This window comes from Mus musculus, chromosome 3 (genome assembly GCF_000001635.26).
Source record: "Mus musculus strain C57BL/6J chromosome 3, GRCm38.p6 C57BL/6J".
In the NCBI taxonomy this organism is placed as follows: Eukaryota; Metazoa; Chordata; class Mammalia; order Rodentia; family Muridae; genus Mus; species Mus musculus.
In genome coordinates this window covers 90,281,265-90,384,937 of record NC_000069.6, presented here as the reverse complement: position 1 = coordinate 90,384,937, position 103,673 = coordinate 90,281,265, and the positions used below count along the sequence as shown (strand labels likewise).

Genomic DNA, 103,673 nt, shown 5'->3' with positions numbered 1-103,673 from the left:
CTCAGCCTTGTAAAACAAACTCAGGGAAGGGTGAAGAAGGAAATTCAGTGATCTACGAAAGGCAGTCAGAGGGGGAAGGGAGCCCTCAGCCTTAAGACTCCTGAGCAACCATAGACGTCAAGAGGTGGAGAAGTGGACTTCCACAGTCCCTTAGGGTAGGGCCGTGAGACCATGCAGGGGTGCAGTAATGGGGGTGGGGTGGAGAGAGAGAGAGAGAGAGAGACCTCTCTTTACCTCCTGAGAGAAGAATCTAGAAAGTTCACCATCTGGAAAGGTCAAGTGATGAGCTCCTGTTTTTCAGGAGACAAAGTGCCTCTGGTCTGAGCCACAGTCAAGTACAATGTTCTGCTCCACTTTTTGCTTTCTTTTCTTTTTCTTTTTCTTTTCTTTTTTTTTTTGTTTTTTTGTTTTTTTGTTTTATTTTTGTTTTTGTTTTTCGAGACAGGGTTTCTCTGTGTATCCCTGGATGTCCTGGAACTCACTCAGTAGACCAGGCTGGCCTCGAACTCAGAAATCCGCCTGCCTCTGCCTCTGTCTCCCGAGTGCTGGGATTAAAGGCATGAGCTACCACTGCCTGGCTCCTTTTGCTTTCTTTCTCCCTTGTACAACCCTCCCCAACATGAGTGCCTAACCCGTCGGGCAGGAGAGGACTCAGTGGCTAAGAGCACTTGCTGCGCTTGTTGAATGGAGTTAGTTCTCAGCACCTTCAGCAGGCCTCAGGCCACGTACAACTGCCTTTAACTCCAGTTCCAGGAGAGCAGCACCCGCTGCTGGCCTTCTTTCTGTCCATGTTGGCACATACACATAAACCTTTAAAATAAATAGGCAGGGCTATATAATTATTTTTGTAAAGGAAAGAAGTGTGCCTCACCTCTAAAGCTTGGACCCCTACTGCCAGCCCTCCTGATCCAAGGCCTGCATCCCACCCCCTGTGTACCAGCAGGCTTCGTTCAGTCTCAGTGAACGGAGAGCCCGTGCTAACTGAGACAAAGGCAGTCTGCACACAGACTGATTCATTAGTAATTTGGCTCAGTGCTCACTTCTCCAATCTGCCCCAGGAAGAGTACTATGGTGAGGTAAGCCTGGGTGGGGTGGGTAGGCAGATGTGCCAGATGGCTAACAGCAGTTCCTCTTTAACAGCTCTTCCAGACCCAAGCTAAGTGGGTGCCTCCTGCCTTGTGACCCAAACTTGCACTGTCTGCTAGGATAGCTGCTAACCACACAAGAGAGAGATCGAAGTATGGTTAGTCAAAAGCGAATCTATAGCCAGCTGGTGGTGGCACACTTTTTTTTTTTAAAGATTTATTTATTTATTATATGTAAGTACACTGTAGCTGTCCTCAGACACACCAGAAGAGGGCATCAGATCTCATTAAGGGTGGTTGTTGGGATTTGAACTTCGGACCTTCGGAAGAGCAGTCGGGTGCTCTTACCCACTGAGCCATCTCACCAGCCCCCAGGTGGCACACACTTTTAATTCCAGGCAGAAGCAGGCAGATCTCCATGAGTTCAAGGCCAGCCTGGTCTACAGAGTGAGTTCCGGGACAGCCAGGACTACACAAAGAAACTTTGTTTTGAAAAAATAAAATAATAAATAATTTTTTATATTATTTATTAACATGGCTTACTAAAACATTGCTACTTTAGTTATGTGGGTCACCAGAACATTCAGAATTACATGGCTCACGTGTGCTCTTCCCCACGCCTTAAACACACATACTCTCTCTGCCAAATCACTACTCCTGTTCTTCTCATTGTGGCGCACACATTTCTACTGAACAGCGCTGGCCTAAATGCTGACCCCACACTTCACTCGAGTAGAACATTAGCTGTGAAACCCAGGATGCCTGCACTTAACCATAGACCGGGAGAGAGGGACTCTAGTAGAGAAGGTGACCCTGGGGTGGACTCTGTCCCTCTGTCCCCAGTCTTGGGACCAGCTCTTGCTCAGGGCTATCTGAGAGGCTGCAGCTAGTGATAAAAGTCGAAAGCTTGCAGGCAGCCTTCTTATTTTCAGTGGGAGAGGCTTTCCCTGGAAAGAGAGGCTTTCTCTGTAGCTCAGTTGACCTTAAACATATTATGTAGTCCAGGCTGCCCTTGAATCTTCCTGCCTCAGGCCACCTTAATTCAAAATAATTAAGTTCTCTATTTACCACAATTGAAACTAAAAATAAAATGTGAAAGAATTAGGTTTTCATACAAAAACAATGAAACAAAATTAAGTAGGATTATGACATAGTTGCAAAGTTTGCTGGCTGGTGTCCTTTCTTCAGATGATGGTCCACCACCCTGAGAAGCCACAGCAGAAAAACAGAATCACAATGTTTCATATGCCATCCTTTTTTTTTTTTTTTAAATTATTTACTGAGGAAGGGGCAAAGCCACACTGTGGATGTAGAGGTCAAAGGACAACTTGTTGGGGTCCATTTCTTCCCCTAACATATAGGTCGCCATAAAGGTCTTGGAGGTCGAATTAGGGTGATTCATGGAGGCAACAGACATCTCTGTCACCCGAGCCATCTCTCCAGCCTCCCAGCACTGTGAAGTCCTTGGTGGGGGACTTAAGGTCATGTGTCCTTGATACACGGAACAGCCAGAGGGGCACCACATCTCAAGACAGAAATCTGAAAACTATGTGTTCTATTTTTGTTTTTTTTTTTGTTTTGTTTTGTACAGAATGCCGGGATAGGGTGGGGTCGGTGTTATATTTTTAGATGATTGAGAAAAATGAAAAAAAAAAAGTATAAAATTCTAGGAATTCAGTTTTCAATGTCTTCAAGCAAAGACACAGCCACCATCATCTGTGTAAGTTTGTCTGCGAATGCTTGTATGATACATGGGACTAAGACTTCAGGGCCTGCAGAGCTTCACTGTTTAGAAGTAGCCTTGACATTTTCCTAGCTCCGGTGCCTCATCCCTCCCGACCTCCTCCGACTGGAAGATTTCAGTCACCCTGGAGTGACTGCCAGGAGCCTCCTCCTAGTCTGACCTGCCCGCTCAAGGCCAGGATCACTGCGCAAGCGCGGGCAGCAGGCACCGCAAGAATGGCTGGTCTTGGAGTCCTTTTGCCCACATTTGATAAATGATAAGACAGGGTACTCTCCTGACTGTGCAGCCTCCCCTACCTCAGCTGGCCCTAAAACTGAAAGATGAATGGATGGCGGGACCCATGAGCCTGGCTTCTCGTCCAGGGGTCTTTAGGGGCTAAAGATGCAGATGCAGCATTTCTTTGTGGGAGTGAGCTGGGACCTCAGGCCTCAGGAATGTACACAGGTGTTCACTGAGCACTGTCCCCAGATCCATGGATGCCTTATGTTGCTACAACAGTTTACCCTCTGAGCTGAGTGCTGTGGCACATCTGTCCTAAGCCACTCCAGATGCTGTGGTTGGAAGGTCCAGGACACAGCCCCACCCCATCTCAAAACGAAACAAAGAAATTGAACTCTTTAGAATGTTTTCATTATCCCAGAGAGAACAACAGTCATTACCTATCTTCCTTCATGCTGCACTGAAAGTCACACATCTACTGTCTATCTGTAGATTCCTGTATTCTAGATACTTGTGTTTGTTTTAATTAGTTAGTTGCTGACAGGAAAATCTCACTTGGGAAGTGACTCTGTAGCCCAAGCTGGCATCACTTAGAACACCCAGCTTAGACATTTGATATGAGAGCACATGGTGTGTGGTCTTTTATATGGCTTTTTTCACTTAGCATATTTTAGATTGGTGCTTCCATGTTTCATTCCACTTTATAGCTGAATATGTGTGTGTGTGTGTGTGTGTATGTGTATGTGTGTGTGTTTGTGTGTGTGTGTATGTATGTGTGTATGAGTGTGTGTATGTGTGTGTATATGTGTGTATGTGTGTGTATATGTGTGTATGTGTGTGTTTGTGTGTGTGTATGTATTTGTGTGTGTGAATATGTATGTATGTGTGTGTATGTATGTATGTGTGTGTATGTGTGTGTATGTATGTGTGTGTGTATGTGTGTGTGTATGTGTGTGTATGTGTGTGTGTATATGTGTGTATGTGTGTGTTTGTGTGTGTATGTATGTATGTGTGTGTGTATGTGTGTATATGTATATGTGTGTGTGTTTATTTATTTAGGAGACAGGGTTTCTCTAACACTCTTGAAACTCTCTCTGTAAGCCAGGCTGGCCTGGAATTCAGAGATCTTCCTGCCTCTGCCTCCTGAGTGCTGAGATTAAAGATGTGAGCCACCATGCCTAGCTTCTGGAAATGCCCATCCCCTCCCCCCTTTAACCATAAATATCTAGTGTTTATTATTTTATTTATCTTCTTATGTGTTTTGCCTACATGTATGTTTGTGCACCATATACATACCTGGTGCCTGTGGCGTCATCAGATCACCTGTAACTGGAATTATAGACAGTTGTAAGCCATGTGGATGGTGAGAATTGAACCTGGATCCTCTGGAAGAGCAATCACTGCTCTTAACCACTGACCCATCATCTCTCCAGTCTGGGAAATACTCTTTGAAGCACAAGTTTTTCAAATTTCAATTGAGGCCCAGCGGTGGTGGCACACAGCACTTGGGAGGCAAAGGCAGGCAGATCTGTTGAGTTTGAGGCCAGCCTTGTTTACATAATAAGTTCTAGGTTAGTCAAGACTACACAGAGACACACTGTCTCGAAAAACCAATTAAAAAAAATGTGTGATTAAAAAAAAATGTGTTATCGGGCGTGGTGGTGCACACCTTTAATCCCAGCACTTGGGAGGCAGAGGCAGGCAGATTTCTGAGTTCAAGGCCAGCCTGGTCTACAAAGTGAGTTCCAGGACAGTCAGAGCTATACAGAGAAACCCTGTCTCGAAAAACCAAAACAAACAAAAAAACATTTATTGGCTGGAGAAATGGCTCAGCTTTAAGAGTACCAGCTGCTTTTCTAGAGTTCCTGAGTTCAAATCCTAGCAACCACATGGTGGCTCACAACCATCTGTAATGGGGTCTGATGCCCTCTTCTGGCGGGTCTGAAGGGAGCAACAATGTGCTCATGTACATAATAAAATTAAAAATTAAAAAAAAAAAATGTGTTTAGCCGGGCAGTCGTGGCGCATGCCTTTAATCCCAGCACTCAGGAGGCAGAGGCAGGCAGATTTCTGAGTTCGAGGCCAGCCTGGTCTACAGAGTGAGTTCCAGGACAGCCAGGGCTACACAGTGAAACCCTGTCTCAAATAAATAAATAAATAAATAAATAAATAAATAAATAAATAAATAATTATGCAAATGCTTTCGCTCCACCCCCTACCCCCAGTAAAACCTTTGCTTACACAAAGGCCCACTGCTGTGTTCCAGGAATTTGATGGCCTGGAGCTGTGACCCCTTTCCCCTTCCTCCTCCATTTCCTGTGTGCCAATTCTTTTCAGACTTGCCAACTGAATTAAGATTGTACAGTCAGATCCCAGCCAAGAGGGAAAGGACACAGCCATCACCTAAGTAAACGTACTTTCTGTCTACATGTGTTCACTCTTCCCAGTGCATCCACTTGACCAAGAGTAATGTTAGTCTTGTCCAGACAATTCAATTGAAATGGTGGTCTCTTCCTCTGCAACCTCAAACTTATTTCTAGCATTAGGAGCTTAAAGTAGCTACTTATATCCCATCCATAGTCAAAAGCAGAGAGAGAAAGAATGCATGCATGCTTAACACTCTCTTCACTCTTAGACAAGCCAGGACCTCAGCATAGGGAATGGTGCTGCCCACAGTGGGCTATCCTCCCACATCAATGAACATAATCAAGACAATCTCACAGATATGCCATAGGCCAACCTAATCTAACCAATCCCTCACTGAGACTTATCCCAAGTAATTCTAGATTGTGTCTCTAGTTGAAATGAAAATGAACCCATCACAGGGCCTTAGGTTGGCTACCCTGACTGTGCTGACTTGGCGGGCTCTCTGGGAAGGGATGGAAGCACTCATGAGAAGCTCAGGATACTGAAGTTCAAAACTAAGGTTGGAAGGCAGGTTAGGGAGGCTGTGAGGTCATGGCATCCTTTTTCTGCACTGACTCTGAGGTTGGCCCATGAGGTGGCCCAGGAGGCAGTGAAGCTGAACAAGGCTGTGATCTGTGAGACATGAGAGGTGGAATGGAAACAAACTTCTGAGCAGGGTAAAGAGGTAATTGGAGCCAAACAGAGCAAAGCAGGACCACACTGGGCCAAAAAAGACAATGGGACACAGAGGGGGAACTGGCTTCAGGAAGAATGAGTCTGAGGCATACTGGCCACAGCTGGTCAAAGCCAGTTCTGTACATGCAGACCCACCTCTCCAGACACCTCTCTTACATCCACGAGTGGCTCTTACCCGATGGAAGGTCTGTGGTTTTGGAGAAGGTTGGAGTTCAGGAGATAGAGATCCCGTACAAACAGCAACTTCCAAAGTCAGGTCCCTTCGAGTACGAGGCTCATTTGGTGGCAGGCAGGTCAACATTTTGCTTAGTCTAGGTGACCAGACTGGAAATGAGGGCCTTGGCTTCCTCTCCAAGTGGAGGTCCCCAACATTCGGTGGCTGGCAGCCTCCTGACCCCAGTGACTCCAATCCATTGTCCCAGTAAAAACAGAAGAGCTTTTGGAAGTGAGACTGTGAGTGGGTGAGGGGCTGCTGGGTCTGTGGCTGAGCTAATGGGATAATGTGATCACCTCCCCCACACCCAGGCCCTAGCTCAGAACCTGGGGCATCAGCTCTTCTCAGAGATTTGGGGCTTGAACTTTTACTTGAGACCCCTAATTTAGAACCTAAGCCACCCCCATCTAGGCTTTGGGTAGTCAGAGATGTACTTGATGGAGCAGGTACCCCAGTTCTACCTAGAACTTCACTCTCATCGGGTTGTCTGAAAGGGAGCGGGAGGGGGTTGATGCTCTGAAGAGGACCCTCAATTCCGAGAAGGGGGCAGGTCTGACCACTGCAACATTTCCCTGCCCTCATTGATGACTCCCTCAGCATCCTTCCATCCTTCCTACCCCAACTGTTTCTATGTGAAAGGACAGATCAGCGAAGGGAAGGGATGTGGAGATAATGAGCACTAAAAGCAGAAAGAGACACAGCCTCCAGAGGGCACAGGACAGAGGCAGAACAGCATTCCTAGCTCTGACCCTAGGACCTGACTCTCCCCAAATTCTGGGCTTCCGGGAGCAAGGCCAGAGGCAGTGCACTGCGCACCCGAGTGTTGGTGGGGATGACGGCAGCCCAGGGAACCGAGGCCGAGGACAGAAACCCAGAGCTGCTTGAGAAGAAGCAGGTGATTGAGAGGACAGGGCCTGGAAGCCATAGGGCTGTCCTTGCTGCTATCTGGGGTTGGGGGAGGCATTAGGGGTTCCGGCCAACTGGATCTAGCAGAATCTGAGGGAAGGTTGAGGGTAGGTGGTGGGCACATAGTGAGGAGGGACACACAGGGGTGGAGCATTTGGACCAATGATGGGAGGAAGGAGTGGAGGACAGAGGTGGCACGAACTGGAAGCCCTGAATAACAGCTGTAGAAAGGAGGCTGAGGAAGAAGCCAGTCTGGAGTCTTCTGGAAGCACAAAGTCACAGAGACATTCTTTGGTCCCAGAAGACTGGACAGTAGACTAAAGGATCATATGGCCAGCCTGCGTGACCTAAGCTGGAGAAGAACATCCCTGGGAGAGCTGTAAGCATATAAGCCCTCAAAGGTCGCTGTTGTCACATGTCTGTCCCATCCCAAGTGCATACTGGGTAATGGTTTGTGATGCTTATGGTATGGCTGTCTCTTGTGAGACTATGCTGGGGCCTGGCAAGCACAGAAGTGGATACTCACAGTCAGCTATTGGATGGATCACAGGGCCCCCAATGGAGGAGCTAGAGAAAGTACCCAAGGAGCTGAAGGGGTCTGCAATCCTATAGGTGGAACAACAATATGAACTAACCAGTACCCCGGAGCTCTTGACTCTAGCTGCATATGTATCAGAAGATGGCCTAGTCAGCCATCAGTGGAAAGAGAGGCCCCTTGGTCTTGCAAACTTTATATGCTCAGTACAGGGGAATGCCAGGACCAAGAAGTGGGAGTGGGTGGGGAAGCATGTGGGGGACTTTTGGGATAGCATCGGAAATATAAATGAAATAAATACCCAATTAAAAAAAAAGGGAAAAAAAAAGAGTAGCTGTGCATGTGGCTTCCCAGCTTTGCTATGGATGTCCCTGGGCTTCTGACACCGGTGACTGTGGTCCTCTGTGTGTCTGTGCATAACTATGTGTCTGTAGAGGCATCTCCCAGTGACCTGTGTTTGTGGCTCCTGTGACCATGTATGTTGTCCCGGTGTCCAGTGGGCTATAAGGGTGTAATTTCCAGTCTAGGGGTGTGCCTTTGTGAGCCTGAGTGTGTTCCTTCTCTGTGCAGAGGCATCAGCTTCAGTCTAATGTTGGGAGGGCGGGGCTTCAGGGAGGGCCAGGAGTCCTGGGAAGCTGACCTCATGGGTAGATAGGCAGATAGGCCCACAGGGAAAGGAGGAGGTGACTCTATCTCCCAGGGAACACAATGCCCATGTCTCAGCCCTAACCTCTCTATTGTGTCTGCCCTGACCCCTGTCCTGTTGCCAGGGCTTAGCTGCATGAGGCCATCCATCAGGCCTGTCAGACATCAGCTGTGGTGATCTTCCCATAGGACAGCAGCCAGCTCTGATAAACCAGGCCTGCTCTCCATCCCAGCTCCTCCCTTCATACCTAGATCTCTTAAAGTCAAGTTATGTCTCTTTGGCCCCGCCTCAGGCACAGAATAAAGCAAAGGGGAGGGAGATTGAGGGTAGAGGAGGCCCTAGGTCCCAGTAGTATTGAGCGTCCCTTCAGGGTGTATTGCACGGTCTGAACTGGCCTTTGTGTGGGAGCCAAGCTACCCAGAGGCCATGTGGGAACATCCACTGCTGCTGCCCTCCCTGCCAGGTGGAAGGGAGCTGTCTGCAGCCATCTCCTGGCAGTAGAAGGGGCTGGCCTTGGCTAACAGCAGCAGTACTACCTGATGTCATATGATTGCCTGTGCCTGGATACCTTGCTCTCCCATGAATACCCACTGTATTAACACAGAACCACCCCTGGTGGCTGAGCCAGCAGGGCTGTGTACATCCTGAAAGTGTTATGACAGAGGATTAGAAGACATGACAGTGCCCAAGATGGCACCTGCAGGGCACAGAGGTGTCCACAGTAGACCTGGACAGGAACATCTCAGTCACTAGATTTGTATACACAGTGCCTTGGGCCTGTACATTTAGGGGCCCATAAATTTTTTCTTTTGGCACTAGAAAGATGGCTCAGCAGTTAAGAGTAATTGCTGGGGGCTGGAGAGATGGCTTATCAGTTAAGAGCATTGGCTGCTCTTCCAAAGGTCAATTCCCAGCAACCACATGGTGGCTCACAGCCATCTGCAGTAGGATCCAATGCCCTCTTCAGTCATGCAGGCATACAAGCAAATAGAGTACAAATATACATAAGTAAATAAATACTTTAAAAAACAAAGAGTATTTACTGTTCATACCAAGAACCAGAGTTGGAAGCTCACACGTAGTCCCTGGCCTCACAATCGCTGTATGGCTGAGAATGATCTTCAATGTGTAGCCCTGGCTGTCCTGGAACTCACTCTGTAGACCAGGCTGGCCTCGAACTTGCAGACATCCACCTGCCTCTGCCTCCCCAGTGCTGGGACTGAGGTGCATGGCACCACTGCCTGGCTTCTTCCTTCCTTCCTTCCTTCCTTCCTTCCTTCCTTCCTTCCTTCCTTCCTTCCTTCCTTCCTCTCTCTCTCTCTCTGTCTCTCTCTCTCTCTCTTTCTTTTTTTGTTTTTAAAGCTTTATTTATTATTATACATAAGGACACTGTAGCTGCCTTCAGACACACCAAAAGAGAGCATCAGATCTCATTAAGGATGGTTGTGAACCACCATGTGGTTGCTGGGATTTGAACTCAGAACCTTTGGAAGAGCAGCTGAGCCATCTCTCCAGCCCTCCATACTTTTATTTAAACAAAAATTGGAAAAAAATATATTTGACTTTATACTGACACTATTATGTGTAATTTTTTTTTTGAGACAGGGTTTCCCTGTGTAGCCCTGGCTGTCCTGGAACTCACTCTGTAGACCAGGCTGGCCTTGAACTCAGAGATTCACCTGCTTCTGCCTACCAAGCACTGGGATTAAAGGTGTACACCACTACTGCCCAGCTGTAATTTTTTTTTAAATCAAGGATCAAGTATGGCTATAACTCCAGCATTGCAGGGTTGAGGGAGGGCTTCAAGTCCAGTTGTCTTGGCTACAAATCAAGGAATTTTAATGAAGGAAAGCAGTGTTTAGAGTTCACTAAAGTCACAGACATGTGACTACATGATCGGGTAATGAGATCACCAGGAAGTAGCAGCTGTGGGCAGATCCCAGGGCTACTGTGTAGGTGCTCACGAGTCACCTCACGCCTAGGTCTATCCCTCTTCCACCAATGTTCAGAGTTGCCCAAGGTGGAGCAGAGCGGTGCAGGCTGCTTCCAATGCCTGCCTCACTGGGTGCCTAAATGATCCATTTTCTGCAGCATATTGTTGTGTTGTCCTGGAAATCAAGGCCAAGGTTGAGCAGTAGCCAGGAGTGTGCTGCTTGGGAAGGTGGGAGCAGAGTACCAACTGGATTCGTGACTTCTGCACCCTCTGCGTCATGTGCATCCTCCACATCACCAGTGTGAGCCAGGCTGATGTGGTCACCTACCACTGTAGGTCATAAAATGTGGCCAGTACCTGTCACAGCCAAGGTGTCCAGTTGCCCCTGATTAAGGACCAGGGAAAATGTGTCTATCTGGTTGTCCATGATAGGCCTGACTTTTTACACAGGTCAGAGTGAGCCTGCTTCTTCATGGGGCTTCCTAGAGCTCGGCACCTGCTGGAAGTGCAGTGGGAAGCAGCCCTGGGCTTAGGCGAAGGATGGACAGGGCCTGGACAGGCTGGATCAAGCTGTCAAAAAGTGGTAGGTGGAGGTCAGATGCATCAGGCAACAGAATGGATGCTTTAAAAAATGAAGAAGAAAAAAAAAAAAAAAAAAAAAAGGTAAGGCCCAGAATGGGGCTCAGGCTTGATCCAGAGGCAGTAGGAGCTCTTGGTTGGGTAGAGAGAAGGCTTAATCAACCTGTAAGAGTTCTTGCATTAACACATATGTGTGCATTAGTGAGGGCCTCCTGAGGGTCAGGATGAAAGCTCTGTAAGTGAGGGAAACATCTAGGGTGGTAAGGTAGGTGGGACAGTTTTGTTCCCAAAGTGAGGACCATGACAGAGCTTGAGAGGACACAGCTGAAGGCAGGACACCTTTGGTGTTAGTGAGAGCAGTAATGCCTTAATCAGCCACTAGGGGGCTCCTACGTACAAATAAGCAGGCCCCGGCAAGAAATCATGGGCTTCAGGGGACAGCTCCGGAATGCTCTGAAAGACTCACCAAAGAATATATATTTTTTTAAAAAAAAATTAAAAAGAAGCAAAAATGGGAAAAATAAATCCTGACCCTTGAGATAGTGGCAAGGAAGAAGGGTTTTACAGCGTAACAGATCTCTCTGCCTAGATGGATTTTTTTTATAAGTGGACTAATCGTGCCCCATTCCCTTCAACACTCTGAGCGTCCTTTATGTCCTACAGTACGTTCTACTCTGTTCTACTTGAGACCCTGTCTCAAAACAAACAAGCACAAAAGAAACAGGGAAGAGAAAGGAAAGAAGGAAGGAAGGGAGGGAGGGAGGGAGGTGCTGAGTTCAATTCCCAACAACCACATGGTAGACCATCTATCTATACTAGGATCTAATGCCCTCTTCTGGCACATAGATGGAACATTCATATACATAAAATGCGTAAATAAATCTTAAAAAATAGAAAGAGAGGCGGGGAGAGGGGCCAACCTGGTTCTCTTGAGTCTTGCCATGAAATCTGCCTGCAGTACTAGAGCCTGAACCCTCCTTGGAGCCCCGCCCCCCACCATGCTGGGCGGTGTGTGTGTGTGTGTGTGTGTGTGTGTGTGTGTGTGTGCTGTGGTGATTGATCTCTGAGTGAGCCGTTGCCCACACAGACTCTTAGGCTTGAATACTTGGTCTCCAGTTGGTGGAACCCTTAGAGAAGGGTTAGAAGGTATGGCCTTGTTGGCAGAAGTGTGTCACTGGGCATAGTCTTTGAGGTTTCAAAAGCCCATGCCAAGCCCAGTGGCTCTCTGCCTGCTGCCTGTGAGTGACCAGTGTAAAGTTCTCAGGTGCTGCTCCTGCACCCGGCCTGTCTGCCTGCAGCCACGCTCCCCACCATGATAATGGTCATGGAGTCTAACAGCAAATAGAAAAGAAAGTAAGGCACTGCCTCTGACGATGTGCATGGCATTAATAACTCTTCTAATAAACTTATTCTCCCAGGGATCAGGGGTAGGAAAGGCAAACGAGAGGGCTAAGCAGGGAAAGACCTTTGTTGCCACATCCAAGCCCCTGAGTTCAATCCAGAGGAGTAACTTGGTGGGAGAGAACGGACTCCTACAAGCTCTCTCCATCCCCCCAAGTAAATGTAATTCAGACAAATAAACAACTGGAGAGGAGGGAATTAGCACAAATTAGCCTCAATCTTGCTACTTCAGTCGCCTGGGTGCTGCCACCAAAGATGTGAACCTCCACCCCTAGGGTTAATAGTGTTTAAATTACAGTAGAAAAGGGGAGGAAGCCATCGTGGGAACTTTGGTCTGGAAGTGACTTAGGCACTCAAAGCAAGGGGAGTATGGGCTCCTCTGAGACAGTTGGAGGAGTCCAGTGGGAATCCCTGGCCGTTATTCCATTCCAGTCTACCATCCCACCTTCCCTCGTGGGACCACAGGACCCGCAGAGCAGGCTACCAGGCTTCCAGGTTGTTAAATGCTCATGGCCCAGTTCCAGGCAATGGGGGGCCAGCAAGAGACCCTCCTACCTGCGATTCCAGGGACATGAGTGCCAGCATCAAGGAGGTCAGAAGGAGAAGGTGGCTATTTAGGGGCAGAAGGCCGGTCAGTAGCCAGCATTTAGGGCTGCTTAAAGGTTACGGAAGAAGCTGGATATGAACCAACTCTCCTAACCAGGAGTCTGGAGAGGATCAAGGTCTGAGCTCAGGCTCCTCGCTGGTAACATGTTCATCTGGTGGGGACCCTGGGGCAGGTCCTTTTCCTGGTATTCCCAGGGTGTGACAGGTTTTCCCAGAGCCATTGGAAAGTTCACATTGCCAGATAGCCAAGTCTATGAAGATCAATCAGGTTGGAGTCCAGGCTCTGTTGTTTCATCTGTGGGAGAACAAGGTTGACTGCAAGGAAGAATCAAGTGAGGTGATGTATGCGGGCTCACCGCAAGCTGAGCAGAATATGGGCACACTAACTATAGACCAGACACATGAGGCCGGCACCATGAAGAGCTTGCCTAGGTGGAATTTTCTAGCAACCAGCAGAGCAGCGGCAGTTTCTGGCCAGAGGCAGGCTCTAAGCAGATGGCCACTGCTTTGGGAGCTGGGCAGAGCCCTCTTCTGTAGCCTGAGGAAATTTAAAGATTTAAGACTTTATACCAACCCTTGAAAAACTTTCATTTTAATTAAGTAATTATTAATTGCACTGAGGATTTAGCCTAGAGCAGCGATTCTCAACCTTCCTAATGCTGAGACCCTTTAATACAGTTCCTCACATGGTGACCCCAAACCATAAAATTATTGTGTTGCTACTTCATAACTGTAATGTTGCTACTGTTGTGAAGCATCAGTAAGTATCTGATATGTATCCCCCCAGGAGTCATGAGCCCCAGATTGAGAGCCACTGCCTAAGCCTGTTATATACAAGCAGATACTCAGCTACAACCCCAGCCTTTTTAGAGATTTTTTTGTTTTGTTTTGTTTTTTTTTGTTTTGTTTTGTTTTTCGTTTTTTGAGACAGGGTTTCTCTGTGTAGTCTTGGCTGTCCTGGAACTCACTCTGTAGACCAGGCTGGCCTCGAACTCAGAAACCTGCCTGTCTCTGCCTCCCAAGTGCTGGGATTAAAGGCGTGCGCCACCACGCCCGGATCAATTCCAGCCTTTTAAAAAACTTTTTACTGGGCTGGTGAGATGGCTCAGTGGCTAAGAACACTGACTGCTCTTCCAAAAGTCCTGAGTTCAAATCCCAGCAACCACATGGTGGCTCACAACCACCCATAATGAGATCTGGCGCCCTCTTCTGGTGTCTGAAGACAGCTACAGTGTACTTATGTATAACAGTAAATAAACATCTAAAAAAAAAACCTGTTTATTGAGACAGAGTCTCAGTCAAGTTGATCCCCTTTTTATTTTGTTTTGTTTTTTAGATTTATTTTACGGTTGAAGAGATGGTTTTCCATTCTTACACAATGGTTCACAGCCATCTACAACTCCAGTTTCAGGGCATCTGATATCTTCTTCTGACCTGTGGGCACTAGGCATGTACATGGTCTACAAACATACATGCAGGCAAACAAATGAATAAATCTAAAATACCTTTTAAAAGAAAAAAATTAAAAATTATTTTCTTTTTAGCCATGTGTGTGTGCATGTGTGGGTGCCATGTGTGGGTGGGTGCTCATGGAAACCAGGGTCTCTGGAGCTGCAGTTACAGGTGGCTGTGGGCCTGCTTGACATGAGGGTTGAGAACAAAGCCTGGGTCTACTGGAAGAGCAGCCCAGGCTAGCCTCAAACTCTTGATCTTCCTTGCATTCATCTCTCAAGTATGGAGACTTCAGGAGTGTATGACCTGCTCATTAGTCCTGTTCTTTCTTACGGTGCTGGGAGTTTAGTCTAGTGTCTCATGCACGCTGGGCAGGTGCTCTACCACTCTGAGTTATGCTAACAGCCCCTGGACAGGCTTATGCGTGGCATCCTCCTGCTTTAGCCTCCCAAGTAGCTTGAGTTTACAGGCCTGCACCACAAGGCCCTGCAAAAATTTCATTCTAGAGACTCATGGTCTCATTTGAGTAGTTCTAAGTGAAGGACACTTATGAAAGGTTAAATTTATGTTAAGGAGGATGCGAAAGGGCTGGAGAGATGGCTCAGAGGTTAAGAGCACTGACTGCTCTTCCAGAGGCCCTGAGTTCAATTCCCAGCAACCGCATGGTGGCTCACAACCATCTGTAATGAGATTTAGTGCCCTCTTCTGGCATACAGGCAGAATACTGTATACAGAATAAATAAATAAGTAAATCTTAATAATAATAAAAAAGATCAGAAAGTACAGGGTTTAAAAAGATGAGTAAGGACGACAGCAAAAACAAACAAAGACAAAAACAGACACAGGAAAACAGAAGCCAAGGCTGGTTTTCACCCCATGCTGAGGCGACAGCGAGCAGCAGCGTCAATGACGGTTTTTGTTTTCCACAATAAATGGGAAGGGGGAGGGATGTTTCACATAATGAACATGGAATTTAGGCACAAAATGGTAGTGGTAGTGTTTTGGAAAAATGTTTATTTCTCTCCTAAACATTCTCTGACACTTGTTGGGAGGAAGAGTCTCTAATCCTTTGAGTGTCCAGGGGAGCCACCTAGGGAAGGTGAGATGGCTAAGGTTTGATACACAGGATACATGCTCACTCTCTACTTGTTCTTTCTCCCCCTCACAATATAGCCCCAGATAGCTTTAAACTTGGCCTGTGGCCCAGATTAGCCTCGGACTCAAGAATATCCTCTTCCAGCCTATATACAGCCATGAATCACCATAGCCAGTTTGGGCAGGTCATTTTACTTGTAAATTAGGGATGAAACTGCAGCACTATGGCAGCTCTAAAACCTGGTCACAGATGTCTGCTAGAAGGACGCCTTGGAGCAGAAACCATGTGGGAGGTAGCAAGGGTTCTCCCCTTCTATGTATTAGCCCAGCTCACAGTAGGCTTCTGCCTGGCCTTAGAACCTAACTCCCACAGTGCACCAGACCCAGGTGTGAGAATCTGTCACAGTTCCCTCTTCCCAGTACAGCCACTTGATTCTTGAGCCTCCTGGGTACGGAGCTCCTTTTTCCCACCCTACCCAGGCCATTGCCCTTACCCCGACACTTCCCACAGACGGCTGCTCCCTCAAGTGCAGGGGCATCCAAATTCTGGGTCCTGGAACCCTGGCGATCTCTGCTGTATCAGCACTTAGGGGTCTATGTCTGTGCCCCTAGTCAGTCACGCACCTGCGTCCAGCACAGGGGTACACAGTACTCTCCCTGTGCAGTGTGATCTCTGCTGTATCTGTTCGGCACTTAGGGGTCTATGTCTGTGCCCCTAGTCAGTCACGCACCTGCGTCCAGCACAGGGGTACACAGTACTCTCCCTGTGCAGTGTGATCTCTGCTGTATCTGTTCGGCACTTAGGGGTCTATGTCTGTGCCCCTAGTCAGTCACGCACCTGCGTCCAGCACAGGGGTACACAGTACTCTCCCTGTGCAGTGTGATCTCTGCTGTATCTGTTCGGCACTTAGGGGTCTATGTCTGTGCCCCTAGTCAGTCACGCACCTGCGTCCAGCACAGGGGTACACAGTACTCTCCCTGTGCAGTGTGATCTCTGCTGTATCAGCACTTAGGGGTCTATGTCTGTGCCCCTAGTCAGTCACGCACCTGCGTCCAGCACAGGGGTACACAGTACTCTCCCTGTGCAGTGTGATCTCTGCTGTATCTGTTCGGCACTTAGGGGTCTATGTCTGTGCCCCTAGTCAGTCACGCACCTGCGTCCAGCACAGGGGTACACAGTACTCTCCCTGTGCAGTGTGATCTCTGCTGTATCTGTTCGGCACTTAGGGGTCTATGTCTGTGCCCCTAGTCAGTCACGCACCTGCGTCCAGCACAGGGGTACACAGTACTCTCCCTGTGCAGTGTGATCTCTGCTGTATCTGTTCGGCACTTAGGGGTCTATGTCTGTGCCCCTAGTCAGTCACGCACCTGCGTCCAGCACAGGGGTACACAGTACTCTCCCTGTGCAGTGTGAGTCTCCAGGTCCTGGCAGGAAGGGACTGGGAATACTCTTGCTCCCTAGGTCAGGAGAGGGTCTAGAAGGCAGGGGCAGGGAGGCTGGGTCTCAGGATGCCTTCCTGGCTTCTTTGACTGCCTAGTTCCCCTAGCTTGTCTAGTGGCCACAGTCAGTCCTTGAGTAAGATCCCTGTGGGGCTCAAGGGCTCACTGACTCTAGACTGGTTTAGTTGAAGAATGGAAAGGCGCTGTTCTGAAAATAAGATGAAGCTAACTCAGCCGGGCGTGGTGGCGCACGCCTTTAATCCCAGCACTCGGGAGGCAGAGGCAGGCGGATTTCTGAGTTTGAGGCCAGCCTGGTGTACAAAGTGAGTTCCAGGACAGCCAGGGCTATACAGAGAAACCCTGTCTCGAAAAATAAAACAAACAAACAAACAAAAAAGATGACGTTAACTCACAACAGGTACTCAAGGCCTTACCTACCTCTCCCCATCTCCCTAGATATGAACCCTACCATCATAAAACACTACCCACACACACACACACACACACACACACACACACACCCTTCTCTTTCCAGCAAGTATCTCCGCCCACCTATGGCTCCAGATTGACTGCTGCTGTACTAGTTACTGCTACATACTTTGATGAGTCCTTTCTCTGAGCAGGTCTTGGCTTCCTTTAGCCCATGTGTTTTGGTTGTCTGCTTTTCTTCGGTACACTAAGAGTAGCTTTGTTGAAGATGAGACTATTTACCAATGATGCATGGCAGAAGAAAGCATAGGCTCTTATCAGGGCAGGGACCACATGGCCTACGATAGGGAACCCAGAGCCAGGGCCAGCTCCTGAGAGTTTACAAGGTGTGGCTCTGTTCATCTCTGAAAGTAACCAGGAAGACACATTTGTTTCACCTTTGGCCAGCCCAAGGTGGGTGTGGACATGTGAGTGAGGCCTTCAGTCACAGACTGGATGCAAGGCCAAGAGTGAGTTGTTGGCTCTAACCTACTTCTGTCCAAATGGTGTGTTCTGGAAAAGTCATTCTTTGGACCCTACCCATCTCAGTGATCACCAAAAGACTCTAGATAGGACAGGATCTAAGAGATTGCTTCTGAGTATCTCCTAGGCTTCCTCACTGCCTTTCAGTCTGACAGAGCAGTTGGAGTCTCTTCCTTAGCCCAGCTGCAGCTCCTGTAGCCTCCTTCTCTGCTTTCCCTTGGAAACCTGGAAGGACCGGTCAGGCATCAGGAATAGTACAAGTTCCCTTGGGGGTGGGGGGATTGGGGCATGTGGCTGGTGAGAGGACACTGAGATGTCAAGTTAGTTTCCAAGAGGCTGTGAGGAAAGGCACACTGGAGATTGTATTTAGCCCAGAGGCTGCCACAGCCTATATCCCACTGATGGGCTCATTCAGCAGAGGTGCCAGATAGGGCTCTTCCCTATGATACCTCCATTACTGGTAGCAGTGTGATAGCTTCTTCAGGGCTGTAGAGTCCCTAACTCCAGGTGAGCTGGGGCTACCATCTATTTTGGTTTTCTCTGCTACCTTGCTATCCTGAGCTTTTCAACCAACGTTGTGTAGAGCCACCTACGTGCAGGCTTTCTGAGAACTGTCACCCTGGTGGTCACTGTCCTGCACTTTCTCCACTGTTTGTCCATATGACCTTGCCCCAGGTATTTCAATATTTTAGGGAGCTGGCTCCTTTCAACTCCTATGCTCCCTGCCCAGCCAGAGGCCCTCTAGAAGACTAAGCCCCAGGCTTTCAACCATAGGAGCAGGAAGAGCAGTGCTTGTTGTTTCTGTGTGTGCCCCACCTCTGGTGAGTTGGGCCAGTAAGAGGGTCAAAACAGGCTTCATCAAGAGGATCCAGGGTTTAAAATAAATATTAAATAACCCTAAAAGCACAAAAAAGAAAAAAAAAAGAAAAAAAAAAGGATCCAGGGCTACCATGTACATGGACCTGAAAGAGGGCTCTGACTCCAACCTTGGTCTTCTCACAGACTGCCCCTAGAATCCAAGGCTGGATGCTCTTGCTGTTAGGATGAGAGCAGCTCATGGTTTGTGGTGGATGGCCTGCCCTCACCACTTCCCCCCTCTTCCTTGGGCTAATGTGAAAGTTGCTAGGGACACAGTCTGTTATCATAAGCTCAAATGGCAGAGTGAATTCTTTCCCATTACTAGTTACAAATTATACTAGGAGAAACTGAGGCAGAGGAGCCAGTTGTCTTTGAGTCTTAAACTTGCACAAGACCTGCTGGGCTACAAGAGCAAGAGGAGATGATTATAAGCTCTTAGGGCATAGGATGAGGTAGATGTGAGCCTGAGCCAATCCAGCATGGAGAAACGGGTGGACTGTCTTCTCCACACCCAGAGAGGGGTAGGAACTGAGGCTAAGGCAGGGTGCAGCAATACTCCAAACTAGGTGCCACAGAAGACAGGCTCAGAGCAGAAGGAAGCCAATGAAGAAAACTGAACTCATCACTCGAGTGAGCAACTCACGATGGAGAGCTGGTGAGTGTGCTTAAGGCCTGGCCAGGGAGGCCTGAACCTCAGAGGGGAGGAAGACAGAAATGGAGACTGCAAGGGCTGTCACCACTCGTCTCACCATCACAATGTCAAGTGGGCACGGCTCAGCTAGAGCTCAAGTTTTTTTTTTTAAATACTTATTTATTATTATACATAAGTACACTGTAGCTGTCTTCAGACACACTACAAGAGGGTGTCAGGTCTCATTATGGATGGTTGTGAGCCACCATGTGGTTGCTGGGAATTGAACTCAGGACCTTCAGAAGAGCAGTCAGTACTCTTACTGCTGAGCCACCTCTCCAGCCAACCCTGAGCTCATTTTTTGCTCCTCTCCCCCAACACCAAACATTGAGCTTCAAGATAGAAGATTCTCAAGCACTGGTTCTTTTTCAGAGAACATCACCCCAACACCATCTGATCTCTAGATCTTGTTTTAAGCATTTATGCATACAGGTGTTTGGCCAGTGGTGGCGCATGCCTATAATCCCAGCACTAGGGAGGTAGAGGCAGGCAGATCTCTGAATTCAAGGTTGGCTTTGTCTACAGAGTTAGTTCCAGAACAGCCAGGGCCACAAGGAACATTGTCTCAAAAAACAAAAACAAAAACATTTTATTTAAATGTTTTATTTGCATGTACATACATGTGCTATGTATGGTGCTCTTGGAAGTCCACAGGGATGCTGGGAATTGAACCCAAGTCCTCTATAAGAGCAAGCAATGTTAACTCATGAGCCATTTCTACAATCCTTTGTTCTAAAGGGATCCGTTTGATTGATAGTTTCAGTCCTAGGTCCCTTGATAGAATAAAGACGCTATAGCACCTAGCATTCCTACTCTTCTCTTTTCCAGCCTCCTGTACCCAGCAGCAAACAGTCACATGCCATGGAGCACTGTCTTGCTCTGTAAAAACAAAACCCAGACAGCTACCTCAGCTAACCTTTCCCTGCCCCACAGTGACATCAGAAGGCAGGTTTTTGTGGGAAGGAAAGTCCATGGCCCAGGGAACCACACATATTGTCTCTCCTGTGCTCACACAAAAATAACACTAGGATCAGTAACAAGATTCCAGCAAGGCTGGGCTCTGCCTTTCTCCATCAGCTCTTCTGATGGTATAAAATATGGCAGAAGATTGGGAGTTGGACAGAGTCCTGACTTTTTTTCTCGAGACAGGGTTTCTCTGTGTAGCCCTGGCTGTCCTGGAACTCACTCTGTAGACCAGGCTGTTCTCAGAAACCCGCCTGCCTCTGCCTCCTGAGTGCTGGAATTAAAGGCTTGCGCCACTACGCCCGGCCAGTCCTGACTTTTAAGTATTCCAGAAAACCAAACAAGATACCATCTTGTTTGGGAGTCACCTAAAAGTTTTGTTAGAAATAAAACATAAAACGTGGGAGCCAAAATGACTGATGCTTTATGTTCAAAGGCAAATTTGAGTGAAAGGTATAAGAATGTTGACACAGCAATTCTAGGCCTTTCTGGGAATTCCAAATGTTAAAGTTTGGTATGTGTGATGGTTTGTATATCCTTGGACCAGGGAGTGGCACCATCTGAAGGTGTGGCCTTGTTGGAATGGGTGTGTCACTGTGGGTGTGGGTATAAGATCCTCACCCTCACTGCCTGGAAGTCAGTCTACCACTAGCAGTCTTTGGATGAAGACATAGAACTCTCAGCTCCTCCTGCACCATGCCTGCCTGGATGCTGCCATGCTCCCTCCTTGATGATTATGGACTGAACCTCTGAACCTGTAAGCCAGCCCCAATTAAATGTTCTTTTATTAAGACTTGCCTTGGTCATGAAGTCTGTTCACAGCAGTAAAACCCTAACTAAGACAGTATGTGTGAATCTCTAATGCTATGAGATCCCTAGCCAGAGAAAGCAGCTACCAACAATTACACTACTAACAGTGCAGATGTGAGGGGGCGCTGGGAAAGGTCAGTCAGGGCACGTATACCAAGTGACTACGGGGTCACTAGAGGTGGAGAGGAGCAACAGCAGAGGCAGGCAAGGAGCTTGAGCCAGAGCTTACCCAACACTCAGACTCTCCCACCAAACCATTCCCATCCCACCTTGGCCACAACTAAAACACAAGTCACAGGAAAGCTTAGAAACCATTCCTTTCTTTATTAAACATAGCTTGCAAGTGATAAATATTACAAAGTTTTTTCTTTTAATCCTTTCTCCAAAAATTAGCTTATTATTTGAATCTTCACTGCTGAAATGCTCAGCAGCCTCTGAAACAGATGGGAGTGTATTTACCTTTTGAAAACCAGTTCCTATTGGTCTTAGTTTGTTTTTTTTTTTCATTTTATTTCCCAAACACAATGCAGAAAATTAGAATGAGTTAAAAAAAGAAAAAAAAAAAAAGAAAAGAAAAAAAGGAAACTTAAAAGAGAGTTGTGCAAAAGGGTCTTGTTCCCTCCCACCCACCCTATTCAGGGAAGGCCATTGCCACCCCACCTCCCTGCTCCCCACCACCCACCCCAATCTATCCTCCACCTTCACCAAGGCCTCACCCATCAACCTATGTTTTTTCCAGGCTTTAATGGCAATAACTAGAGAATAGAAATACTCAGCTCAGGAAATTGGGGGTGGGGTGGGGTGGGGGGCTGGGGGGAGGGATAAACTGGGCCTTTGAAGGAGACAGACTGTGGAACAGTTGCCTTTGGGGGTTCAGATGAGATCTGAGGGAAGGAAAGATATGGGCTACATCTGAGCCCTACTTGTTACCAAGATGAGGGAAATTTCCACATCCTATAGCTCACAACTAGATTACCAACCTGGGGGGTGTTTGCTGGTTAACCACCCTTAAGGATTGTGATTGTGAGGTGAGGCTTGGAGGCTGGTCACAACATGGCTAGAAACACAAGGGCCAAGATGCCATCAGCCCAGCACCCTGTATCACTACTTCTCCCATACCAATCCTGAACCAAGGGACTGGCAACTTTCCAAACTTTACAGTCACACAAGTAACACTAGCACGCCACTTTTGTTTCCTCCCTGGTCTCTCAGCCCAGCACTTCCCTCATCTCAAGGTGCTTTTTGCTTTTTGGCAGATGGGGGAAGAATTGTGGAATTTAGAGCATGGAGGTCAGTGGTTTTCTCCCTCGATTCACTGGTTGAAGATACCAGTTTCACCAAAGCTCACCCAGCAAGTCAGTAGGCCCCAGGTATCCACACTGTGCCTCCTTGTGTCCTGGATTCTTTGTACTGTCCTGGACCTGGAGCCCTATAATTTACAGGAGACAGCCTCAACTCAATCACATATCCTTAAATGGTTCGGACAGAACTTCCTTAGGACAATTAAAATTCTTTCTTTCTACTATTCTACTATCTCCTGACAACCTACCCTTTTAGAAGTCCATGAGGTTCTTTTTCTGAAGGGTTGGGAAAATCCCTTGCATAAGAAAGCTTTGACACTGGGTTTTGTTATATAGGTATATTGTATATATGCTGATGCAATCAGAGGGGGAAAACAGTGCAAATACAATTACAATTCATAATAATACTTGGTTTCAATGCCCCCAGGAACTGCCCCATTCCTCGGCTACCTCCCAACCTCCAGCACTTTCCCACATTATCAACCTAATGCTGGGGTAGGAAGAGTGGGCAGGCTGGGGTAGGGAGTGGGCTCTGCCAAGGCAGTGCTGGTGACCTGGAGAGATTACTCCAGGGTGGGGAGGGCAAGGCACAAAATAGGGGTGGGTGGTGGGGGAGGTGGCATCTTTAAGGGAGGGATGGGGTTGGAGCAGCTGCCAGTCTCAGTGTGCTGGGCCCGGCCCACTCCTCTCCCCACCCTCCACAGTCCTGCCTCCCTCCACCCTCCCCTTCCCCAGAAACCCTTTTGCACGGATCATACACAAACGGGCACATTACAAAATGACATAACACAGTTTCACAATATCCATGGCTAGGGCTTTTTTTTTTTTTCTCTTTTTCATGTTTTTTTTTTTTCTACACAATGTACAATTCCTTTTAAATGGATCAAGAAATAGCTTATATACATGAATGAGTCCTTGTTATAACATCTCGGCAGCAAATATCATAAGCTAATGAAGATCTTGATGGAAAGGAAGGGAGCCTAGGATGAGTGGGATCGGGGCTGTGGAGAGAAGGGGAAGTGGGAATGGTTGGGGAAAGGAACAAAAGTAAAATATCAAGAAGCATCTTTACAAAGCGGTTCTATAGCTAATTCCTCTTAAAGGGGAAAGGAAAGGTAACCAAGGCAGGAAAACATTTATCTCGGGGTCTTTAAAAAGAAATGTCTACCATACATATATCTCATAATGCAGGAAAAATACTTATTCAGCAATGGAGGGAGTTCAGATGTTGTGGTCTACTGACAAAATAAAACCGACAAATAAGGACTTCTGTCTCCTAATTTTACCCCAGCCTTGCCACTAATCCACCCGTTTCAGGTTGCTGTGGAATAAGACACCATCCATGAATGACTGCTTGTAGTGCCTCAAGGTCTAGAGGAAGCTAGATTGTACTGGTTTGATCCCCACTCTACTGATAGCTGAGAGTTTGAGTCCAGTGGTAAAGAACACTGAACTCAGGGTCTTTCCTCCTATCCTTAGGGCGTGAGGGCTAGTGTCTACAAGGGCCCACAGCTGGAGGATGGGAGTTAATTAAAACAAAAAACAAAAACAAAAAAAAGTCTTGGAAGGACACAAGGCAATCAGTGATGTAAAATGTAGAGGCTTTAAGAAAGGGGGACAGGGCAGAACCTAAGGGAGGAGATGGAAGGCTAATACTTTACCATGATTAAGAAAGATTTCACCCCTCTTGCTAATTCCTGGGAAGAGTATGATGATAGGGAAAGAGGATGAGAAATCAAACCTCAGTGACTGAGCAAAGGGCCACAGAGCTATACTAGTATTATAAGCAGCTTCTATGTAATTGACCCTGAAGGGATAAAAACAGGGAAGACCCTACCCTCTTCCCTATGGCCTCAGCACCTAAACAGGCACTGAACTATAGGCTCTCCTTGCCACCACTCCCCATTTCCATACATCTTACCTCCAAACCCTAGTCAAAGTGGCCTGGCTCCCAGGGAGAGGACCTAGCTCAGGGCAAGGACAGGCCCCAGCTGGACGGTATTGCACATTCTCTGTTCCTTTTAATCTCAACTGACAAACTTGGGCACCTTGTACCTCTGAGCACCTCTGAGTTGGGGGTCAGGGAGACTTAACAGAAATGGCACTTCATCACGGGGTAGGGAGAGGTTAGACAGACATGCCACGAGGCAAGATGACTGGTAAGAACATTTAAAAAATGGAAGAAAAAAAAATCTTCCAATTTTGTGGAAGAGAAAAACAGATCAATTTATTCAGTGCTTTCAAAGCACAGAGGGCAAGGAAAAGATGTAAGAATATATCTTTTTATATATATATATAATTTTAAAATAATCCCAACCCCAGCTCCATTAGCCCCCCTCCCCCACCACTTACAGTCAGGGGCACCACATTCCCCAGAAAAATACTTGAAATGACCTGCTCAAACTACTTGTTACTAGCATCTAGCTTCCAGGTCATTTCACCACTTGGAGAGCCCAGACACAGTTGTATCTCTGCTCCTTTATTAAGTGCTCAATACATTTGAGGGAAAGGGAAGAAAGAAAAAACCCAGGAAGACCCGTAGGGCCAGTATAATCACCCACAGTGGCACTGGGGTATTGGGAAAGAAGAGACCAGAGTGGGGGGATTGAGCTTGATTTAGCTTCTTTTCCCACCCTACCCCCAAATTTTATGGGAAAGGTGTATAGTTTGTGTATTTGTGTGTGTGTGTGTGTGTGTGTGTGTGTGTGTAATTTTAAAAGTGCCTTCTTACTTTAAAAAAATTTAGTTTTTAAAAATAAAAATGAGGGAATTTCCCCAGGTGGTTATCAAGGGCAAAATATTATAAAACTCCTCATACATCTTTGTTCAAAGTGTCCCTAGTACACTCTGACAGCTTCTAGGGCTGTAGAGGCAGGTTTTACTACATGTACAATCTGAGGAAAGCAAAGACCCTTCATTTTCAGGTTTCCCTTACCTCAAAAACAGCTTGGTCCCCTCCCTTCCTCCTTGCCACAGTGTGGGCAAACAGGATGTTAATAACCTCCCTAACCTCAGAACAGCGACATTGCACAATTCAATTTATTCTCTACATTAATAGTGCCAAAAAAAAAAAAAAAAAGGCAAGAAAAAAAAAAGGCAAAATGAACAAAATTTTGGGAGAGGACAATACTTGTATAACTAAGGTCCAAAACTGGTTTGACAAACTGCTTGGCTCTAAGGAGTTGGATCTACAGCCAGCATAGCAGAGTCAGAGTGGAATACCAACCTGATTGGGGGGGTCTACACCCGTTATCTCTCAGCACTCAGAGGGTACAGGTATAGAAACATGCTAGAATCTCAACTTCGGGGAGAAACCTCTTCCTCCTCCTCTATGTTTAGTTTCCCTTTCTGTCACATGATCCACATATACCGATTCCAACTTCTAGGATACCCAGCCACCTGCAGCCTGGAAACACCCATTCCTCTGGGACTATGGTTAGAAGGAAGATGAACACTTGTTAAAGGGTATGAAGGTGTGATGAGAGACAATTTTACAAAGAAAATAAGATAAACAATCTCAAGATGGTTGGCCTGGAACAGACTTCTGTGTCCTCACTGGGGTCAGGACGTGGCTGCAGCCCTCTTTGGGACACTAGTGAGCTTATGTAACCCCTCTTCCCCTTAGCCCATGGTTAAACAACAGGTAGTTTTTGTTTTTAAGCTTTTCCCTCTAGGCTCTTTTACTCATTGTCACAGAGCTCAACTTCATTACTATAACACTGCCTCCTAAACTCTCCAGATCCTAACCAACCATAGGTGGGATGTTATTCCTCTTTGTCTGATGATACCCACTCCACAACTCAGGTTAAGTGCACTCAACATCTCTGTCCCTAACATTCTCAGTTATTTCCTATTGGCAGCTGAGGATCCACTGCAATCTGCATGTGATCATTGAATTGTATATCATTTATATATATATATATATATATATACTTTTTTTCAATAAGGAGGAGGGTTAGCAGAGGGTGGTAGGGAAGTAAAGAAAACAGAAGATTGGGGTTAACCGTCTACAGAACAAAGGGAAAACACACAATATAATTAAAAATGATAATAATTATAGCATAAAACATACTTTAGAAACACACATCAAAGGACTTGAATTCTCCCAGGACCTCATTCTGACCTCTATCAGAGGCAAAGATCCAGCTCACTGTTAAAGGAAATCGAAGAGAGAAGACAGAGCAGCAGGAGAGCAGATCGCAGCAGTGTGAATAAAGGGGAGGTGGCAGGGCAGGGCAGGGCATGTGTTTTCTTGTTGATGTCTATTTTTGTCTTCTGTTTTTTTTCGGTTTTGCTTTCCATGTATGGTAGGCACCAGTACAGGCACTGCATGCGACGGAAGTTGGGGGCAATGGGAGAAATGGGTAAAGGATTCAAGGATGGGCAGTACAAGTGGAACAGGCGTTATTTCTGCCCACTGATGGACTGCGATATAGACCTGGGAGGGATCATGTCTAAAAGGTATTCACGCTGCCGGTCTGCCAAACTTGGGGCTTTATGTCCTCCGATGCCAGTGTTCAAGTATGCAATGTTGACACCTAGATTCATGAGACAAAAGGAGGGGACAGGTATTAAGAGAAGAAGTGACACCCCTTTTGGCCTATCCCAGATTGCAGTTAGAAATGGGGAGGACATATCTGCAATGGCCTGTACTTCTCTAGCCTCAGCTTTGTTTCAGCAGCAACTCTACCCTTACTCCTGAGCTTCAGGGAAAGAGTCCTCCAGAAACGTCAGTCCTATCAGGAGTAATGAATGGTCTTTATAGCACAATATAGGAGAAAGAGGTTAAACCTTGGTGACAGAAAAATTATTAAAATGTAGAAAGAATCAATGATCTGCTCTGATTTTGGAACCAATGAAGCATGGAGAAGAATCCTAGATCATTCATGCTGGACAGTTGACCCTGCTGCTATAGAACTCACATGCTCAATGAAAGCACAACAGAATTAAACTTATTTTGTTTGTTTGTTTATTTTTGAGACAGGGTTTCTCTGTGTAGCCCTGGCTGTCCTGGAACTCACTCTGTAGACCATGGCCTCGAACTCAGAGATTCATCTGCCTCTGGGATTAAAGGTGTATGCCACCATGCCCAGCTCAGAATTAAATGTATAATAGCAGAGACAATTTTACCAAAGTCTTAGTGCTTAGTCTTTTACTTAGACTTAGTAAAAATTCATTTGCTGAATAACAAAAGAATAGTTATGGCCTAAGAAAACAGAAAGCAAAGGAAAAATGGGGTCTAAAGGGACTGCTAAAGATTTGTGCATTTGTGCTACAGATGGGTCAGTAGTTGGTAGTGATGCTTTTAATCCCAGCACTGAGGCAAAGACAGGAGGATCTCTGAGTTTGAGGTCAGCCTGGTCTATAGATGAGTTCCAGGATAACCGTGAGTACACAGAGAAACCCTGTCCCTGCCCTACAACCCCCCGCAAATCCCCCCCAAACAAAAACAAACAAACAAACAAACAAACAAACAAAGGAGCACTGGCTGTTCTTCCAGAGGATTGAGGCTTAATTCCTAGCACACACATTACGGCTCACAACTATAAGTAACTCCAGTTCCAGGGGATCAGACATCAGACACCCTATTCTGGCCTCTGTGGGCACCAGGCATGCAAGTGGTATACAGCGTACATGTAGGTGGAACACTCATACTTTAAAAAAAAAAAAAAAGGCCTGTATACTATGGCCAGAGAGAGAGCTCAGTCAGTAAAATGCCTGCCACGCAAACGGGACCTGAGCTTGAGCCTTAGCACCCACATAAAAAAGCCAGGTTTGGTAGTCCATGCTTGTAATCTTAACAATGGGATGCAGATCTCTGGAAGTTGTTGGCTAGTGAGCCTACCTATTTTATAAGCTAAAGGAAACTAGGAGACCCTATCTCAAAAAGCAGGTGGACAGTGCCCGAGGAATGACAGTCAAGATTGACTTCTAGCCTCTCCATACATGTACCCATCCACACATGCACCCTGTGCACTAAAGCTAGGTGGTACATGCCTGCAATTCCAGTTCACGGGGCTAGGGAATAGCAGAAGTAGAACAGCCTTGGTTACACAGCAAGCCCAGAGCCAGCCTGAGCTATACAAGATCATCAAAGAAAAGACGATCTACTAACTAGTCATCCCAGTGAGGTAAGTTCTGAAACCAACCCCTCTTACCTGGCATACCAAGGAGGCCACCTGGCACAGACAATTGGGGTGCCTGTGCAAAGTTTGAAAGCATGGATCGGGCAGATGTGGGTATACCACGCTGGAGGCTGCTCTGGGGCTGTGGAGCCTGCAACAAGGCAACATGACAGTTGATGAAATCTTGCCATTATAGAAGTTCAAAAGAGGGCTGGAGAGATGGCTCAGCGGTTAAGAGGACTGACTGCTCTTCCAGAGGTCCTGAGTTCAAATCCCAGCAACCACATGGTGGCTTACAACCATCCATAATAAGATCTGATGCCCTTTTCTGGGATGTCTGAAGACAGCTACAGTGTACTCACATATAATAAATAAATCTTTTAAAAAAAAGAAGAAATTCAAAAGACCCAAAGGAGTAAAAAAAAAAAAGAACAGAATCATTTCCTGAAGAAGCATAGCCCCTAAGAGAAAGGAGGGTTATGGAAAAATTCCTCACCTGCCGCAGTGTATGATGTCTCATGATGGTCTCCTGTTTACTGACACTGGATACAGCTGGAGCTGTCGTTGGGGAGAGTGCTGCCTGCTGCTGTAATCGCTGTTCAATTTCCTGTTGGGAGTTATTAGGTGAGATTGAACAAGACAGCACCCTATTTTCTAAACCAAGGGCCTTATTTCTGTAATGATGCCAGCTAGTTAGAACAATGCAGAAAAGGTGAAAAGTTTGGTGGGACAATGCCGAGATCTCCAGGTACAAGCAGCCAACATGTCTTATAGATTAAAAGCATTCCCTTCTCTCTAGAAAGCTGGCTCTCATGAGGACAACTGGAGGACAATGGACAGTAATGTAATTAAAACTAACGAATCTTTGAGGTACTATCTATTTCTTTAATTTTTTAAAGAGATTCATTTATGTATTCATGTTTGCATGTTACTACCATACAGTGCTGGATATTGAACCCAGAGCTCGGATCTGGGAAGCAAGTGCTCTACCATTAAACTAGCATCTTATCTTTGGTCTCTACTTACCTATTTTCCACAAGGCTCATGCTACCTACTTAAAGGACTCTGATGGTTAGTAGAGTGTGAAATGGAAGAGAAAAGGACCTGAGCGTCTTAACGCATCTTTCCCTTTGAATAGACTATTAGGAACTGCTCACACACCTCTATTATCACTGGGCTACTTTATCATCTATTGTTTTGTTTGCTATTTAACTACAGATTGTGTAATTGAAAGTATGCAGCAAATTCCTTTCAGAAAAATCCATTTGTCTAACCAAAAGTGGAGAATAGAGGACCACAATGTTGTGGCGCACTCCAGTAATACCAGCTCTCAAGAGGCAAAGAAGGGAGAATCATTTAGAGCTAATAGTGAGAATTTTTTCAGAGTTATGGAAAACAATAATGTTCCAAGTCTTGTTTCTGTCCTTTAATTACAGTCATTCATACATGGTAATACATTATCAGCCAATCAAAAACAACCAAATGATATAAACAGGACAGAGTAACAAAAAGGATTATACTGTTTTGTTTTTTGAGACTGGGTGTCATTACCTAGTTTAGGCTGGCCTGGAACTCTGTAAACCAGGCTGGCTTCCAACTCAAAGAGATCAGCTTGCCTCTGCCTCCAGAGTGTTGGGATTGAAGGCATATGCTACCATACCCTGCTTTTTTTTCTTTTTTTTTAAAAGGAAACTAGGTTTCCAGGCCTAAAACCCTTTGTGAAAACCAAGCTTGTTCAGATGACTGTGCAGGTAGGAGTCAGAGTTCTCACCTGTTCCTGCTGTAGGGCTTTAACGAAAGCGTTTTTCAGCCGGTTAGTGTGTTCAGCTTTTAGAGCCTTTTTCTGGTTGGAAGTCATACACTGCTCACAGAGGATCTTACCATTCTTTTCTTGCTTCCAGTGAGGGGTGAAATCTGTGCGGCACTGGGCACATACAAAGGGTTCGACCCTCAGAAGTGAGGCACAGTTTTTGCCTAGACACCAATAAAAAGAACAGTTAGTGGTTTCCCACCTCCAACCTCTTCTGTTAGTTTTCATTAAATGTCTTTCTCATAAGTTAATTCTGTTAAGCTTTTTGGCTATGTGTGCCCAGCCCATACACAACCCACCATAACGGCAGTTCAGAGACTGTGATGCACTCTCCCAAAAGATTATCTGAGGGCACCAGGAAAATGTGGTAGATATACATGTATGGAGGCACAAACACTCATACAAATTAAACAAGTGAATCTAAAATTTATATATGTATTATCTTGTTTTGAGATTCAGTCTCACTATGTAGACTAGGCTGTCCTAGAACTCAGTACATAGAACAGGCTGGCCTCGAACTCAATTTTTTTCCCTGCCTTTGCCTCCCTAGTGCTAGGATTAAAGGTATGCCCAACCTCAAATGGCCTTCAAAACTTTTTTTCAAATACAATTTAATAAATACTTTGGCTTGATAATCAGAGTAGTTGGGAGGCTAGGGAAGGAGGCCCCAAAAAGAACTTAAGGTAAGGCTGAGCCCTACCTGGTTACATAGTCTTACAAAAATCTCATAATAATAAAATTAGAATCAAAGGGATCCACTTAAAGCAATGCTTTGTTTATATTCTCTTGTTTTGTTTTATTTATTTATGTTTGTTTGTTTGTTTTTAGACAGGGTTTCTCTGTGTATTCCTGGTTGTTCTGGAACTCACTTTGTATAGCAGGCTTCAGAGATCCACCTGCTTCTGCCTCCCAAGTGCCGGGCATGCACCACCACACCTGTCGTCGTCTTTCATTTTAATTTCACGTGCATTGGTATTTTGCCTGCAAGTATCTTTGTGTGAGGGTGTCAGAACCTCTGGAACTGGTGTTACAGACAGCTATGGGCTGGCACGTGGGTCCTTTGGAAGATCAGCTAGGGCTCTGAGCCATCTCTCCAACCACTCCCTCCTTCTGTTTCTTAACATTACTTTATATTAGACTTCCCCTTTACACACACATTTACAATACTTTGTTATCAGAGTCTGAATAGTTATTTTGTAAAGATTTTTCTGAGACAAGATTTTACATTGTAGCTCAGGCTAGCTTAGAACTCACTATATAGCTCAGGCTAGCCTTTGAATCACAACACTTTTGCCTCAGTATTCCAAGTGCTGAAATTATAGGCATAAGCTACCTTACCTGGCTGAAATTACGGCACCCTATGATCCATTTACAGCTAGTCAGTCCTCTAGGGACATTCCAATACTGTCTGGAAATTTAAGCTTAATAACTGCATGGTGTCAGGTTCAGTACTAGGTTACAACGTTCATAAACCAGAAATTCTATTTATCTAAAGTACAGGCAGTATTCGCTATTCATAGCAGCACTTTGTGGAGGCCAAGCATGACAGATCCCTTGCGGGTTCAAGGCCAGCTTAGTCTATACATAGTTGAGTTCTAGACTAGCCAGAATTATATGGTGAGACCCTGTCTCAACAAAACAAAAAACAAAAAAAGGAGCTAAATAAGATATATTCATCATTCTGTTTCCAGTATGTGGATGTGATCTGACCAGTTGCTTCAGGCTCCTCATGCCTCTGACTCTCTGCTAAGGTGGATTACACCCCCAACATGTGAGCCAAAACAAACTCTCTCTCTCTCTCTCTAAAAAAAAACCAAAAACCAAAAAACAAAACAAAACCAAAAAACCAAAACAATGTATTGAAAAAACAAAACAAAACATATATTTTTCTTCCATCTCTTCACTTTTTTTTTCTTTTTGGAAAGGCTGTGGATAGGATGTTATATATTCCAGAGTGATCTAGAAATTGATTGATTATAGATCTTATCTGAGGGTACCCTTGAACTTGTAATCTTCTAACCTTTATATTCTAGATAAATAAGCAAGTCTACCAAATGAACTACATCTCTAGACTCTACTCTTTCTAAGATTTTTCTTATTTTTGTGTATATGGCTGGCTTTGACATTTTCAAGACAGGGGCTCAGTCTGTACTCTAAGTTGGCCTTGAACTTGGAGCAATCCTCCTGCCTATGCCTACAAAGTGGTGGGCTTATAAACAATGAGCTATCAGGCCTGCATTAAGAGCAGCTATTTAATACTATACAGTTCCCTGTAATACTTGTTCTCTGCCAAGAGGCTTGGCAAACCTGTGCTTAGAGACTTAACTAGAAGAAAGTATTACCTTGGCTGTCAATGACACTCTGTACAACTTCTTCCAAGCCTACCATGTAGATAAACTCGCTATTGGCTGCACTAGGCAGGAAGTGAAGCAAGGGAGCAGGAGGCTTTGGAGGTGGTATCTCCAGGAGCGTCTTTTCCAGCTGTTTTCGAAGGGCCAACTTGGCTGCAGCCTGTGAGTTGGCAGCGTCACTCATGGCACTGGGGCTAGGAAGTGGTGAGGACACTCTGTTCACAGTCCCTGGTTGGATATGGGAGGCAAGGTTCATATAGATGGCAGAAGACGTTGTGCGCTGACAAGGAACAGACGAACTTGACTGCTGAAAGGGAATAGGGGACAGGTGGCTGATAAGTAGTAGACCATCTTAATTTCTAAGAGAGGTTGCTACTTGATTCTAGTCTGGACTTTTATATAATTCTTTAAAGCATCCATTATAGGGAATGCTCTCTATTCCCATCATTCTTGTCCTCTATATACAAAAACTTAAAACCTGTAGCTCTTTCTGTAAGAAAAGCAAATAAAGGACTTTTCTGTTTCTACCCCAGTGCTTGCTCTTACTGGTTGGTAGCTGATGGCAGGATTCATGTTAGGTGTTGTGGTGCGTACAATGCCAGGCTTCGGTGGACCCCGCTGGCCCTGAAGTTGGGCTGGATTTGGTGCAATAACACGTTGAGACATCAACATGTGTGGAAGGGTGGTGTTGGTTGCTGAACGGATGACACTGTGACCCTAAAGGGGAAGAACAGGAAAAGAACTCACAAATGGCATAATCCCCCATAAAGTGCAAAGTGAAAACACTGCTTATAATGGTCCCAGCTAGAACCATGGGGACACACACTTGATAATTTCATTTAACAACTCGGGAGAAATCTACCATCACTCTAGTCAAAAACATTTTTTAAATGAACTTATTTTCATTTCGCGTGGATGGTGTTTTATCTGCATGTATGTGTGTGCCCTTGAACGTTACTCTAAATGCTGATTAGTGGCTACAAAGTTTAAAAAAAAAATGTTTATTTTATTTTTTTAAATGTGTATTGGTGTTTTGCCTACATGTATGATCTATGCATTATATTCATACCTGGTGCCTTCAGAGGCCAAAAGGGCATTAGATCTCTTGAGATAGGAGTTACATAAAAAAAGTGAGGCTCTTGTGGGTGCTAGTAATTAAATCCAGGTCTAATGGAAGAGCATCAGACCCCAACACAGATGGTTGTGAGCCACCGTAATTGAACTCAGGACCTCTGGAAGAGCAGTTGGTACTCTTTAACCACTGAGCCAGCTCTCCAGCCCCAGCTCTGACTTTTTTAAAAAAGAGATTTATTTTATTGTTTGTGAACATAAATGCATGTGAATGCCATGCCTAGAGAGGCCAGAAGAGTGTTGGATTAATTGACTGACTGACTGATTTCTTTCGTTTTTCTTTTTTTCTTTTCTTTTCTTTCTTTTTTGAGACAGGATCTCTTTTATATAGCCCTGGCTGTCCTGGAACTCATTATGTAGATCAGGCTTCTGGCTTCATAGAGATTCTTCTACAATCTTTACAAAAATCCCCAAATAAAGACAAGAGTGACAGACTTCTCCAACAGTAAGGTCTCACTATGGGTCACATACCTGTAATGTTCTCATATTTTGAGGTTCAATTCCTTGAGCCCCGGGTCGGGAGGGAAGCTTAGATAAGCCTTGTTGTCCCACATGTGCAGGAGATGGCTGAACAATAGATGCTGCATTCTGTACAACTGGAGTCTGGAAAAGGAAATAGAAAATGAGACTGTGAGCTCGACTGTGGTGGTGCACGCCTTTAACCCCAGCATTAGGAAGGCAGAGGCAGCAGGATCTCTGTCTCAAAAAAACGAAACAAAAAAAATCTCAAAACCTAAGCCAAAAACCCTAGAGGTCAAATTCAGTTAAGTTCTAAGCTTTTAAAATTCCCTGTGAGTGTAAACAATAAATGAACCTCAATTCCTGACAAGGAAAAAATAAAATTAAGCCTTTTTGGATTTTTTTCTTTTTTGTTTTGTTTCTTGTTATGTATAGCCTGGGCTGACCTGTAGACTCGGCTAGCCTCAGATATCCATCAGCTCTGTCTTCCAAGTATTAGGATTAAAGGTACGTGTTACTATGCCAGGTCTTGTCTGTCTGTCTGTCTTTTCAGACATGGCCAGTTTCACTCCTTTATAAAAAAGCAGCATTTTTTGTATTTGATTGTTTTGCCTTCATTTATGTCTGTGTACCATGTATGTGACTGGTGGTTGCAAAGGACCAGAAGAAGGCATCAAATTCCTTGGAATTGTACTAACAGCTGATTGTGAGCTGCCATGTGGGTGCTGGGAATCAAAGGCAGCCTCTATACAAGAGCAGCAAGAGGGCTCAACTGCTGAGCTGTCTCTCCAGGCCCCCGAACTTAAAACTTTTGATTCTAAATCTACCTAGCATCACAGATACATACCACTATGCCAAATAAGGCTTTTCTTGACTAATGCTGAAGGATAAAACAAAACAGAACTACTATCTTTTAATCTCCATACTTGTAGAGATTTTAAACCAACAAACACACACTAACCCAGAGACCAGTCTACAAAGCTGACTAACTCTACCTGGGGTAGTGCTATCTCAGACTCGACTTTCTCTCCTTTGTACAAATACCTTTTGGACCACATTCTCTTTCTGTAGCTGACTCTGTCTCAGTTTCTTTAGCAGCACCAGGCGAGCTTCTTCCAATCGTAGCTCGTCCCTCAGTTGCTTGATAAGCTGCTGCCGCTCCTCCATGCCTTTCCCCTACAGAAACATGGAGGTTGTAGGTCAGCAACAGCAGCAAGGTAACCAGACTCCCTTCCTGCAAGAGATGATCTATGTTTCTCTTCTGAAACCTGCTTCTATAAGAAGCAGATGTGAAGATATAACTATATCTTTATAACCCATGCAGAGCAGCATTCAGGAGGCAGGTACTCAAAAAGTACTTGTATATAAAAGCCAATCAGTGTATTCCTAGTAAAAACATATGACTGACAAAAAAGGAAACAATATTTTCTTTTACAATAAATAGCCTCTAAATCTTTAAAGTCATGTTTGATGTAGATATATTAAAAACAAGTAAGAACTCTTCTATATTCTGGACAATGTAAAGGGAGTCATCACACCTAAGGATTGACTTTATGTGACTTAAATTACAATTTGGTTTAACGGCTACCTTTCAAAGGGCACACTGTAAAGAATCAGCATGAAGAATTTATCAAATAGGTAACATTTACATCCAAAAATCAAATCAAAACAAAAACATAAAACCAAACCAGGAAATTAAGAAATGGAAGGAACATTAAATAAAAAAAAAAAAAAAAAAAAAAAGAAAGAAAAAAGAAAAAAAGAAAGAGAAGAGAAGAGAAGAGAAGAGAAGAGAAGAGAAGAGAAAAGAAAGGAACTTCTTTTCCTTTTTTACCTTAAACATCTCTAGGTTGGCTGCTTTGAGTCTCTCTTCCATCCGGGAGCTGGATCGGGGACTGGAGGCCTCATTATCAGACAAAACAATTATGTCTGGGGAAGGAGTTAGCCTTCCTCGGTCTGGCTCACTGGGCAAGAAAAGGAGAAATTACAGTATTTCCAACAGTGACAGTTCCTTAAAAGGTTAAGAAAATATCTTCACTACAATGAGCCAATAAAATCCAAGGGAACATAAGTCTGTCCTGACTCAGCAAGACAAAGATAAAAACAAGTCCTAGAATAAAGATAGATATCAAGATGTGAATAATGGAAAAACCTTAGCAAAATACTTTTTTTTTTTTTTTTTGGTTTTTCTAGACAGGGTTTCTCTGTATAGCCCTGGCTGTCCTGGAACTCACTTTGTAGACCAGGCTGGCCTCGAACTCAGAAATCCACCTGCCTCTGCCTCCCAAGTGCTGGGATTAAAGGCATGCGCCACCATGCCCGGCTAGCAAAATACTTTAAAAAATATTTATTTATTTATGCATACAACATTACTTATTTATTTATTTATTTATTTATTATGTACACAGCGTTATTTATTTATTTACTTACTTACTATGTGCGCAGCATTCTGCCTGCATGTACTCCTGCATGACAGAAGAGGGCACCAGATTTCACTATAGATTTATGAGCCATCATGTGGTTGCTGGGAACTGAACTCAAGACCAGAGCAGAGAATGCTCCCAACTTCTGAGTCATCTCTCCCACCCAGCAAAATATTTTTCTCATCTAAAATCTGTCAGGATATGCAGGGACAAAGTACAAAGTGATGAAAAGCTTTAAGAATTGGGGGGGGGGGTGCAGCTAGAGAGTAGGATTAAAACTTAATAGTTGGCTCTTCCACAAGACTCAGGTTTAGTTCTCAGGACTTATGACTGCTCACAATTGTCTGTAGCTCCAGTTCCATGAGACCTGATGTCTTCTTTTAGCCTTCATGGGAAGCAGGCATGCACATCACCACATGACATACATATAGGCAAAATATTCATAAAATAGTAATTTTTTAAAATTGGGGGTGGGGGGAAGAATTAGGTGGGGCTAAAAAGATGGCTGAATAAGAGCACTGGCTACCCTTCCAGAGGACTCAGGTTCAATCCTAGCACCAACATGTTGGCTCACAAGAGTCTGTAATTCCAGTCCCAGAGGATCTGACATTTCCTCTGGCCACCACTGCATGCACATGATATACAGATATCCATGCAAATGAAACACTCATACACATAAAAAGAAGAAAAAAGGGGGGGGGGAGGGAGAGAAGAGGAGGGAGAGAGAGAGAAAGGGAGAGGGGCACCGGGAGAGGGAGGGAGAAAGGGAGGGAGAGAGAGAGAGAGAAAGGGGTGGGGGGTGGAGAGAATTTGGTGTGTTGGCTCACACCTTTAATCCCAGCACTTAATGTCAGTCTAGTCTACATATGAAGTTCCAGGGCAGCCTTAAAAATTAAAAATTGAGGTAAGTGCTCTAATACCACATTTTAATTTACAACTGTTTCACCTAATCACAACATTCAGCTGTCATTAATTATCTTATTAGTTAGTTTAAGGCTTCATGAAAGGGCAAAGCCAGTAGAATGTAGTAATCTACTTGAGTACTACTGATGGACAAAAAAAGGAAGCAGATTGCTTTAACACTAATAACATGGTTCCAGTTAAGTGACACTGTATCCTGTCAAGAGTGAATCACAGAGAGGCAAAAGATGGAGTGGACAATGGCTTGAGGAAATGGACAGTACCAATTATAAAGTATATAGCCTCGTGGAAAGGATTAAACCAAAGACACACTATCAAAGTATCTAGTACCTTTGCTGAAGAGAAACTATCCAGGAACTACTTAAAAAAAAATTTTTTTTAAATTTATTTTATGTATCTGAGTATACTGTCACTCTCTTCAGACACACCAGAAGTCATTACAGATGGTTGTGAGTCACCATGTGGTTGCTGGGAATTTTGCTCAGGACCTCTGGAAGAGCAGTCAGTGCTCTTAACCACTGAGCCATCTCTCCAGCCCCACCAGAAACTATTTCAGATATCTAAAATCCTTCACATGGACTTTTCTTTTTTTCCTCACATTGACTTTTCTTCCAAATCTATTCATTTGGTAACTCTTGTTTTTATATTTCTGCAGCCCAAATATAAAGAATCCTGAAAAATAGAATTTCTTAGATTCCCAAAACAACAAATGTATCTCCCACTTCTCCTGATTCTTAAATGTTTCTGAAACAGCCAGGTGTGGTGGCGCACACATTTAGTCCCTGCACTTGGGAGGCAGAGGCAGGCGGATTTCTGAGTTCCAGGCCAGCCTGGTCTACAGAGTGAGTTCCAGGACAGCCAGGGCTATACAGAGAAACCCTGTCTCAAAAAACAAACAAACAAAAACTGTTTCTGAGACAGGGTCTCATGCAATTGGTTAACCTTGAAATCCCAATCTCTCTGCCTCTATTTCCAAAGCACCATGATCTCAAGAATGCAGCACCATGCCTGGCTAAATTTATTTTCCCTATTCTTTTGTGGTATTGGGGATAGAACTCAAGGCTTCACAGATACCTAAGCATGCCTTCTATTACTGAACTTCAGCTATAGCTTTTTGAGATAGAATAGCTGGGAGTATATAAGTCTCGGTTAGATTGGTGAGCTTGTATGTCTTAAAGATGGGACCTAAAACCCAAAAGCTCATAGGTCATTACTTCTACAACATATCTATCCACTATTTTCTCACGGTTTTGTGTCTCAGGTCCTTTTGGGACACAAAAGTATTTGTACAAGTTTGTGTTATTGGGAATCAACCTAGGATTCCATGCATGCTAGGTAAGTAGTCTACCATTGAGCAAAATCTCTAGCCCCAAGCAGCTTTTTTTATGCTTTTAATTTTAATTAATTTAGTGTCTGACATGCAGGTACTTATGTGCCAGGGTAGAGTTGTGGTAGTCAAAGGACAACTTTATGGAGTCAGTTTTCTTCTTCTGACATGTGAGTTCCAGGAGTTAAACTTACATTTATGAGCTTTAGAGGCAAATTACTTTACTCACTGGGTCATCTTGCTGGTCCCTGTGGCCCAGGCTAACCTTGAACTCACAGCAAACACCATCACCATTCTTAGTTTCACCTTAGTGAAACTAAGTGTTTGCTTCTTTTAAACAAGGTAGCCCTCGGTGAGATAAGCCTTTACCTTCTCAACAGGGTAAATCTGAGTTACTAATATGTTTAGCTGAGAAAACAGAAAAAGAAGAGAGGGAGTAAGGAAAATGACTGCTTTGTGGACTTGTAAATGTGTCTGGACTGCACTGTAGCCACAAGTCAGCCAGCAAGCTGAGAATATATAGTTACAGGGAAAAAATGGCAATAGACAGCGGCTTTATGAAATTCTGGTCCTGATTAGGTAAGCATATTCTGTAAAAAGCTTGTTTCTAAGGTAAAAAAACATCCTTCCCCTGCACCTTTATTGCTGAGACTGCTTACCAAGATGGGCAAAGAGATTTTTTTTTTTTTTAAATTTCTTATTAGGTATTTTCCTCATTTACATTTCCAATGCTACCCCAAAAGTACCCCATATCCACCCCCCCCCCACTCCCCTACCCACCCACTCCCCCTTTTTGGCCCTGGCATTCCCCTGTACTGGGGCATATAAAGTTTGCATGTCCAATGGGCCTCTCTTTCCAGTGATGGCCGACTAGGCCATCTTTTGATACATATGCAGCTAGAGACAAGAGCTCCGGGGTACTGGTTAGTTCATAATGTTGTTGCACCTACAGGGTTGCAGATCTCTTTAGCTCCTTGGATACTTTCTCTAGCTCCTCCATTGGGAGCCCTGTGATCCATCCAATAGCTGACTCTGAGCATCCACTTCTGTGTTTGCTAGGCCCCGGCATAGTCTCACAAGACTTTTTCCTTTTTGTAGCCCTGGCTGGCCTTATGTATGCATATATAACCACGGCCTGGGTTAAAGATCCTAATTTATTTCAGAGATTTAAAATTTTGCCCCAATTAGTGGTATTGAAGGAACAAAGATAGAAGATCTCATGTTACAAACTTAACCTTCCATATTTCCTTCTTATTCCTTTAAAATTTTATTTTATTTTGTGTGCACAAGTGTTGCCTACATACATATATGTTTACCACATACATGCCTGGTACCCTGGGAGGAGGTTGAGAAGGCGGAGTTGAACTACTGAACCTGGAAGTGCATTACACATGGTATATGTGCTAGGAACTTAACCCAGGTCCTCTACAAGGGCAACAAGAACTCTTAGCCAATAAGACACCTTTCCGCTGCCTTGTTTTTAATTCATATCAAGGAGATCATGCCTCTCTTTAGTTTATTCTTACAGAACACCTTGTGGGAAAAGAGATGCTATTAAACTCAATGCCCACAAAGTGTAATGTATTTTATTTTGTAAGTTCATTATCCACAAATAAAATGGTTGGGTTTGAGTGCTGTAAGACCTTTTTGGGGGGGCAGTATTTGGAACTGATTCTAGCACCTTACACAGGTTAAGCAGACACTGGATTTTGACCTAGATGATCAATCCCATATTCTGACTTTTGAATAAATAGAATTAAACAGCATTGCCAGTTTGTCAAAGTGGTGTACAATGTGTCCATGAAAGATGTGCTTAAAGAGCTTAGTTTGGAACATGAAAAATCTATCTAGTATTTCATTCACATGTTCCCATTCATCCATACCATCCCTCCTGAAGAATGTAAGGTTGATCCACTTATATAACATTTCTCCAAATCTACATGTAGCTTCCAAAAGAAATCTCTTTCGGGTCACACGGCTCCCAATGGAGGAGCTAGAGAAAGTACCCAAGGAGCTAAAGGGAACTGCAACCCTATATGTGGAACAACAATATGAACTAACCAGTACCCCGGAGCTCTTGACTCTAGCTACATATGTATCAAAAGATGGCCTAGTCAGCCATCACTGGAAAGAGAGGCCCATTGGACATGCAAACTTTATATGCCCCAGTACAGGGGAACGCCAGGGGCAAAAAATGGGAATGGGTGGGTAGGGGATTGGGGGGGTGGGTATGGGGGACTTTTGGGATAGCATTGGAAATGTAAACGAGGAAAATACCTAATTTAAAAAAAAAAAAAAAGAAATCTCTTTCAGGATCACTAAGGAATTTGTTTGAAGTTTTTAAATACTAATACCAACAGTAATTACTTCAGGTTTTTTTTTTTTTTTGGTTTGGTGGGATTTTGTTGTTTTTAAGAAGAGTTCTAGGACAAGACTATCAAAAGAAAGAAAGAAACACATGTAAGGCATTAACTATTCCTTCCTTCTCTCTAGTCTAGTTTGTTAAAGATCCTACTTTGATACTAATCCAGGATAAAAACCAGGAAGGTCAAATAAAATGAATAACGAGTAATTCTTACTTTTATCAAGTATTTCTAAACTACTGATAAACAGTCTCCTTAAAACTAGGGGTATCTATATTCTGATTCAACTACCAGGTTGATTTAAGCCTCAGTTAGTTCTAGGTTCCTTTCTTTTAAAAAAAAAAAATTTTTTTTTTAGTCTTTTTTTTCTTAAAATTTTTTTAAAAGATTTATTTATTTATTTATTTATTTATTATATGTAAGTACACTGTAGCTGTCTTCAGACCCGCCAGAAGAGGGCATCAGATCTCATTATGGGTGGTTGTGAGCCACCATGTGGTTGCTGGGATTTAAACTCAGACCTTCAGAAGAGCAGTCAGTGCTCTTAACCGCTGAGCCATCTCTCCAGCCCCTCTAGAAAGTGGTACAGATAGAGCAAGAATTGAAGAATTGCAGGGACCATTATGTGCATAATGTTCCTTTTGACAAAAGAAAAGCCAAGTTCATGAAACAGAATCCAAATAGATCCTAAATCCCTTTTGTTTTGTTTTGTTTCTCTGTGTAGGCCTGGTTGTCCTGAAACTTGCTCTGTACACCAGGCTAGCCTTAAACTCAGAGATACACTTGCCCTTGCCTCCAGAGTGCTGGGATCAAAGGCATGCGCTGCCACTACCTGGATGATACCAATTTGTTTGATTTAATCCTAAAGCCATCTTAGGAGGAGGGAACAAAACAAAGAAATACTAATTGGGTTAGAATCTAATGTCACCTTATTCCAGAAATGACCTTTTTTTTTTTTTAAAGAAGAAAGAAGTCTGCACAGGTGCCCATACAGGATAGGAAAGGGTGCTGGACCACTTAAGAGTTGGAATTACAGGCGGTTGAGAACCATTTGATGTGGGAACTAGGATTTGAAGTCCAGTCCTCAAGACTGGGCAGCAAACACTATGAGTTATTTTGTCACCTCTCTGGTCCCTAGAAATAAATATTTTATCTTAGGTAAGAATAATGACTTTCATTATGAGCTACTAGCTTCATCTGGAAAAAAGAGAAACTCTTGCTCAGTTCAAGCCAGAGGACACAGATCTTTCTAGAAGCTTTAGGATGCCATGATGTGGTAGCTAATATATGTAATCCCAGCACTGATATGCTGAGACAAGAGGACTGCTATAAGTTCAAGACCAGCATGACTACAATAGAATGAGACCCTGTTGCAAAACAGCAAAATACAAAAAGGGCAGTTTTAGGATAAAAAGCACCATCCTCTCACTGAGATTCATCCCATTTTTACAAGCTTATTTTAAGACGACCCAATCCCTAAAGGCAGCTAAACTGTTCCATACCTCCGTCTAGCACTCATATCCACAGGCTCATCATTGATGTTTTCTTTGCCGGGCCTTCCAGCAGTCCTGTTGTTGTCTCCATGAGGCCTGAGATTTCCATTAAGTTTCTCTTCATAACCCTTGACACCACTGCCATCTTGCTTAGTAGGTAACTCATGCGGCACCTCAAGATTTGCCAAATCTTTCCTTTTGAGCAGTGCTAACATTTTCAGCCGTTCCATGGCCTCATGCCCCTCCATTTTCAGTCGTTTTGCCAGAACATCATCTCGCTCATCTGCTGGGTCCAAACTCCTCTTCAAAAGATTCAGGCGCAGAGCATCTTCTGTCATTCTATCCATCCTATGGAATGAAATATCAGAATAAAGTTCCTCATGTAGGAATGTGAAGTGAAAGAAATGCTGAGGTAAAGAAAAAATAATTTATGTAACATACATTTAAACTTACAGATAACAGAGCTAACTCCCAATGCTATTACTGTCCAACGACATCTATATTAAGTATTTCTCCAGTCAACTTCAGCAATAAAAACAAACTTCAAATATGCCATAGTCTCCAAAGGCCTTTAATTATAAAAAGTGCCCAAAATCAAACACTAAACTCTTGTGAATGGTTCTCTAAAAACAATCAACAACAACAAAAACATTCACGATAGAGATAATAGAGCTTGCCTAAAATTCCAGAACTTTGGTGTCTGAGTCAGGAAGATCTAGAATTTAATGATAGCCTGAGCTATAATGCCAGATCCCGTATATAATTAAACAAACTGGACTGGAGAAGTGATTCAAAGTACTTGCTACTCTTGTAGAAGACTGAGGTTCAACTCCTAGAACCCACATGGCAGCTTACAAACATCCATAAAACTCCAGTTTCAGGGAATCCAGAGCTCTCTTGGGTCTCTGTAGGCATCAGGCACACACTCAGTATTTATATTCAGTGTGTGTGTGTGTGCGTACATATATGTATAGATACACATATATAAATATTTGCTGTATATATATATACACACACACACACACACACACACACACACACACACACACATATACACACACACATACTGAATGTGTGCCTGATGCCTACACATACACAAAAATTTAAAAGATAAACTAAAATGACAACAAATAGAACCATTAAAAAATAAACTAAAATAACAACAAACTGTGCCAGCAAGATGGCTCAGAAGGAAAAGGTGCTTGCTGCCAAGTTTGATGACCTAAGTTCAATCCTAGAGCTCCATGGTAGAAGGAAAGAATCAATTCCTAAAAGTTGGTCCTCTGACCTCCAAATGAATATTATGGTATATGCAACTTCTCACAACAAATAATAAATATAACATTTTATTTTATTTTTTGAGACAACCTCTTTACATAGTCCTGGAACTCAATATGTAGACCAGGAGGGCCTTGAACTCAGAGGTCTGCCTGCTTCTGTCTTCCCCAGTGCTGGGATTAAATCACTTTATTAAACCAGTATAATCACAACTACATTTTAAATATTGTGCCTTCTACTCACAGGTAAGTGTGGTCCTCATCTGGGCATTGAGGAAACTTATCTTTGCAACAGACAACAACCATTTCAAAAAACCACAACTTATCAAAATGCAGAGTTGTAGAGCCTATCTACAATATCTACAACTCCCATACCCAAGGCTCAGGGATTGGGGCAGAAAAAAAAAGAGCCAGAAGAACAAGGAGTTTTGCTATGAGATTGTGTCTCCTAAAACTAAAAGAAGCTACACCCAAAAAGTCTCATCAACATGACTGTCTTAAACAAGAATTGAACAAGGAAAACAATAGATATGCTAACATGGACAGGGAAAGCCCAGGAGGCTTCAAACCTATACAATCAACTATAGGCTACTAAGGACTGCTAAGAGCTGGATTAATAATAGTCTTTCCCAGGGAAGAGCATTTGGTTATCCAATTCCAAATGGTTAGTCTTGAAAATATACATACAAGTAACACTAAACAGATGAGACTTGTTATCTACTCTAAAATCTATACAAATCTAGATTTAAAAAAAAAAAAAGGAAGACACTGCCTTTTCCAGTATGTCCCCTATTGTATCACCAAACCTCCTTATAGTTGTTTCCTCCAAGGAAAGCTTATTATTAATAATAATAAGCAGCCATCTTTTGACCAAGAGGGAAAGCAGCCTACTAGTGATAAAGCCAACACTGTGTACTAGAAAACATAGTGACTGGAGCTAATTACATAGCCATGTCAACATGTCAAAGTACCCTGAAGCTAATCTATGTATTCTTATTACAGTGGCCAATAACTTTTTTTTAATATTTAAGCTACTGTTAGCTGGGTTTTCTGTACCTAAACAAGGCACATTCTAATAGAGAGGTTTGTTAAAACTGGCACCATGAAATCAAGGTGAGGATATTAAAAAACAGCTGCATATGTGGCACATAAGCAAAGACTCACAGCTTAGGCTAACACTAGGTGCTTATTTGAACAGGCATAGAAAGCAATTGAAGTAATATGTAAGGATGAATCAAAGTAATGAAAAAGAACATATAGTTAGAAAGAAAGGGACCAGACTAGAACCTCAAATTAAGGGCTAAATTATAGGAAACGAATCAGAAAGCAAGAGAGAAAGCTTGCCATGTTAACAAGTTAAAGTGACAAAGGAAAATAATGGTGTCAAACAAATGCAACAAAAGGACTAGAGAAGCCAGCGCAGCCAGTTTAAGAAAAATGCTTGTTAGTTAAACCTAACATCCCGAGTTTGTCCCCTGGAATCCATGTAAAAATGTCAGATATAGGGGTATACATCTGTAATCTCGAAACTCCTAAGGAGAGTGATGGGAGGAGGGGACAGGTGAATTGTCTAGAAGCCCACAGGCCAGCTATCCTGCAGCAGACTGTAAAAAACAGGAGACCCTGCCTGAAACAAGGTCCCCCATGGTGACAACTGACTCCTGAAAGTTAACTTCTGATCTCCTCAAACACCACTCACACAAATCATATACACACTACACAAGCATAGATACTCTAAATATAATTTTTAGAAGTTTAAGACAAATGCAGCTGCATAATAGATTCAAGGCCAACCTGAGATACACGAGACCCTATCAGAAAACAAAAACAAGTTAAATAAGATGGCATACACCTTTAATTCTAACACTAGCACTAAGAAAAGGAGCAGCAGCAGCAGCAGGGAAACTTGGTAGTAAGGCCAATTTAATCTACATACCAAATTCCAACTTAGAGCAGCATAGTGAGGATCCTGTCTCAAAAACAAAACACTAGCCGGGCACTGGTGGCCATTTATCAAGTTCAAATTATAAAGTATTCTCTCTAACAGAGTCTCACTGTGTATATCTGGCTGAACTGTAACTGATGGATACCATCATAATCAGAGATTTGCTTGTCTTTGCCTCCCTGGTGCTGAGACTAAAGTGTGCATACCACACGAGACCCCAAGTTACATGTTTTTCTAAAAAGTGTTAACATTCTTCCTTAATACTGACTGCCACTGTGGTGGTTTGATAGGAATGGCCCCCATGGACTCATGTGTTTAAATGCTTGGCCCATAGGGAGTGGCTTGATTGGAGCAGATGTGGCCTTGTTGGAGGAAATGTGTCACTGTGGTAGCAGGCTTTGAGGTCTCATTCAAGCTAAACCCAGTGTGGCACACAGTCTCCTTTGCTACTTAATGGTCAAGATGTAGAACTCTCAGCTCCTCCAGCACCACGTCTGCCTATGTGCCTCCTTGTCCCACCATGGCGATAATAGACTAAACCTCTGAAAGTGAGCCAGCTCCAATTAAATGTTTTCCTTTATAATAGTTGCCAAGGTCATGGTGTCTCTTCACAGCAATAAAACCCTAGCTAAGACAACCAGTACAGCACAGTGTACATGTTCAAGTGACTTAATAATGGCTGTGAAGCAAAGGAATAGTAATGCACATAAGTCATCAGAGCACAAAATACAGGCCAGTGATTTTGGCACTGTGTCCTGCAGGACATAGAGGAAACTATAGACTACATAGGAGTCAGGACTATCTTCTGGAGGCTTTGGAACATATCTTTTGGGTGTTTACTACATGTGAAAAGTATGAGGACCTAATTTTGAATTTCCAGCACTCTTGTATAAAAAGCTGAGTGCAGCAACATAGTTATAATCTCAGTGCAGGGGAGGCAGAAACAGATCATCTCAAAGATAAGGTGGATGAAGACAAGGACCTCTGACACACGCGCGCACACATGCACGCGCGCGCGCACACACACATACAGGAACGTGTACACATACAAAATAGGCTTTAAAAAAGCACATTTTTAAACAAAGATCAGTAGCTGCCTAAGGCAGAACTACTGCTAATGAGTAGTGGGTTTCTGTTCAGTTTGAGGATATATTCTGAATCTGTAATAAAGGATGTACAAACTCTGACTACACTAAATTAGATGAACTATAAACTTCAGTTTTTATTTGCTTATTTTAAACACTGTACTTATTTATTTTATGTATATGAGTGCTCTATCAGCATGTACACATACATGCCAGAAGAGGGTATCAGATCATATTATAGATGGTTATGAGCCATCATATGGTTGCTGGGAACTAAGCTTTGGAAGAGCATGTAGTACTCTCTTAACAGCTGAGCCATCTCTCCAGCCCTCTCAGATTTTAATTAGAAGTTCTGCAGCTTCAGAGATGGCACAGCAGTTAAGAGTACTTATTGCTCTTCCAGAGGATCTAGGTTCAATTCCCAGCAACCACATGGCAGCTTACAGCTGTCTATTAACTCCAGTTATATGGGAGTTACATATGTATTTGGTGGTAAACACACATACATGCAGGCAAAACATGCACACACAATAAAAGTTTTTAAAAATAATAGTATAAAATCTTATTACTCTTTGATTACATGTGTGGGATATGTGGATGTGGCTGCATGGGTTTAAGGAAGCAAAAGGCATCTTATCCCTCTAGAACTGGAGTTACAGGTATTTGTGAGGCAACCATGTAGATGATGGGAATCAAATAGATGTATTTGCAAGAAACAGGGGTGGGAGTATCTTACCCTATGAGCCACTGCCTCTCTAGCTCTAGCACCATAAATTATTCACATATTCTGTTGGCATGTGAACTCCAACAAAAGTGGATTTTAAAAATGTTTATAAAGGGGCTCGGATGATGGTTTGGCAGTTATGGTACTTAACTGCTCTTCCATGCTAGCCTGTAACAGCTTGTAACTCTGGTTCTAGAAAATGCCCTTTTCTGCCCCCCTCTAACACTAAAGATGGACATATATAATGAAGGCACACATACATAAATCTTTTTTAATAAAGGAAAAAACTATGTTAGTAGCAGGAATGATGGAAAGTATTAGCATGGCAGAGTAGGTGTGGTGGTGTAAACTACAATTCCAGCATTCAAGAAGCTGAGGTGGGAGGATAAAGAGTTCAAGGCCAATTTGGGCTTATGGAGTGAAGACCTAAAGAACTAACTCAAAAAAAACAAAACAAAACCAAAAAACAAACAAACAAAAAAACCCCCAAAATCAAAGAGCAACTTTTTTTTTTGGTTTTCCGAGACAGGGTTTCTCTGTATAGCCCTGGATGTCCTGGAACTCAGAAATCTGCCTGCCTCTGTCTCCTGAGTGCTGGGATTAAAGGCATGCACCCATCAAGCCCGGCTCAAAGAGCAACTTTAAAGCAGTTCAATATATAAACGAACCCACAGATCTAAGAATTTCAACAACCTTAAACACAAGGAAAGACAAGGAAAAGTGCTTGGTTTACATGTATGCACCGACTCACCTAATTCAATAAATAAATATTGAATGATTAATCTTGGAAAATCTTGACTCTGTGGGTAAAGTACTTGCTGTGCAACATGAAGACCTAAGCTGGGATTCCTCTTACTTATATTAAAAAGACAGGTATGACAACAAACATCTATAAACTCATGTGAATGGGAGGCAGATCCTGGGGACTTGCTGGCCAGCTACTCAGTATGAACTGGTAAGCTCCAGATTTAGCCAGACAACCTTATCTTAAAAATAAAGTAGAAGGCTGGCAATAGGACTCAGCTGTGAAAGCCTAACCTGAACTCAAATCTCTGGAACCCATGTAAAAGGAAAAGGAGAAAACCAAATACTGAAAGTTTTGCATTCCCATTTATATTCCCACCATGGCAGGAGTACCCACATTCACATATCATGTCTACCCATGACTACTAAAAAGGGGTGGGAAGGGTAAAGAGGAAGCTCAGCAGTTAACACTCTTCCAGAGGACCATGGAGATCACATCTATCTCTAACTCCAGTCCCAAGGTATCCAATGCCATCTTCTGGCCTCCTCAAGCACTGCATATACATGGTAGACATCCATGCAGACACTAACACACACAGAGAGAAAATTTAAATAACAATAATAAGGCAGAGAACTATAAAAGAAGACATCTACATCAACTTCTGAACTCCATATACCCAGCATGTGTACTCTTAACCACTGAGGTTTAGTAGCCCCTGTGTGTAATCTCAAACTCTTAGAGGTAAAGGTAAGAGGATAAGGAACTCAATACCAGCTCTGATTACAAAGTTCAAAACCAGCATTACCTAAAGAAGCCCATGACTCAAATCAATCAATAAAAATAAAAAATGCTAACATAGAGATATACCAGCTTGAAGATACAGGTGGATCTCTCTGAATTTGAGGCCAGTCTGAATTCCAGGACAGCTAGAGCTAGTCTAATATAGTGAGACCCTGTCTCAGAAAAAAGGAAAAGGAAAGGAAAAGAAAAATATATAATAAAAAAAGTGAAGATACTTTAACTTAAAGCTTGTATAATAATGATGATAATATCAAAAGTAATATTTGTAAATAGGGCAAAAAACTGTATGTACAGTAAAAAACACTGCAGTTCAAACCCACAACGGCCATTGGCCACTGGTACTCCTTGGCACGACAACCAAGCAGTTTCATGAGCACATGTTGCTCAGAACTAAGGCTGCAGTGAAGGTGCAGAGTGCATCACAGAAATACTGCCAAAAACACCGCAAGATTATTGAGTTTAACTTTTGATGTTCACATGTTCAGAACCTTTACTGTTGTCAAATTCATTCATTCATTCATTCATTCACTCACTCAGCAGCACTCACATTTGTTACCACAGCTTAAGAAGCTTAGGTAGAGTAAGATGGTTCGATGGTAAGGCACTTGCCTTTCAAGTGTGAGGAGCTGAGTTCAAAACCCCAGAGCCCTGTAAAAGTACAACAGCATGCACCTTTAATACCAGCACTCCTACAGTGAGATAGGTGGAGACAAGAGAGTCCTTGGAAGCTTGTGGTTCCACAGTAGTTAAGAAAAAGAAATCGCCTAAAACAAAGAAGGTGGGGATTCTACATGTGTGACATATCCCTGACCCTATACTTGTAAATGTACACACACATCCTAGGTGAAGAGGACCCTTCATGATCTAGTCCCAATCTACGTTTTTAACCACACTACTCTTATTCCTATATGTATTTTATAACAGAGCTAGCTGTGTGATACATGGCAGTAATGCCAGCGCTGTTCAAGGATAGGCTCACAACCAAAAATATAAGATAAATAATAATTTTGGCTGTAATCTGCCTGTTAACTCTCTAATACTAAAAAAAAAATAACTAGGCTTGGGCCTTATGCATCTGTTTTGCTTCCATAATAATCCATCCAAACCTAATAACAGCATTAATGTTTAAAAACAAACAAACAAACACTGGTCTTTTCACAATAGTGAGCAATGTTGGCCTGGCTGGGTGGAACATACCTGTAATCCCACATATTTGGGAGGCTGAAGGGTTTCAAGTTCAAAGCTAGGCCTGGACACTTGAAGCAAAATTGTTTACAAATTTGTGTGTGCATATGCAATGGGAACTCAAGCTTACATTGGACCCAAGGGTATCAGTGGGCTTCTTGCTTGCTAGGCAAGCACTCTATCATTTGAGCTACAGCCCCAGCTTCATTTCCTTTTACTTTTTAATTTAATAGTTGTGTACATTGTGCCTATGCGACTATGCAAATGTCATGGTGTGTATGTGGACATCAGAGGAAAACCTGAGGAAGTTCTTTCCTTCCACTATGTGATTTGGAATATTAAATTTATGCAGTCAGGCTTGGTAGCAAGGCTATTTAGTCACTGAGCCTACTTTAAACCAATGTTTCTTTAAATGTCACTTCAGATTACCTACATCCAAAATACACAGTAAAAACATAGTTTCTTGGGCTTATTTCATAGCAGCAAAATTTATCCTGGGGGAGGGAGGGATTCCAGCAGTCACCTGAATTTTACCAGGTTCTCCTGCTCAATTTTTTCAGTGCTTATAAAATATTTATTTTATTTTGCCTACATGCATATCTGTGCACCATATGTGTGTGTGGTGCTCCTGGAGGTCGGAAGTTACCAGGTTCCCTGGAAGTGGAGTTATCGACAGTTGTGAGTTGTCATGAATGCTGGGATTCAAACCCACATCCTATGAGAAGAGCAGCAAATGCTCTTAACTGCTAAGCCATTTCTCCAGCCTCCAGTTGATTTGGGCATGGGAGGGTGGCTAAGGCATCTCTCTGCATTGACCTAGAACTTCCTATATAATCCAAATTAGCTTTGAGTTCTCCATTCTTCCGCTTCAACCTCCTATGTGCTAGGGTTACGGGGGATACATTACAATGTCCAGTTCTCCAAATAATTATTAGTTTAATTATTAAGCTTTCACAAAAGAAACAGACAAGTAGCTGTATTATATAAAAATGTCTCCCTCAGGATAGCTTGGAAATTATGATTCTCATGCCTCCTAAGTAATATCACATTCAGCTAAATATTATTTTTAAATAAAAGGAAAACAAATTCATGTTTCATACCACAGCAGTAATAAGAATGAGCAGTAGAAGAGAAAAAGCATAGAAGAATCTTTCAAACTGTTCCTAGAAATCACTCTTTCCTAAGTACATATCCAAGAAAGACTTCTCAGATAAAGCACATGTGACATGCTCACCACAGTCTGAGAACAGATGGAACGAAGTACACTCTAGCAGAAAGAAAAGTAACAGGTATGTAACTGAGGACAACAGGGACAAGGAAGACAGATCCCTGAGGAGGGATCAATACTTGAGCAAATGCTAGAATGGACTAATAAGTGTAGCACACAGAAACACACACACGTCACTACATCATTTTCTTCTGTTTTCCTATGGCGTTTGGATTATTCTCATTATGTGAAAACTGTGACTATAAAAAACAAACTTCCCTAAGACCTCACAACAGAACAGAGTGATGATCAAAGTCTATCTGCAGACTATGTACTTCTAACTCCCACTGCCATTCCTCTCCCACACCAAGGCCGTGAAGTGGACTTCAACTCTTAGCCAAGAGACACTCATGCTAAAGAAGGTGTTCGTCTACACATTCTGCTTTGTCAGTGAAAACTTAAGTCCTACTTGCTACAGACAAAATACATGAAGACAGCAGTGTACATATAGACCGTACAGTCCCCAAATTTACTCTCATCATCATACTAATAATACCAGGGACTTGAAAACTACAGTCTTTGGGAAAACACTTTTTAAGAAGTGTTTGTGACAGGAAAAAGTAATCACTAAAACCTTAGAAAAGTCTCATACACAAAAAAACCTTCACTCTCAGTGGTTCTCTCTCATTCATTCCTTCTTTCTGTCTTCCTCCCACCGACCCCATCTATGTCAAGCCTTTAACTCAAAATTGCAACCAAGAGGTAGCCAAGAGGCCTGAGTGCTGGCATTAAAGTGTGTACCAGCATGCCTGGCTAGATATACACATAATTAAAAATGAAAATAAAATAAATGTTTAAAAAAATGTATTAGCTTAGAGTGGTGGCACACGTTTGATTCCAGCACTTCAAAAGCCCAGGCAAGGGGCTGGTGAGATGGCTCAGTGGGTAAGAGCACCTGACTGCTCTTCCAAAGGACCGAAGTTCAAATCCCAGCAACCACATGGTGGCTCACAACCACCCGTAATGAGATCTGATGCCCTCTTCTGGTGCATCTGAAGACAGCTACAGTGTACTTACATATAATAAATAAATAAATAAATAAATAAATAAGGAAAAAAGAATAAAATAATAACTGTTAACAAACAAACAACAACAACAACAAAAAAGGCCCAGGCAAGTGGATCTTTGTAAGTTTTAAGCCACCATGGTCTATATGGAGAGTGTGTTTCAGGCTAGCTCTGGCTATATAGTAAAACCCAATCTCAAAAACAACAAACAATCCTCCATGCCAGTCCCTCAGGACTCACAGGCCAGCACAATGGCTCACAATAAAAATACTTGCTACATAAGTGCCTGACAACCTGAGTTCAAGCCCAGGAGCCCACTTAAAGTAGAAGGAACTTATTCCTGAAAGTTATCCTTGAACACAAACAGGCACACTTGTACAGGAACATATATACACACAAGTAATATATAAATAAAATTTTTAATTAATTATGGTTCTAATAATAAGGAAAGGAAAATAAGCATGAAGATGTATACTATACACAATGGCCCTAGGACTTCTCTTAATGATAGCTGATATGTTTATAAATGTGTGTGTGCAGGTATGTGAGCATGTACAAAAGTCAACTCTCTCTATCATGTGGATCTCAAGAATCAAACTCAGGCTTGGTGGCCGATGCCTTTAACTTCTAAGCCACCTGGCCAGCCTTATTTTTACTTTTAGGAGATGACATCTTAAGTAGCCCAGGCTGTCTAGGAACTTACTTTGTAGACCATACTGGGCTCAAACTCAAGAGATCTGACTGCCTCTGCCTCCTGAATGTTGGCATTAAAGGAATGTGCCACCATGCTCAGCCTGTATGAAACTCATTCTGTGTAGCCAAACTGGTGTAGAAACTCTAGAAGCTTCTGTTTTAAAAAGGTTAAAGTTTGAAGCCTATATATTCATACATAGCTAATTTACATATTTTAAAAGGATAAATGTAATTACCCAAATAACATGTCTCAATTGTTCTTCAGATATTAGTAAATCTGTGGCCCATACTTCTAAGCTCAGGTGGCTCAGGTGTAGAGCATTTATGAGTATGTGCAAGCTCCTCTATAGTTGATTCCTAGCAATACACCCAAATATACATACATTCTCATACACACACACACACACGCGCACACATATATATATATATATAGAGAAGCACACACAAAACAAAAAAAACCTTCAATTAAATGAAAGACAATGTTTTCTACCAAGCCAGAAACAAAATGTATTTTTCATGTACTGACAAAGACCACAGAACAATGGATTCCCATCCTGAACAAGTCCCACTATCCTAATGCAAACCAGATAGCTGAGCTCCTTCCTTCCAAGCTCACTAATGCTCCATATTGCCAGCCATTCCCAGCAATTAACTATGTGCTTCCCAGGAATATAACCTCTTTATTTCTTTTCCCTAAAGGAACTTAAACACATACAAATAAAACTGCAGCAGAACAAATTCTTCAAATGGGGCTATAAAAGCCCCAAACAGAAAGCAAACTGGAGACAGAACAAGTTTCATTTCAAAGCCTACAAGGAATGAAATTATCTCTAAATGTACTGCTTTAATGAGATGACTTTAGAGGTTGCTTCTACACCATCCTAGAAGTAGTAATCTCTGGAACTTAGCAATTGTCAGACTGAAATACTGACAATCCCCTGAGAAAAGCATGGTTCCAAAAGTGGGTCTATGAGTGCTACTATTTCTCATTAGGAAGAGATTTACTCAATAAGGAAACAGAAGAAACTTCCCTGGTCATTGTACAAGACAGTAATACAAAGGACAGAAGCCCAAATAAATTATAAAATAATTATAATTGACAAGGAGCTGAGCATGGTGGCTCATGCCTGTGAACTTAGCACTGGGGAAGCTAAGGCAGGATTGTCCTGAGTTCTTGGCCTGCCTAGACTACATAAGTGTGCTCCAGAATAAGGCCCATCTCAAAAACCCACAAAACACCATTACTTGGCAACAATACTGTGGTCGTCTGAATTAAGAATGGCCCCACACAGGCCCATAGAATTGTCACCAGGTAGTGAGATTATTTGAAAGGATTAGGAGATGTGGCCTTGTTAAAGGAAGGGTGTCAATGGAGGTGTGCTCTGAGGTTTCAGAAGTCCAAACTAGGCCCAGTGGATCTTTCTTCCTGCTGCCTTCAGATCTGGATGTAGAACTGTAAAGCTATTTCAAGAGCACCATGTCTACCTGTGTGCTTCCATGGTCCCCACCACAATGACAATGGACCAACCCTCTGAAACTGTAAGCAAGCCCCAATTAAATGCTTTCCTTTGTAAAGAGTTGCAGTGGTCATGGTGTCTCTTCACACAGCAATAGAACACTATCTAAGACATATATTAACTAAGAAAATTAGAAATAAATTTGGGAGACTGAGACTGTAGTTCAGTGATGGTGTACATACACATCTGGTGCCTTGGTTTTGGTCCTGGCTCAATAAAAGGGAGAAAAGAAATGAGGAAGGGAGGAAAAGAGATTTGACAAATCTAAAAAAAATAACCTGGCATAAGTAGGGAAGATACTGGTAGATTGCTACAAACATCAAAGTTGCTATTAAAGTATCAAGCCTAAGTACTAGTTCTAAAGAGATATACAATTTATCAATTCTCTTCTGAGACATATGGTACTTCTCTAAAATTAAGTGGACATGTAAGAAGCTGTCTTAGGTTCTTCTTACACTTGAACTGAGTATGGATCAGGCACTCATATTTGGGAAACGAACACCAAGGCATTAGGTGCCCCCAAAAGATTTTATTTTTAACTACATGTATATGTCTGTAACTATATGGGGTATGTGCACATGGATGCAGGTGCTCATGGAAGCCAAAAGAGGTCATGGGGTATCAATGAGTTGGAGCTACAGGTTGCAGGCAGTAAGGCATTGTGTGGGTGCTGGGAACTGACTCAAGGTCTCTGGAAGAGCAGTACATGCTTTGAAGTGCTAAGCTATCTCTCCAGCCCCCTAAGTAGCTTTTGTGACCATAACTTAAGTGATTAAATAATTATGCAGAGTATTACCAGAAAGAACCTCAAGAATAGCTTCTCAGTGGCTTTCCTTGCTGTTTCAATTTAATAAAACTAAGACTTCTCTTAAGGTTGTTTGTTTTAAATTTTTTCTCCTACCCCTCCCCAAACTCTCTTTCAAGGTTTTATAATAGCTTCATTACTACTTATTGCCTAGCATCCATTTTACTCCCCTAACCAAATCTGTCCGTCCCCATCTTAATACGGGAGTTTCATTCCCATATTTACATACTACCACCCTTGACCTCCCCTTACCATGTATCTACATAAGGATCATTTAATAAAATCTTAGCAAAATATCTATCTATCTATCTATCTATCTATCTATCTATCTATCTATCTATCTATCTGGCTTTTCGAGACGGGGTTTCTCTGTGTAGCCCTGGCTGTCCTCAAACTCAGAAATCCACCTGCCTCTGCCTCCCAAGTGCTGGGATTAAAGGCATGTGCCACCACTGCCCAGCATATTCCCCAATTCTTAATAATACTGCTGCTCATTGCCTTTATCATAAGTAACTTCCTGAACCAACAAGATGGCTCAGCAGGTAAAAGGTACTACTCAGAACCAGCTTGGTGATTTCCAGGACCCACATGGTAGGAGAGAATTTAGCATGCTGTCCTCTGACCTCCACATATACCACACCTTTCCTCCAATAAATGTTTAAAGAAAAACAAAACAAAACCTAAACTCCCTACTAAAACTCCATAAGCCAGGTGTGGTGGCACATGCCTTTAATCCCAGCACTTGGGAGGCAGAGGCAGGCGGATTTCTGAGTTCGAGGCCAGCCTGGTCTACAAAGTGAGTTCCAGGACAGCCAGGGCTACACAGAGAAACCCTGTCTCAAAAAAACCAAAACAAACAAACAAACTCCATAAAACAGTATATTTCCTGTATGAATACACTTCGGAAAAATTCTCCCAGTTCTCCAATTCCACTGAGGTCACTGCCTCAAATGCCTTCTCTGCAGAACAACTGTTATCGCTTCTGGAGACGGACACACACACACACATCCTTCCCTACCTACCCTAAATAAATGTTTTTAAAAATTAACTTCTTGCCGGGCGTGGTGGTGCACGCCTTTAATCCCAGCACTCGGGAGGCAGGGGCTGGCGGATTTCTAAGTTCGAGGCCAGCCTGGTCTACAGAGTGAGTTCCAGGACAGCCAGGGATACACAGAGAAACCCTGTCTCGAAAAACCAAAAAAAAAAAAAAAAAAAATCTTTCTTTCATAGTAATGGAAGTTGTCCACATGGCTTTTGTTGTTGTTGTTGTTGCATTACATTCCCTAGGCTAAAGCTAAACTCTTAACAAAGGAAGAAAGAAATGGTATGTACCACTTCCTGGATGGCTCAACAAATAGGAACACTTATTACTCTCCCAGAGGGTCAGAGTTCAATTTCCAGACCTACTTCAGATGGTCACAACCAGTTCCAGGGCATCTGACACCCTCTCTTCTGGACTCCTTAGAGATCAGAATATACATAAAAGGGATGGGAGTGGGAGACAGGAGGGGAGGAAAGTCCTGGGATGTGAACTCCTCCTTCTGGTAGTAAGACCATCTGTTCCTCCCCACTCTCTAAAACTTGTTGGATATTCAAAAATTTCTTTCTTTTTTGAGACAGGGTTTTCCCTGTGTAGCCCTGACTATCCTGGAACTCAACCTGTAGACTAGGCTGGCTTTGTACAGAGATCTGTCTGCCTCTGCCTCCCCAGTACTAGGATTAAAGAGATATGTGCCACCAAGGCCCTGCTCTTAAGCCTCACTCCAGACAGTGAGACTGATATTTTGGGGATGACAAATAATGGTGTTCTTAAAAGGCATCCAGGTAACTCTGATAAGCTCTAATGCTAACAAATGGTTCTCAGGATTCTTAGAAAATTCAATGCAAAGTTAGGGCAATTATGGATACTGTATGGGACAACAAAGTAACAGGATGACACACCCTGGGCAATTACAAATACTTATTTGTTTGAGCCACTGCATTTTTGGATCTTTGGTGTCAAGGTCTCCTTTAAAGGATACTCAAAGATCAAGGAAAAGCAGTCATAGCATTCAACAGTACCTGAGAGGTAGAGGCAAGTAGATCAGGAGTTCAAAGTCATTACTAACTACATAGTAAGTTCAAGGCCAGCCAGGGCTACACGAGACCCTCTCTCCTGTCATTCCTATACTCAATTTAGAAGCTAGAGCTACAGTTTGGCGTTAAGAGTACATGCATGAAAGAAGTGCTCAGTTCCATTCAACATCTCCACCACACACACCAAATCAGAAAACTTGACCCAAAAATTACTTATACCATGAACCCTGGTTTCTGTCCCCTTAACATGGTTCACAGTAATAGTAGTACAGCCACACACCACACTTCTGTTAAAGGATATACAGCATATAACCATTATACAAGATTATAAAAGATCTGCCAGGCATGGTGGCAAACACCTGTAGTACCAACTCCTTAGGAGGTGAAGGCACAAGGATCATCTGGGCCCAGGAGTTCAAGGCCAACCTGGGCAGTTTTTAAAAATCACAGTGCTGGCCACTGAGATGATAGACTCTTACCAGGCAAGCCTGATGATGACCTATGTTCTAACCCCAGAATTCATCTAAAAAGGTGGAAAGAAAGAACTGAATCCACAAAGTTGTCCTCTGACCTCCATATACATGCAATGGCACACACGTGCACGCACACACGCACACACACACACACACACACACACACACACACACCATATACAAACATACAAAAGCAATAATAATGAAGGGGCTGGAGAGATAGTTCAGTGGTCAGGAGCACTTGCTTTCCCAGTTCAGTTCTCAGCACCCATATGGTAGTTATTATTATTATACTATCCATTAAGTTCGAGGTCAGCCTGGTCTACAGAGTGAGTTCCAGGACAGCCAGGTAGCTTATACTGAGAAACCCTGTCTCAAAAACCAAAAAAAAACCAAAAAAACAAAAAACACACAAACAAACAAAAAACAAACAAAAAAAAGTAAAGCATCAAGGAACAACCCCACCCCTCCAGCTAGAGACACGGCTTTGTACTTGTGTGTCCATCATACACAAGGCTCTAGATTCAATTCCCAGCACCAGAGGCCCACAAATACGATTCTGTTTGTAGATTATAGCTAAAGTAGCCATCAAGTTGGAATAAGAATCAAACAGAAATTTTAAAGCAGCAATTTGCTTTAAAATACTCCATATTAGCCTAAATATCTTATTGAAAATAACACTTCTAAAAGCAGAAAACAATTTAGAAAGAACAGTGGCATTATTTCACATTTCACAATGTCTATATTCTCAGCAACTTCTATATTCCCTCTACTGAAGAGACAGATCTGTCTGCCTCTGTCTCTCGCCTAAGTGCTGGGATTAAAAGCTTGCTCCACCACAGCTCAGCTGAACTCATTTTTGAAAAGCACTGTTTAGGGATTTGGGTGGGAGAACTGGTTGTTTTATAGTTTTATTTATTTATTTATTTACATACTAACTGAGACAAAGTCTCAATATGCTGTTCCTTGGCTGGCTTGTTTTGTTGACTTCTTGTCCACCTCTGTCTCTAGAATTCTAGAATCACAGCCATATGGCATCATATTCAATCAACATTTAAAAACATTTTAAGCTTTATTATTATTTATCATTGTGTGTGTATGTGTGTCTGTTGTGATATGTACACAAATGCCAGTGAAACCCAAAAGCCCTGGATCTCTTTATTCTAGTTTGTTTTGATAAAACACTAACCAAAAGCAACTCTGGGGTGAGTCAATGACAGGTTCTAGTCCATCCTCTAAGGAAATCTGGACAGGAACTCAAGGCAGAAACTAAAGCAAAATAGAGAGAGGGGCCTACAAAGTGAGTTTCAGGACATTCAGAACCATACAGCAAACCCTGTCTCAAAAAGAAAGAGGGAAGGAGGAGGCAATTAAAAAAAAAAAAAAAAAAAAGAATACTAGCTGGGCATGGTAGCAAATGCCTGTAATTTCAGCACTCAGGAGGCACAGGCAGAAGGATCTCAGATGGATTTAAGGCCAGCCTGATTTACAGAATGAGTTCCAGGATAGCTGGGGCTACACAGAGAAACGGTGTCTCAAAAAAAAAAGTACTTTGAAAATCTATATTGCAAAAAATAGAAAAATCTACATGAAATAGACATATTTCTAGACATGTGAACTCTAAAACTGAATCAAAGGTATATAACTTAAGCCAATGTATAACAAAATGAGACTGAAGCATTAAAAATAAATAGACTTCCAACAAAATAAACCCCAGGACCAGATGGATTCAATATTCAATCTATCAGATACTTAAAGAAAGGTTAACACTAGTAATTCTCACCTTGTTCCATAAAATAGAAAACAAATAAACTCATTCTTTAAAACCAGTCTTATCCTGATACCAAACCCAGAAGACTTAACCAAGAAGGGAAAAAGGGAGGGAGGGAAGAATAGAGTGAGGGATGGAGGGAACCTTTCTACAGGGCTACATAGATGGCTCAGTGGATAAAGGTGCTTGCTGACTGCCCTACCTGATGACCTGAGTTTGATTCCAGGACCCAAGAAGAAAACCAAATCCTGTGAGTTGTCCTCTGTCATGTCCACACACATGCAGTGGAACTTGGAAGACTGAGGTCTAGCAACTTGAGGTGGGAGAATAACTAACTGGATAGCCTCGGGATTGAACAGGCTTAGTCAGTCCTGTGTCAAAATCTAAATAAAAACAAAAAAGGCTAGGTGCTTAAAAGTACAACTTCACATTACCCTCCTAACAAAAGAAAAAAGGTTTATCAAAACTCAAGAGCAAAATAGATATTTAAATGTGTGACAAGAGCAGAGATTTAAAAACCATTCTCAGTGGTCCATACCTGTAATCCCAATACCTGGAAGACAGAAGCAGGAGTACAAGTTCAAGTCCAGCCTGGGAAACAAAGAGTTTGAAGCTTAGGACAATTTCAAATTTATCCTTCCTTCCATACACTGTTATTTCTTGTGTATAACCCCACAGCAGACAGCAGAAACACAATGTTATATACAAGACAAAATAAAGAAAAAGAATTTTTAAAAAGTAGCTTATAAACACTAATGGCTTTATCATCTGGCTTTTTTACTTCTTGGTAAGTGCAATCGCTCTCACGCACCCATCCAGGAACCTATGAGAATTCTGAATTAGAAACAGTACCAATTCCAAAAGTATCTTAACAAATTACATCCATTCAACTTCTAATGCAAATTTCTCTTCTAGTTATGCCCTTCCCAAGTAAAAACACCTCTGAATGAGAGCAGAAAGAAATCCAAAACAAACTCCCTCACCCTTCTTAAAAGTTACTACTACCCCTATGAATATGGCCACTACTATTTGTAAACCAGCACTCATTCTCTCATAATTGCTGAAATGCAAGTATCTATTTTAAGAAAGCAAATAAAACGTGTATGTGTGCATGTGTGTCAAAAAGATCTTATGATTTAAGCCTTCCCCCTTCTCCTTGCCCACAGCCAAGCAAGCAGAGATGACGTAGACTTCCTTATATAAGTGGCTGTGATTTCTTAGACTGCAGGCTTTTCCCTTTGTGTTCTGTATATGCTTACACACACGAGAGCGCGCACTCTCATTTCTTCTCACAACCCCCTGGCATGATGCCAGCACTCAGTCAGCTGGCTCATTCCATTCACAGAGAACAGTATTACAGCTAACATGGAAGAGGGGTAACAGGGTAAAATGGAGCTAGAACCATCCTGCTGTAGACAAAAGACATTTTTTTTTAACATGAAGGGGGGAGGGAGGAGGAAAGGGAAAGAGGGAAGAAGGGCGGGAGGGGACTCAAGAGAAAATGAACCTTAACAACACCCTGCCTATAGCATCATCGTAAATTCTGGAGTAAAAGCCCAAATCATTATAGCAAATGGATGAAGCAGAGGGAAAGAGGGTAAAAAAAAAAAGAAAGAATATTATATGAGAAAAAATTGTTCCATATTAGATTTTAAAAAGCAACAGTGTTTTATGACTTCAATTCCACCAGAAACCAGAGTCAGGAAACTGTTGTGAAGAACTGAAGACAATTCAGTTTCTACTTTTAAATAAAGAAAAAAGGTGTGGTGGGGAGAGAAAGATAGTTAAGGTGCTTAGATAATTTCTGCACTCTCTCCCCAGTTGCCAAGAAATTTGGAGACAAAGAAAAAGGGATATATAGACATAAAAGGAAGAAAAGGAGAAATTGATTTAGACTGCTCGTTTCTTCCCCCTTTTCCCCCCCAGCCTTGTGGGGGTCCCTCATTCTCCTTCGTATTGTGTCTTTCCTATAGTAAGAGGGGCTCTCAGAGATGGCCCCATGCAAAGCAGCCCCTATGAGAGACCTGCACAAACCTGGTCTCCAAGTGGATACACTGCTCTGCCAATCACGTGTTACTGTTATATTAAACAAAAGAAATAGGGGAATGCTTACTTTTACCCATGATGCCTAGCGGGGGGGGGGGGACGACGACACACCAGCTGTAGCCGGTTTATAACCTCAGGACATGAAATTATCTCTTAATTTTAAATAGTCATTTGTGGTACAAAAGTCAGTTATTTTTCCCATCCTAACTAACCCCCCCTCACCCCACCCCACTATTCTGGCCTACTGCCAGAATTTGCCTTCATTCATGAGAGCTAGTTTCCTTTCAAATCATGATGCTTTAACTGTTTAGTTTCCAAGGCTCTAAAAAACACAAAACCAATACAAAGTGTGCTCAATACTATAAAACAAAGACACAGTATCAACCTCCTTATTTGGTACACACACACACACACACACACACACACTACATACCCTCAAACTCAAGATCTTCCTGATAGCCTTTGTGAGTGCTAGGATTACTGGGACTTTAAGTCAGAGTCAAGCTACTTTTCTTCATCCTTACTTGAAGTACTATAGGACAGGTATTGATAAACCAGCAGAAATATTTGTCAAACTTTGTTTGAGACATGGGGTTCACTATGTAGCTCTGGCTGTCCTAGAACTCACTATATAGACCAGGCTAGCCTCAAATTCAAGAAGATTCACATGCCTCTGCCTCCCAATGCTGGATTAAATCCATGTGCCACCACATTCAGACCAAATCTTTTCTTAAAAAAAAAAAAAAAAAAAAAAAAAGACAAGTCTCACACTATAGTCTGAGCTGGCAACAATCTTCAATCCAGTGTTAGCATCCTGAGTGCTAGGATTACAGGTGTCATCTAACACACCCAGCTTCAGGTTTTTTTTTTTCTCTGAAACTATTTACAGGTCTGATGTAGCTCTATCAACTGACATTTAGGACAGTTGAAGCCAGAACTAACACAATCACAAGGAAGTTTTACATCCGAGTAGTATAATGGCATCTGCATACTCACACTTAAAGAGTTTTACTTTTAGCAGAGCTAGTAATGTGACATGTCATAAATACTAGACAAGAAGTACCCTGCCAATGAGCTATAGCTTCATCCTACTTCTGTTTTTCTTTCCTGTGTGTGTACCCAAAGCTTTATTTATATATGTTAAATGAACCCTTAGTTCCAAGAACACTTTTTAGAAAAAGCTTATTTTTATGTATAAGTATGTGTGTGAGCTTGCATGAATTTGTGTTTCCTACATGTGTGCATGTGCCCAAAGAGCCCAGAAGACATCAATTCCCCTGGAGCTGGAGCCGGAGCCATTGTGAGCTGCCTGATGTGAGTGCTGGGAATCAAAACTTGGTTCCTTTGCAGAACAGTAAGAGCTCTTAACCACTGAGTCATCTCTCCAGCCCCAGTGAGTACTTTTCAACTAATACATACCACCAATACACCACCTCAAGTGCCTGCTTCATTTGATCCTGTGAAAAATCAAAATATAGTCACACAACCTATGAGAATGTCCCTTAAAGCCCTTATTTCTCTCCAATAGCAAAGTTCCTAAAGTAGTGAATAAACAAAATTATACTCAATTTTAAGATGTTTTCCAAAGCAATGCATTAAATTTATTTTTTCAGAAAACTGGGAATTGGTATATAGCTCATTGATACTGTTTACCTAGCATGTAAGAAGACCTAAGACTTGAGTCAGGAGGGTAGAAAAGAGGGAACCAGGAAGAGAGCTTGATTGGAGACAGGGTCTCACTATTGTTAGCTTTGAAATCTACATAGACTAAGCTGGCTTTTGACTCACAGAGATCTGCCTGCCTGCCTTTGCCTCCTGAGTGCTGGGATTTAAAGACAAGCACCACTAATTATGTGTATCTGTATGTAGATTTGTGCACATGTACAGCACCCAGAAAGCTATATGAGAGTGTCAGATCCCTGAAGCTGGAGTATATGAACCACCCAATGTAGATATTAGGCACCCAAATAAAGTCCTCTGCAAAAGTTTTATAACATTCTTAACCACTGAGCTATCTCTTCAGCCCCTGAATAAATAAGTAAATGAAATAAAATACACACACACACAAAATCGCATCTATACCAAAGCTATACATACTGTAATTCTCAGACAGGACAAGCTGCATTTAATAGGTCCCTATCACAGTTCTCCAGGGGGCAGAGACAGACAGATCTCTATGGGTCAAGGCCAGTCTGGTCTACATAGCAAGTTCTAAGCCATCCAGGGCTACAAGAAACCCTGTCTCAAAGAACACTTACAAATGGATTTAAAAAAACAAAAACAAAACCACACACACACACACACACACACACACACACACACACAAAACTTCCAATACAAAAAAAGGTTATTTGGGGAAGAACTGAAAGATATGGCTTTGTGACAGAGCCACTTACAACATGCTCTGGCCTCAACCCCAGCATTCTGTACTTAACATAAACTAAATACAGAGTAGCACTTTTTTGAAAATAAGTTCCCTTAATGTGTTCATTCAATAAGACTTAATATGTGCCGGGCGGTGGTGCACGCCTTTAATCCCAGCACTTGGGAGGCAGAGGCAGGGGGATTTCTGAGTTTGAGGCCAGCCTGGTCTGCAGAGTGAATTCCAGGACAGCCAGGGCTACACAGAGAAACCCTGTCCAAAAAAAAAAAAGAAAGAGAAAAAAAGAAAAAAGAAAGACAAAATGTAGCTGAGAATATAGATCAGTTAGCAGAATACATGCCTAGCACACTGGAAGTTCTGGTTCAATCCCTAGCACTATGTAAAACTATGTAAAACTGAGCGCATCTTAGAAGTAGGGGGTCATACTTCTGTATCAGTGAGCCTGGAAACAACCTGAGCTACATGGAACTCTGATTGGAAACAGCAGCAAAAGAACTAAAGAGAGAACTCAGAGGTTAAGAGCATTGGCTGTTCTTCCAACAAATTCAGGTTCAGTTCCAAGCACCCACATGGTGGTTCACAACCATCTATAACTGTGGTTCCTGAGAATCAAATTCCTTTTTCTGGTCTCTGAGGTAGGTTACCAGGCATGGAAACAGTGCACAGATACAATGCAGGCAAAACACCCATATATATAAGATAAATTTTAAAAAATTAAAGTTGGTCATATTCCACTCAATGACTTGATTACTATATAGGAATAGAGAAATTACACAAGGTAAATTTCATCTTTTATGTTTTATGTTTCTAAACCAGACTTTTCTGTGAGGGAGTTTTCTTTCCCAAAGGAACTGAGGCATTACACTGTCTACGCCTAGGAAACAGAAACATGATCACCTACAGCATTAATGTAAACACTTAAAAAATTAATCTTTCCAGAAAGCAAAACAACTCTCTAACAGAGTCCACAAGATGCCTAAGGTAGGCCTGACTTAGCCTTCTTCTTGTAGTCACAGATACTATTGACTGTGGGTGACCAGGAGCATAGACAAATAATTTCTCTCTTTCAGTTTGAGACAGAGTCTCTCTCTCTCTCTATAGCCCTGGCTGTCTTAGAACTCACTCTGTAGACCAGGCTAGCCCTGAACTTTCAGAGATCCACCTGTTTCTGCCTCCCGAGTGCTGGGATTAAAGGCATGCACCACTACTGCCTGGCTCTAATTTCTTAATGCTTGACTGTTGACTTGGTTTCATTCTTTATTTCCTTTCCTCTATCTATGAAAGGCACCAAGTTCTTTCTACTTTAGGCAAATCACAAATGTCTGCATTTATCTGACAATGGAATTCAATCCTTGGCTAGATATGACAAATATCCATAATCCCAGAAACTGACAGATGTAAGGATTGCCACATGTTCAAGTCCAGCTTGATCCACAAAGCACATTCCAGACAAACCAGACCTTTACAGAAAGACTCATCTCCAAAAAAGAGAGAGAGAGAAAGAGAGAGAGAGAGAGAAAGAGAGAGAGAAAGTCCTTCAAGATGGCTCAGTGACTAAAGGTTCTTGCCACCAAACCTGATAACCTCTGATAACCTGAGTTTTATCCTCCAAACCCATACAGTAGGAGAGAACAGACTCCTGAAAGTTGTCCTCAGATCTCTATGCATGGTGTAGCTGGTGTGCATGTATACACACTCCCTCTCCAGGACCAAAGAGATAGCTCAGTTTAGAGTACTTGCTGCTTATAAGAAAATCTAAGTCTAGTTCCCAAGCAGCTCTATGGGGATCCAAAACCTCTGACCTCTGTAGACACCAGACTCATGTGTACATTCTCAACCAACAGACACACACAAAATTAAATTTAAAAACAACAATCCCCCCCTCAAAATACAACTCAACCCAAACATCTTAAAATGCTTGTTTGTCTTCAACTAAGTACAACCTCACATAGGGAGGTAAAAAGATACTTTTAGTAGTCAATAATGTGACTACTAAATAAATAATGTCACATCTTTTTTAAACACTTGATTTTACTTTGTTATGGCATTCTTCTATTATTCTCTACCAAGAGAGACTGAAAGCAGGAGAACCACAGGTTAAGGGCATTCCAAGGCCTCAGAGTGAATTCAAAGCCAGCTTGTATAACTTACTAAACCCTGCATCAAGATAAGAAACATAAAAAGGGGGCTGGTGAGATGGCTCAGCGTGTAAGAGCACTGACTGCTCTTCCAAAAATCTTGAGTTCAAATCCCAGCAACTACATGGTGGCTCACAACCACCCATAACAGGATCTGATACCCTCTTCTGTAGTGTCTGAAGACAGCTACAATGTAGTTACCTATTTACATCTTTGGGCAGGCAAACTGAGCTAGCAGGGCCGACTGGAGGGAGCAGGTCCTAAAAATTGCTACAGTATACTCATATACATAAAATAAAATTAAAAAAAAAAAGAAACATAAAAAGGGCCAAGGGCAAAGGTCAGCGACAGACCATCTGCCTAGTAAGGAGGGAGGCATTGGTATATATACAGTAACAGAGAAAATAAATTAAAACTCATGCTGCTAAATATATGTACCTTTTTTTTTTTAAAGATTTATTTATTTATTATATGTAAGTACATTGTAGCTGTCTTCAGACACTCCAGAAGAGGGAGTCAGATCTCGTTAAGGATGGTTGTGAGCCACCATGTGGTTGCTGGGATTTGAACTCTGGACCTTCGGAAGAGCAGTCGGGTGCTCTTACCCACTGAGCCATCTCACCAGCCCTATATGTACCTTTTAAAATATGCTTTTTAAAAATATTTTCAACACTAAAATTCACTATAAAGAATGATAATTTTGAAACATGATTTTTCAAACTTGGTGGAAATTATATTATTTTAGATTTAGATGTATAATTGAAAATTCTTTAGTGCATGAAGTTTTAAGGGAAGGGGGGAATAAATCAAACTATCTATATAAAGATTCCAGAACACAGGGATAATCTGTCTTCAAAGCAGTGCCCTTTTTTCATTGTAAACCCTGTGGAACTAAAGTTAGAGATGGCAGTAAACCATTATCTGGGTGCTGGGAACCAAATCTGGGTCCTCTTTAAGAGCAACAAATGCTCTTAAGCACTGAGCCATCTCTCTAGCTGCTGAAAGGAGATATTTAAATTAAAAAATTTAATTTATTTGAAATTTGTTTTTGGCTAGTGTGATAGTGCACATCTTTTAATCCCAGCACTTGGGAGGAGGCAGCAGATGAACCTCTTATGAATTTGATGCCAATTTGATGCCAGTCTGGTCTATATAGTTGAGTTCCAGAACAGCCATAGCTAAATAGTAAGACCCTGTCTCAAAACACCAAAGTAATAGTAACAATAATTATTATTTTATTTTATGTAAATAAGTGTCTTGTCTGCATTATCTGTGTGCCACTTGCATGCAGTGCCCATAGAAACCAGAAGAGGTGGTCTGATCACTGTTAACTAGAGCTAAAAATGGCTGTTAGCTGTCATGTGAGTACTGGAAATTAAACCAGGGTTTTCTGGAAAAGCAGACAGTGCTCACAGGTGTCCAAAGACATGCTTTTTTTCCCAAGACTTATTAATTTTATGTATATGAGTAGCTCTCTTCAGACACACCAGAAGAGGACATCAGATCCCACTACAGGTGGTTGTGAGCCACCATGTGGTTGCTGGGAATTGAACTCAGAACTTCTGGAAGAGTGCCCTAAAATGCTGAGCTATATCTCCAGCCCGGTATATACTTTTAACCTCACCACTCATAAGGCAAAGGGAGATCCTTGTGAATCCAAGGCCAGCCTGAATAACACAGAAAATTCCAGGTTAGCTTGGGCCTCATATTGAGGCCCTGTCTTCAAAAATAGTAATAACTAACCAGGTGTGGTGGTCAGTGCCTTTAATTCCAGCACTCAGGAGGCAGAGGCAAATGAATCTCTAAGTTCAAGACCAGCCTGGTCTACAAAGTGACTTCCAGGACAGCCAAGACTGTTACACAGAGAAAACCCTATCTCAAAAAACAAAACACACAAAACTAATAATTTAAAAAATAATTTAAATACAGAGTCTAGAGAGATAGCTGAGTAATTAGTAAAAACAAAACAAAACTGCTGCCAGGTAGTGGTGTATGCCTTTAATCCCAGCACCTGGGAGGCAGAAGCAGGCAGAATTCTGAGTTCAAAGTAAGCCTGGTCTACAAAGCAGGTTCCAGGACGGCCAGGGTTACAGAGAAGCCCTGTTCTTGAAGAGCCAAAAAACAAAACAAAACAAAACAAAACAAAACAAAAATAACTGTTCTTGCAGCAGACTTGGGTTTGATTCCTACAATCCACATGATGGCTCACAAACACCCATAACTCTATTTCCAAGGGATCAATGCCTTCTTCTAACCTCAGGCACACATGTGATGTACATACTTGCAGGCAAAAAACAAAACAACAACAAAAAAAAAAGACACATGATATAATTTCAAAAGTTAAATGTAGTATTAAAGAGTCTTTTGGATCAAAGCAGCATCATTCACCTATAATTAGAAGATTATGGACAGAGGGCTAGAGAGATGGCTCAGTGGTTAAGAGTGCTGACTACTCTTCAGAAGGTCCTGAGTTCAAATCCCAGCAACCACATGATGGTTAACAGCCCATCCATAATGAGATTGGATGCCCTCTTATGGGGTATTTGAACATAGCTACAGTGTACTTACATATAATAAATAAATCTTAAAAAAAAAAAAGATGACTGTGGACAAACTATATTAATACATTTCCACATATATCAACTAAGCTGTAGGCGATCAAAAAATTTTAAATCAGAAATGATAGAGTAGGAGCAGAAAGATGGCTGGCAGTGATTAAGTAGGAAAAAGGCACTTGCCACCAGTTCTAATGACCAGACTTTGATCTCTGGAACCCACATGTTAGAAGGAGAGAACAGACTCTTGAAGACTGTTCTCTGGCCTCCCTCCAAAAGCATGCTATGGCTGACATGCAGTTACATAGACACATACACACACACACACACACACACACACAATAAAACATACACAAAATAATTTTTTTTGTGGTTTTGCTTTTTTGTTGTTGTTTTGTTTTTGTTTTTCGAGACAGGGTTTCTCTGTATAGCCCTGGCTGTCCTAGAACTCACTTTGTAGACCAGGCTGGCCTCCGACTCAGAAATCCGACTGCCTCTGCCTCCCGAGTGCTGGGATTAAAGGCGTGCGCCACCACCGCCTGGCTCACAAAATTAATTTTAAGAAAAAGTTTTAAATGATCTATTTCTGAATGTAGAATATTGGTCATTTATCACTCCTGTCCAGCGCTGGACAGATAGAATCAGCAGTTGAGACTGCTTGTTTCTCCTGCAGAGAACCTGAATTCAGTTCTCAGTACCCCCATGATAGTTCACAACTATCTGAAACTCCAGTTCCAAGGGATTATACATACTCCTCTGGCTCTCAGGGTACCAGTCATAGAAGTGGTACATGTACATAAATACATGCAGCTCCTGACACACATAAAAATAAATCCTTTTAAAAAATTCATTGCTCCTATCCAAGAATATTGCAAAAAAGACTAGATATATTATTTTATTTTATTTCTTTACATTCCAGCTGTTGACTCCCTCTCCTGGTTCCTCCTCCCACAGTTCCTCATCCCATTTCTCCTCCCCTTTACCTCCTAGAGGATGATCCCCACCCAACAGGCATCCCCCTTCCCTGGGGCCTCAAGTCTCTTGAGGATTAGGTCCATCTTCTCACACTGAGGCCAAACCAGGCAGTGTGGTATATATGTGCCAGGGGCCTCAGATCAGCCCATGTATGCTGCCTGGTTGGTGGCTCAGTCTCTGGGAGCTCCCAGGGGTCTGGGTTTGTTGAGTCTGCTGGTCTTCCTCTGGGGTCACCTTCCCCTTCAGATTTTTAAATCCTTCCCCTAATTCAACCATAGGAGTCCCCAACTTCAGTCCAATGGTTAGGTACAAGTATCTGTGTCTGTCTCAGTCTTTATTGAAAGAAGGAAAAACATATTCAAAGCTAGGCATGGCATGGTGACTCAAAACACATAATTCCAGCACTAGAGACTGAAGCAGGGAGCTTGCTATAAATTCAAGGCCATCCTGGACTAGAGTGAGTTCCAGACCAGCCTGGACTACAGAGTGAAATTTTGTCTCAAAACAAAGAGTGTACTGATAAGAGCTATTCAAAAACAGATTTTGTTTCTTTGGGAAGGGTTGCTTTGTTTTGCCCAGCAGCCTTTCACTTTGTAAGGCAGATTAACCTGGAATTATCAATCATTCTGTCTCAGCCTCCTAATGGCTAGGATCATACAATAGAGATTTTTGACGAAGAATTCCCACAAAAATTTCAAAAGCAGACTGGGTTTTCAATAATTTAACATATAGCTTATTACTATAATGCTACAATATATTCTAGCCAATTAGAACTGTTTCCTAACCTCAGCCCTACTAACTTTGGGAGGCTGAGAAGAGATCTTTGTTGTAGAAAGCTGCCCTAAGGGGCTGGAGACATGGCTCAAAGGTTAAGTGCAGCAGCTGCTCTTCATGAGGTACTGAGTTCAGTTCCCAGTATGGTGGGTGGATCATAACCATTTATAGTGAGATCTGGTGCCCTCTTCTGACCTGAAGGTGTATATGCAGGCACAACACTGTATAAATAATCTTTAAAAAAAAATTAGAAGAAGAAGAAAGCTGTCCTAGGTACTGTTGATTGTTTAGCAGTACCTCTGGCCTCTAGAAACAAAATATGAATAATAGCAACACCAATTCTATCTGCAAGAAAAAAAAAGGTCCCTTTCCCCATACAATACCAAATATCCACTGGAGGGTAAACTGTTCCCAGATGAGAATCATTCTATTAAACAGACATTATTCTGCTCTAAAGAAATCTGTGGATATTTTGTACAACAGTCTCAACCTTGCAAATGAACATGAATACTACCCAGAGGAAGCACTCCACACGTATAAATAGTTAGCACAGAGTATTTACACACCATAGCAAAAAGTGGTTCCCACCAGGCAGTGGTGGCACACACCTTTAATCCTAGCACTTGGGAGGCAGAGGCAGGAGGATTTCTGAGTTCGAGGCCAACCTGGTCTACAGAGTGAGTTTCAGAACAGCCAGAGCTACACAGAGAAACCCTGTCTGGGGTGGGGATAGGGGTGGGGGTGTTCTCTTCTGGAGATAGAATGACAATAGAGGAAACATAAAAAGATTTCAGAGGTCAGTGAGACAGCTAAACAGAAAAGGGCACTTGCTGCCAAGCCTAATGATCCAAATTCAATCCCAGAAGGAGAAAATCCATTCCTGTGAGTTGTCCTCTAACCTCCACAAGCATAACAAGCCATATGCATGCCTAACACATGAATGAATAAATGTAAATTTTTTTCAAGAAACAGATTTCTAGGAAGAGGTAATATTCTGAATCTCTATGCAGATAACTTTTTTTCCATATATACATTGTACCTCAGAGAGTGTTTTAACAAGATTTGTGGTGCATACCTTTAATCACAGCACTTAAGAGGATCTCTGTGAGTAAAAAGCTTGCCTGGTCTACATAGTGAATTCCATGACAGTCAAAACTATCATGAGGGGCTGGAAAGATGGCTCAGTGGTTAAGAGGACTAGCTGTTCTTCCAGAGGTCCTGAGTTCAATTCCCAGCAACCACATGGTGGCTCACAACCATCTGTTAATGGGATCTGATGCCCTCTTCTGGTGTGTCTGAAGAGAGCGCCAGTGTACTCGAATACATAAAATAAATAGATCACAAACAAACAAACAAAACTATTATGAGCCAGCCTCTAAAGGGATAGGAACTCCACAGGAAGACCAACAGAGTTAACTAACCTAGACCTTTGGGGCTCTCAGAGACTGAACCACCAACCAAAGAGCATACACGGGCTAGACCTAGGCATTCCAGCAAGTGGGGGGAGGCATATGATACACAGGGAAGCTCCCACCTACTCAAGGGAGAAGGGGAGGAGAGGTGGGGGAAAGGTCTGTGTGAGGGGGAGACCGGAAGTGTGGTAGTGAGTGGAATGTAAAGTGAATAAGTAAAAATATAATAGTAAATAAAAAAAAAAATGGGGGCTGGTGAGATGGCTCATCGGTTAAGAGCACTGACTGCTCTTCCGAAGGTCCTGAGTTCAAGTCCCAGCAACCACATGGTGGCTCACAACCATCCGTAACGAGATCTGATGCCCTCTTCTGGAGTGTCTGAAGACAGCTACAGTGTACTTACATAATCAATAAATAAATCTTTAAAAAAAAATTATAACAACAACAACAAAAAAACTTATTAAGAGACCCTGTCTCAAAAAAAAATTTTTTTTGATAAGCAAGAGACTGATTGAAATGAGGTATAGCAGAGGAATCTAAGAAGCAGGGGTTATATGCCACAAAACATTTCTTAATGTTTACCCTGAAATTCAAAAGAGTGGCAAGTATTCTGGCCCTCCCTTTCTTCATCCATACAGTTCTAGTTTCTCACTCCTTTTTATACAGAAAAATTTTAAAGGTTTTTATCAGTCAGTATCAAGTATCCCACTCATCTTTAAAAAGGAAGGAAGGAGGAGGGGAGAAATACTAACCCAATGAGAGAATTTGGGAGGAAAATTTTAAAAAAGCACTGGGCAGTGGTGGCACACACCTTTAATCCCAGCACTTGGGAGGCAGAGGCAGGCAGATTTCTGAGTTCAAGGCCACCCTGGTCTACAGAGTGAGTTCCAGGACAGCCAGGGCTACACAGAAAAACCCTGTCTCAGAAAAAAAAAAACAAAAAATTTAAAAAGCATCTCTCAAAACAAGAAGTAAATTCTACATTCCAACAGAGAAGTAAAATAAAGCAGCGATTCTCCCCTTCCTAATGCTGCAACCCTTTAATACAGTTTCTCATGTTGTGGTGACCCAAAACCATAAAATTATTTAGTGGTTACTTCATAACTCTAATTTTGCTGTTAGAAATCATCATATAAATATCTGATAGGCATGATATCTGATATATGACATCTAGAGGTTTGATTTAAAGCAAAATAGAAAGTAGAAAGAACAACAAAACATTAACTTGAAAACCTTAAGAGGTAAGTATTTTCATAGACAAGGAACTCCCAAGAGCAATCAAATACTAACTTGAGTTCAGAAAAGTCATGTAATTCCATGTATACATACATTCATAAATTTCATGCTTAGCATAGTAACACACATGCCTTTAATCCCAGCACTGAGGAGGCAGAGACAAATGGACTCTCTGGGAGTTCTAAACCAGCCAAAGAATACATAGTAAGACCCTGTCTCAAAACAAAAAAAATCCTAAAACATCCATAATTTCTTACACAAAACATAAAAACACTGGTTTTGACATAAACTGCTTTGTTTTTTTAATACTGGGACTAGAACCCAGGACTTGCCTATACAACTACTGAGCTATCTCCAGCCTTGTTCATTGCCTTTTATATCCCAAGTAACTTTGCTAAGATTCTTTTCTGCTATCTCATTTTCTTTTTCTGTATTTAACTTTGATTTGCATTTACTTTGTTACTAATGATAATGACATTAATTTGTGTATTAACAAGTCATATGTAAACCTTCTATGAAAACTGTTTATTTCATATTATTCCAAACAATAGGTCTGGAAAACCAGATAAAATTATGGCATAGCCAGGGGTAGAGATGTAGCTCTGATGGTAGAAAGCTTGCCTATCAAGGTTAGATTTCATCCCCAGCTCAGCATAAGCCAGGTATAGTGGTAAATTTCAGGGCTCTGTAAGTATAGTAGCAAGATGATCAGAAGTTCCAGGCTATCCTCAGCAAGCACAGGATTTACCTTTTATTTCTCAAATTGTATGGTGGAGTACATGCCACAGTGTATAGGTGGAGGCCAAACTGATACCTACTAAAAAGTTCTAAAATCATGGAAGAATCAGGGATGCGGAGATGAGATAGTTCAATTTCATATCCCCAGCATGGGTGGCATATGTCTATAATTCCGGCACTGTGGGGTCTGGGATAACATGGTTTTTTCTAGAGCTCTCTGGCCTAGTCTGGACAATCAATGAGCTCTAAGTATAGAGAGGAAAAACTGTCTCAAAAATAAAGTGGAGAGAGATAAAGGAAGAGAGGAAGATGCCAGACATCAACCTCTGCTAAGCTGTGCATTTTAAAGGGTTAAAATGATAGCTACTATATTTTACACATTTTCCCACATATCCAGAAACATGCATGCCAAGTTTGCTATTAACTTTTTAAAAAAAGCAAAACTCCTTCAGGCATGGTGGCCTATACCTTTAACCCCAGTAGAGGCAGCTAGATCTCAGCTAGAAGCCATCCTGTCTCCCCATACTGAATTCAACAGCAGCCAGCACTGCATAGTGAGACAGGAAACCAGAGTTAAGTGCCACTTTCCAAAGGTTTCACATTAGATAGTTATAAACACTGGGCAAAAGTCATACTATTTCCATACAAGCTGGAGTTTGCTTTCTAGAACCCATAAGAGAGGTACTTAAAAGCCCCAACAAAGGTCATGGCACTCATACAGCTATACTCATATGTGTGTATGAACACACACACACACACACACACACACACACACACACACACACACAGAGAGAGAGAGAGAGAGAGAGAGAGAGAGAGAGAGAAACCCTGAAATCTTAGTTTCCTTTTCTCCACTTTTTCATGTCCTCAATAAAATCTAGAGCACAATGCAAAAGCAGATATGGTGACACAAGCCTACAACTCCTGCCTGTGAGAAGTGGAGGCCTCAAGGGAAGCCTCACCTACACATTGGGTTTGAGGTCAGCCTGGGCTACATTAAGAACCTGTCTCAAAGAAAACTCAAAAATAAAAATAAATAAAACCAAACCCCAAAACAACTAAAAAATCAGGGCTAGAGACATAGTTCAGCAATTAAGAGAGCACATACTCATAAACAGCACTTGCAGAAACCTGAGTTTAATTCTCAGAACTGTGTTGTTGGCTCACTACTCTCCATAACTCAAATATATACTAAAAACAAAACAAAAAACAAAAAAAACAACAAAAAAACCAATTACATACATTTGGGTTTGGTGGTTGTTTGCTCTATTTTTTTCTGAGAAAAGGCCTCGACTCATCTTGTTGACCAGGCTAACCTCAAACTTATATCTATCTTTTTGACTCTGGCTCCTGAAGACTGAGAACACAAGTGTGTGCCACCATGCCTGAATGCTGTTGTTTAAGATTTTGCCAGGTGGTAGTAATGTGTACCTTTAGTGCCAGCACTTGACTGGCAAAGGCAGGTAGATATGAGTTCAAGACCAGCCAGGCCTACAAATTAAGACCCAGAAGAGCCAGGGATACACAGAGAAACCCTGTCTCAAATAACCAAAAAGAAGCCGGGCATGGTGGAGCACACCTTTAATCCCAGCAACTCGGGAGGCAGAGGCAGGCAGATTTCTGAGTTCGAGGCCAGCCTGGTCTACAGAGTGAGTTCCAGGACAGCCAGGGCTATACAGAGAAACCCTGTCTCCAAAAAAAAAAAAAAAACAAAAAACAAAAACAACCAAAAAGAAAAAAGATTTATCCTTTTTATTTATTTGTGTGTCTATGTGCTCACATATCCATATGAAGGTGCTTTGGAGGCCAGTAGAGGAAACTGAGTCCTAAAATTGAAATTAAAGGCAATTGTGAACTACCAAGGTAGTTGGCAAAACACTGAGCCTTCTACAGCAAACCCTCTTAACCACTGAGCTATCTCTTTAGCCTCTCATTTTTTTCATAAAGTTTTATTATATATTTGGTATATATGTAAAATACTTCATTAGACCTAGATCTCAAATAAATCACCACTATTTTATCCTCCTTAGAACCCTCAAGGTTCTTCAAGATGCAACTGCTATATTCCTGCCAACTACAAAACACTGCTATAAAAGGTCATTTTCCACTTGCCCATATTCCTTGAAAAGCTTTCAGTTCAATATTAATACATTATACAAAGTCAGATGAGAATAGCTACCAAATCTGAAGGTGCACTAAAATATTTGGGAAAGGAGTGGGGTAAGCGAGCCATAATGGATGACACTGATACTCCAAAACTCAGGAGGCTGAGGGAAGAGGAGCATGAATTCAAAACAATCTATGTAGAGCCAGCAAGATGCCTGCTACTAAGTCTGATGACCTGAGTTCAATCCATAAAACTCAGGAGAGAATCAACTCCTGTAAATTGTCCTATAACCTCCATACAAGCACGCACCCCATCCTTATTCCACAATTAAATAAATGTAGTAAGAAAAATAAAATTAGGGGCTGGTGAGATGGCTCAGTGGGTAAGAGCACCCGACTGCTCTTCCGAAGGTCTGGAGTTCAAATCCCAGCAACCACATGGTGGCTCACAACCATCCGTAACGAGATCTGATTCCCTCTTCTGGAGTGTCTGAAGACAGCTACAGTGTACTTACATATAATAAATAAATAAATCTTTAAAAAAAAATTAAATTAAATTAAATTAGAAGAATCTGGGCTGTGTGTATGTGTGTGTGTGTATATATACGTAATAAAGCCCTGTACAAACAAGCCAAGCATAGTGGTACATTTACTTAATCCCAGCACTTGGGAGGCAAAAGCAGGCCAGCCTTGAACTCTTTGAGTTCCACAGGAACTCTGCACCTCTGACCTCCAAGGGAACCTGCACCCATGCACAGACAGGCAGAGAAAGATACACACTCGCGCCCCCCCCACCCCCGCAAAAAAAAAAAAAAAAAAAGGTCTTTTTAAGTGTATGTCTGTGTTTGTGTGCATGGCACATGTGAGAAGAGGTCAGAAAAAAGTGTCAAATCTTCTGGTGTTGAATTACAGGTAATGAGCCACCCAATACAGGTATCAAGAACCAACTCAGGCCCTTCAGAAGAGCAACAAATGCTCTTAACTACTCTGCCATTTCTCTAGCTCCATCTAAACATAATTAAAAATAAAGATCTTAAGGTTCTTTATAGTTTACAAACACTACATGCGTGATTTTTTATTTGCACAGAAACTTAGTAAAATAGTAGTTATCATTTCTAAGTTTAAGAAATTAAGGCTTAAAGATATCAAGTGACAGCCAGGCTGTGGTAGTGTATATCTTTAATCCCAGCACTTGGAAATTAGAAGCTGACAGTTCTCCGAGTCTATAGAGTGAGTTCCAGGACAGCCAGGGGTATGAGAGAAAACTTGTCTTGAAAAACAAACAAAAATCAAGTGACTCAACCAAGATTTCTTTTCCAATGTGAGTTTGGGTTTGTCCTTCCGTGTAGTAGTTGTCACTAATTCATGATGATTAGAAAGCACCTGGCTCATGGAGGAAATTCTCTGCTTTACCACCAATGTCTCCTCTGTTGGCCCTTGTATTCAACTGTACAATATGACCACAGGGGACTTTCATGGTAATCTAACTTATGGCACGTTAGGCATGGAAATTCACATTCCCCTTACTGACTACAAATCCCCAAAAGATCCCCCAAGCATATCATGCCCATCCCTGCCTCACTGTCCAAGGGTCCCTCAAATGGCCACTTTTGTGGGATTTTCTATCCCTTAGGAGCACTGCCAGCCTGCAGTAGGTGTAAAACTCAACAGAGACTACCTGATATTGTCATCTAACCTCACATTTGGTATATGGAGGTTTACCTCACATGGTGCTTCCATTATTACTCCCTATGCTAACAGGGATCCCATTAAAGTCTAACATGACCCCATTATGAGCAATTGGGATTTATGTGGCCCTTCTAATTGTCTTAATTTACACCCCCTTACTCTCCTAAAAGGTGGCCGTCTCTTTAATGAGACGAATTTCCATATAAACTGGTTGGCAAAAATGTGGTCTGGGACAACCCCGGTAAATGAATGTGACCATTGGCAGCCAGATTGCCCAGAAAGCCACCCCAGACTGTGTCCGACTTCCCTGTTTCTTTCTGGCACTAATACCACCACTGTCAGAGACAGCCTTAACCACTTTAATGAGAAAGTCTCCTGACCACCTGCTGGATGAGGTATTCAACAATGGCTATCCTGAAGAGGGAACCAGCTGCCATTTGGTTGCCTGTGGTAAATACCACCCACTTTCATACTATCACTCTGATGGCCCAGACTCACTTACAACCTATACCAGGGAAAGAGGAATTTTGGTATTACAACTGCCATCATCGCAGGCACTGCCGGGGCAACAACAGCTGTTGTTGTCTTGACCCTGACAGCCCTTACGGCAGAGACTGTCAATATGCTGTAGTCTCTAAGTCAGCTGTGGCACTGCAGGCACAGGAGGTACTAAATCAACATCTTTATCAAGCCATCCACTTTTACAACAACAAACTGACTTGCTTGCAGAAGTGTTGGCCCTTGTGAGGGACATGTCTCTACTGGCATGTGACCCCAGGTTTCACTCTATCTGCCTAACTCCTTACTAGATATATAACGCCACTGAAGCCAACAACAGTTGGCTCAATATCTTAAAAGTACCTGGTCAGACAAATTCTTTAACTATTCTGTGCTGTTAAAGGAGAAAATAGCCAACCTCAATGTGACCAGGGTATCTGTCCTCTCCCAGGATGCCAGGTTCTTGGGAAAAGTGGGAAACAATATTAAGAGGCTGTTTGATCCTTCCTCGACAGCCACTTATGCTATGATGGGAGGAATTGTTATACTAATAATTATCTTGTTTAAGTGTCCCACACAGCATATCTCCAGGCAGTGTTCCATAAATAAGGCGACCCTCCAGGTGCTGATGGCTCTCAAAAATCCCAATTGAGGGCTGGTGAGCTGGCTCAGCGGTTAAGATTGCCGACTGCTCTTCCAAAGGTCCTGAGTTCAAATCCCAGCAACTACATGGTGGCTCACAACCATCTGTAACAAAATCTGATGCTCTCTTCTGGAGTGTCTGAAAACAGCTACAGTGTACTTACATATAATAAATAAATAAATATTAAAAAAAAAATCCTGGGCTGGTGAGATGGCTCAGTGGTTAAGAGCACCCGACTGCTCTTCCGAAGGTCCAAAGTTCAAATCCCAGCAACCACATGGTGGCTCACAACCACCCGTAATGAGATCTGATGCCCTCTTCTGGTGCGTCTGAAGACAGCTACAGTGTACTTACATATAATAAATAAATAAATAAATAAATAAATCTTTTTAAAAAAAAAATCCCAATTGAGCCCCACCTCCCAAGGAAGTGATCAAAGCATGGATGGCAGAGATCTGTGAGACCACCACATAGGCTGTTCCTCATCTCCCCCCTTGTGTCATGCCTCCAGAGTGATTATCTCTTTGAGGGCTGGTAGTCAATGATGGATAAGATCCTGGAAGACAGGACAACCTAAGATAGACAGTCCAGTAAACTGGGAATCTTCCAAGGTGGGGTCAACAATGTTGAGGTAATGGCATACCAGCTCCCACTAGGCTGTCAAAATCTAAAAACAAAAGGGTAGATATGTAGCAGGCATAGCAGGCTGCCTCTATGTAAACGCTGGTGGCCAAAAAGCATCTCCTGCAGGAGGACCTAATTGAGGACTGCCTGAGAGACCAAGGATTGCTGGTGCAGACAATTCCAGCCAATCAGGAACTGCTGTTTAGAAGAGATGCTCTCTTGGGACCAATGGGGCACCGGTGGAGGGTATTTAAAGGAGCTTGCAACAGTGCTCAGATGAGCTTGCTGTAGCATTTCTCACCTGCTCCTGGAGTCTGTGTCATTGACTCTGCACCACCTCACCTCCAACCCACCCCCCCCCCCCAAGGGTAGATAGGGTCAGGCAGCAAGTAGTCCAGGGCACAGGCAACAGATCATACAAACACTATATATGGAAGAACCAATAATCCTTCAAAAGAGGTATCTTCTAAATTTATGAAGCATTTTCTCAACCTACAGGAATGTTCATTTATGCAACAAATGTTCCTCAATATCTTTTAGAAAACAACATTTTAGGCACTGAAAATAATTATTTTAATTTTCTATTTTATTATTTTATATTTGTGGATGTTTTGCTGGCATGAATGTCTGTGTACTATGGGCATACAAGTGACCCAAGCAGGCCAAAAGAGGGCATCAGATCCCCTGGAACAGGAGTTACAAGCAGTTGTGAGCCACCTTGTGGGTTCTGGCAATTAAACTGGGGTCCTCTGGAAGAGCAACCAATGCTTTGAACTGAACCACTGTATTTTGCTTTTAGGATACTAACAGACTACTGAGGGTAGGCAAGAAATATTTATTAAGTATAGTGAGATTAAAAAAGAAAATGTATTTAAATCCTTATGGGCAAGTAAGAAAAGGCTTTCCAGAGAAAGCAGAAATTGTGATTTGGAGATTGATCTGAGAAGTTAAAACTGTATTTATTCACATATTAACTGTAATGAAGAAAAGACATACTGGATAAAAAGGCAAAGGTCAAGATCATAAATGGTCTTGAATGCTAAGCAAGTTTAAATTTTATCTTTTCAATGAGTGGACATTACTGAATATTTTTAACAAAAATAAGTAGACTGTTCAAGGTATTTAGGAGAACACCTCAAAGACTAGATATGATCAGTTTAAAAGAGAACAGAGTAAGTCAGCCTAAGCTCAGTGGTTAAGAGCACTGACTGCTCCTCCAGAAGTCCTGAGTTCAATTCCCAGCAACCACTTGATGGCTCACAACCATCTGTAATGGGATTCAATGCCCTCTTCTGGTGAAGACAGCAACAGTGTACTCACATACATTAAATAAATGAATATTAAAACATTTAGAGGGCTGGTGAGATGGCTCAGCGGTTAAGAGCGCTGACTGCTCTTCCAAAGGTCCTGAGTTCAAATCCCAGCAACCACATGGTGGCTCACAACCATCTGTTAACAAAATCTGATGCTCTCTTCCGAAGAAAGCTACAGTGTACTTACATATAATCAATCAATCAATATTAAAAAAAAAAAAAACATTTAGAAAAAAAAAAAAAAGAAGAACTCAACTACAGTGGTCCATGAATGCAACCTCAGCACTTAGGAGATCAAAGCAAGAGAACTTTGTTAAAAGTTAAAAGATGGCCAAGGGAATATAGACCTCTGAGCCAGCCTTGACCACAGTGAGACTCTACCTCCAAAAAGAAAAAGGGGAATGCACCAAGACTAAAAAGGATTATAAAAGATCATGGTGCCCAGTCTGGTAGTGCATGTCAGTAATGCTAGCACTCAGGAAACAGTCAAACAATTTGCTCAAAGTCTGACACACGGTAAGTTCTCAGCCAATCTGGTCTAAATAATGAGATTAAGTCTCAAAACAGCTAGTGAACCAGAACCTGGGCACACAACTATAATTCCAGCAGTTGGAAGTAAAGGAAGAAGTAGGTTATTCTCCCACACATATCCATCCTAGGCTACAGAACCTATCTCAAAACACACAGACCAGGAACAGTGGCATTTTTTTTTTCCCCGAGACAGGGTTTCTCTGTGTAGCCCTGGCTGTCCTGGAACTCACTCTGTAGACCAGGCTGGCCTCGAACTCAGAAATATGCCTGCCTCTGCCTCCTGAGCGCTGGGATTTCAAGGCGTGCGCCACCACCACCTGGCTGTCATTTGCCTTTAATCCCAGCACTCAGGGAGCAGAGGCTGGTGAATCTCTGTGAGTTCAAAGCCAAACTGCCCTACAGAGTAAGTTCTAAGACAGCCAAGGTTACACAGAGAAAACTTTTCTAGAAACCCCTACCTTCCCCTCCAAAAATACACACATAAACAAACAAAAGACTTTGTGGAAATATTCCTTATCAGAAATTCAGTGATAGACATTCAGAAGAAACCAAAGATTGAGGAATAGACACAAAATAACACAAGTATAATGGGCCTAGTGGTACATGCAAACTAAACAATTCTGGCATTTAAGAGGCTAAGGCGCCAAGCAGTGGTGGCCAATGCCTTTAATCCCAGCACTTGGAAGGCAGGCAGGTAGATTTCTAAGTTCGAGGCCAGCCTGGTCTACAGAATGAGTTCCAGGACAGCCAGAGCTACACAGAGAAACCCTGTCTCAAACAACAACAACAAAAAGAGGCTAAGGCAAGAGGACTACAAATTCAACACCAGCTTGGTTTACATAGCTAGACCCTGTCTCTATTAAAAAAAAAATTAGAAAGAGAGGAAGTTAGAGAGCAGAAATGGAAGGTGATTATAATCAAAGTACATTGCATACATTCTCAAAGAATACATACAAATTATTACTTTAAAAAAGGAGACCTGTCAATGATGCTCACATTGCTGGTTTTGATAACTCAATAACTCTAAAAGGAAACAATGTTAATGGGAGTGTTATATTTGGAGTAAAAATAAAATATGGAAATAGACATATTTACCTCTAGGTAGAATTTAATAATATATATGAATACACTTAAAGATTTTAATTCTTAGTACTAAAAATTACTTATTTCAATGGGAAGGCAATCTTTTTCTCATTATTTATATATTTCTTTTTTAAAATAATTTGTTTATTTTTATTGTATGTGCTTTGGTGTTTTGCCTGCATGTATGTCTGTGTGATGTCATGTTCCCTAGAACTAGAATTACAGACATTAAGTTGCCAGTGGGTGCTGAGAATTGAACCTGGGTCCTCTGAAGAGCAGTCAGTACTCTTAACTGCTGAACCATCTCTCAAGCACTCATATTTATATAATTTGAGCACCGACTACTCTTCCAGAGGTTCTGAGTTCAATTCCCAGCAACCATATGGTGGCTCACAACTATCTATAATAGGATCTGATGCCCTCTTCTGGTGTGTCTGAAGACAGCAACAGTGAACTCATATACATTAAATGAATAAATCTAAGAAAAAAAGCTTACAAAACATTTTACAGAGGCTAGAGAGATGGCTCAGTGGTTAAGTACATGTACAGCTCTTCCTGAAGACCTGAATTCAGTTCCCAATACCCACATCTGGGTACTTGAATCTTGCAACCACCTGTAACCCAACTCTTCTAGTCTCTCTGAGCACTACATCCATCTACATGCACACTACATCCATCTACATGCACACGTGTACAAAATTTTCTTTTGCTTTTTGTTTTTCGAGACAGGATTTCTCTGTGTAGCCCTGACTGTCCTGGAACTCACTCTGTAGACCAGACTGGCCTTGAACTCAGAAATCCGCCTGCCTCTGCCTCCCAAGTGCTAGGATTAAAGGCAAGTGCCACCACTGCCCAGCTACAAACTTTTCTAAAATAAAATTTTATAACATTTGGCAATCCAATATTGTATTTATCACACTTATTTTGTTGTAAATGAAGTTTACATTTAGTTAGGAAGACACTATTATGCCAATTCGATAACAAATATGACTATTAACTGTATGAGAAAAATTATATTAGGCACTAAACAAAGGATCAAAATAAATACCATGAATATGAATCCACACCTTCAAAACCTTTATCACAAGAGGGGAAACAACAAGCAATTAATTTAATTTTTGTCTTTCTTTTTCTTTCTTTTTTTTTGGGGGGGGGGTGGGGGGTTGAGACAGGGTTTCTCTGTGTAGCCCTGACTGTCCTCGAACTCAGAAATCCGCCTGCCTCTGCCTCTGCCTCCCGAGTGCTGGGATTTCAAGGCGTGCGCCACCACACCCAGCTTTTCTTTTCTTTTTCTTTTTCTTTTTTGGTTTAACAGCCCTGTCTGTCCTGTAATTCATTCTGTAGACCAGGCTGGCTTCAAATTCAGAGATCACCAGCCTCTGCCTCCCAAGTGCTAGAAAGTTTTTGCCACCACTGCCCAGCACAAGTAAACGATTTAAAGTTGTTAAGTACCAAGAAAAAGAGAAGAGAGTAAAAGAAAACTATTAGATATGAAGGATAGATGGGGGCTGAAGGTCAGATTCTAAAGAGTTAGGAAAACTTGATGTGGTGGTGAATGCCTGTATTTCAGGATTTGTGAAGTAGAAGCAAGAGAATCAGAACTTCAAGATCATTCTCAATTCAATAGTATGCTTAAGGCCAGCCTAAGATAGCTGAGACGCTTCTCAATGAATGAATCAATGAATGAATGAATGGATAGATGGACAGTAAAGTGGCTCAGCAAGTACGCGCACGCGCGCACACACACACACAGGCACGCACGCACAGGCGCACACACACAAATAAAATTTAGGGCTGGGGTAAGAACTCAACACTAGCTGAGCACTAGCTGTTCTTCAAGAGGGCCTGCATTCAGTTCCTATCACCCTCATCGTGACTCCTGTCTGTCTTCTGGCCTCCACAGATACCAAGCATGCATAGTCCACATAAAAACATAGAGACAAAACACTTATACACATAAAGTAAAAAGTAAAAATATAAGGCCTCATTAAAAGGATGACATTTAATCAGGCATGGAGGCTCATGCCTGTAATCCCAGTACTTCAGATGTTGAATGAAGCAGGCTAGCCCAGGCACTAAATGAAATCTTGTCTCAAAAAAATAAAAATAAAACAAGGGGCTGGAAAGATGACTCAGTGATTGCAAACACTGGCTTCTTATTGCATAGACCCAGGTTCAATTCCCAGCAATCACATAGGAGCTAACAACTATAACTCTAGTTCCAGAAGTATAGACATCCATGTAGGCAAAACACCCATAAATATAAAGTAAAATAAAAATAAAGAAAATATGGCATTGAAGCAATTATATGAAAGACATGTGGCAATTAATTAGCTGTATTATCTCAGTGTAAAAAAGTAGCTATTTTCTGACAGGCAGGCAGTCATCTCAGCACTTGGAAGGCTGAGGCAGTTGAATCAGGAATTCTAGGTCATCCTAGACTATGTAGCTAGTCACAAACAAGCTACAGCTCATGAAAAAGATAAAGAGTAGAAGGATCGTTCCAGGACAGTCAAGGCTGTAGAGAGAAATCCTGTCTCGAAAAAACAAACAAACAAAAACAAACAAAACAAACAAACAAACAAACAAAAAAAGTATAAGGATCTAGATTTACAGCTCAGTTGTAGGGCACTTGCCTAGCATGGGGCAGCCCTAAGTTAAACAGCTTCAAAAAAGAAAAAAAAAAGGTTCTCTACCCCTACATTTCACTATTTTACTTTGCCTCGTATTAGTCTAGTCTCTTCTTCCAGATCTAGACTATTAAAAAGTTCACTGTAAATAATGTAAGCCCTCCAGTTAAAACTTGCAAATCCCTCACAAATACTTATTTTTCCTGATGCCCAATATAAATTCTCTATAAAAACAATCCATATTTTGGAAGGTTATAAATTTAACTCTCCTGTACACAGCCCAAACAAGACAAAATCAACAGTTTTGACCAGGAATCTTAAAGTAGTAAGTCTGTTAGGTTCAAATAATAATAACAATAACAACAACATGAATTATTTAAAAAATGTGTACCATCAGGTATAATTACAATAAGAGTTTTCAACAATACTTTGCTTAATTTCTTTAGCAGTCTACTAGATTATATATATATACATACATACATACACACACACACACACACACACACACACACACACATATATATATATATTTTTTTTAAATTTCCCAGTATAGTAGTCCCAGCATTTGGGAGGCAGAGGTAGACAGACTCTATGACTTTGAGGTCAGCCTGGTGTACACAGTGAATTCCAGACATAATAAGACCCTGTCTCAAATATACTATCACTACTAAATTAATTCATTAAAATCAAAGGTGGGTGTAGGCATGCAGGATTTGGGAGGCTATGTCAGGGGGAAGAGGAATATTAGGCCAGCCTGGTCTATGTAACAAGTTGCTAACTCAAAAAAATCTAAGCAAATAAGTAAATGGAAATAGGTAGGATAGCACACACTTAACATCTTAACACTTGGAAGGCTAAAGCAAAAGGATCACACTGGGAGTTGAAGACCAGCATGAGCTACAGTATCTCAAACAAGTTCTCATACCAAAGATGTGCAATTACTATGACTCTTTTATATCTGGGATTTGAACATTTTATACCTCAAAGGAAAGAAACTAGCCAGGCATGGTAGAATAGGCTTTTAACCCCAGCACTCAGTAGGCAGATGCAGGCCAATCTCTGAGAGTTCCAGGCCAGACAGACCCTGTCTCAAAAAAGAAACCAAACCAAATAAAACAGAAAGTATGTACCTGTTACTCTTGCTACAATAATCCCAAACTCTTGAAGTTTCTGGCCAGTTGTAGGTAATTCAAGGCAATGGCAATTTAAGGTATTCTGAGGAAAACACTACATATCACAGAGTCAACTTATAAAGCCTTAATGAGGGGCTGAAGAGATGGCTCCGTGGTTAAGAGCACCGATTGCTCTTTCAGAGGTCCTGAGTTTGATTCCCAGCAACCAAATGGTGGCTCACAACCATCTGTAATGGACACCCACCCTCTTCTGCTGTGTCTGAAGACAGCACCAGTGTACCCATAAATACATAAAATAAATCTTTAAAAAAAAAAAAAAAAAGCCTTAGTGACCATGTGTCATTCCTCTCCTACCCAAGGAACTCACTGATCAGTGAACACTGAGGAAAAGAATCCCTGCTTCACCAACTGAAACTGGCGAAAGTCCCCAAACAAGTTAGAGAAAAACCTTCAGATTATGGAATATAAGCAAAAATAGATACTTTCTCCCCCAAAGCCATTCTTTTTCACAAAAACAAATTCCTTTTCCATACTTAGCCAAAATTAATTGATCTGCAACTGTGTGGCATCATGTTGATGGGATTTTTCGCAAGCAATAAGCAGGTGGACAGTGTTATGCTAGAACCAGAGTTGGAGTCAATCTAGGTTGTGTATTTTTAAATACCTTTCCTTCCAATGTGCCTCACAAAATGCCTGATACTGTACACTGACATCTAAGGACACTGGGCTATAAATCCTGCAAAGGTCTAGGAAACAAAGCCCTTTGAACACACTTATGGCTCAATTTTATGATTTTCCTAGCAGTTATTTTCATCAACCAAATCTGTTTTGACTTTTCTCAACACGCCAAGCAAAATGAGCCTCCTAAGTTAAGTGCAGAAGGGCTGCTTGTTAGCTTGTCTCCTAAAAGGGTGGCTAACAGAGAATATGCTCCAGAGTCTAGAACCAGTACAGCACAGATGCTGTTTCCCTACACAGCTTGAGGAGAAGGGAAAAAAAATCAGTTAAGTGGAGGTGAGAGGTCTGTTTGGCAAACAACATAGGTAACTGCTTAAAAGGAGGAGAGCCAGGAGTGCTAGAACACAAATTTAACCCCAGCACTCAGGAGGCAGAGGCGGATAGATGGATTTGAGTTCTAGGACAGCCTGGTCTATAGAGCCAATTCAATGACAGCCAAAGCTGTGTAAAGAAACTCTTGTCTCAAAAAAAAAGACAAGGAGCTAGAGATGGCTCAGTAGCTAAGAGCACTGGTTGCTCTTCCAGAGGTCCTGAGTTCAATTCCCAGTAACCACATGGTGGTTCACAACCATTTGTAATAGGATCTGATGCCCTCTTCTGGTGTGTCTGAAGACAGCTACAGTGTACTCATATAAATAAATAAATCTTTAAGAAAAAAGAAAATGAAAAGAAAAAAGACAAGGGACTCCTGAAATGTTAGCCTTTCTGAGCACAATGACACCTTTTCAACCTTCAAACTTTTTTATCCCCTTTATTCCAAGGCAGGGTTTCTCTGTATTGCCGTAATTGTTCTGAACTTGCTCTGTGGACCAGACTGGCCTCAAACTCACAGAGCTCACAGAGCTCCACCTACCTCTACCTCCTGAGTGCTGGGATAAAAGTGTTCACCATCACCACCCAGCTGTAACTGCACTTTTTTTTTTTTTTGGTTTTTTGAGACAGGGTTTCTCTGTGTAGCCCTGGCTGGCCTCGAACTCAGAAATCCACCTGCCTCTGCCTCCAATCTAGAGTGTCCAGTAGGCCTAGTGGAACCAAGAGAAAGTGACAGAGAAACTCCACCACCCACAACAAAGAGGGGAAAACACAAAACACACAAGCCTTTTTTTTTTTTTTTTTGAGGAAGGGTGTAAGAGAGCTCAAAAGTGATATAAAACAGAAGATGACCTTGAACTCCTGATTCCCAGCTGAGGATGAAAGGCCTATGCCAGCTTTTTTGTTTAGGGTTGTTTTGAGAATGTGTCTTAATTCAGTAGCTCTAGCCATCTTGAACTCACTATGTAGTCTATGCTGCTTCAAATTCAAAGAATCCTCCTTCAATTTCCCAAGTGTTGGGATTACAATCATGACTCTAGAAAACACAAACTCTAGAAAGTACTATAGACTTATGAGGGTTAGAAAAAAAATTCCACACATCTCTCTGCACCCTGTTCCCCTATGCTAAACACAGTCTAAGTTATTGCCAGGATTTATATTTGAAGGGCTGATCAGGGAACCAAGATAATTTTGTTTCTAGACAAGTATTTAATGTAGCTTCTATTCAAACCCTGTTGAGACTGCATCTAAACAGGAAGTTAACAGACATGACATAATTAGGGGAAGCAAACTACGGTGCCATAAAGATGGATACTGATGTCAAGCACAAATCACTCTCACCTCATTAAAAATATTCTCAACTAAAGAATAGGCAGTTTAGCCGGGCGTGGTGGCACACGCCTTTAATCCCAGTGCTTGGGAGGCAGAGGCAGGCGGATTTCTGAGTTTGAGGCCAGCCTGGTCTACAGAGTGAGTTCCAGGACAGCCAGGGCCACACAGAGAAACCCTGTCTCGAAAAAAACAAACAAAAAACAAAACAAAACAACAACAAAGAATAGGTAGCGTAAAAATCTATATAAACCTCATCTCTTCTCTAGTCATTCAACCTACAGGTCCAGCCTTCTGTTAATACCTACCTCTTCCAAATCACTGCCCCCAGACTGAAAAATCTATCAATCATACCGGACAAATACTCACCATGGCCTATTTATAGACTTATCTTCTTAAAAAGCCCAAGGAAAAGTCTATGCGTGACCCAGCCCAGCATCTGTGGTATGACATTTCCAACAGATATATCTTCCTGCCCTCAGAATGAGCTTAACCCCTCCAGACCACTGTCTTTAATATCACCAGAAGTTGCCTCCTTACCAATCAAGCACACACACAACTGCTGCTACTCTAAAACAATATTCTCTCTCTCTTCCTCCATCCCCAGGGTGTCAGATCCCCTGAAACTAGAATTATAGACAGTTTCAGACAGCCTTGTGGGTGCTGGAATTGAACATGAGTCCTCTGGAAGAGCAGTCAGTACTCTTAACCCGAGCCATCTCTCCAGCCCCCTTCTAGGACAATTCTTATCAAGACTTCTCCTGCACCAAAAATCAAAAGTGGTCATCAGACTTCAAGAAAGAATGTAAGCCCATGTATCAAAGAAAAAGCAATAAAGAAATCACTCAACTCTCAAACAGGATAATCAACAACTTACAGACACTAATACAGAGGCCAAAAAACTTCAGTCATGGCTGTAGTAAAGATAAGATGGTTGGAGGACAGAGGTGGAAGGGGAAGATTTCTTCTTATTTTCATCTGTGCCACATTCATCTGTTGTCTATTTAAATTATAATTTCTGGAAAAGGAACGGCTCCAAAAAACTACAAAAGCTCTTCTCCAATCCACATGGATCAAAAACCTACTTTTACTCCAACTTCAAGCACTATTTCAAATCTTGCTGGGTAGGCATGAAAACACTGCCTCTCTTTGCTAAAAGATGATTTAATTTATATTATTCCCACCTCTGAAGCACACACACAAAAGCCCTTCAAGTAACTACCAGATGAGAACACTGGTTCTCTCCAGAAGAGAACAGGGAAACACTGCTAACTTCAGCATCCACATGCTACCTACCCACCAGTAAAGCCGCCACCTCCATCTCAGGACCAGTCCTTACGAAGGAACATCTTATGCTTAGAGTGAATCTGGTGCTGGGGATGAACTCAAAGAGGGCACCATACCTTTATAGAGCGGGGAAGCTGTCCGGGACAGCGATTAACACCTAAATCTCTTCATTCACAGGAGTAACTAGCTCCTTCAGGTAACTGAGCCCAAGGAGGCAAAAAGTACTCTAAGTCCCGACTTGGTCCGGAAGAGTAAGTTCTAGTTCCATCAACCCTCAAGAAGTGAACTGGGAAACAGATCCAGCGAATCCCAGAAGCCCAGCTGAGAAAATGGGTGGTTTAGTTGCTACACGAGGTAAGTAACCCACGCAAGTCAAGACAATTCCCTTTTCTTACGGAGGGCAAGGGAACGATGGACGACGAAATAAAGGGGTAAGGTTCTGCACTCCTGAGCCTGTCCCCCCCCCCAATAAAGATAATTATCCAGTGCTTCCTCCACCCTTAAGGATCCCCTTTTCGTCCTATCCGCCGTCAAACATAGGACTCAGTGCAGGGAGCGGCCCCCGCACCCCGAGGGCACTACTGGGGGCGGAGAGTTAAAAACACGGAGAGGAGGACGCTCCGGAGAAGAGGGGAGCATGGCGGGCATGAGGTACTGAGTGAAAAGGGGGATGGCGAGGGAAACGGGGAGCGAGGGAGGGGAGAAAGAGTAAAAAGCGAAGACACGAAGGGACACCAGCCGGGTCGCGCGAGGCCTAAGTGAAAGACCAGGGCGCGCGCGCGGGGGGGAGGGGAAGAGGTGAAGGGGAGCGCGAGGCGGGGGCGCGCGGGCCGGGCTGGGGGAGGGGACGCCAGGCGGGGGCGCGCGGGCGGGCGTCGGCTCGCGGGCGCTTCCCCTCCCCCCGCCCTCCACCTTTCCCCTCCCCCACCGCCGCCTTCTCGCAGCCTCGCTCCCTCCGTCGCTCCTCACCGCCCCCGGGCGGGCTGGCGGGCTGGCGGGCTGGCGGCCAGGCTGGCCTAGGCCAGAGCTCCTCACCTGGCAGCGGCGGCGGAACTCCCGACCAGGTCGCTTCCTCAGGCGGCTGTGAAGGCGTCGAAAAAGGAGGCGGCGACGGCACAGTGGGATCCAGACCCCACTGGCGGGTCCGGGAGCGGGGGTGGGGGAGGGGGCGGGCCGGGTCGGGGAGGGCGGGCGGGCGGAGCAGACACTGCGGTACAGACAGGGGCAGCAGCGGCGGCGGCGGCTGCACCGGCGGCGGCGGCACCACACAAACAAGGACGCTGATTGGGCAGCTGCCAAGCGCCTTGACTCCGCCTTAACCACACGCCACGACGGCCATTGGAGGAACTTAGCCGGCTACCCGCCCTCCTCTTCTTGCTCCTACCAATTGAAAGCGGGATACCAAGACTTCACCCCACCCTTGAGGAATGGGTGGCTGGAGAAGTAGTGATTGGCGTTAAGAAAATCCAATCATAAATGGAGAAGGGGGATGGTCTAGCGGGGGCGCGTTAATGGGTACCTCGGCCAGTCCCAGACACATCCGGGTCTTCGACAGCCCATTAAGTGTCGGGGGTCAAAAAATCGCTTCAGGCTGCAGCTTTACCTTGTAGACGTTTTGGTCCCCTGGCAGCCGCCGTACCACCTAGTCTCTTAAAACCGGGATTCTCCTTTGACAGGCTCTCATTCTTTCTCGTCTAAAGATGGAGACCGGGAACGGCGCTGGGCTCTGTGTTTGGGTGGGTGGTGTTTCATCGCGACAGAATCCATGAATTTAAGGACAGGACTAGCTTTAGGAGCTCTGGCCTTGTCTTTCTGGGGTGTGGCCTGCCCCGTTCTGCCCAAGGCCTTGGGACTCGTGTGTTAATTTACTTCTGACCGGTCCTTTCCTGGTTGTACCGTAACAGCACAAAGAAAAAACAAACAATTAGCTAAATGTACTGAATTTATGGTGTATACTCTGGGATCTGGTCTTTTTCTGTTCACAGTGAGGATACAGCTTCCCACCCCACCCTATTGCACTAGCTAAGTCAAGGCCCGGGTTCTTTTGCTAGCCTGGCTATCTCCTACTTCCTCCAAGAGGTTAGACCCGCCTACATTCTACGTTTCTAGAACACCATGAATATTCTTTCTGAGCGCCCTAGAAATGAGAACTAATTATCACAAAAATAAACACATTGAAAGAATAATAACTTTTTGGGGGAACAAGAACAATGAATTCTTACTCTCTGTGAGGCAAGTACTGGCCATCCTATCTTACAGATGAGGACAATAAGGTATCGATTAAAAGACAAAGTTACACATGTGACAGACTTGAGATTTTAACCCATGTGTACTAAGGAACAGGGTCAGATTAAGCAACTTGCCAAAGGTAGACAGCAACTGAGCAATGATTAAAAGTCAGATCTAACTAGTGCCAGAGACAGTAGAGAAGACATTTTTTCAAATCACTATGGAAATAAAATTGTAAGCCTGACATGATGGTGCACAAATGTAACTTCACCACTGGGATGCTGAGGTCACAGGTTAGCCAAGGCTAGATATGAAGATGTTTCAGATTCCTTTAAAGGGGGGCTGAAGAGATGGTTCAATAGTTAAGCACTTGTTGCTCCTCAGAGGACCCAGGTACCTATCTGTAATTCCAGTTCAAGGGCTCCATAGCACCCCTCTGACTTCCCTGAGCACCAGGGGCTCCTACAGTGCATACACATTCATGCAAGGAAAACACAGTTTGTAAATACCTAAAAATTAATTTGTTAAGAGTTGACCTAGAGATGGCACACGCCTTTAATCCCAGCACTCGGGAGGCAGAGGCAGGCAGATTTCTGAGTTTGAGGCAAGCCTGGTCTACAAAGTGAGTTCAGGACAGCCAGGACTATACAGAGAAACCCTGTCTCAAAAAACACACAAACAAAAAAACAAAAAACAAGAGTTGTCCTAGAATACTAGTTAGCATGTTCAAAACCCAATACTGCAAATTATATAAATAAAGTTAATTATGATGGAGAGCTGGACATGACAGTGCATGCCTTTAATCCCAACACTTGGGAGGCAGAGGAAGGTGAATCTCTGAGTTCGAGGCCAGCCTGATCTACAGAGTGAGTTCCAAGTCAGCCAGGGCTACACAGAGAAACCGTCTTGAAAAAAAAAAAAAACCGTCTTGAACTTGTGGCAATCCTCCTGCCTCAGTCTCACAAGTGTTGAGATTACAATACTGAGTCACCAGACCTGGACCATACAATTAGTTTGTATTATAAGGTTAAACAAACAAAAAACCTATTTGTATTCAAGTATTGTGTCCAGATAAATAAATAACATAACCTTGAGTTAAAGTATTTAGGTTTAGATCTTGGCTCTGAACCTAACCAGTTCTATGATTGTTGTACAAGTACAGATTCCTTTTTTTTTTTTAATCTATTCTCTTGTTCACCCAACTGTACAAGGAGAGTGCTGAATATAACTCATAGGCTTATTGTTTGGATTATAAAATAACATACCTTTAATATTCTGGGCCATGCCAAGAACAAGAATATAGTATTCAGGATTGGAGAAACAATGGCTCAGCAGTTAAAAACAAAAAACAAAAAAAAACATTGCTTGTCCTTCTAGAAGACCAAGTAGCACCCATGGGGTGGCTTCTGTAATCCAGGGATTTGATGCCCTCTTCTGGCCTCCTCCACAGGCACCAGGCACACAAGTGGTAAACAGACACACATGCAGGCAAAACATCTATACACACAAAATACACTTTTATAAAAATATAGCATTTGATATATACACTCAAGAACTATAAGAATTTTCCTAATGTTCCAATGATTTCACGATTTTAGCTCCAAATTCAGCTTGTTTATATTTTAACTCCATCATCTTCAGCTTTTGCTGACTCTCTTGAGTCACTGAACAAAGGATAAAGCACCTAGTGTAGATCTAAGGTTTACTGTTACAGAAGTCCTACAGTACACTCAACCAGGCACGTACTCTGTGATGTGAGTGCTGGGATTAAAGACGTGCGCCACCACCGCCCGGCCAGAAATTCTTCTTGACTAAAGCTTTGTCCATCATCAATGCAAAGTTCCTCTGCTGTCTAAAGAGCCATCTGTAGTAAGAATTCTGGAATTTGGGTTTCTTTGGGGAGAAAAAAAAAACACAAATATTAAAGGAATGTGCCCTTGTTTTAATCCCAGGTGTAGGGATGTGGGGCTGCTGCAGACTACCCACAGCAGCTGACTATGATTTGCCTCCTGCTCTAGCAGAGTTGTGGTTTTGCCAGCTGCAGATAATTCCTGTGATTGTGTGACATTTGGAATTCTGGGAACTTTTCAAAGGATATATAAATTCAAGGGCCCTGAGAGTCAAGGTTGGTGGTTATTAGTGATTCGGAGGGTGGGGGAAGAGTTTAGTTGCAATTTTTTAATGGTTATGCTCAAAGACAAAACTGGGATTAAAGGCTTGCGCCACCACTGCCCAGTGCTCGCCTCTTAAAAAGAAAAATAATCCTCTGCTCTTTCCTACATTTGAAATCAAATTTCGCTGGGCAGTGGTGGCCCACGCCTTTAATCCCAGCACTCAGGAGGCAGAGACAGGCAGATTTCTGAGTTTGAGGCCAGCCTGGTCTACAGAGTGATTTCCAGGACAGCCAGGGCTATACAAAGAAACCCTGTCTCGAAAAAAACAAAACAAAACAACAACAACAACAAAAGGCGAGCAAGTAGTTTATTGCAGTTGCTGCCACTGGGCTATCTCCTGCTTTGCTTCCAGGTGGAATTTTCTGCTTTTTTCTTCCTATATTTTATTTCAAAAAGGTTGAAAGACTGGCTGAGCAGTTGAAAAAGAGTGCAGGTGGAAATGGAGGGGCCTGAGAAACAAACAAAAGGCTGAACTGGGAAAATAAATAAATAAAAGAACTTTTTTTTTTTTTTTTTTTTTTTTTTTTTTTTTTTTTGGTTTTTCGAGGCAGGGTTTCTCTGTGTAGCCCTGGCTGTCCTGGAACTCACTCTGTAGACCAGGCTGGCCTCAAACTCAGAAATCTGCCTGCCTCTGCCTCCAAGTGCTGGGTTTAAAGGTGTGCACCACCACGCCCAGCTAACTTTTTTTTTTAATTTATTTAATTATTTATTCATTATATTTAAGTACACTGTAGCTGTCTTCAGACACACCAGAAGAGGGCATCAGATCTCTGTTACGGGTGGTTGTAAGCTACCATGTGGTTGCTGGGATTTGAACTTGGTACCTTTGGAAGAGCAGTCGGGTGCTCTTACCCCCTGAGCCATCTCACCAGCAACTTTTCTTTTTTTTAAAGATTTATCTGTTTATTATATGTAAGTACACTGTAGCTGTCTTCAGACACATCAGAAGAGGGCATCGGATCTCATTAAGGATGGTTGTGAGCCACCATGTGGTTGCTGGGATTTGAACTCAAGATTTTTGGAAGAGCAGTCTGTGCTCTGAACCACCGAGCCATCTCTCCAGCCCAAGATTTTTTTTTTAATTTTTTATTAAATATTTTCTTCATTTACATTTCAAATGCTATCCCAAAAGTCCCCTATACCCTCCCCCCCCCCCCCCCCCGCACTGCTCCCCTACACACACACTCCTACTTTTGGCCCTTGCGTTCCCCTGTACTGGGGCATATAAGTTTGCATGAGGCCTGGCATGGTGGTGCACACCTTTAATTCCAGCATTTGGGAGACAGAGGCAGGCAGATTTCTGAGTTCAAGGCCAGCCTGGCCTACAAAGTGAGTTCCAGGACAGCCAGGGCTATACAGAGAAACCCTGTCTCGAAAAACCAAAAAATAAAATAAAAATAAAAAAAAATAAAGTTTGCATGACCAAGGGGCCTCTCTTCCCCATGATGGCTGACTAGGCCATCGAGATGGCTCAGTGATTAAGAGCACTGACTACTCTTCCAAAGGTCCTAAGTTCAATTCCCACCGACTACATGGTGGCTCATGACCATCAGTAATGGGATCTGATGCCCTCTTCTGGTGTGTCTGAAAACAGCTACAGTGTACTCATATACAAAAAGAACTTTTCTGAAGGGTTGCAGAGTTGGAGGTGCAACTCTGAGAGGTTGTGGGTGGAGGTGGAAACACTTGGGAAGAAGCACCCCAAAAGAACAAAGGCTCAATCCCAAGAGCAGGAGTTTCCTGCAGGAAGAGGAAAAGAAACTTCACCGGAGGGCGGTAGGGTCAGAGAAAAGCTGAGAAAGTGGGAGGACAAGCTGACGAAAGAGGCCATTTCAAGCGAAAGGTATAATCTCAACAGAAAATTGCATCTGTTCCTGTCCATTAGAGTACCCCGTCACCCAGCGACTGCTCCTTGACTAGTCATTCTCCTCCATCCATTTTGCTGTTCAGTATTCGCAGCTTCTTCCCTCCACCATGTCAACCACTGCAACTGCAGACCAGCCTCTACTACAGCTGTCACCGATCCCTTCCAGTCTTGGGGAGTAATTCTACGATGAGTAGCCCAGTTATTTAGAATTTGTCATATAAAGCAAGTGCATTCTATATGAAACCATGGCCTTTTTACAAAGATTATATAAGGCTCTGGAGAAGCTGTGGCTGTTTTGGTTTTGTTTTGGTTTTGTTTTTAACAAAGATTAGTCTCAGCTGTAAGCAAAGTTGTATAAGAATCTGACAAGACAGTTGTTGATAAAGACCTTGGCACATGAAAATGCAAAATCCAAATGTAAAAAAATTATTAAGCCAGGTGTGGTGGCGCACACCTTTAATCCCAGCACTTGGGAGGCAGAGGCAGGTGGATTTCTGAGTTCGAGGCCAGCCTGCTGCTTTACAAAGTGAGTTCCAGCACAGCCAGGACTATACAGAGAAACCTTGTCTCGAAAAACCAAAAAAAAAAAAAAAAAAAAAAAAAAAAAATTTTTTAGACCATTAAAGTCAAGAACAGCACTTATGGGCTAGTGGATAAGAGTTACGACTGATGTTGGTTCTAATGTGTACCATGTTAGCTAGTCTCATGAGTCAAGTTATAGCTAGAGGTCTCTGATATCAAAATTCCCGGTACTTTAATTGTGGGAAATATGGTCATTTACAACAAAATTGTGAACAACGCATCTTCAAAACCAATAATTTTCCTAAATATAAACCAGAAAGAATGCCTAGGTTTCCTGGGGTGTGCAGGTTATGTGGCAAGGAGTGCCATTGGACCAATGAGTGTAGGTCAAAAGGAAATTTTATTTCTTATCCGGAAATGGCCTTGGAGGCCTAACTTAAGCCTTGCCCCCAAACAAAAAGTACAAATCCTTTCAGCCAAGGAGTGACATACAGACCAAAAACTTTCTCTGGGCATTGAAGATTTAATGCATTCTACTATAGGCAGCATGGCTTGAGACTTGGACACAGGTAAATATCTTTACCCCCCCAAAATTCAGTGTTATAAAATAACTACTGGAGCTTATGGTCCTTTGCCCTCAGGGACAGTAGCAATGATCTTGGGAAGAAGTAGATTCACTTCCCAAGGACTCATTGTGCATCTATGAATTATAGATGAAGAGTTCAAAGGAGAAGTTTAAATTATGGTCTATGTAAAAAACGAGCTGCAATTTAATGCAGGTGATAGGATTGTTCAGCTGCTACTGTTTCCCTACATCAAAGGCAAAACCGCTAGAGCAGAAAGAACAGAAAAGGGCTCCTGAGGCCCTTAGCCACTGACCTGAAAAGCTCTTATTTTTGTTTAAAATACCTCTGTTTATAATTTTCCACTATACACAGCACAATTAATAGCCTAAAGGAGAAGTGGGAACTGTAGTGAGAATTCTGAAATTTTGGTTTCTTTAAAAAACACAGCAGCTGGGACTGGAGCGATGGCTCAGTGGTTAAGAGCACTGACTGCTCTTCCAAAGGTCCTGAGTTCAAATCCCAGCAACCACATGGTGGCTCACAACCATCCATAATGAGATCCGATGACCTCTTCTGGTATATCTGAAGACAGATACAGTATACTCACATATAATAAATAAATCTTAAAAAACAAAACAAAACAGCATCTGACTATGATTTGCATCATGCTCTAGCAGAGGCGTGATTTTTGCCAGCTGCAGATAGTTTCTGTGATTGTGTGACATTTGGAATTCTGGGAACTTTTCAGGAGGTATACAAATGCTATGGCCCCGGGCTGGAGAGATGGCTTCTTGGTTAAGAGCACTGATGACTGCTCTTCCAGAGGTCCTGAGTTCAATTCCCAGCAAGGACATGGTGCCTCACAACCATCTGTAATGCGATCTGATGCCCTCTTCTGGTGTGTCTGAAGAGAGCAATGGTGTACTCATATAAATAAAATAAATCTTAAAAAAAAAAAAAAGGAAATCTGTTAAAAATAAACAAATAAATGCTATGGCCCTAAGAGGTGAGGTTGGTGGTTATTGGTCATTTGGGGGAAGAGGGGTTGCTATTTATTAGTAGTCATGCTCAAAAAAGAAACACAAGGAAATTAGATTCAAGGGTTTCTATCTCTCTCTGCCCTGTATCTTTCTTTCCTATCTAGTGATAGAGGGTGAAACAGTAGGAGTAAAAGGGTGGGAAGAACTAGCAGAGACCAGCTACAGCCATTCTTATAAGGCTATGTATGAGAAAGCAGGGGCTGGGCAGTGGAGCTGCTTGACTTTTCACTCCCAGCACTCAGGAGGCAGAGGCAGGCAGATCTCTGTGAGTTCAAGGACAGCCTGGTCTACAGAGTGAGTTCCAGGACAGCCAGGGCTACACAGAGCAACCTTGACTCAAAACCCAAAAAAGAAAATTAAAAATGTGAAAGGTGGTAGAAGACAAGGCTAACCTGAAAAGGGAGCACAAGCTCTAAGCCAGTGCCCTCCAACAAAATAAAGCCACGTGCCTTGTATTAGCAGTCAAGTCTAAGGAAGGAAAGTGAACAAGACCACTGTGAGGGCCACCACTGTGAGGGCCAATGACTGTGGTTGTAGTGGACATGAATTCTGCCCTGTATAAACTCTAGCTTTGTTTGATTTGATGTTTTGTTTTTTTTTTTCAGTTTTTGTTTCTAATCTCCTTATACATGTCTTGCTAACTTTGAACTTGTCACCTCCTGCCTTGGCTTCTCCAGTACCCAACTGTTTTTTCTGTGAAACCAACTTCTTTAATTGATTTTTTTTTCATATAATACATTCTAATCATGATTTCCCCACCCCCAACTTCTCCAAGATCCTTCCTACCCACCCAAATCCACACTCTTTCTTTTCATCTAAAAATAAATAAAAACAACTAGAAAAGGACAAAACCCAAAAAGAAAAAAGCCAAGGAAAAAACACAAGAAACACAGACACAGAAACCCCAGAAAAACACAAAACAAAATGAAGCCATAATATATAAACAAAAGATATAAGGTTTAAAAAAAATGACCACTAGCTGGGCATAGTAGTACACAACCTTTAATCCCAGCACTTGAGAAGCAGTGGCAGGTGGATCTCTTTGTTCAGAGCCAGCCTGGTCTACATAGGGAGTTTCAGGATAGCCAGAGCTACACAGAGAAATCTTGTCTTGGAAAACCAAAGGAACAACCAAAAAGGACCAGATAAAGCATTACAAGAAGAAAAAAAAATTCAAAAATATAATTGAATTCATTTTGTATTGGTTGGGCATGGGGCCTACCTTTAAGTGTGGATTGCAGACCCACACTTAAAGACTAACATATTTTATTTTTGCTGTTGTTGTTTTAAAACAGGGTCTTACTATGAATGTGTGGCTAGCCTGGAACTCACTATGTAGACCAGACTGGCCTCAAAGTCACAAAGATCCTCAACTGGCACACCAAGTTTTTAAAAAATACTTTTAAAATTTTATCTGTAAAGGTGTCTGGAGGTGCTGGAGAGATGGCTCAGCAGTTAGGGGCATTGACTGCTCTTCCAAAGGTCCTGAGTTCAATTCCCAGCAACCACATGGTGGCTCACAATGGGATCCACCTGTAATGGGATCCAATGCCCTCTTCTGGTGTGTCTGAAGACAGTTACAGCATACTCATATAAATAAAATAAATCTTTAGAAAAAAAAAGGTGTATGGGGCTGGAGAGATGGCTCAATGGTTAAGGGCACTGACGGCTTTTCCGGAGGCCCTGAGTTCAGGTCCCAGTAACCACATGGTAGCTCATAGCCATCTATAATGGGATCTGATGCCCTCTTCTGGCATGCAAGTATACATGCAGATAGAGCACTCCTATACATAAAATAAATGTAAAAAACATATATCTGTATGTGTGTCTCTATGTGGCTATGTTCCCATGTGAGTGCCAGGTATTCTCAGAGTCCCAAAGTGAGCTATTGGATCCCCTAAAGCTGGAGTTAGAGGAAGTTGTGAGTCACCTGATGAGGATACTAGAAACTGAACTCAGATCCTCTAGAACACCAAGGAACATTCATTAGCCACTGAGCCATCTCTAGACCCTGAAACCACCATTTTTTTTATCTAAAAAAAAATTAATTATTTTTTAAAAAGAGTTTATGTGTATGTTCCTCTGGAACTAGATCCCCTGGGTCATGGTTGTGAGCTACTGTATGGGTGCTGAGAACCAAACCTGGGTCTTTTTTTTTTTTTTTTTTTTTTTTTTTGGTTTTTTCGAGACAGGGTTTCTCTGTGTAGCCCTGGCTGTCCTGGAACTCACTTTGTAGACCAGGCTGGCCTCGAACTCAGAAATCCTCCTGCCTCTGCCTCCCGAGTGCTGGGATTAAAGGCATGCGCCACCACGCCCGGCCCAAACCTGGGTCTTCTTAATCACTCAGCCATCTCTCCATCCCAAGAAACAAATGCATTTTATCACACTTAGCATTTCCTATAGATTATCTGGTATAGGAGATTAAACTAAGCTATACCATAGCCCTCTTTAAAGTTGTTTTGTGGTTTTATTTTATTTGAAGCAAGAGTTGTACTAAGATACCCAGACTAGCTTGATGCGCCTAAAAACTTGTAATCCTCCTACCCAGCCTCTGGAATACAGGTCTGTACAACCAGGCCTAAAAAAATTAAAGAATTGTTCCTTAAATGACAAACATCACAGGCTATGGTGACCCAGGACTTTAATCCTATCAGGAGGCGGAACCAAGAAGATCTCTGAGAGTTCAAGACCAGCCTGGTCTATAAATTGACTGCCAGGGCTGTTATACAGAGAAACCTTATCTCAAAAAACAAACAAACAAGAAAGATGAATTAGCCTCACCCCCATTATTTGCACATGAACACAAGCTGAGACACAGCAGAACTCGTCTGACTTGCAATAGACAAAGATACACTTCAAATCTTTTACCCTTCAGCCTGTATTCGCCAAAATCTGGGAAGAGAAGTTGAGTCAGGTAATTTGGCCATATCTTAGCCCTCAATACAGCTCTCTAGGCCTCAGTTTGCCTGATAGCTAAGGAATTCTGGAGTTTTCTTTGGAGGACTTTTAACTCCAGTACTTGGTGGTAGAAGCAGTATTATCAAAAATTCAAGGTCATTTTGACCATGTTGCAAGTTTCAGGCCAGCCTGGGTCCAGGAAAGAGTACTCTAGACCAGTAAGACTCTGTACTCTTCTAGGGGAGGGGCTGAGATCTAAAATTGTCTTGCTATAGTCCAGTGCAGTACTAAGCATACTATAAACAGAAACTTACTTTAAGAGGACACATGAAAACTGGAGATAGCCCAGAGTGGTGGCGCACACCTTAAATCCCAGCACTAGGGAGGCAGAGGCAGGCGGATTTCTGAGTTCAAGGCCAGCCTGATCTACAGTGTGAGTTCCAGGACAGCTAGGGAAAACCTGTCTTGAAAAACAAAACAAAACAAAACAAAACAAAAAAACAAAAAAAACAAAAAAAAAAAAAAAAGAAAGAAAGAAAAGAAAACTGGAGCTATAGTTCAGTGGTAGAGTATTTGCATAGTGTTCAGGAGGCCTCTGGACTCGAACTCTACTATGGGGGAAAAAGTAGAACAGCTGGGATGTAGCTCAGGTTTAGAATAGGGTGAAAATGTCTGTCTAGTATATTTAAGATCCTAGAGCTGATCACCAGCAAAATACAGACACACACACACACACACACACACACACACACACACACACAATGTCACCTGATCAGAAACTGGATGCAATAAAGAGTAAGACAGAATCCCCACACCCATCCCTCCTCTCTCCTCTCCCCATTCACAGTGTTTCTCTGTGTAGCTCTGGTTGTCCTGGAACTCAGTTTATAGATTAAACTGGTCTGGAACTCACAGAGATTGCCCCTGTGTCTGGCTCCTGAGAACTGGAATTAAAGGGGTGTACCACCACCTCCTGGCAAAAGAGAATGTCTGAAATCCCTTGATTTCCTTCTTTACACCTTTGGGATACTGGAAAAGCATCCTCAGGACATGATGGAAAAGATTCTTTGGCTTCAAGAGCCTAACAATTAGAAATATTTATATTTATTTTCAAAGACAGGGTCTCACGGAAGCCCTGGCTAGCCTGAATTCTCTATATAGAGCAAGCTGGCCTAGAACTCAGATAACCTGCCTGTAACTGAGACTAATGGGGCGTGTGCCACCACCCCTAGCCAGAAATCTTTTTTTGTTTGTTTGTTTTTGTTTTGTTTTTCGAGACAGGGTTTCTCTGTGTAGGCCTGGCTGTCCTGGAACTCACGCTGTAGATCATGCTGGCCTCGAACTCAGAAATCCACCTGCCTCTGCCTCCCGAATGATGGGAATAAAGGTGTGCGCCACCATGCCTGGCTACCCCAAGACACTTGTATTTTTAGCTAATTCCCTGTGGTAATTGGTTTTTGTAGTTCTGCTAGAAGTTGTTTCCTGTATTTATTTCATTATACAGGAAAAAGAAAGAAAATTCCAAATGGGTCTGAGATTAGAAAAATAATGCGGGGGGGGGGGGGGTATTGGACTGACAGCTCAGCAGTTAAAAGTGCTCACTGGTTTCTCTTGACTCAAGTTTGGTTCTCAGCACCCACATCGGGCAGTTCACAACTGCCTGTAACTCCATCTCTAAGGGATCCAACACCCTGTCTGACCACTGTGCTACCTGCACATATGTGACACACACATACACATTGCTTGTTTTTTAAGGATTGGAAGGCTGGAGAGATCTAGCTCAGCAGTTAAAAGCACTTGTTCCTCCTGCAGAGGACCTGGGTGCTGTTCCTAGCATCTACACAGTGACTCTAGTTCAGGAATATCCAATACCCTCTTCTGGCCTCTGTGGGTACTGCT

At 42.5% G+C, this 103,673-nt stretch overlaps 1 protein-coding gene across 6 annotated transcripts; it reads right to left on the bottom strand.

Moving 5' to 3' along the window:
- Window positions 1-21,532: 21,532 nt before the first annotated feature.
- Window positions 21,533-91,757, bottom strand: Gatad2b (GATA zinc finger domain containing 2B). 6 transcript variants are annotated; one of them, NM_001379655.1, is made up of 12 exons: window positions 91,514-91,757; window positions 60,844-60,896; window positions 42,944-43,282; window positions 36,242-36,371; window positions 35,452-35,583; window positions 34,420-34,551; window positions 33,364-33,534; window positions 32,809-33,124; window positions 30,428-30,630; window positions 29,153-29,263; window positions 28,690-28,807; window positions 21,535-27,069 (listed from the first exon to the last, which is right to left on the bottom strand). In NM_001379655.1, the coding sequence occupies exons 3-12, from the start codon at window positions 43,279-43,281 to the stop codon at window positions 26,936-26,938; spliced, it is 1,785 nt and encodes a 594-aa protein (NP_001366584.1). In that variant the 5' UTR covers window position 43,282; window positions 60,844-60,896; window positions 91,514-91,757; the 3' UTR covers window positions 21,535-26,935. The 6 variants fall into 6 exon arrangements, with proteins under 6 accessions (XP_006501422.3, NP_001366584.1, NP_647465.1 ...); XM_006501359.4 differs by lacking the exon at window positions 91,514-91,757 and having other exon boundaries at window positions 21,533-27,069; window positions 60,844-65,377; NM_139304.3 differs by lacking the exon at window positions 60,844-60,896.
- Between the last annotated feature and the right edge of the window lie 11,916 nt (window positions 91,758-103,673).

Coding starts and splice junctions, on each gene's coding strand:
- Gatad2b (XM_006501359.4), bottom strand. CDS start 61,073: ATGATAAAGCCATTAGTGTTTATAAGCTACTTTTTAAAAATTCTTTTT. Junction 43,283..60,843: donor TCCAGGTATTGGGATTACAG/GTATGGACCACT, acceptor TTCATTCCATAG/GATGGATAGAATGACAGAAG. Junction 30,631..32,808: donor GAGTGTCATTGACAGCCAAG/GTAATACTTTCT, acceptor ATTGGTGTCTAG/GCAAAAACTGTGCCTCACTT.